At 42.8% G+C, this 142,111-nt stretch overlaps 11 protein-coding genes across 13 annotated transcripts; 3 read left to right on the top strand and 8 right to left on the bottom strand.

Moving 5' to 3' along the window:
- Positions 1-3,311: 3,311 nt before the first annotated feature.
- Positions 3,312-28,023, bottom strand: LOC306734740 (RAS guanyl-releasing protein 2-like; the record flags this gene model as incomplete). The annotated part of the gene is made up of 16 exons (XM_079216127.1): positions 3,312-4,715; positions 5,792-5,854; positions 7,244-7,402; positions 10,892-10,928; positions 15,984-16,125; positions 16,213-16,328; positions 17,807-17,929; positions 18,186-18,260; positions 20,970-21,251; positions 21,610-21,726; positions 25,212-25,385; positions 26,485-26,635; positions 27,091-27,222; positions 27,483-27,539; positions 27,652-27,754; positions 27,954-28,023. 15 exons carry the CDS (start codon positions 28,021-28,023, stop codon positions 5,796-5,798), a joined length of 1,797 nt encoding a protein of 598 aa, XP_079072253.1. The 3' UTR covers positions 3,312-4,715; positions 5,792-5,795.
- Positions 28,024-40,120: 12,097 nt separating this feature from the next.
- Positions 40,121-47,925, top strand: alpk1 (alpha-kinase 1). The gene is made up of 13 exons (XM_079214587.1): positions 40,121-40,270; positions 40,574-40,728; positions 40,813-41,011; positions 41,244-41,303; positions 41,397-41,483; positions 41,565-41,641; positions 41,738-41,833; positions 41,937-42,041; positions 42,613-44,416; positions 44,896-45,043; positions 45,128-45,290; positions 45,932-46,118; positions 46,239-47,925. The coding sequence occupies exons 1-13, from the start codon at positions 40,156-40,158 to the stop codon at positions 46,451-46,453; spliced, it is 3,411 nt and encodes a 1,136-aa protein (XP_079070713.1). The 5' UTR covers positions 40,121-40,155; the 3' UTR covers positions 46,454-47,925.
- Positions 47,926-48,123: 198 nt separating this feature from the next.
- LOC306734181 (ependymin-like) lies at positions 48,124-50,337 on the top strand. The gene is made up of 6 exons (XM_079215518.1): positions 48,124-48,228; positions 48,412-48,446; positions 48,568-48,702; positions 49,471-49,657; positions 49,743-49,830; positions 49,965-50,337. Exons 1-6 carry the CDS (start codon positions 48,162-48,164, stop codon positions 50,089-50,091), a joined length of 639 nt encoding a protein of 212 aa, XP_079071644.1. The 5' UTR covers positions 48,124-48,161; the 3' UTR covers positions 50,092-50,337.
- A 503-nt stretch (positions 50,338-50,840) lies between these two features.
- Positions 50,841-53,064, top strand: LOC306734648 (ependymin-like). Its single transcript, XM_079216009.1, has 6 exons — positions 50,841-50,940; positions 51,118-51,152; positions 51,303-51,437; positions 51,522-51,714; positions 51,884-51,971; positions 52,687-53,064. The coding sequence occupies exons 1-6, from the start codon at positions 50,874-50,876 to the stop codon at positions 52,808-52,810; spliced, it is 642 nt and encodes a 213-aa protein (XP_079072135.1). The 5' UTR covers positions 50,841-50,873; the 3' UTR covers positions 52,811-53,064.
- A 3,769-nt stretch (positions 53,065-56,833) lies between these two features.
- cskmt (citrate synthase lysine methyltransferase) lies at positions 56,834-58,979 on the bottom strand (the record flags this gene model as incomplete). The annotated part of the gene is made up of 2 exons (XM_079215512.1): positions 56,834-58,175; positions 58,895-58,979. The coding sequence occupies 2 exons, from the start codon at positions 58,977-58,979 to the stop codon at positions 57,499-57,501; spliced, it is 762 nt and encodes a 253-aa protein (XP_079071638.1). The 3' UTR covers positions 56,834-57,498.
- A 582-nt stretch (positions 58,980-59,561) lies between these two features.
- On the bottom strand, positions 59,562-64,009 carry LOC306733863 (ubiquitin thioesterase OTUB1-like). Of its 3 annotated transcripts, none has more exons than XM_079215172.1 (7): positions 63,941-64,009; positions 62,907-62,968; positions 62,207-62,410; positions 62,013-62,131; positions 61,588-61,672; positions 60,435-60,629; positions 59,562-60,137 (listed from the first exon to the last, which is right to left on the bottom strand). In XM_079215172.1, the coding sequence occupies exons 1-7, from the start codon at positions 63,984-63,986 to the stop codon at positions 59,940-59,942; spliced, it is 909 nt and encodes a 302-aa protein (XP_079071298.1). In that variant the 5' UTR covers positions 63,987-64,009; the 3' UTR covers positions 59,562-59,939. The 3 variants fall into 3 exon arrangements, with proteins under 3 accessions (XP_079071298.1, XP_079071299.1, XP_079071297.1); XM_079215173.1 differs by having other exon boundaries at positions 62,312-62,410; XM_079215171.1 differs by having other exon boundaries at positions 62,013-62,410.
- Positions 64,010-65,651: 1,642 nt separating this feature from the next.
- On the bottom strand, positions 65,652-80,023 carry nectin4a (nectin cell adhesion molecule 4a). Its single transcript, XM_079215373.1, has 11 exons — positions 79,635-80,023; positions 75,484-75,681; positions 74,843-75,010; positions 73,484-73,762; positions 72,883-73,000; positions 69,409-69,563; positions 69,145-69,304; positions 68,735-68,810; positions 68,360-68,422; positions 67,255-67,443; positions 65,652-67,134 (listed from the first exon to the last, which is right to left on the bottom strand). Exons 1-11 carry the CDS (start codon positions 79,687-79,689, stop codon positions 66,742-66,744), a joined length of 1,854 nt encoding a protein of 617 aa, XP_079071499.1. The 5' UTR covers positions 79,690-80,023; the 3' UTR covers positions 65,652-66,741.
- Positions 80,024-80,560: 537 nt separating this feature from the next.
- On the bottom strand, positions 80,561-87,446 carry fcer1g (Fc epsilon receptor IgFc epsilon receptor Ig). The gene is made up of 5 exons (XM_079215527.1): positions 87,312-87,446; positions 83,557-83,645; positions 82,804-82,851; positions 82,060-82,083; positions 80,561-81,459 (listed from the first exon to the last, which is right to left on the bottom strand). Exons 1-5 carry the CDS (start codon positions 87,379-87,381, stop codon positions 81,406-81,408), a joined length of 285 nt encoding a protein of 94 aa, XP_079071653.1. The 5' UTR covers positions 87,382-87,446; the 3' UTR covers positions 80,561-81,405.
- A 323-nt stretch (positions 87,447-87,769) lies between these two features.
- ndufs2 (NADH:ubiquinone oxidoreductase core subunit S2) lies at positions 87,770-95,658 on the bottom strand. Its single transcript, XM_079214928.1, has 14 exons — positions 95,546-95,658; positions 94,406-94,509; positions 93,608-93,798; positions 93,083-93,203; positions 92,306-92,418; positions 91,498-91,572; positions 91,274-91,351; positions 91,093-91,178; positions 90,828-90,947; positions 89,369-89,498; positions 88,835-88,930; positions 88,545-88,628; positions 88,074-88,131; positions 87,770-87,959 (listed from the first exon to the last, which is right to left on the bottom strand). Exons 1-14 carry the CDS (start codon positions 95,650-95,652, stop codon positions 87,922-87,924), a joined length of 1,401 nt encoding a protein of 466 aa, XP_079071054.1. The 5' UTR covers positions 95,653-95,658; the 3' UTR covers positions 87,770-87,921.
- Positions 95,659-98,254: 2,596 nt separating this feature from the next.
- On the bottom strand, positions 98,255-125,175 carry kirrel1a (kirre like nephrin family adhesion molecule 1a; the record flags this gene model as incomplete). Its single annotated transcript, XM_079216285.1, has 15 exons — positions 124,891-125,175; positions 109,606-109,755; positions 106,575-106,724; positions 106,318-106,475; positions 106,067-106,217; positions 105,643-105,748; positions 105,407-105,555; positions 105,101-105,228; positions 104,212-104,338; positions 103,833-103,933; positions 102,156-102,372; positions 101,816-101,923; positions 101,418-101,545; positions 101,021-101,134; positions 98,255-99,028 (listed from the first exon to the last, which is right to left on the bottom strand). The coding sequence occupies exons 1-15, from the start codon at positions 124,934-124,936 to the stop codon at positions 98,255-98,257; spliced, it is 2,607 nt and encodes an 868-aa protein (XP_079072411.1). The 5' UTR covers positions 124,937-125,175.
- A 3,344-nt stretch (positions 125,176-128,519) lies between these two features.
- il13ra1 (interleukin 13 receptor, alpha 1) lies at positions 128,520-134,890 on the bottom strand. Its single transcript, XM_079215551.1, has 8 exons — positions 134,818-134,890; positions 133,786-133,885; positions 132,310-132,497; positions 131,839-131,966; positions 131,245-131,368; positions 130,882-130,978; positions 130,723-130,798; positions 128,520-130,145 (listed from the first exon to the last, which is right to left on the bottom strand). Exons 1-8 carry the CDS (start codon positions 134,882-134,884, stop codon positions 130,050-130,052), a joined length of 876 nt encoding a protein of 291 aa, XP_079071677.1. The 5' UTR covers positions 134,885-134,890; the 3' UTR covers positions 128,520-130,049.
- Positions 134,891-142,111: the final 7,221 nt, after the last annotated feature.

Raw genomic sequence — 142,111 nt, 5'->3', positions numbered from 1 at the left:
CTCCTTTCCTCGCCCCTTTCCTCGCCCCTGGACTTGCAGCTTCAGGAATATTAAATATGTAAGCCGTCCTGCCTGCAGATGCTCGGCCATTGATTTTGTGTCAATCCCCCAGATCACAGTAACTTGATTTGGTATCAGGAATGTCTAAATGAGACTTCTCCAGATAGCAGACGAGAGAATGGAAGAAGTTTCTCACTCATATCTTCAGGTAGGCAAATATGTATTTGTTGCAATGATGGCAGCATGGTTTCTGTGTTTGACTAAGCTTCATAAGGGTTTCTAGTATGTTGTCTCCTTAAGCCACCAGAGCCTGAAGATACAAGGTATTTAGTACAAGTAAGTACAACACATAGCGTCAGTTACCGTCTCCTCTTCTCTTCATTTCAGGAAGTGATTAAAAAAAGCCTTATAGTACTGAAACCCCAGTATTAAGTCTTATTGAAATGCTTTTTTTGCACTTCACAGGAGAGCCAGCAAGTCCGGGCCACATCCCACTGGCTTTTTTTGGCATACATTTTCTTGAAGCAATATTCATCATGACTTGTTCAACTCTAATGATGATTCCAACCCCCTATAGTGCCGAGTGCTTCACCAGAGTCAGCGATGAGCTTAATGCAATTCAGGCTGCACCCCGCTCGTGGAGCTCCTTCGACTGTTGGTGAAGCTTCTTCTTAAATGTGGAAAAAGCACTTTCACTCGAGCCCAGTTTACTTGTATATACTTGCCGTCAACTTTGTTTACGTCATTTGAATTCTCCCTTGAATCAGAGGTGTCAAAAAAACAATCGTACCACAACTGAGAATCTGCAAGCGAACTGTTGCGGCTGCTGTGGTCTTCCTCAGTTTGCCTCTGTGTGTGGGCGAAGGAGACAGAACTGTCTGCTTATAAAAAAAAACATGAAGCAACGTTTCATTTGATTTACTCAGCGCCTCTGCTTGTGCATATGCAGGGGATTGATTTTATGGGAAGTAACATATAAACGACCGGGAAACGTAGTGCTGTTATCTGCATTGTGATGCTGCATTGTGATTCACCATAAACCTTGACAGGGGGCTCTGTGTTCTGCGACATCACTGGCATCATTCCCGCCTTAATCCCGCCTGGCACGGGCCCTCCACTCAACAGCTCGACATTGCCACCAAGTGGTAGACATCGCTCATGACCCCACTTTGGTGTGAGGTTAACAGCTCCAGATGCTCGCAGTCAGTGCACCACAAGGGGACAGCATTGCAGATGCAGGTGTCATGGCGGGTTCAAAAAAGATGAGCAGACGTCAGATCATAGCAGGGCTTGGCGGAAGTCCCAGTTTTTGATGAGCGGAGATCAAATCAATAAACCGTTCATTAGTATTACAAGAGGAAATCTAGGAGGGATCTGCTGCTCAAAGAAATCAATATTGCATTCAGTTACTCAATGTGCCAAATCCTTTTTTCCCCACCCATAACCTTTTAAGTGTATCTATAGCTGCTAAAATGCCTACCTGCCAATATATCCGGCACAAATAGCCCATCATGGTGATGTGCATTGCAGTCTAATTGCACAGGACTATAGACCATCTGTTGAGGGGGTAAATTACATCTTTGCGTTTCAACTGTCAGGCCCCCAAATCTTTCCTTTCCTTGCGATCAAGGTCGCAGTATGAGAGCGCTAATAACAAATGAGGCTATTCCTCTCCTGTCCTCATTACTATATAATTAGCTGCCGTGCTATTCAACTTCCCTCATTTCAGACTTTTTAGATCGATATCACATAGGCTGCCCGCTAAATGGCTGTGCTGCTAGCAGGGCTTTTATATAGTTGAATGGGAGGTATCAATCACTGGGCCTAAAAGAGACATTCAATGCTGTAGAAGCGATGACCACACACACACTTTAAGGCACAATCGCACAGGCTTTGGAGGAAAAGTGGCAGTGGAGAGATGTGGAGAGTGTGATATTTCAAAGAGGATATTATGTTATAGTGTCAGGTTTACGACACGAGTCCCGCTTCTTTTTGTCTCCCGTGTATCGACCGCTATTGAGGCAAAGCCACAAATCTGGGAATCTTGACTTCATTGCTTGCAGAGACATTGCCGACCATGTCTCCTGTCTGTCTGTGTGGCGTCTGCATACTCTTCCTTTGCTTCTCCTTCCTCTTGTGGATGGTGCTTCCCTGTCTATTTAGCAATAATGGACCCAGTATTTCGCTTGCATAACAGTTGCGTATTCGTGCTGTTACCACTATATGCATATGTGTGTGTGTGTGAGACCGAGGTCAATAAGCCAAGTTATGAACACATACACGTTTGTATTTGCACAAGTAGGCCAATGAGATTAGGCAATACCCCTAAACTAACATTGTTGTAATTTGTGAGCAATGGCAAATGAATAATACTTCATGCACGGACCTGCAGTTCTCCAGCTCATTGTTGGCCGACACATGAGAGCTTTAGCGATATCACAGCACTGGATGAGATATGAGCCGGCTCCAAGGCTGGATATAGCCGGATCGATGTCCTCCATTGAACGGAACATACAGAGCGGGAGCCAGGCAATCAGAGGCCCAGACTGACTTCATTTCTGATGGTAATTAGATGTGGCACCTACTGCAACGGCTCTTTCGGGGCTGGTTATTAATGTCTATAACAGACATTCAGAGGACACTGGATCATGGTCACATGAAGGATGGCGGCAGTGTGTGGTGGCAGTTGTAGAATCGATTTCAACATGTGGGATGAGCGTTTTGGGAGGGGATGTGGTTAGAGGTTTAGTTGTGTCACAATTGCTGCGAAACTCTTCCGTTGGAAAGGGTGGAGTTACGAATTGATTCAAACGTAGTTTCATCAATAAGTTACAGTGTGCCCTGGGCTACTGTTCTAGTAGTATTCTAATGGGCCATTTTCTATTAAATGTGGGAAAACGTTCTGCTGCTAAGCAATATTGCAGTTTAAGTGCCACCTAAATCATCTCGCACACCTGCCTCAGTGTTTTAATTGACTGAACCGTTTTGAATTGTGCCTCCAATGCAGTAATTTTCTGGTTGAGTTTTAATAAACGTTTTAATTACCTAAGATTGGCTAAGTTATTCCAACCTAGAGAATAGTTCTAAAACATAATTTCTTCAAGTTAAAACATTACATTTCCATCTGTTACCATGGGATTACCAGTATTAACAGAAATGCAAGTAAGTAACTGTATTCATAGATCAAAGCAGCTTCTGAAAGCTGAAATGATCATCTGCAAAAGTGGAAGTGAGGAGAAATCCATGTGAATACAACTTTTGATCCATTAGAACATAAGTGTCCAATTTAAAAAAAACAAGACATATAGGAGTGACGCCTGCTGCATTTAATACTGGAATCTCGGGACAAGGAGTAGCATGACATCAGTCTGAAAGATTCATTCACAGAATGACAACAAACATCTTTCGGCAGGCAGGCAGTGACACAGAAGGACTGTAAGCTATTTAGCTATATTTATACAGAAAAATAAATACCACCGTCGGAGGAGTCTCATTCAATGACAAAACCAGCACTTAACAATACGGCACTTGAAGGCTGAATTCATCTCTCCACAGGCACAAAGCAACTCTTCTGTCTGTAATTTCAACACTTCATATTTCCGAAATAAAAATAACTTGGCGTGCTACATTAACAAATATTAAAAAAACTCCAGTCTGGCCAGAGAATAGAGCCAGGAAAGGAGAAGCATGCAGGATAGAAACAGCAAAACACAACTGGTGTCAAAAAATATTCTCAGGGAAACAATATAAGATTTATACACTGCTGTCAAATGAAAACATTTCATTATTGTTCGTTTTATTCTTACTGACGCTCTCAGAACTCCGAGGCTCAAACTATTATTGGGGGAAACGAGGTCTTCATGTGACAGCAGCATTGCTTTCATTGTTAGTGCTAAATTCACTGTACTGCAAGAGGATGGATCATCTATCAGTGCACTGGTACAAGACAGTACTGTATACTGAAAACAACACCACAGCAATAACTATAGCTCAGTTACTGATATTAAGGTAAACATGACAAAAATATATATACCATTGTTCAAAGTCCATCATAATTATAACTGTCCACATATTCATTTCAGCAGTTTCTTTTGTTGGCAAATGGTTGCTTTTGTCATCATGCTTCAGATGGGCACCACAAATTAACAATATTTCATCTGACATCAAAATTGGTCCTATTATTGGTCCATTGAAATGCATTTCAAAACAAGATGATAAACAACAAAAAGCAGCGCTTCTCAAACAAAGAAGACGGCAGCTTTGTCTGGGTGGCAGGTTTACATTCTTGGCAATAACAGCACCTCTTTTATGTTCTAAAGAAGAAGGAAGAAGAAAGAAGAGAGCCATTCCAGTTCGCAGCAAATTATAAACTCCACTCACTTTAACGTTCCACCGAGAAAATACAGTTTTTTGGATTCTTTTTTTGTTTTTCTTTACATATAGTTTTTTTATACAGCAACACTCTTGGCCAAGACAGAATCAAAATGCAGACATAGAATTCATACAAAGACATTTCATTCCCCTTGGCCGCCACATTCTTGTGAGAGAGCTGTTGCAGTATGTGTCCACCGTGTGGCAGCACGTAGGTATCCTGGCATGAGTTCAGTGCAATGTCTCAGCAGTGTTGAGGGTTGTAAAACTGACATACTGTAGCACATTCTGTGTCTGGCTCCCGTCCAACAGTCGCTTCTCGCACGCCAACCGCGGAAGGGATTCTAAAATAGAGAGACTGTCACTTGCCTGCTCATCAAAATCTACTCAAGTTCAAGGCCCCTGCAAGAATTGTGACTTTTGCGATCCAGTAGGACAGGATTAAACACTGAAAGTGTCGACATGAAGATACATCAGCACTGTGATAAAAGTGTATAATGGCAGTGTCCCATACGAGGCTGGATCACCAGGGGCCCAACATTCACTGTGTGTCAGTTAGCGCGCGGCAATCTGAATATATTGGTTTGGAAATATGCACCAATTAATATCAACTGAAATAATAATGGGTTGAAATATAGTTTTAAGACCTTTTTTATTTCAGTTGACACACATTCTTAAAAACATTTGTGTTTAATCAAATTGCAACAAACTAACTGGTCTTTATTGCTTTGGGTCCTTAGTAGGTAGAAGCCGTTTTATTTTTCAGTCGAGCATTTGCCAAGTTATGCAGTGACACAAATAAGAAGACGAAATAAAGAAATAAAAACAATTCCAGGTTTCATTTTTATGGTTATGTCCAATCACTTTTTTTAATGGAAAATACTAATTAATTTTACATCTGCAGGCCTGTAAAATATATATTCAAATTGAGCAATCTGAGAAGACAAGTTGCTCTCTGATTGACTCATAATGATATGCAATCTGTGATGCAAGGTTATTAGTATACTTTGCTGTGTATTTAAGGGTCACAAACCAAGGAGGTTGGTAGATTATTTCCTGCATTTAATTGATCTTTTTATCTATTATTTTAAGAGCCAGATTTTAATGGAATAAGTCAACATTTCGGGAAATACCATTATTTGCTTTTTCATTGCAGCTACCATATCTGCATATTGGCTTCACTTCTTTACAGTGTCATCCATCTGTATACACAGTCTATGGCATCCAGCGGCCGATTAGCTTAGCATAAATATCTTAACATAATGCTGACTCCATAATGAGTATTAACTACAAACACGACACAAAAAACTGCTTACACTATAGGCACAACAGCAATGTCAGTAACAACCATAGTTGGAATGCAGTGAAAAGTGTGCGAATAGGACTTTTCTTTAGCAGCCAAAGGGAGCATCTCTCTCACCTGGTTATAGGTGGACATCAAACACTCCTTCCTCCAGTGTCTCGATATCCTCTTCAGCAATCACTGATGGAAACAGAGAAGGTTAGGGAATTAAGAAAAATGAGGAATAGGTCGGTGAATGACTTGAAAATGCCTAAACAATACCCAAAGATAATGAAAATGTGTGGCCTTCATCTGTTTACGATGCCAATTCATTAGTCTTGCAGCGTAGTCTGGTTCATCGATCTCACTGATAGAAAACAAAGTCAGGCAGGGCACCACTTCTGCTAACATCTGATGAGAACGCTGCATCTGTGAGTCACTGTGGTGGGTCAATCACATTTCCATTGCAAATGACCCTCGGTTGTTTGAGAATATCTTCGAAATGTCAGTGCTCCATTTGCCCGGAGGAAGACAAAAGCACCCTTCAGAAAGTGGAGGTGCTGAAAACGGGTTGTAGAAATCTCTCTATACTACACTGTTCTGAGACGATCAAAAGAACATTACATTTTTCTACCACTGTTTTTTCATTGAAGGAGAGTTAGGGTGTTGTAGATTATAATACGGGTAAATCAAATCAAGCATTCTGATTGGTTGAGAGTGAGTCACGGGGTGTACTTTATTCAGCCATAAAGTACTGTACAGCCTGTTTACATTTAGAGCGTTCCATGTCAGTGTGCACTTAAGATAACAGGTAGATTTAAATTGCGCTACTGTTAGTTGTCATTTCAAGCTTGACAGTTACCAAACATGTTTCGTGTAAACTTTGATATTTTGGGGGGAATGACTTTTGATGAGAATGTCAGCGGTGAATAATGTATTTGTGGTCCCTGTTCCTGCTGTACAGTCAAACTCTGAGAAACTCTAACTAGCCTGCTCTGAGAGCAGACCAGTTAGCGGGGAGCGAGTGCATAAAACCGGAAACTAAGATGAGGAATGAAAAGGGTTTGATCACAAAACCGTGATAATTTCCAGTGAGAGATAATTACGTCGGTAAATTTCAGACGTGAAGCAAGTTCTCTAAACATCATGGAGGAGAAAAATGACGGAGAAAAGACGGACAGAAGCAGCGAGAGCACTTCTTTACATCGGTGGCTGAGTGTCATCCTCCAAAATATGTATGTGCGTCCCGTATGTGTATGGCAACCGCCATACACATACATATTTTCTCTGTCGCTGAAATGCGATACACAACGTTTGGTGGCTACAACTATTTTGTGCTGAAAGGGAGCTTACTATTACTATTTATAAAGTTGCAGGTAACCATATTATAAAAGCAATAAGGTACTCGAGGCAGTACTGTGTCTACAATAATGTACAGTTCAAGGGTTTGCCTAACAACACCCTTGAACAATACATTATTGACAACACAGTACTGCCTCGAGTACCTTATTGCTTAATTAAACTATTTCATGTTGCATCAGTCTAAAAAATACAATTAATCAGTTTTGATGCCATTGATATGACAACCACCTGTGTTCTGCAGGCTGGGCGGGGTGTTGGCAGGTGGAGGGAAGCTGTAGGATCTGGCCTGGAGGGCCGGCGGCGTCTCGTGGCTTATGCTCTTTGTCCTCTTCCGGCACTCGACGGCCAGGCGGCTTCGGCAGGACTTGTGGCAGTTCACCCCGCAGGCTGCCGCCGGAGTGTTCATGTGGCGGGAGGAGGACGGCGGCAACGAGAGGTGACGGGAAAGGAGGAGAGGGCGGTGGGGTCGGAGGACAGGGAGGGAGAGGCGCCGAGAGAGGAGGCAAGATGGGAAGAAGAAAGGGGAGGGCCAGGGGCGGGGGGGAGAGAGAGGGAGAGGGTCAGACGGAGGGACGGGTGCAGACAGAAACATCGAGGCAAACGGAAGAGCCAGTGGTGACGGGGAAGAGCCTCGACACGGCATGCACGCACACGAACACTGGCACACACACACGCTGAGGCCAACCGTGCCTGACAACAGCTCTGTCAACCAGGGGGAGTCTAAGGGGAGCAGAGCAATGGGTCATTGAGCAAGGCATTGTGAAAGAATGTGAGTCAAAGAATCTGAACACACACACACACACACACACACACACACAGTAGTGTGGTTTTGTCATAATGACCAACATTTCCTCTTTCCTTGACACCACCGTGAAAGATTTTCCTCAACATTTCGAGTTACGAAAGGGAACCGTTTATGGAATAGTCTCAGGGAAATACTAGTAAGGGAGAAACCTGGCTATTTCTACATAGTTATGCTAAATGATTGTAATAGGTGCCAACGGGTCTCCAGCAGCTATACTGATGCCCCCCCTGTAGGGAAGAGAGGCACGGTAGAACCAGAACCAGGACTGTGCGATGCACACTGTCAGACTGCAGCAAAATTAGATTTTTCTAAAGCGACTCTGGTGCTCGGATACACTACCGCATTGTCCACAGGGACTGCCAAAGTCCACACAAATTAAAGTTTTGTCATGGAAGCTTTACATTTCTGAAAAGTTTGACACTCAACAAAGGTCATTGCCACCTCTTGACATTACAACAGGCTTGATAAAGACAACATTCTTCATATTGTATTTCCCTCTTCCTTCATGATGAACCGCCTGCCTTGACAAGTTAATCAAAACCCTTGCAACTGGTCACTGTACTTTTCACTCTTGGTTTGTTGCTGACTTTGCTGTGTTATTATAACCTTGGCAGCCACCTGCTCAGTGTCTATATAACACCCAACAAAGCTAGAATAAGCCTAAAAATGCCCTCAACAAGGGGGCTTAGGAATAGTTTGACATTTTGCAAATTACACTTACTTGTTTTCTTGCTGGGAGCTACACGAGAAGATCGATACCGCCATCAATTAAATATCAAGCTATACAACGAGCAGCTGGAAAGCCTACTCGCTTAGCATGAAGCCATGGCTCTGCACAGCAGTTTCATATTTAACAGACAAATATTAAATTGGTATTGATTATCTCTCAGTCAGATGGTGAATACTCCACAAATGTAAAGCTATTCCTTTCAACAGAGAGGGACAAAGACAGGAAGAGGATGCGACTGTGATATAATAGAACACCGGCATTGTGACAACACACCCGTTCTAACACAACGAGATGCCTTTCATATCTAAGTATAATATCTAAGGTTTACCGCCGCAAAACACACATTCAACTCCACCACACACACACACACACACACACACACACACACACACACACACACACACACACACACACACACACACACACACACACACAGAGAGGTGTCAACACACTCAGCTCCTGCACTGTGAAGGGTAATTCATTTTAATTATGTCCCTGCCGCTCTCTTTACCTCCCCGAGTACGGGCTAACAATGGTAATGGGGATGAATGGAGAGGGATCGCTCTCATTGACTTCCTCTGGTCATTAATGCACTGGAACAAGCCAGAATACTCCCAGTCAGACTCGGAGACATACACTCCTCTAGAGAGAAGAGGAGAGACAGTGGGGTTTGGGGGCCATTGCGCGTCTCTGCACAAAGTGCTTATGTCTGCTCTCTGTTCACCTCCCTGCTATTTGTCACTCCTTTTGTCTTCACAACAGCAATCGTGTAAGCCTGTCTTTTAACTGAGACTTTAGCAACAGAAAAATGTGGACAAGTGAGAGTTGGTGATTGAAATGCTTGTATTTCAAGAGAAGAATGAGGAGGACATGAATACATGTCATCCTCTGGCACACAATGATTGTTCACGTAGGTCCTGTTTCTCTGGTTATCATTCCATGGCTACAGCGATACTTTGTGTTGAAGAGTCCCTAGTTTTGTGTAACAGTGTTATCTAAGTAAATGTTGTAATTGTAATCTATAATGGTTACTGAAAAATACCATGTCATCATATTACAGTCACTAATCAAAGCGTTGGTGATTACAAAGTTTACATCCCAATGTATTCTCTTTGGTAAAAAGCTTTATAGGTAGAATATCACATCATCATGCTGATGCTTCAAAACACTATCAAGGGTCGGATGGCTTACAGGGAGCTGTCTCTGCGTGCGTCCAGACAGGCTCCATTTATTTGGCAGTATGCGCTCAAATCTTTGCCATTAAAGTCAATGCGCGATGCTCTGAGCAGCCGGAGTCTGCGACGCCAGCAACTAGTCTTTCAGTGCTGGAAATCCGAAAAGACTCCAATATTACTGTTCAGTGTAAAGCTTAACCAGCGGGAAAAAAAAAATATCTGTCAACATCCAATTGCTCCATGTTAATTTAAACTGACTGTATTTCCCAGTTTGGTAGAAAAGTGATTAAATGTTACAAGTTACATTACTTTAATGAAGTAAGTAAATAAAATCAGTAATCTGTAACCTATTACATTTCAATACTCCTAATTTATTCCACTAAATGAGAAACCAATGCTTGGGCCAGCAAAACACTTAACAAAGGAAGCTAGGACACACACACACACACACACACACACACACACACACACACACAGAGCAAAACAGCAACTCAAGAGACAGAATTACCATGCAAGACTTCCCTTTCAATATTTCACTTTACAGTGTATTTCTTCTGGAAAACTGGCATATTTTGCATCTTAAATTTGGCATCGTTTCCAAACTTTTTGCTTGACATCTGGGTGGAACATATGCAGTGCAAGTTATTTAGTGCACTGAACGTCTGCAGATTATCACTACTTAAATTGCTGGCGTCCCATCCATAGAGGGAAAAGAGGCAAGCTGTTTGAATGTGTCTTTGAGGCTGAGGAGGAGGAGAAGGAGAAGAGGACTGGAGATGCTGGTGGTTGCCAGTGTGTATGTGCATCTGTGAAATGAACCAGCTTCTCCAAACACTTGCCTACTGGGAGCCGTGAAAGGATGAATAATAGTGTATTGTGTGTAGTGTGGTCTCAGCTGATGGACCTAATCCAGCTGTTGGTGAACAGCGCTTTGTGTGTGGTGGACATGCATTTAAAGAGCGAGGGTTATTTGCCGTGGTTTCTGTGTTGATGACATTTACTCAGTACTCTGTGGATCTTTATCTACAGAGGGCGTGTGTCGGTGTGTGTGTAGTCGATGGCGTCAAAAGGAATGGCTAATTCTTTGAAGTCTTCACCCTTCTGGATGGAACACACACATCTGCGCAGCAGACACAGAGTCAGATGTGTGTGCATTGCTCTCTCACCTTTACACTTGTAGCCTTGCTTGTAGAAGCCCCATATCTGCAAAGAGACAGAAAGGAACAAAAGGACAGTGGTGTTAATTAACGTGTGTTTTAATTTCCATGAAGGCAAGAGGATTGTTCAAATCAGAAGGGTCATGGCGCAATTACACTGAAGGATTTGAGCTGACATAAGGTAGATGTTGAAAGTCCACGATTCTTTTGCAATTCAAATGCTTTAATTAAAAGAACAAAAAAGGTTGAAAACGCTATGGGTGTTTTATTAACTGCGTTTTGAAAAATGGTCAGCACTTTGGAAATGATTGTGAATCTGGTGGAAAGTATCTTACATTGAATGTGGTGATAGTGTATGGAAACGTAACTGTTAGTAAGAAAGCCAAGCTGCAGAGAATAATACATATAGCGAAACATAGATAAACATGAATAAAAATCATATAGTGATTGGTCGATTTCCGGTTTCTTGTTATAAATGTTACTCAAAAGGTTTGACCAGTTGTGGAATATAACTAAGTACATTTACTCAAGTACAAATTTGCACTGTACTTGCACTAAGTAATTCCATTTCCTTCTACTTTATACTTCTACTCCATTTACTCCACCACATCTATCTGACAGCTTGAGTTACTTTTCAATTTTCCAATTTTCCATCCACATGTCCAAATTTGGAGAATGTGTATATTTCTGATAAGGATAAAGTGTTCCTTTATGTGATGAGAACATCATCCAACTTGTTCAGCTAAATAAACTATTTAAAAAGGATCAGCTGCAAAATCCCTCAACAAATATCACATCGTGGTATTAGTACTTTTACTGAAGTACCCCCACTGCTTTTAACATACTTCATTTTGGGTTTTGTATAGTGTATCCTATTAGCTACAAATGTCACATACTTAAAGTCATTGCCATTATAGACTTGCCATAACATGTTAGATTAATTTCCTACATTTTAGACTGATATTAGCATCTGTTCATTTCACAAAAAAATGTTTAAATCAATTCACTTCAGTTTATTTTGTATAGCCCCAATTCACAAATACGCCATGGCAGTCAAATCAGTCTTTACTTTTCAAGTGCATGTGCCTTTTTTTATGTCAGCCCCCTTTGAGTCTCTCAGCAGTGGTGAGCAGTGAACAGAGTTAATGGAAACCAATAACTGCCCTGAGGGAAGGAAATGTATCTAAAAACGTGTGCTTTAGGAAGTGGCTGGCAGTAAAGAGAAAGTTAGCAATTAATGGGCTCAAACACGTTAAAACACCCGTATAGCTCCCATCTTGATATACCCCATTGATGCTGAGGGCTTGGCGGAGGCTGGAGAAAAGAGAAGAGGATGTACAATGGTACAGAGAGAGAGAGAGAGAGAGAGAGAGAGAGAGAGAGAGAGAGAGAGAGAGAGAGAGAGAGAGAGAGAGAGAGAGAGGAGGTTGGTGGGACAGAGGGGGCGGAGGGGGAACGAGATCAAGCGGGACACAGGGAGAGCACAGACAGTGGGGGAACAATGACATGAAAGAGCCGGCTGGAGATCACACACTGCCCTGGCACATCTGAGGAGGCACAAAATAACCTGACCTCTCCTCGCAACACACACACACACACAAACCCACATGCATGCAGGCAAACATCCGTCAAGGTACCACACACACGCATGCGTGAACAAAGACGCACAGGAGGGGAAGCCGTGAGCGCAGCCAGAGGCGCTGCAACAAAGAGAAGTCAGTTATGTGCAGAACATCTAAACACCTCCATCATCACAGCTCTGCCTTGACCTTCACTGCCTCTGTGGACTGAAATACACAATGCAGTACAAATATGAGCTGGGAACACACAGACCACAGCACATGAATAAGCTTTTAGAAAACTGCTATTATTCTAGATACGAGTTGGCACTGTGCAGTTTTTTTTTTTTATTCTGAGGTATAACCAAGTCAATCAAATGAAGGAAACTGTGTCAGTAAATAATGTTTGTGTTGCTGTTAAAGCTACAAAAAGTGCCCTCTATCTCTTCCTACCAGACTCTAGTGCCAACAATCACATGTCCTTTGGTTCCTGCTTTCCTGGGTTCTAGGTGCAGGCCGATAAACTGACGGACAGCTTCCACATGACCTGCGCTAAAATTCATGTTAGCATTTTTTTCTTCAGCTCCCACCATTTTGTAAAGTGATTTCAAACGTGTGAACAGGTGGGGTTTGGTAGCTTGCTCAGGACACAATCAACCATTATATGAAGAAACACAAAATGTACAAAGGTAAACTTTGAGATAACTTTATCTGCACTCATTGTAGCGTTGTGTCGAGCATCTTTGCGTTTTTTGTCATTTTTGGTTGATCAGCATTACCTGTTTCTTTCCACATCAGTAGTATTTTTATTTTGTACTAAACAATATAATAATGAAACACATTTTGTCAAGTTCATCTTCGGAATATGTTTTGTGTGAGGGCTGTTGAATAAATTACTTTATAAAGTAAATGCTTGGGTTTATTTATCTAGCTTAGTTTAGTTAAGCTTAGCGTAAAGACTGGAAAAAGGGGGTGAGACAGCCAGCCTGGTTCAGACCAAAAGTCAAACCAGTTTGCCTGCTAGTGCCTCTAAACCTCGCCTCTAAGAAGACGTACCAAGAGTTTTCTGACAAATAATCCTAGTTCTGATTCTTTGAAGCTAAACTGTCAAAAGCCTGAAGAGACTTCTTTGCAGTCCCTCATATAAGCACTCAGAGCCTCTGCTACACGGATTGATGGACGTATTTTTTCCCCAGTGGTCACATAAGGGCCTGTCTACTATTAAAGATCTCTACATTAATATCCGCTTTGCATCTTTCACTCAGCTTCAGGTGAAATTTGATCTCACTCCTGGTCACTTGATTTTGCGTCTGCAAATTAGAAATTTTGACAGGCAGTCTTAAACATTCAAACCCTTAATTTCACAGTCGGTTGGTCTTTTCCCCCAGGCAACCCTTTCATTCCACATTAAAGAGATACGGATTAAGGATACTGGTGAGGGAATTTCGGATGAGTTATGGGCAACAGGGTGAGGTATGATCAAAGCACATTCTGTCAACGCTAAACTTTGACTCTTTCAGTTTACCAAACTGAAAAGAGTGCACCAAAATGAACAGAATGTTTCCCTTGTTCTCTGCTACCTGTGATAAGTGTGATTTGAGTGAGGGGAACCCTCAGCCATCTTTAGTGCTGTTGCCCCAAGCTCAGAGTGGAGATTCTCCACTTGTACAGCGACATACAGAGCATAGAGCTAATCCCTGACAGTCTCTCTTTGATATTGGACTCTGTTTCTGTTCCTCAATCCACTTGTGGACATAAAATTGTACGGATTGATGCATATGGGAAAGATGATGCATGTGCGCTTCTCCTGTAGTTTGTTTTATTTGGCTTCACACTCCAGTGGTGGGCCGTCAGCGCCCGCTAAGCCTTCTCTGCTGGCCTAAACAAAATCACAAAGTTATAGCTATTTTATCATTTAAAAAATATACAGTATATATATTTTATTTGAATAATTAAAAGTTATATCTATTTTACAATGTAATTTTTTTCCACAAATACACGACATTATAATTATGTTTCCCTATCAGCATATTTTCTCATTGGACAGCTCCTGTCTTCCTCTGTTCCTCAGCTTCTGGCCTGCTGCACAGCGTGGCGCTGCAGCTGTTTAAGGACATCTCTTGTCCAATCAGCGCTCTTAGCTGATCGCGACTATGACTCTCAGACGGCACTGAAGGCACTAGTAGAAAATCCACGGCCTGCCACTGCAATTCATGTCAATTCATGTCTATTCATGTTTGTTCAGTTTAGTTTTTTGTGTTGTGAAAAAGGAAGATTTTCATGAATGAAACATTGGGGGGGAAATGGCGCTCCGAGCTAAAAACTTGCTGTACTCTCTTGAGATGCAAAAACAAACCCCTCACACACTGTGATGTGTCTTCTGGCTTTGTGCATTTAGCAAAATGCATCTGTGTGCAATTAATTAAGATGTAAGGCCAAAGGGGGCTGCAGGCAGAACAGCATAAGATTATGACGATCCATGTGAGACACTGGAGGTGAGTGAACTCTGCAGTGTTTACCAGCTTGGCTTGTACAGCGCTTTCTTTTTTTCTTCTTTTTTTTCTTTTGAGATGAGTGTTGAAAAATGAGCTGTGGGAAAATATAGTTTTTGCACAGGAGCCAAGAGAAAAGCATAACGCAGGCCGAAGAGGAAGTGGCTAATGTATCTACCTCTGCCACACCACACACACACACACACACACACACACAAACTAAAAGGAAGAAGCCCGCTGCCAGAGTCCTTATCTTTCCCTGCTCTCTATTCAGGGTTTCCCCTCATGATGGTTTGAAAATGCTGGAGCTTCCCCCGGAGAACGTGTTTGTCTAAATGTGTGCTAATGAAAGTCTATACATATAATCTATGGCGTGCTTCTCTCTCTAACATCACTTTATATGCATTCAACACAAATGAATGGGACATCATCTCCGTGTCTGCAGCTCAATAAGAGAAGCCTGTTCCTGTTCTCAACACAGCTGACTCACTGTCTGTGTCCAAATAACAGAGAGCTCCTTGGGGGTTTTGGGAGAATGTTAAGGACCAGAAGATGGACAGACGGACTAACACACACACACACACACACAGAGGAGTGTTATCATCTTGCCCAACTACCTTCCTCCCATATTTCCCAGAATGCAACTTCAGCAGCGTGTGGCTACAACTCAAAGTAATTGGCATCGCCCTGACCCGACAGGAGGACCCTCTGAGGGATGGGGCTGCCGCACGCCGGTGGTGATTGCCCACACAAATAATAAAGTGCAGATATGGCTACATGGCCGTGGAACGACAGGGTGAGCGCAACTGACCTTTGTCCTCTTTTCACAAACCATGACACATGCCATTAATGGGGTCAATGAAGAAATCGATGCATTTGGGGATAAGAAAAAGCTAAATATTTGACCTTGGCAGGACCCTGACCGGTTTATAAATCATACAGCTGATTCTGAACAAGCAAATAGCTCATGTTGCATAATTTTGGGAGTGACGGTGGTTATATACACACGCAGAGAACATGATGACAAGGGAGAAGTGGTTGTTTACTCACAAAGCCAGCGCAGTGCTCGCAGAACGTGGGCTTGACGTAGGTGGCCTCCGTGAAAGTGTGGATGAAACCCATCTTGCAGTTCAGCAGAGAGCTGGCTTTCATAAAGTAGTCGATCATCTCCTCTCTGCTGATCTTCCCGTCTCTGTGTGAGAAAACAAAGCCAGGTGAGGTTGTGCCGGTTTGTAAACTGCATAGATTTCACCGGTGAATAAAGCTGCAGAATGCTCACTGGTTCTTGTCCAGTTCACCAAACTTGCTGAGGTATGGAAAGTTGTTCCTGATCGCTTCAAATTCATCCCTGGAGATGTGGCCGTCGCCGTCCGAGTCAAAGTTCTTGAAGACCGACTGTGAACATGAGCGTTGTGAAGTTTAGTTTCAGTGTGAATTCTTTTTTTCTTTTTGAAGATTTATTTTGATTTTACAACTTTACAAGAAATAACTTTAAGGATACAATACAAACGAAGGATGGAAATAGAAAACAGCACAGAAAGAAAAAAAAAAAATTGTAAAATAAAATAAGAATACATAGACAGCCACAACAAATAATAAACACACTTGCACATCACCAGTCTGAGATAAGCACATCTTGGTCAGTTTAAGTCCGCATCGGTGCCAGTATTTTTAATCCGGGAGAGCAAAGTCCAGTCCGGAAGGATCCACCATGTCTAAGACCGGTTTCCATGTCTTGACAAATCCCTTGACATTGTCATGGAGGGTGTGAGTCAACTTTTACAGAGGAAGGACTTCCAAAATCCCCTTATACCAGTCGTCCGTAGAAGGGGAATCTTTAGAAATCCAGAATTTAAGAATAGTCTTCCGTGCTATATACATAAGTATTCCAATCAGTTTAGCGTTGCTGCTGCTCCTTGCACTGCTCACTTTAGCTGCCAGAACACATTGAGGAGGTGAAAGCTCCAGGTCATATCCGTATATAATGTCTTATTTGTAGATAACGGAAGAAATGGGACTGTTGGAGAGAGTATTTGCTCTTCAGGCCCTCAAACGACTGCATTGTTCCTCCTTCCTAGAGTTTGACCAGCTGGTCCAGACCCTTCTCCTGCCAGAGCCTAAACACAGGGTCTTGGCATGAGGGGGGGAAATCCGGGTTTCTCCATATGGGATCAGTGTGAATTCTGTGTCACAGAGACCCTGACGTGTGACTCGCCATGGTGAGATCATTATAGGGCAGCACAGGAAAGGTATTTATTTTATTGTCCGTGCTTGGTTTTCCCAATACAGTCAAATGTAATGGCTTTGAGGATCTTGACTTAGAAACGTTTGAGCAAATATCACAAAAGGTTATTTTGATTAAATTTATCAACTGTAGCTTTAAAGGTTTCTGCTAGAAGTACTCTTAATAACTTAAATTATGCACAAATGGAAGGCTTCTGTATTGTGTGCAAACATATACATTTGAAAGTATAAAGCCTTGATAGCTGAATGCTTGGGACTTACATTATATGCTGTCATCACAGCATCCACAGTTCCGTCACGCTCTGCTCATTTGATTTCTGCCTCTATATCAACTGGCTAAAGATTTTAAAAAAACATAGAGAGAAAAGGGATCCCAATGTGCAGCCATGCATTATATAATTCAACCCGTAGCTTTTTAAAGGATCCTCAACCCACAGATAACTATATAAACATCTCTACAGAAAGAGTTACAGGGTTCAGATGAGCCTCCCATTCGTGGTCATCATGGTAAGGGATTACGAATTTGGTCAAAAAGCCAAGAACACTTTGCAGGTATCGTGTCGAGATGGTGGTGGAGAGGACAATGACTGTGTTCTTCGAGGGGAATGTGTCGGAGCTGAGAAACTCACCTCCACCATCTTCTCTATGTGCTTCTTGATGATGGTCGGATCGGCGTTGGGCTTCACCGACACAGACCACTCGTCGATCATGCTGGGCTTAGGGTCGGGCGCCGGGGCGGGGCTTGAGTTCTGCTGCAACCGACGAGAAACCAAAGATGGCGGCGGCGGCATTAGTGTCTCAGAAAGGAAACACAGCTGCTGTGTCGTCAAGGGTTACAACAGTGGATCAAAATGTCACGAGAGAAGAAGGGGAAGTAAATTCTAATAAAAATTAAATTGGGCCCATCCATCAAATCGAGGCAGGAGCAGGGAGGAGTACATCACTGCCAAGGGATATTTGCGAACAGGACGGAACGGGACCTACAGTGCCAGTCGGTGTGATGCTCACCGCCTGCTTGCGAGGTTCTCTCTGTAGAGACATCTGGTAGATCTCCTCCTCCGTGTGGTACTGGTCCAGAGACACCTGCACAGGACAGGACAGAGCAAATATGTATTGTCTTTAAATGGCCCAGTCTCCATACTCAACTTTTTGCAGGGTTTGGCCTTCACTGTATGATTAACCGCTATTTATTTCACACATTGTTCATTATTACCAGTGATTTTACTTAAATACATGCATGTATATACCGTATAATGCACAGCGTAAGTCGGCTTACAAGCAGTAATTCACTGCACTCCCTGGTTTTAAGCCTGCAGCATTGCTGGGTGTGGTATGCACACTCTGTTGCATACTCAGTACCACCAGTGATGTCATGCTGTACTGACACAGCCTGAAGTACGCTCCTACACAGCTACAGTAAGAGAGGTTGAAGGAATACTTAACCCCTCAAAATGAACATTTGTTTATCAGTTATTCACCTCGTGTTAACTTGAATTCTTGGAGAAAAAGGGTTTCTCGCATGCCTCCAGGGGGTAACTGATATATAAAAGTAATTTAGTAAAAAAGTATTTCTTTAAACCAACTGAAGTAAGCAAAACCAATATTTTCAGGAGGTGTAAAGTCATTCCTCAATCCTTGAGCAAGACAGGGGTTTCAATGAATCAGAAAGTAAGTGAGCTCAGATAACTTTCTATAAGCCTCTCCTCACTCCCAGCATTCATCTCAACCACAAAATAAATACAGGCCAGCACGAATTCCAGGCAAAGCAGCATTGTGGAGGCGTAGTCCGACCGCAAACATCAGTTTCTACACCTCTTTATTGGTTAGGTATTTAACACAAATGCCTTCTCACAAGCTGACCTGTTCTTTATGTGAATTGTTACTTTCACATGAACAGAGCCGCTATGGCAACAGGTGAGAGAGCAGCATCTATGTTTTGCTCCAGCTAACATGTTGCAGCCGACTGCCACATCTAATCATCGGCTGTGTCCTTTGTTGGCCTCCGTTTCTTTTTTTTTCCTCAGAGCTATATGCACCTGCTGTAATTGTGTGTCCTGGGTTTTATTGACTCGGACTGCGGAAGGAAAAAAAAACGCTTTTCTTCTTGTGTGGCCTTCTGTTTCAGCTTACAGTAGTTCAAAAGAGAAGGTTAACTGTAACTTGTGCAAAACATCCAGGATGCTGTAATACAATCTTTTCCATTTAAAAGGTTGATGAGTATTACTCAAAAAGAGGGAAGTAGTATTTTAAACCTGAGTGGTTTGCAGGCATGCCCGTGCAGAAATTATTTTTAGAGGATTTATTGACTTTCTTTCCATCACTTCGCCCTTTGCTCTCCTCCTCGCAGACTCCAGATAGATCAACTCCAATAAGCACTGGCATAAGATAATTGGGTATTGACTCTGTCCGTCCAACTTCCCTGGTGCCTCTCAGCTCCAAAAGCTGTCAAGTTGTTTTCTTACATTTCCGCAGAAAGAAAAAGGGGAGCCAGCTGCAATCTCACACAAACACCCGAGTGATTAATCTCTTGGGATTGTTAGAAAAGACAGCGCCTCAAATTTAGGAAACTCTTATCTGCATCTTCCAAATGTTTTTCACCCATACTCAGGGGTGTAGTGTGGAGTGTAAAAACACCACCACAGCGTCCATGCTGAAGTACAGGCAGCAACAGACCTGAGATTAGTCTCACTCACTGTTCCCCGTTTAAAAGCTCTCACGTAACATAAATTGTACAGTTGAACGAACATAACTCAGTTACAATATTGAAAGGATCATTTTATCTATGCTAGTGGTATGAATTGTCCAATCATGCCTTTCTCGTATAATTTCATAGGGCAACAACCTTTTTTTTTTTCTTTCTCTGAGGTCCTCGTTTAGGTCATGTCAAAGCCAACGCGCCATGTCATCTTTAATCAGGATACAGCAACAGACGCAAGGTTTCAGTAAAGGTTAACAATTGAAATTACAGTGTCGTTCAATAAAGAGATGCTGAAACAGGGGTCGTGACTCTTTGTCCTGGATAAAAGTATATTTAAAAAAATAAAAAAAAGGGACTTGGCAACCAGATAACAGAGACAGCAGTCAACCAAAGGCGTACAAGTAAATACATAGTCCTCTCTGTATCCCTGAATGTTTTTTTACTTTCAGGGTGGGTCCATTATTGCTTAGTTTTTACGGTTTTTATATAATTATGTAGCTTCCCAGTAGGGTTCTTTAATACTCAAATACGAACATTAACATTTTGGTCAAAGTACATATGTTTTTACATCAAAACTGTCCGAGCCGCCCTAAAAACGTGGCTTATGAGCAAAGATAACAGCTCAGAAAGGGCTGTCTGAAGGTAAAGCGCTGAAACTCAAACTGGTTTGAAAGAGGTAGACATTTCAATGAAAGATGCTTTGGAGTACCTCTTCAAGCAAGTGTTTGAATTTAATTTAATTTTTGATTGAATTGACCACATCCGTTTAACTAAATGCTGTGAGGTTCCTGCTTTGAACGCTTCGGTGCCATATAATCTCTCATATTTGTCTCAGCTGGCTACTGTACAGTCTGTCTGACCACGAGCCAATCAAATCTCAACAGAACAAATTCTGTGCATCAAACATCAGACAGCCTGTTACGCTGGCTGGACACAACGTGTTTCATCCTTCTCAAAGTTTGTCCTCCTACTTCACTGCTGTCTGGATGGTTGATGAGTGCTTTCCCATTCGGCACATCATGACGAATAACTGCACCTGATGCAAGCTGTTCTTCGGGGGCACATCTTTAATTCTGTTCACTCTTTGCACTCACCGTAAGCAGGTTGAGCAGGTCTGTGTTGGCGTCGATGTGAGGCGGTGTGGTCTGGATCCGCGCCAGCTCTTGAAGGATGGCGTACAGCTGTTGGGTCTTCGCCAGGTTGACCCGCGTTTTCTCTTTGTCAGCCCAGTCCTGCAGCGCCACATGCACGGCAATCAGGTCCTTCAGGTGCACGCCAAGGATGGGGAATCGGAAGCCCGAGCACTCGGAGAAGCGCTTGCGGTATTGACTGTAGTTCCCACACGACGTCACCAGTTCAATGAGGTTGTTGAAAACCTGCAGGGGGGATTGAATTTTAGGGTGGACGGAAGGGGGATGAGATGATAGTTGGCGGCAAACAGAAAGCCTGTCTCATGAGAGATTTGTTGAGAGGAATCAAAAACATTCTGGAAAGCTTTTGCCCCAGATGGACTTACATAACAGACGAGAGTGTAACTTTCCAGTTATATGGCTCAAATTCATAACTCTGAAAAGCCACTGTGTAGGAGTAACGGGTACAGATAGGGAGCTTGGCAGCTCACAGAGGAGATGTGGATTATGGAATCATCGGCAAGCAGTGAACATTGAATTTTGCCTGGTAGTGTGTGGCTGTGGGTGCCAGAAAGAGATCAGTGATGGTTCGGGAGGACGGCACCTTGTTGGTCTCGGCGCTGATGTGGGCCTGCGTGTCTTTGAGACGAGAGATGGAGCTGTTGCTGAGGCCGCCCACCACAGCCATCAGCGTGTTGAAGTTCTGCAACTGCAGCAGCTTCTGTGGACGAGAGGGAGGATATATTAGGAGTGAGGGGGAAATAGGAGACCGTGAATGAACGTGTAAGCCGCTGCCAAAAAGGATCTTAAAGGAGAGAGAAGGCGACACAGGTCAAAACAGATTTACAGCTTAAGGAGTAGATAGATGCAGGAGTGAAAAATAAAAGCTTCAAGTCAGAGTCTAGTGTTCAGCAGCCCACATAACCTAATCTGTGTACAACAACATATTACTGAATGCTCCGACTTGTCTTTGTCAACCCTAAGCTAATACTTTGTGAATGGCACTCCGCAGGGCTCCCCGTTGCCCTTCAGCCTGCGTGGCATCTCACAGAAAATCAATGGGGTCACAGCTGTGTGGGCGGGCTGCCAGAGGGGATCATTTGATTCAGCTCAAACACCCTCTGGAATCAATCAGCAAAGCAGTGTGGAAGGCAGCCCGCCATTCGCAGAGTACGGCTAAAGTGTACGTGCGCGTGACCGTCGGCGAGGCCTGAGAAAGGTTTCACTGTCAATATGCCGGGTTGGCAGATGGCCGCATCCTCTTGTCAACCAATTGTTATCACACAACCGATGTGTTGATGTGACTATTTATCAAAGCCAGAAGGCACAGATGCGTACACCCAGAATATATTTGTGAAACAAAATGGAATGGAGTTTTTTAATGAGCACGAAAAGGGACGTTGTTGCATTTAAAATCATAACGCAAGTCTGTGCAGTCGAGAGAAAAACTAATGAACATGAGTCATTTCTAATGCGCTCCCAACAGGAAGCTGAAATAGGACAAAATCAGCACACCCCAAGGGAGGCTTTGGGAAATGTCAAGTGTGTCGAGGCCACCTTGACTACACTTCCAATAAGCTATACCATAATATGTGTCCCTGCATGTGCTCACACTAAGCCACATTTCTGAATACCGTTTGAAATTGGCAACAAATTAACGATGGGATAGCCAGCTGGGACGGTCTGACTCTGATATATACCCAAATGTCCAAATGTTCTGTATGAATGACACAGTTACAACTAAACTCTGGGCTTTACATTACACTGGTTATCATTATGTGAACTCACTACCCACTGTTTAAACTGCCCGTTTAGGATGTGAAAAGTTATAAATATGAACATATGATGTCTGTACAAATAAAACATAAAAAAAGACTTAGACTCTCCAGCCATGCTAGCATAGTGTGACCACATTTCAAACCCCTAAACCAGGACCCTTGAGTGCATACGTTCATGCAAACACAGATGTATGTACTCATACTAATGCTGATACTTATGCACGTTTGCATGCTAACATATGCTAATTATGATTGAACTACTGAAGAGAAATCTGAAAGATGCAAAAAATACACGTCGATGCTTCGGGGCACTGACAGAAGTGATGGAAAGGGATATCAAAATAATTTGATCAGGAGGTGGGAGACCATAGACGGAATTCTCGGGCCTCCAGCAGCTGATTTGCCATTCATCCCACACATCGAGGCTGGTCACAATCAGCATCTGTCTTCACCACTAAACTGTCAGAACATCACGAAACACTGGAAACAGTCCAAGTGTTCAAAATCAAGCAGGGTGAGACAAGAGCTCTGCTGACGTGTTGGAGTGCAGCTGTATTGAGACAGGAGGAGGTGTTAAACCCTACTGAGACCCTGCTGAATAAATGATGAGAGACAGGAGAAGGATAGATAGAAAATGGGTAACAATCCAGGAGGAGACTAGCAATAAGTAATGAGGATGCATTCACATAAGCACTGCCGGCCATTAGGATGAAAATGATTTTTCTGCACTTTCTATGGTCGGCTGGAGATCCCTCTCGCAGCGGAGGTGAGTGAATTGTCGCATAGAGGGAGAACCCAGTCCATCTGGCAGAACAAATGATAAAATCAAACTGAAACGGTATCAATTACAGTGAAGCCCCTGATGGCTTTTAAAGGGATGTTTCTGTAGTGAAAGGGTGACAAGACATATGGGCAGAGGACCATATAAGGCAGTGAGCTTGGAACACTTTTGGGGAATTGGTGGAGAGGGACCAGATTAGAATTTTAGGCATCTTGACCTGTAGATGACCGTATATGATTTCAGTCAATGAGCACAGAAATGAGGAGCTATGTGGATTGATGGACAGATGAAGGACAGCCTAACTTTTATATAGGATAATAATCTATTGAATTTGGAGGAAAAATGTATGCAACATGGCTACAGGGACAGCAATGGCAGTCGATCCAACACTATAGTAGAATATCTCAATGAATATTGGATAGAAATGACATTTTAATTCATTCCTAGTCCCTTGAAGATGAATCCTGGTTTTGGTAATCCCCGGATGTTTTCTCTCAGATGGAAATCTTTGGAGTTTACATGAGAGCCCAAGAGGATGAATCCTAATGACTTTAAACATTTTCTTCTCAGCCCAACGGCATGTTACAGACATCCATGGTTCCAATAGATTGAATCCAAATGACTTAAATGATCCACTAACTTTTCCAGCAGGCTGACGTTATTAATATGTTGTGTTACGTCTCGACAACTTCCACAATGGGGTAGACCCATTCATGCTGCTCTAAGGATGAATTTTAACAACTTTGGTCATCTGACTTTTAATGTAGCGCCATCATCAAGTCAAAGTTATAAGAAATTAAGTAAAAAATACTTTTTTTATGGATTATACTACATGCGAAACGCTTAGTGTTAATTAACAAATGGTAGCACACTAACAAACAATACTAAATAGGGAACCTGCAAATATTACTCCCACCTTTTATTCCTCTCTGCACCTTATATTGTATATGCTGAGTTATATCACATGCTTACAATGTCTACTGATTGTAGGATGCATCATTTAATTATTTCTAACCAATAGCAAGTACACATACTGTATAATGAATTGTATACATTTTTGTTCCTATTCTTTGCAGCAAATAAGTCATTTTCTTTTGGGGGTTATTATATTTTATTGTCCGATTGGGAAAATCTTGTTTTTCAAATTTAGTTGATTTTCATTCTTTCAAATGCATTTTAAAGTGATCCTCCAGAGACAATTTAACAACCGCTGAGGTACATAAAAGCCTTTGGATGATGCCAAAAATGCATCATTACCCAGCAGAAACAAGTCTTTCTTAATTCCTGGAGATGCTTTCCCCTGACAGCAGCATTATCTTAAAGAGCTCTCAGTAGGCATCTTAACATGCTGACCGCTAACGCCTTTTTAAATTAAATTCACTTTTTCTTAACACTGAATGGAGTCTGATGGCATCTTGTGTGTGTGTGCAAGTCATCAAGGCTTCCCCGTGACTTTTACCTTCTCTCCACAGTTCACTGTTCAATCTCTAATTCACCTTTCTACAACTTTCTCTCCTCTGACTCTGTGGCTACAGGAAATTATCTCCCGTCAGTCTGCTTCTCCATCGACCCTGAACCCCGCTACTCCCTCCAGCTCGGTCTTAAAACCCCTCCAGCAAACCGCCTTAACGGGCCCCGCGGACAGACCTGTGCCACTCTGATGAAGTGGGAGATGACGGCGGCTCTCTGGGGGGCGGTGGGTTTGCTGAGCACCATGAGCTGGATCCACTGGGAGACGCTGTTGAAAAGGGTGATGAAACGCTCCAGGATGGGGTTGTCCACTGTGCAGCCGTGCATCACAAAGCTGTGGTAGTCCTGAAACTAAAAGAGGGGAGTAGCATTACACATTTAATTTCCTTTATTTAAATCAAATGACATGCTTGCATCACAATAAATCTATACACGTTGACGACTGTAACAGAAAAGGTCAAACAAAAGGCACTATTGAGAATTTGGCATAGACCTAAACTTAAAGACAAGATATCTCAGTTTAGATGCATTGAATTTGACAATTCCTTTTTAATATGTCTTCTGTACGTCACCCAGCTTGGGAAGTGCAACACAACATTACTGGAGTGTTCCTTTATAGGCATAGGTTGACATTTTGTGAAATGTGCTTATTTGCTTTACTTGCAAGTGTAGATTAGAAGATTAATACCATTTCCATGTCTGTATGGTAAATATGCAGCTGGAGGCAGCAGCTGGTTAGCTTAGCTTAATTTAGCATCAAGGCTGCAAAGGGGGAGACAGCTAGCCTGACTAAATCCAAAGGTAACACAATCCACCATCCATCCCCTCTAATGTTCACTAATTAACACAGCATATTTTCTTTTTTATATTGATTTTGCAAGGAGCTATGTGCTTTTTGGAGAAACAAATGTACCTTTATAATTGTTACCAAATGTTGGACTGCAGCAATGTGGATAACAATGACTCTCACTGATTAAACCAATCGTTAATCTGGGAAGTATAGAAAAACAAATTTGTTTTTAACTAGTTAAATGCAGAAAAGTATAATTTCTTCACATTTAGACCAGTGGGCTTAATACCCTAAATTTGTATTTATGGCTCATTTTGTTTCCTATTAAGTCAAAATCTCTTTTAGAAGAGAAACAAATCCAAAAAAAAAAACTAAACACCAACATACCACCAACACCATCACATCTAAAAACACATCTACCATTTAAATTCGCATACACCCAGTCAACGTCTGTGCTTCCCAAAATAACAATCAAAGAGAAAAAAAATTCCACAACACAAAAATAATTACTGCCAGTAAAAGTTGATGTTAACCACTATTGCTTAGCAACTACACCGAGCCTGCCGCATGCAACATTACTTTAGAATTCAAAGAATTTAAGAGCTGTAAACATCCCAGTAGATACACAGCTTCAGCACAGACTGCGAGCTGCAAACTGACCAGGATCTTGCAGAAGGATTTGTACTCCAGGTAGGTCAGGTGTTCAGCCAGTTCACAGGAATCCAGGTGGTCAAACAGCAGGGACATTTTCCTCTTTTTGGACACGGACGGGACACGTTGAGTCACCTGCCGCTTCCATTTATATGACGGCCTGGGAGGGAGGATAAAGAATATCTCATGAAAAGTGTTCTCTTCTTTGGCCTTTTGGATGAAAACTATCAAGCCTTTCTACAAATGCAGAATTTATTTCTGGAAGGACATTCCCTCAGCTGCAATCAATCACAAATCTGCTCCACAAAGACAACACTAAAGGGAAGTAGAGGTCCCCAATAAAAATGCAGAACGGAGAGCTTTGCCTTCTGGGCTTTCAGCCAGACATTTACTTGAGTTTAGGCAACAAACCTACATGGTGAAGTTTAGGAAAAAAAATCAAGGTTTGGCTTTTTATGAGAAAAGGAGAAGTCACTGACCCAGCATAGCACAGCTCAGCAAATTCTGAGAACAGGCAATAAAATAAAAGGGCACGCTGACATAAACACCCACAGACCGAGACATTCATTCACACTGTCAACTGCACGTACAGCTTTCAGCAACCAATTCACTCACACGCTGTCGAGGTCAATGAGCTGGCTCTGACTCTCGTTGCCCTCGGTGGCCAGGAGGTCTTTAAAGTCTTTGATCTGGTCCGCCAGCTCCGGGCTCAGATTGAACTCTGCTGGAAACTCAGAGATCCAGTACCTGGGAGGCAGAACAAAAGGATGAAAAGACAGGACGATGATGAAAAGTTCAGGAGGGGGTGTGGGGGATAAACTTGTTTACATCTGCAAAATAATGTGACGTGTGCATTTAAAACCTGTCCACAATTCAGTTGCTTTAAATGATAAAGAGTGAGTCAACATTCAATTGTAAACTCACAATCACATAAATGACTCATCAGACCAAAGGTCAGAAAGTAATAGTACAAGCAGGTGTTAAAGAGCAAGATGACGCTTTATTACTTGACAAGGTGACAAATTCTTGTTCGGCGCTCAGCAGTGCAGCTTTCCTCTTGCGATCTTATCTCAAAGTCAAGGTGCAAACGTGTCTGCAAATTTCGAGCTCTCTCTAAAATCTCATGAAGATAAAACATACATCTCGGAGGTATCAGAAAACAAAGGTGAAGGATACTTGAGCACCAGCTTCTTAGCCATGTCGGTTGAAGGGATATACCATGGGTGCATCATGAGGAACATGCGGACCAAGGAAGCATCCTTCAAAGTGCCCCTCTCATCTAGAAGAAGAAGAAAGTAGGCCGTCACTCATCATCAGGAGGATATACTCACCTGCTATATGTTGGTAGTCAACACCATACATAGATTCCAAATAATATGTATGAAATATAATACAAAAATACAATTTTCCAGTGAACATGTTTTATTGACTCTCTTTGGAACAAAACTAATTTCAAAGAAAGTGTTCAAATGACCCACCGAAGGCTCGGATGCACGCTTCCACCAGCTCGTCCACTGCGGCCGACTGTTCCGACAATATGGACTCCATCGCTCCTTTCTCGTTGTTGTTTTGTTTTTTATCCCCTCCTTTCTCTTTCTCTTGCTGGTTTGACTCTCGTGCCTCTCACTGAACACAGAAGAAGATGAAAAGATCAAAAGGGGAGCAAAGAGAGAATAATTGCTGTATGAAGAAAGCAAAGAGAGAGGAAATCAAATGTATAGTGGCTGTAGTGTTGGAATAGTTGTGTGGTCATTTATTTTGCATATTGCCCCACACGGCAGAGAGTGGGAGAACCAGATCCTTTTTACAGTATCGAGCTGGTGGGTTTAATGGGGATATGTGCCGGTCAATGTCCTCATCCCCTGCTGATATGATGGTTTGATTTGACCCAAAAAAAGTCAATCTGCATTATCAAACATTATCTTTAGTAAGACACATTACATAAAACAGAACAAAGATCTCACAAGTCATTGTATGCATATTCATGACGTATAGCCTGCCCTGTCATATTTTCATATTGAGGTTTACTATGTAAGAGTGTGTGTTTGTTGACCACATTTGGGATGAAATAAACTTTGTAGATCTTTTTCTTTACCATCATTATAGCGTCACCTAACATAAAATATCACATTATCTTTGATCAAATACCTTGATATTGATATTAGGATGATATTGTAGGGTTGGCTAATGGTACTTTCACAAAATATTGCACAATGACATCTTTGCTAAGTAATCATCATAATGTGGATATCATGAGTAAAGGGAAATAAAAAATACCATCTTGGATATTGACTGGCGGTTTGAGTTTAAACGATATCATTATTCTTGTTGGTCTTCCTGTCTGAAGTCTACTTTACATTCACACACAGAGATAGGCATGGCTAACATGTTGCACCGATAAACTCAGCATACAAATAAGGTGATTGTGATAGCAGAATATGGCAGACGGCTCAGCCTGCTTTGACCGCAGTGTGGCTTATTAGAAAAACTGATAGAGAGCCACAAATGACAGAAAACCACATTTTATTATCTGTCCTTGACATGTCCCAGTGCAGTCTGCTATTTACAACAGAATGCAAGCACATGAAGTATCACAAGCATGTTAGCACATATTTGCACATGCATGGTGGCAATTTTGGATCGTGTGTTGCAGAAATAAGAGACATAGAAACATATATTTTTCTTGGTAAAAAAAGAAGCACATCTTTGCTCAGTCACTTTCACAGCACAAAGCTCTACACACATGCACCAAATACATGTTTTTACTGAGAGAAGTATGGCAACCTGTGGGAATCATTTTATTTAGTTTGTTGTTATTTTGGACGTGTTATTGTGTGTGAAGAAATAAAATACGCTAATCCTATCTGCTGTACGGGTTACGGCTCAATCTGGTGGTAAAATAGGAGATATAGAAAGCCGCTGGATATTTTTGGTCTGTGCTGATGATGAAGCGTGAAGGTAACGCCGGTTGCGACAAAGTGACAAAGTGACCCCCGGCTGCTTCTGCTAATGGCTCTTCAATGTTGTGGTTCTGTGGCAGAGGGTGATGAGTATGTGTGTGTGTCTATTGTGCCCGACACAATGAAGCCTTCCATTGCTGCAACGCGGTGGGCGGACACACTCAATTACAGGCTTCACGAGCTGTCTCAGCCACACACATGCAAACACATATTTCTGCAGGGAAGAGAGAAAGAGGGGGGAGTGTAACTCTAAAGCTTCAGCGATGTGAGAGTGAGTGAGTGAAAGTCCCTATAATAATGAGGAAAGAGTGAAATAGTGAACTTCGAATCTGTGTCTTTCTAAAAGGACGTGGTCAGATCACGGAGAGACAGCAGGTTATATGGCAGACTGCCGGACCACAATCAAAATGATGTGCTGTTGCTATAGATAGACATGAAAGTTCCTGTGAGGATGCTAAGGTCACCGCAGGAAATTCGTCTGAGCCATGGTCTGAAACCTCAAAGAAAAAAAAACACCCAAGACCTGTGACATTCAGACACCACTGTTCAAATCTCATGAATATAATCAGAAGGAAAGTGGCTTTGCCACACAACAAGTAATTATCAACAAGAGTCATCTAGATCTGGGTATGAATTTCTCCATAACAAAGTGGGCATCTTTTACCGTTCAGTTCAGGACAGTCTGTCCTCGAGAGCAGAGGATGTTACTTACTCTGCAAATGCAAGGACCTACTGTATCCATCCAAACAGGCCCTGACACTGAACAAAACAAAAGGTTGTGTGCAAAGGGTAAACCGGCTCTTAATGGAGTCTGGTGTGGCACTGCGGCCGTCTTGATGATGATACCATCTTGCTATCCATTCATCATCTCCCTGACTGGAGCTCTTTGTCGCGATCCAGAGAATAATTTTCTCTGTGCTTTCAGAAGAACATATAGCCCTCCCCCGTCTGGCTTTTTGGCCATTCTTTAAGTATTTTCCCCCACATGATTACTGATGTGTGTTTATACTTCCAGCAGGCGGTAGATTGATTAGGCAGCACCCACTGTGAGAGCTTTGGTGCCATCCTTGGTTGCCTGGTGACGACAATCCAGGGCCATCGATCAGGCAGATTAGCGACAGGACGGGGCACAGCGGGGATAAAGGGAAGTTGACGGGTGCCTGGTCAATCTTGGCCATGCGGAATTTAGTGGGCACTGAAAATGTCACATCTTCTGTGGAATTGTTTGGCCGTTATTGTCAATCTGGTTTTAACATTTTTATTTATTTTTCCTGACTCCTATTCAGCACTTTGTGACCTTTGACTGGAAAAAGTGCTATATGAATAAACCTCATTACTATTATTATTATTATTATTAACGCAGAAAGACACCTTCTCAATGAAAAGTGAGGCAAATGCAGAAGTGTCCTAAACTTGCCTTCTCTCTGGCCATCAGGGGGATACTCCCCTGGTGTCAAAAACAAGTCCAAGTATAGAAGTCTATGAGAAAAAGACTACTTCTCTCTTGATTTATTCCCTCAGCAAACATTGTAAATGCAAGTTTAATGTCTTAATCGCTGGTTTAAAGTCTTCTTCAATACAAAAAGATGTTCATTTCATAAATTAAGGTCACATTTAAAAATAAAAATAAAAAAGTAAAATAGACGATAAAGCAGGGTATACTTTAGGGCGTGTCTACCTTGTGATTGACAGGTCGCTACCAGCTTCACTCTTCTAGTCCAAATATGGTCACTTCCATTCACTGGTTGCAAAAAAAGTAGGTGACGGCCAAAATGTTTCAAAATCCACAGTCCACAACCCGAAAGGACGTCCACTTCTTGTATACAGTCTGTGTGGAGGGAATCCCTCAATCAAAAGACATGCATGGAGTAAATGATTTTGTGTATACATGCCTTTTTCCTGTTTAAATCCCATCGGACCAAGCCAATGCCTTCTAACAAAGTCCACACAATCAAAGTAAACTGCCAGCATAAATCTTTAATGCCTTTTCATGTCTTAAAAGTGACCCTAGCACTGATTGACGATCAGACACTGACAGACACACAGATAATGATATCCATTCTGCTATTGATATTGCCATAATGGGCTCATTTCTATGCCAGTTAATATCCCGAGGTAATGCACAGTCTCCATACAGCCATTGATTTAGTGTTATTCCCTCCCCACTGGCATTTGGGGAAAACAAGTTTGATTGATGTCTTCATGGATAGTAGTCATGAGCTACAAAATGGGGACACATTGATTCACTCTAATTAGCTATTAGGCAGACACTGAAAAACACACACACATAGTTTGTTCATTCTGGCCCACACAAACATGTTAAAAGGTTACATCTCCAGCATTTTAGTAGATGCGGTGGCAGTCTTGGTTGGCTGGTCAGTGATGGACCTGCTTTGGTCGTTAGGATGCATCTAACATAGACCAGTAAAGGGGGGCTGTGGCCCGGATAACTTTTGGAGTCTGATATGAAAGAAAATTCAAAGGTTTCATGAATGAAAATCTGAATTGTATCCGTGTCTTTTTCTCAAAACGTGTACTTAAAATGAGCCACACAATAATGTTTAAGCTGCTTAACCTTGTATTTATAGAAAATTGCAAAAAACATATTGTCTGATATACATGTGTCTATCGTTCAGCTGTTTTTCCACCATTTGTTGTGTGTAGTGCTGGAGCCGATGCCAGCTGACATTGGGCAAAGGCAGGGTATACACTGGACAGGTCGCCAGACTACCACAGGACTGACATATAGAGACCATTCACACTCACTACCCACAATGACACGAACATGCAGACTCCACACAAAAGGCATTATGTGTTATTACAAATATACTGTTGTTCTGATCAAACTGCTGCTCATGTTTCTAAAAACAATGACCACATTTCCTATAAACCTCTTTGTGTCTTGTGACAGAGGTGTTTTTTTTTCTTCTCTTATCTGTCTAATAGTGGCTGTTGTTACTCCATTTTCTATTGTTTCACGGATTTTACCGTTACTTTATCGGCGAGTATGGTGGCACTAAGAGTCAATTTTATATCCTGTCATCATATGCCTCAACTAGAAATGCTTTATAACTACAAATCCAACTTGGTAGTTTGATTTAGACTGGTAGAGGCAGAAAAACTTGTTTATATGCAAGTATATAAAATAACTGATTTTATGGACTAACTTTGACCCCAGTTTCCGAAAGGAGGGCCAGTCATCTGCACTTCAGAACTTTATCTCATCTTGATGTCTTCATGAGTCCATGTGAATGACAAGACTGCAAAAAGCACCACTTTTTCAGGTTATACACACACCACCCTTATCTCTTTCCCAACACCCACTAGTTTGTTTTAGGAAGTTGTAGAAAGGGTGTTGCATGATGGGACGGATATAGTTCTTCATCTGGGCCTACGGAGCAGCTGGTGACAGGCTCTATTTACAGACTGCAGGGTACTGAACGCAGGAAGGGAAACGTTTCCTTTTCCCTGGACCCACAGAATGCCACATCGGTGGGGACTCACCGGCTGCGAACTGAGATTAGCGGCTACAGTTGCTCCTTAGGGACGTAGGGGGGCAGGCGGGTGGAGGGAGGAATGGGAGGAACTGGGAAGCAGGAAGAGAGCATACTCAACCTGGCTTTCACCCAGTCAAAAGTGGGAAGAGATTGTTGATTAAAAAGGGATATATAGCGAGGGGTAGTAATTAAGAAAAAATGCAACGTGAATCTGCCTCAAAAGTAAAACTAATACTCTATCTGTGAAGGATGCAAGCAGAACTTGTTCATAAAATTGAAATAATAGAATAATGCTAGAAATATGCTTATTTCACAATGCGCTACTAGAACAAAGCAGCTGCTAGAGTGTAAGGTTTTATTACGTCCTCCAAAACAGAAAAAAGTCACGTATCCTGTGTCACATCTGGCACACTTTCATATCTTACATGTCAACTTTCTGACTTCAAATGAAAAGTGCAATGTGTGAGACAGAAAGGGCTCTGCCATGAGCTGCTAAAATATCTTCCTTCTGACCCCCACCCGGCCCAGAAACACAACAATGTATCATTGTGTCACATTGTTTTTACTGCTTTGTTATGAGGCTTCCTGCTCAAACGTCTGTCCTTTTACCAGACTTTGCTTCATAACAAATACCGGAAGGGTGTGCTGGTATGTGTGTGTGAAATGTGACGACTATATGTGCGGGTCCACACTGTAAACAATAAGTTGTAACAATCAATCCCATATGCAGTGCATTTTTCTAATGATGACTACTCATTACTCTTAGATAAAGTGTTCTTATACTCTTGATGTGTGATGAGTGAAAGCTGAGGCCACATGTTGTGTAATACAGCATGTGTGATACATCATCTTTTGCAGAAAAATATTACAGTTGGTTTCTTGGGGGAATACCCTGACCGCTGCATAGCTGATGTCAGGAAACACACTTCCTGTTGTTATAGAGTGTTTTATCTGGGGCGAACAAATTCCATGCGATAACAGACAGAAATAAGATATTGTGTTTGCAAGAAGAACGTTTTTACCATATATCAGCATTCAGAGTAAGAGGAGAAGATTAAAACCACTTTATGCTTGTATAGTAAATATGTGGCTAGAGCCAGCAGCCACATATTTAGCTTAGCATAAAGACAGGGGTTTGCAAATTGCCATTTGACACCTTGAGTCTGTTTTTTTTTAACCAGAAGTGGGTAGAGCCAAGTACAAAGTGTTTTGTCTGCCGTAAGCAAAATGTATCTGGTTTCCTGTTTTGAGATACAGTGCTTTTATTTTGAAGGCGAAAAACAGAAACGGAAGTTGCATAGTGCGCCGTTTAACGGCTAAAGCTACGGTCTTTAGACCAACTGTCAGAGGGGTACGCTACAAACTGTAACTCCGAGATAACTGGTTACAGCGATGCCCAGTAGTCTCAGTGAGAGCAACAGTTGGTGCACGTTGTAACGCCGCTGGTGGCTGCATCAATGCTGTGTCCCTATGCAAAAAACAACAACATGCAGTTAACGCAAAATAAAATAATTATAGGCGTTAATGGATTGCTGCGTTAACACATTTATAACGCGTTAACATGCCCAGCCCTAATTTCTATACAATCAGACTTATTTTTGTAACCCCCTGCTAGCCATGTGAAATAACACAGGTTTAAGGTACAGGTTAGATGTGCACCTCTAAAGATGAACATTTCCTCGTGTGTGTTAATTAAATATAAAAGCTAAGTGCTAAATACTATTTTTGACTTAGACCAGTAACTTCCTGGTGTCTCCACTGGTTGCCTGGCAAACCTGTTTCCTGTCTTTATGCTAAGCTAAGCTAACCAGCTACATGCTCTCTGCCTTCATAAAAGAAGGCAAGAAAAGCAAATAATAATATTTCCCAACAGGTTAAACTGTTTCTTTAAGATTAAGCTTCAACTCCATTGGCCGGAAGCACCAAAGGCCCACCCTCCATGCAGGAACACCGAGGTGAGGCTGAGCAGCAGCAGGAAAACATCCACCCATGAAAAGCTTGTTGGGCTCAGGCACCAAGGGATGCTGAATCATTCCATGTTTACAGTTCAGGGGTATTCTAAGAAATGTGTGTGTGGTTTGCAGAACAGGGCACATACTGAACATTTGGAGACAAATGTCTCCTTTGCAGTGTTTATCTGCTTCGCTGCCTCCTGCCTGTCAGAGACGTGCTCACTGAGCTATGTTGCTTTCATGCAACAGTCATTCTGAACTAGTTTCATGTCATGTGTGTACGCCCATGGGAGTTTCACATTCACCCAGCCAGCCTCTTCATTACCCCTGCAGGCTTTTATAACAGCGTTAGCTCTGACTAGTTCCTGTTTATGTATTCCTCCCTAAAACAGCTTGCATCCCCGAGCAGACCACAAACCCCACAATTTCCTGCTGTCATAATACATAATTCATTATGCATATTCAGATAAAGAGCGTGAGAGATTGCAGACTGCAAACAGACTGATGAAAACGAAAGTAAAGGGGGGAAAAAAGAGGAGCTTTTTTTGATTGCAGGTGCAGGATACCACAAGCGTAAAAAAAAATGTAAATTATCTTTCTGAAAGAGAGGCACGCCTAACACCTATAGCACAGAGTCATGCCAGTCAACTGAAACATTGACTAATCACAGCCATGCAATCACTATTGCTGCTAATTCACTGCCTGAAGTAATTACTACACTACGTTAGATACAGCAGCCAGTGAGTGTTCATTCTCCCTCCCACCAGGATCATCCACTATTGTGTTCCCCCCTGACTGATTTCATTCCAGCCACAGTTTGATTTATGGCTCTTCAACTCCAACACTCTCCCTTAACAGCTACCATCCCCTTCTCTGGCTCCCACTCTGCCGCTGCCGCCTCTCTCTCCGGCATTCTAGCCATGCCTTTAAAGGTGAGGAGGAGGAGAGCAGAGTGCATAGTGACATGCTGACATTTTACAGGGGCCCTTTCATGGGAGGTGACAGAGGAACCAAAAGATCCCCATGGAACAGAGAAAGAGTCAAGATGAATAGTTTCAAAGTGACCCTGTTTGCATCAAAAAAAGTTACATCAACCTAGAATTAAGATAATTTATTGACATCAGTTTAGGGATCAGTGTTGTCCTGCCAAGTAAGTGATTTTTCTGTAAAAAGAAACACTTCCAGCAACAGAAGAAAGGGTATTCATTCAGGTGACTCAGGTGCAGGTACCCGAGTACCATGATGGAAAGGAGTTTTGCTCTGCACATGCTCACTGTGAATATGGCCCGGCAGGTAAAGTGAGAAAGGTTGGCACAGGTAATTAGGAGTGTAGGGACTGCAGAGGAATAGATGGGGTTAGCTGATGGAAGTTTAGATAGAGAAGCCAGTGGACCGAGGCAGCAAGTGCATTGGACCATTACACTCTGATAATGGGTGAACATCCGGCACACATGTCTGGCTGAGCTGCTGCCCCTGTCTGCTCTCAGTAATTATCTTCGTTTTGCCTTTTCCTCTTGTGTTGATTAAGTTTTTGTTTTCTCTTCCTTACTGTGTGCCTCTGCTCTGCCTTAGTTTGATGCCTTCTTCTCCTCCTCCTCTCTCCTCCTCCTCCTCCTCCTCGTCCCAGATGTGTTGCTGTTGGTCCTCTGGCATAAAGCAGCAACCCTGCACAATGGATCCAATTATGGCTGGCTTTCATTATAAGAGCAACACTGCTGCAGGTGGAGGTGGAGGAGGTGGCTGGAAGTGATGCTAAATATCAAGGGTGGCTGCTCCAGAGGCCTGAGGTAATTGCACTGCGGCAGTGGAGGAGAGAGAGGAGGAATAGAGAGGCAGGGGCTTTAAAAAAAAGTGTTACTAGTGTGCTCAGGGCACTTTTAATCCTTGAATTCCTTTATTTTATAAGCTCGGTATATCTTTAAAATATGTACGTGACATCACAGAGACCATGGGGCTGCTTTGATGCAACTGCTGATCAAATAAGCTGCGGTCTGCTAAAATGGACTTCTGACTAATGGTCTTATCGATCTGTGCTTTGCGGATTGAATTGTCCGTCACATATGACGGCTGATGTCGATGGCTGCAACATTTGCATTCTCTGAATCAGACGCTGATCTGGACAAACAAGTGCACACAAAGCCAGCCTGTCCAATATTCAAAATAGGAACAGTTAATCAGCAACATGCATATCCGGCCAACATCGGCCACATCGAAAAAAACGAACACCGAAGTGACTTCTCTGCCTCCCACAGGGACACGACGGGCGGCAAAATCTGCTGCTGCTAAGACTTCATAAAGTCCAGAGAGGCAGCCAGTCACAGCTTACAAGTAAAATCCCACCGCTCTGACATGAAAACATGCGTGCATAAGGCAGGGCTGAAGTATAAGCGAGGACGTTGCAGAGCGAGTAATCAGCAACCTCCTGGCACTCAAAGACGCCTCCTAATCCCTGCTGGGGGAAATCACCTTGAATCACTGCAGTCAGATAGACAGCTGCAGGCTGAGCAGGTAATGAGGGGGCTGACTTGGAGGAGCCGAGCAAGGGAAGTCTGACCTTTCCGAGGCTGACTCCCAATGTGGCCTCCAGTGTTGAATCCTCATCAGCACACAGGTGTGTATTGGTTATCATCATTGTCTTGGAGGTTAGTGCCATTTGATGGACATCTCAACCAGGTATCTTCCCTCTCCACCCCTCCACTTCCCAGATGCCAAACCTTTGCGTGCCGACTGACTTTTGTTTACCATCATTCTCACCTCAGTCAAAGCAGGTTAGAGTCCCTGCAGGTCACTCAATCTAATTTTAGCAATAGGCGTTCCCCCATCCTCCTCTACTCTGCTCACTCAGTGATGCTCCTCTTCCTGAAAAGAATCAGCATTGACCCTAAATCCATTAGTTCAACTACTAAATATCCTTGACAGCTGTGAGATGAAACTCATGTCATCTACAAGTCCCAACTACTTATTTTTTCTCAACACAAAGTACAACGCGCATCCATGACTCCCTAATGCCTCCAACATATGTTCCATGAAGACCAGGTGATTAAGGAGGGAAATGGAACAAGCGCACATTAAAATACAAGCGTCTGAAACCCGCCATGCGTAAAAAGGTCTTGAGTGGCCTCAGTAAGTTCTGGCACATTGCTTACCTTCAGAGTTTGACGGGTCCCATGCTTCGGGAGCGGAGGCGGTGGTGATCACAGTTTGTGCAGTTGAACGCTGAGAGGAGAAGCGTTACATCACCAGCAGCACTGAACTCAAAACGTCTGTTTGGCTGTGGGAACACCTCAGTCCTGCGGAGAGAGAGAGAGAGAGAGAAAGAGAGAGAGAGAGAGAGAGAGAGAGAGAGAGAGAGAGGCGCCGATGATCGAAGAGCAAGAACTCATCAGAACAGACGCACTCGGTCGGATTCCTCTTCAGACTCTCTGAACGGGCTCTGCGAGTGTTGGTTCACGGCACATTAACCCTACAGTGCGCACAAGTCGTCTCCCGGCGCGCTCCGACAGCAAGTTGTGTGCATGTGATGTATCGAGAGGCAGCTGAGCTCCCAGGCATCAGGTCGCAGCTGGACCGCGCGCCAGCCCTCCGCTCATGTTCCAGCTGTGCGGCTCAGAAGAGCCACAGTCCCGCCTATTGGTAGCAGCACAGCAGCACCACGGCCTGCACATGTTTGTTGCGGATACGCGCCATTACGCGCCACAACACGCTATGCTGGCTGCTCTGCGATATCAACGCGTCTGGTCAATCAGATTAATTTCTTCATGGACTTGTCCACACTTCCAAGGCCGTGCTGCCTTCACTTACACCCCACACGTTTCCCAAATCCTTTCATTTTATCGAGTGTTCACGTGCTTCCGGAAAAGTGACACTTATTTTTATTTTTTATTTAATTTCAGTCAACAAGAGGCAGATAGCTGCTGTAGTTGCAGAATGGGGAATTCACGCACGTGTTCATTAATAAACAAATACATATTCATAACACTGCGTGACAAGTAGGCTGCACTGAAGAAAAGTCGTCTTATATTGTACATACAGCAGCAGCCTATACCTGTTGCTATAGGACAGAGTAGCTCCCTATACGTCACATGTTGCATTCATGTCATGCGTCATTAAATAGGCAATAGTAGTAGACATATATTCCAGTATGTATTACCAAGTTAATCTAAAAATAAAATTGTTTATTGACTTTTTTACAACACATGTAACATTGCTACTCGCGGAAAAGGCTCTCTCTAATTGGAGTTGGGATATGTCCGACAGCATGTGAAGGCAGCAGTGTGCAGTCCTGCCCCACCAGGAAAGAGACGAACTTGAAGATAGGGTAGGTGCTGTTTAGTGACTGTTTATGAAAATAGTGTTTCATCAAGCGGACATAATGATAAGAGAGAGAGAGAGAGAGAGAGAGAGAGAGAGAGAGAGAGAGAGAGAGAGAGAGAGAGAGAGAGAGAGAGAGAGAGAGAGTGTTAACGTTTGCTAAATGTTGCGACATAAACAACAATGACTTCCCCTATTGAGTTATGTCTGCATTTCTTTTTCACTGTCCATGTCCAGTAGGCTACTCTCTCACTGTGTGGTATTTGTGAAAATAGTGTCCTATAGAAACATCGTCGTAGGGTCACGTAATAATGGATTTGTGTTTTCTGTACAACTGTATGATGCATCTCAACATATGCTGATTGAAATAACTGAGACTATGGTTTACTGACTGTTAAATAGAGAGTGTAACTTTAATTATTTTGAGAATGAGTTTTGTATTATTATATGGTTTGTTTTTTGCAACAACAAAGACACATACATGACATGCAGTTATGCAGAATACTGAAAGATTAACTGCAGATGTGCAGGGAGAAGAAGATTGTTGGTGAATAATCGTTGTAGGGAAGCAGCTTAGGCATAAAAGTATTTGAGGCATTAATGATATTTGTGGCAGCAGTAATAATACAATCGGGAAAAATGAGTGAATTAATGAGTAAATACATAAATAGGTATGAATGAGGGGATGAATACATTTAAATAAATCATTCAACAATATAAATATCAAAATAATACGATGAGCAGTTTTCCTGTTTTATTTGTTGTGTGATATTCATTATTGATTGAAGCTTTCATGTTTTGAAAAGCAGACCTGATGGTGCAATCCTTTGTCAACAGCATTCTGGTCTTTAAGTGGGATTCCCCTTCTTGGATCACTTTAATACAGGAACAGGGGTGAAGAGGTCAAGACAGGGGACATCCTTTAGTCCCAGGCAACAGCTACAGCCTCTGTTGACCAGAATGGACAGCCAGGAGGTGGGGGATGTCCTGCAGGAGTGCCTCGGAGCAGTGGCAGCAGCTCAACGGTCCACCCAGCCCACTGAGGCCGAGAGGCTGAACTACTGCATATGCAGAGGTCAGTCAGAAGAGGGTGCTATTTGTTCAATCGTCATTTGGGCATGGGAGGAAGTCTGATTGGGATTTGGGTAAAGAGAGTAGGGTCTGTTTAAAGAGTGAGGGACAAAAGCATTCTTTACTCAGTGAATCCAACATGGAGTTGGCATGAATTTGAGGGCTGAAAAGGTTATAGTGTAGCTTTAAGTGAAGTTATCCTCTCTTACAAAGTTTGCAAAAGTTTATCAAGCATTGTCAGTTTTATGAACACTTCGCATTGCCACCTGCTTATTTTGGATTGATGAAATTCCACCATTTCCTGTAGACTCGCTCTGTGCAGAACTGGCCTCTCTCCTGCAGGAGGCAATGGATATGAAGTGGCCCTTTGTGCCGGAGAAGTGGCAGTACAAGCAGTCAGTCAGTGCCGACGACAAGACCAACCTCAGTGACCTCATCAGCAAGCACCTGTCCCAGCTCCTGGTAATAATGGCACGGCTAAGTGATGGTTTCTTTGTGGTGTTACTTTATTAAAATGACCTATATTTATGTTTGCTGTGTTGCCAGGAGGTTCTAAAGACTTCCATCGTGGCTCAGGAGCCACGCACGGCACTGGCGGCGGTCTTCTTAGTCGACCGCTTCCTCTACTGGACAGACGAGTCCAGCCGGCTGCTGAAGATCACCAAGCTGCTCCACAGACGCCACCCTGACGACCCTGTGGCCCCCCAGCTGGTCATACGGCAGGCCAGGGTCTACTTTAACTCTGGTGCAGTGTGGTTGAGGGGAGCGTGCTTCAATATCAAGATGAAATGTGTTTTATGGGGAGCCACTGGCACTGTATATAAGGGAATGTAGGAGTTCACACTTCATAAATCATCCTGATCATTGTTTTGGGAAATAACATGGAAATTCGTACTATAAAATGTGAAAATCATCATTGCATATTGCCATTAAAGAGATACAGAGCGGGATAAACATTACTATAATCTTCCCTCCAGGCAAACTACAGAAGGCAGAATACATTCTGAGCAGTCTGATTAACAACAGCGGAGCCACCGGTAGGTGCTATGACATTCATATTGCCTTTTAACGATGTATTATAATGTTTCTTACAAGCTAAATGAAAAGCAAATCTTTGCTTTCTTATACAGGTTGTTGGGTGTACCACTGTGAAAGTGACAGGGCTCTTGTGCAGGCCGTTAGTGTTCAAGTACGTGGGATGATTTTGCAAAAGCTCGGTAAGTCTTTTTTCCTGAATGAAATAAAGAGTTCACTCCACTGACACACTGATACCATGGCTGTTTTCTGCTCTGTGTCAGGCCTGTGGCTTGAGGCTGCAGAGCTAATCTGGGCCTCTCTGGTTGGATTCTACGCACTTCCACAACCTGATAAAAAGGTAGCCCAGATGCAACCTCAATATTGCCATCACAGTTGCCAGCCACACAGCCACACTGTTAATAACCTTTGCTCTGCATGTCTGTACATTTTATAGGGCATTGGAACCTCTCTTGGCATACTGGCCAACATATTGGTGTCTATGAATGATGAGGACTTCCACGCTTTTAGGACTAATCCAGATATTGATTTGGTAAATTTATCTGAGATATACTGTATATAATAATATATATATTTTGTAATATTGCAGGCTTTGTATACTTTCTTGTCTATGTCTGTTTGATTGTTTGGAGCAGTCTTTACTTGGTGACCGGAGTCACCGTCTCCTCTCTGCAGCCCAGGCAGCTAAGATGGCGGTGGTGTACAGCCAGTACACGTCCCTCTATGTGTTGACCAATGTGGTAAGTCTTTCCATTGACGGGTCGTTGCCACGGCTCACTGTTGCCTGACATAAATCAAAATAATATAATGATGAAAATCGGACATTTCTATTGTGATGTCCAGATACCAGAAATTCAGTAGTCGATATCAATACCAGTGTAATCCTATGAATCTCAATACCCAATGTAATTCCACTTTTTTTTCAAAAGTATTATTAATCACGAATGATCCAGCTCAAGTTTCTCTTCAAAAATTAAATGTTACAAAATGACATTTAAACACATCACCATAACGTTATAATTGACCTTTTATCCAATAGTAATAGTACTCGATGCAACCTCTGTTAACGTTGGCTGTTCGCTCTGTTATTTATCCAACCTGTCCTGCTGTGCTGCCTACTAACAGCTAGCGTTACTAACTGTCCTCCTATCAATTTCAAGACGGATTTGTCGTTCACACTGTATATCTGTTTCAGAATTTTTGCATAGACTTGGATATGAAGTATGGGTTCTCATGACATACCTGTTTAAATCTTACTTATTGCTGCTTTAATTATCCTTCTGCTTTTCTCTGGCCTTTTTTCCCCCTCAGGCAACTCAAGGGACCTGTTTGTTATCGTACAATTTCTCAGTGCAGTGCCCTGCCCCTCAACGGCAGTCTTTCCTCCTGCAGGCTAGAGAGGCCTTTTCAGTCGGGCTGCTCACCAAAGCAGAGGACGAGCTGGTCACCAGCCAGCAGGAGCTTCACACCTTCCTGAAGGCTGCCTATTCTCTCACTGTCACTCACAAATGGCTCGGCACTCCTCCTGAGGTTGTGGCACAGGCAACTCAAGCTTGCCAAAAAGCGTTAGCAAATTTCTATGATTACTGCAACGCAGATACCCAAGACAAAAACGGCCTCTGTGCGGAAATCATGCATCTGGTCGCCCAAGTCAAGTTTCTGTTGCGTGTGGAGCCTTTCCTTAATTCAGACAAGGGGTCTTTTATCCCTGACAGCTACAGAAACATCAAAGACACATTGGTCAATTTCACTCTGGAAGACTTCGGCAAGGTGAAGCAGAGATTCCAAAAGTACCATGCGTCAGTGTGTGAGACAACCAACACACACTGTAAGAGGACCAAGGACGAGATAGATGGAGCGAGGTTATGTATAACTGCAATGGGGACAACCATTGGTACACTCAACACAGAATGTAGCACTGAGGCCTGCAAAGTGCCACCCAAAGGAGAGGATCCACAACAAAGGGGTTTAAAGTCAACAACTGTGCCCCGACCTCAGATGCCGGACCTGTGTACCACTCTCGAAAGCACAGATAACCTTGGCTCTTCATGGCAGAACTTCTCCCTGAGCAGTTCAGGGTCTCCTAGGCCCAGCAGCAGCAACTTCAAGGGAAGTGGTGCTGTTAAACGTGAAGAAAATGCACGTAATCAGAGCTGTCTGACCACTGAGGTTGATGATGATAGGTCAGACAGCATGCTTCATTTCGCTGATGAAAACCAATCTGCAGTCAGTTCCCAAACTGTCCCGAGACCTTTAATACCGGGCACTTCCTCTTCCAGTGTGAATGGGGATTCAGAGAAGTTTGAAGTGTTACAAGCAGGAATAGAGACACTGGGCACTGAGGAGGTTTGGATGACTGACATTAGTGTGGCGCTGAAGCCGTCAGCAGCTGAGGGAGCAGCACAATCCTTATCCCAGCTTGCACTTGGAACGCCCTCCAGCTTGCTCAATAACAGTTTTGGTTCCCAGTCGTCATGGGAGAACATTTCAGCTGACCTGAACTCTCCCACCATCAGAAAACCTCAGCCAAGCAGCCGTTCAAAAGCAGGAACCAGCCACAGCACAGATTCCGATAGGAGCTTCTTCCTCTTGAAAACCCTTGATTCTGAAACCAATTATTCAGCTCATGATCCCACGCACAAAAACCATACATCAGCAGGGGAATCTGGAGACTTGTTCAAGCCACGACCTCTGGAGAGCCTTAATGTTAACCCAAATATGCAGACTGAAGTTGACTCAGTATCTGTAAAACCTGCGACCAAGAACTCCTCTGCAAACCCACATCTAAACCTTCCCCAGTTGGCCCCAGAACCGTGTGCTTCCACTGAAACCTCCACAGGGAGTTCATTTGAGATGCTGGAGGAGCATCAAAGTGGAGACCAACACGGGGAAGTTACTTTATCAGAAAATAGAGTTGCCCCTCAGATGAAGAACCCCATGTGCTACAGCTGCCTGAAGCACAGCACTGTAGCTAATGTTGTCCCAGAGAGGCCGTATTTGTTGTCCCAGCAGGATTACCAAGCCCTCCTGGCTGGAGTTTGCCATGAATGTCTGCTGAAGAGACTTCATAGTGACAAGACAGAATTCAAACTTAAGACACACAGAACTGCCCACAGTAAGTTTGAATCCCCATACTTGTTGAAATTTTGTCATCAGTACATCTTTCTAGCCACACTAGCCAGGTGGCAATGTATTGTAACCTATTGCATGGGTGCAATGGATGAATTGTCACGACTTTGGTGACACTCTGACCTCAATATTTTCTGAACTGAGCAAATAGTACTTCGCATCAAAACCAGCATAAATGAGGATGGTTTTCTCTCAGCGTTTTATACGTAGAAACTAGGTGTGAGTGACAAGTTAAAATTTTCCAATCAGCCATTTCCAAAGCATGTTGGAGAAATGCAACATGGCGGACTTTGTGAAGAGCGTTCCCTCATCCTAAGCTAACGAAAACACAAATATTCTTATTTTCATATCATACAGTCATGAAAACATAGTTAAGAATATAATAGATCCTTCGAAATCTTACACTCTTTTGCATAAAACATTGGTTGCAACTGTCTGCTAACCTCTGAATGTCTTCTCTATCAGGCGCTCTTCATTTAAAGTTCTCCAAAGCCACGGGTCTGTGGACCGCCAGGGAGACATGCGCTTACATCGGGGAGCCGATGGGGGTGCAGGGGCAGCAGAGAGCGGCAATATGGGTGCAGTTTTTACACCAGGAGGAAAGGTTAAGCAGGTATGCAGCTGCACATTGTAGGGGCAACCTGGACCTGAACATAATGACTTCAGTTTCACTTTGTCTGTGTAATTATGTTCTCAGTTATGTGGGGAAAGACTACTTGAAGCCAAAGGAGATCCAGTTCCATCTGAAAGATGTGGAGAGACAGATGACGGCCCAGCACTATGTGACTGCGTTCAACAAGAGTCTTTATGACAAGGAAGTGATGGCTCAGATCTTCTTCATTCCCTCAGAAGCGCTGTTGGTGAGGCCCAATCATAGACACCACGGCAAACATCAAATGAATGTGTTAAGTTTTACTTCATTTAAGGAAATTTGTACCAGATGTTGCAAAAGTATTAATATTACATTATTTATAATTGCCACTTTAATAGGACCTCATATACAAATACATAGCTTAGAGGCAGCAGAGTGCAGAACAGCCTCCAGCAGCCTTGGAGCAGTGTTTCTAACGTAATCCCAGTACACCCTCCAGTTGGCAGTTTATAGCCAGAAATAAAGTCTCTACTCACTGTAGTAGAGGCAATACTTTGTTGTTTATTAGTCTATAAGGTACAATGAGCCGTTAAAAGGGAGAAATGGGAAATAATTCTACAAATAATAGCTTAGTGGCAAGTAGTCTCTTAATTGTCTCTGCACTCCATTGAATGAACTGGCCCAAAATAAGAAATTGTATTATGGATTACATTTACAAATTTGGCCTGAATACCTTCATCTCAAATTAAACAAAATGTTGTAACACTGCAACAGTTGCCCTGGTGAGTATTTTGAGAAGTGAGTAAAGCCATTGGATTATAGGAGATGATTATATTATACAGCCATATAGGATGCCCACAAAGACAGGGCTTTTAATATTTCCCTCTTGTTTTCTGTAATTGCGGATAGATTCTGAATGGGAATCAGGTGGCGGGCTGTGTAACAGTGGAGCCCTACATGCTCGGAGACTTTGTCAAACTGACCAACAACACAGGAAAGAAGGACGAGAGGTTCCAGGCTACAGAATATGGCCTTGCCTTCGGACACTTCACCTACTTGCTCTCCGACTATCAGGAAGTTGTTGTAGACCTGCAAGGTGTGTGTGTGTGTGTGTGTGTGTCTGTGTCTGTGTGTGTGTGTGTGCGTGTGCGTGTGCATGTGCGTGCGTGTGTATATACATATACTGTATTTAAATTTGTTCTCTCTTTTTTTACAGGGTGGGTGACAGCCAATGGCAAAGGGCTGACTTACCTCACTGACCCCCAGATCCACTCCACCAAAACCCCCAAAGGCCCCTCCAACTTCGCTGCCAGAGGCCTCAGGTACTTCCTGGAAGAGCAACATGGGCCAGAGTGCAATAGCATTTGCCAGCTGCTCCAACTACCTCCAGTGCTACAACCGCCGCATGTTCTGTCTCAGAAACCTTGTTGAGTGTTTTTATTCATTTGTATTCATAATGAACTGATCAATCAAGGATTCTAGCAGCAACAACATAGCAGTGCAGACAAGTCCAAATCAACAAAAGTATATAAATAGTTTAAAGTTAAATTACATTCTATCTGAGTTGCTAAATGTATAAACGTTCTAGGCATGAATAGCAATCTCAAGCTAGATCCACTGCAATAAATAACAAAAAATACCTTCTTGTTTGTTTTCCTTTGGAAATTATGCTTTTATAAATAATCACGGTCTATTCACTGTGCTATTACATTGCTGTCTAACTGGATTGGCGGTGCAGGAACCACCTGTAACTGCACAGGAAAAATATTGTTCAGTGTAAAGGTCGTGTTTTATGAAAAGTTTCCTTCATCAGCACTAAAGAAATCTGATCTTGCACCGTCCTATTTTACACCCAACCGTTAGCTATTCAGATTTGTTGCAAATTCAACACATTCAAATTACATTTTTGCTTTCATAACAAATGGAAAATAACCATACCAAGATTCCAACATGACTAGTGACTTTTAAAAATATGCAAAATATATGAAGGCTAGAAATGAATAAGATGCAGCCATCTTCATTCAAACATGATGGGGGTGTGAATAAACACACGCTAGGGTCAGTCAATTACTTTAATTTTAAGGTTTCTTTGTCATTGGCATACATTTGTTCAAAATGTCCGATGATGGGACTATATTTTAAGATGCTGCTGCTGCTGCTGTTTTTCAACCTTCAAACCTATCACACTGGTGCCTGAGGATATGTACACAACCAGATTAATGTAGACATTGTTGATAATAACTGAGGAAATGTATTATGACCTTGTTATACATACAGCAAAACTGCATAATGGCCGTGTATGACCTCAACCGTTACTGTGTAACTCAAATAAACATAGTGAATCTATAAAGTAGTATTATTGTTAGATACGGTATGTGCTAGAAAGATTGTAAGACAAGCAGGTGCTCTTACTACAACAGTCATACACCTCCTCATCACATGACAGTGATGTCACTCTTGGAGCTGTTAGCAGTCTGAGCCTCCCTCTCCAGTCAGCTGAAAATCCAGTTCTGAGTTTGTTAGGGTTCGTCTTTTGTGAACACAACATGCTTTACCCCTGACCCACTGTAGGTTGAACTCGCAGTCACTGTCTGCATGATCTTTAATAAAAGAGCATATTATACGGAGAACTTGTGTATTGTTGCATTCTGTGCTGAGCTAAATGTGCAGAACTAATATTTCTTAACATGCACACAATCATTTGTAGGCCTACATCTCAATATGTATTTTATTTAAATCTGCTTTAAACCTGTGATGCTAGTTATGTATGTTTTTGTTTTTGTTCCTGGCTATGATGTAATCTCTCTTGTTATTGTTTTATCGATTCTGTTTTTACCATGTAAAGTGACATTGACTACCTTTTTAAAGCGCTATACAAATAAACTGCATTATTACTATTATTATTATTGTCATTCTAGTGAACATAAAGTAGACGTTGTTTGCAGGGAGAGATATATGGCCTTTTATCTAGATGTGAGCCTGATGACGGCGGCTTTTCACCCATGAGAGCTACGGGGTTAAAGATAAACCCTGTGAAGCCGGACTTCCTCCTGGAGCCTCTGCCCCTATTTATAAGGAAGTGACTCTCCTTTCAGGCACCAGAGTGTTTGTGGCTGGCTGAAGCGTGGAATCCTAAAGTATGATGCTCTTTATAGTTTTAACGTGCTTCCTGGCAGGCTGCCTGGCTCAGAAGCCTCACCCATGCTGTAAGTACAATAACAAATCTCTCAGCTCTTATTTCTTATGACATTTTATTCTTTCTTAATACTCAATGTTGTCCAATGATAAATTAGACGTTTATCAGACTTGTGTAATATTACAGTTTCAAATGTGTGTTTTTGTTACAAAACGCAATGGCATAATTTCTCGCATCTTCTCCCATAACACAGCCAGTCCTCCTCTTCTGAGCGGAGACCTTACTGTGGTGAGTGAGCCTTGTTTCTGAGTCATAAATCAGCACCTGACCAGAGTGTAGTGACTAAGCACTTTTACGGTATGTGAAAGAGGGAGCTGTAATCTCACTCACTCGCATGGTCTTTCTCCAGACCACACAGAATGAAAAGCTGTCGACTTACGCCAAATACCTGTACGATGCACTGGGACAACGGGTCCGGGTCATGGAGCTGGGCACGTTCGAGAATAAGTCCTTCACCTACGACGCTCTGCTGCTCTACAGAGAGGTGAACGCATTGGCATGAAAGTCCCAAATATGTGTGATGGAGTGAGGTCGCTCCTGATTAAAAGTGAAAAGAACAAGAGTAATCATTTTATTAATAGAAGCATCAAAGATCTACAACCAGAGTGTACTCAAAGTCGGTACTCGATAAGATTTGCCAAGTTGCCATGCAGAAGTGCAGTGGGACTTATATTATTATGGGAGTACAAATTTGATGTGGACCTTGCAAATTATTTACATAAGGAGTGGTCCTTCGGTTATCAGCACAACCATAATATTAAATGTCAATGTGTTGGAGTTCACATTAACTGCATTTATCTGTCTCGGTCGAAATATATAACGTAAATGAAAGTAGTCATGTGAATATACATATTTAAGTGCTTAAATAGTAATGTAACATGGCAATAGCAGAATTTGGAGATACTATAATATTTAATATCAACTTGCTCTACAGTAATGGTACGGTGCTTCAAAAAAGCATTACAAATCTTCACTTTTTGTTCATAAATCCACATGCATAATCATAAATTAGATGTGGCAGCACAACCAGACAGGCAGATTTATTTACATAAAATACGATTCAATCACAGAAAGTCATGTGCTGCAGTTTACCACATTTTGGTCCCTCCCTTTCACTCATCCTGGATTTAATTGGTGTTCAATCTATGCACAGGACATAATTGTATTATATATAAGTGTGGACGAAGAAAGAATATGAAATTAAACAAAAATAAGCAATTGTCATCCTCATCCCACAACTTGTATCCACTAGGGTGCTATGTATGAGATTAACGAACATGACCGCACATGCAAGAAAAAGCCTCTGAAGGAAGACTTCCACCCGATGGCAATCCCGAAAGATGCGTCTCTGATGGGCCAGGTGGTTCTAGGCAGCTCGTCTGAACCTGGACAAGGACTCCTGGTCAACACGTGGACGGGAGATCTGCCCGACAAAGCAGGTTAGAGAGCATGTAACGGTAGGAAATGCCTCTGTACATCCATTCCGGTCTATTAATACATTCATTTTCTCCTCTGGCCTTACAGGAAAGTTCATTAGCACAGTCACTGAATTCGGTTGTGTTCCTGTCACTACTGTGTATCACACTGAAAAGTTTGGATGGATGGTGACAAGGTGAGTTGACATCAACATTGACATCGACACTGTAAAAATCGCTCCAAAGGGCAGAAAGGACAGTGGGACTTTTGAAAAATAAGTATTTGCATCGTTCCAAGATGTCCTTATGTCTCCGTCTTTCTGTTTGCTAGCTTATTCAACAACGTGCTTGGGATACCGGAGCCCGATCGGCTCAACCCTCCAGGCTTCTGTCTGGATGCAGAGATGAAGGTTGAGGAGCAGACCGACTTCCTCAGCTTGTTCATTAACAAGCCTTGAAGGCCTCCTTTAACTAATGATTTGAAAAAAGAAAAAGATTTACACATTTACAACTGCAAAGTCACGTGTAATTCCAAGCACCTGGAGCATCTCAGACAAAATTTGCCTGATAACAAATATTGTTGTTTTATTTGTTTGACATATTTCTGTCTATTTTCATATTGACAATGGATTACAAAGCTAACAAACATGATTATGTGTGACCATATGTAATGTTTATTAATGAGGACTGAAGAATAAAAAACTAATTAATATATTTCACCTTGTGTCTGTGGTTAATGGCGTCATGATATATACAGCATTGTAATATTACGGCAAAAGTTAGGCATGACGGGAAGAGTTCACTTCATGCAATAAACTGCCAATTAAATAAGATGACTATTAAAAATTCATGAATCAACATCCCTGCATCTTTAGAAAATATGTTGACGTTAATTTGACATTTCCCCGAAAGTTAAAGGTCAAAGTTTCATATATTATTATTTTTTTAACGCAAGGACTGAGAGAAACAAGACGAGATGACACAAACATTTCATGCCAGATTCAGACCTGGAGCATCTGGGAAAAGTTGTGCCACCTGAGTCACATGGACACATACTATCACTGATGCTGTCTGTTTATTCTGACAGGACAGCTGTTGGAGCTGCTGGAACCAAAAGAAAACCTGGCAGTGTAGTCCGAGTGGGAGCCTCCCCAGCTGGTTTATAAGGAAGTGAGCGCTCTCACACAGCAGCATAGTTGCGTCTGCGTGCAAAGGAAAGGTGCATCCACCATCAGACAGCATGAGAACATTCGTCCTGTTTGTGTGCCTGTCAGTGGGCTGCCTTGCTCAGAGGCCAAAGCCATGCAGTGAGTACATCTAGAGATGCTGATTTCATTTGTAAATCCTGTTTGTTCTCTAAATACTGATCATGTTCTGTTTTTGCTTCTGCCTTCATGAGGAAATAGCATGACTGCATAGCAAGCTACCCACAGCTGTGACGTGAATGCCTCTTTTATAATAACACACTTATTTCTAACTAACAGCATCCCCGCCGCTGCTGACTGGAAGCCTCAGCGTGGTAAGTTTGCATCTCCTCACACAACTCAGATTGTATTCACCATACTGGATTACTATTGTTCAAAATATGTTAAGTTGGAGTGAAGTGGTCATATCCAAAGCATTGCTCGCTGCAAGACTTTCAATTAAATGTTTTATGTGATTTTCCAAGTCCGCCCAAAATGAGAAGTTGATGGCTTATGCCAAGTACGAATATGACGCACTGGGAAAGCGCATCCGCCTCTCAGAGTTTGGATCTTACGACAATAAGACCTTCCACCTCGATGTACTTTTACTCTTCAGACAGGTAATGGCAACATGGTATTGCTATCTACACTCGGAGATGCCATGTGCAACACAAATTGCTGTATAATGCCATTCTGTCCTGCAGGGTGTCATGTATAAGATTAACAACAGGAACCGAACATGCTCCAAGAAGCCACTGAGTGCCGACTTCCACCCCATGGAGATCCCACGGAATGCGTCCCTTCTGGGACAGGTTGTTATCGGCAGCTCCTCTGGTCCAGGACAGGGAGTCCTCGTCAACACCTGGGAGGGGGAGCTGCAAATGAAGAAGGGACCAGGTACGGAAAGAGGAAACTAAATAAGAGGAAATGAATCATGTGGTATACTGGAGCACATGACCGTCTGTGATTCTTCTGTCTAATCACCGCCCAAGTATTTTATGCAAACAAACCTGCTCTTCTGGTTGCGCCGCCTGAGCTCACATGTGATCCATTTCTGTCTCTGCAGCAAAGTACATGAGCACGGTCACAGCGTTTGGATGCATCCCTGTCAGCACTCTGTTTCATACCAGAAAAAATGGATGGATGGTGACGAGGTCAGTGCCTGCACACCACAACTCACAAATGTGAAGTATACGATTTCTCATCAGAAGAATTAAACATATAAAATGGAACAGAATACAATTTTGTCAACTCTCTCAAAGACATTTAGACTTGTCAAACACAGGTGAACTAATAACACGATGTGTCAGTGCCTTCACTGGTATCATGCCGAATAAAATAGAGCCATGATTAGTGTTATTAGTTGTATTTTCTGTTATGCAGAAGGAAAATATTAGCTGTGAAAAAGTGTCTTCAGCTCACAAGAGACAGTACAAAAACAGAACATACAAGAGCAAAACATACATTATAACACTGTAAAGAAAATTAAAGAGCATTTACTTATCCTAAAGGAATAGTTTACTTATCCTAAAGGAATAGTTCAACCTTTCATAATCCTTTCTTACTGAGAGTTAGAGCTGAAGTTTGATACCACACTCGACTATCTGTCTGCTAAATATGAAGCTCCAGCCAGGAGATGATTTGGTTAGCTTAGCATGAAGACTAGTAAAAACAACAAGTTCAGGTTTTATGAGGGCTAAGCTGAGCGAACCATCTCCTGGCTCAAGCCTTTCACACTCTCCTCCCAAAAACTCACGAATCGCCCGGAATTCTGGATGCTCTTCGTTCCTGGTTGTAGTAAATGACAGTAGCATCCATAATTTTTTCTGGAGGATTTCATCACGTGTTCTTCCCATTTGTCGCCTTCAGCTTCTTCAACAACGTCATCGGACTAGTGGACCCTCAACGGCTCATCCCTCCACATTTCTGTCAGGGTGCACAGCTGGAAAAAAGGCTTGATGATGATCCAGTGACCTTCTTCAATATGTTTTAAGATATTTTCAGAAATGTAGTGCACTGCATTGATCACTGTATGTAACTCTTTGCACTGTCTATAGAATTTGGGAGCCGATTGTCTGTGGGTAAAAATGACTCAATCAATTTGAATGAATACATTTGTTGCTGGTTTGAAACTATGTTGGGAGTTGGCAGTCTTGACCTTTTTTTCATTTACATATAAGTTGAAAACTCAAACACAAATCAAAGTTTATAGACTTAGTTCCAATTAAATCTGAATGTTTTACATTGTTGGGGCTGTAACTCATGATTATTGTCATTTTTGATTAATCTGGCATTTACTTAAATTATTTGATTGAAGGTTTAGCTGCAAACTAGATAATAGTGAAGAACCCTGTATGGATTGACCTGAAAAATATACATACAATAAGACAAGACATACAAATATTTCATATATTCTGATCTAGAACATTGCATGCTCTTGATAGTATGTCAGTGTAAGGTAAAATAAATATTTCAATGAGCGTTAATCCAACAAGATTGTTTCATGGTAATAAAAATATCTGATGTTCCGGAAATTTGAATGAGACAGTTATGAATAATTTGATTGTAGCAAATTGTTTGTTCAAATTGTTGTATAACTGAACAATAAAAAAAACACTTCTAATGTGCACCTATGGGATTGAAACTATCAAATGAGCGAGATGTTGTGCAGGCTCTTTTGCCAAAGTATTATTCTTATTTAAATTAATTTAAAGAGAGAACTAATGGTGAAAATCCATAGACTAAACAAGAATTTAAGTATACAGTAAGTGCAACCCCAGTCTCAATTTAAATATACTTTACTCCTTACTTTGTTACACTCCTGTGCCTCTTGATTCCCACAATTCCTAGACGAGGTTTCTAAAAGCAATATGCCCATGCCAACACAAGACGGCAGTGTTGACCTTAAATTCTCTTACATGTACTTAATGTACCTGCAGTTTAAAATAGTATGTGTTAGGAGCAGGAACATATATTTTCACCACCATATTTGGCTCTTACAGTATGTGTTCAAACAGTTATTCATCATTCCAATGTTACAATAACCCAGTGATGACCATTTTAAAACATCAATCTACATTGTTTGCAAGAAGAGAGAACACCGTTTAGCACATGCAAAATCCATGTTTGTAATTCATTATTGCTCCCAAAAATTATTGTTTTCCTTTTGCTTTTTTGATATAAGCCACATCTGTAGACAGTAAAACGTTTTTTATCAGTTTTTCAATAAACTTGGGTTGGTGTTCTGATGGAATGACCCAAATACTGGTTTGTATAGAACAGTGTCTTTCAACCTTTTTTGAGCCGCAGCTTTTTTGTAGGAAATGATTACGGTGGACTCATGAAAAGAATAGAGAGAATCACACACAATTTCTTATCACTGCTTCAATTGATTGAATTTCTGATTATGAATAATACATACTCCACTCCGGAGAGTGGGGCTCCGGAGGCTGCTGGGGCTCCGTAGAGCTCCGTAGAGCGAGACCGGGGCTCCATAGAGCGAAATGGGACCGCCGACTGGAGACGTGGGACCGGGATCGGCTGGACTGTAAAGTACCTGGACCCAGCCTGCAACCTTTTTTTTAAAGGTTTTTTAAAATGGGGAAAAACATCATCAGTTAGCAAATTGAGGACATACTCAATCAACTCCTGCTTTCTCAATCGCCTGTGATAAGTCAAGAGATGTAAACGACATTGAGCAGACAGCACTGTTATGCAGATATACTATATGAACCTGGATGGGCCACATGAAGAAATAATTTAATTAATACAGCTAAAAGGGCAAACACAGGGGGGAGGACATGTGTGAGGCTGTTGTGAATTGTTTAAAAATAAAATAAATGAACACGACCCCCGCATGGTGTCAGTGGCTACTGACGGGGCACCAAGTATGAGAGGAGCACAGAAGTGATTTGTGAAAGGGGGGCACGGCTCTGCAGATGCTGGAGGATGTTTTGGCCTTTGAGCGCAAGATGACAGTGTTTGCCAGAGATGTACAGGGAGGCACGCTCTCTCATTACCTGTACCGCCACCACTGAACAGCAACAATGAACAGCAGCTAAATGCAATAAGACCTGGCACTGTGTACATTCACTTGCTTCCTTAATCAGGCTATTCAAAGTGCACTTCCTCTTTGACTCTGATGAAGACACTGTGGTGTTAAAATTTTATGTAATGTCTGTTTGCACAATTAAAGGCTGTCAATCAATCAGTTTGCTGCCGTCCATTTATTTCCCTTCAAAGTACACTGTATTGCAAAAAGACAAATTTGCAAGCATCTGGATATTTTAGGCCTTCCAGAATATTAATGTTATTATCCACTAGCTATGCAAGAACGCTGGTCCAGTGGCAGATTGACATGGTCAATCTGCGAGACCCTGCGAGGCTGGCTGTAGAGCAAGATGTCACAACTCAGAGCAACATTTGCTTTGAGTTGTGAGCTTAAGTTCACTACAATATAATACATTTTGTAATTGGCGGCTCACGTTACGTCATTCGTATCTGTGATGTGATCAAGTTGATCTCACCTTGCAAAAAGAAGCAATGTGGATCCCTGACAGAAAGCCCCACTATTTATTCTCTTTTTCTCTCATAAATTTGTGAGTTTAATCTCAGAGAATCTGATTTTTATTCTCCTTTATTTATGACCTTATGGTCTCAAAGAATAGTTTTGTCATGTATATTTTGCTAATTTAATCAGAGAAAACCCACGTTTTTTTCCTTTGTTTGTTTAGGATTTATTAAGCTGGGACATTTTTTCGGCGTAATATTACCCCTCTTCCACCCCGCTCCAAAATTATTATTTTTATTTGACCTACAATGTAACAATGCCCAAATGAGTCGTTGTACATTCTAACCCAGGGGTGTCAAACATACGGCCCGCCAGGGGGTCCAGTCCAGTTGATACCTATGACAGACACCACTACAGTCGTTAAAAATGTATCACTTCATGAAAGTGGCGTCACAAACGTGTCACAAAGCGAGGGAATCTGCAGAGGAGAGCCCAGGCAGATAAACAGTGAGCTGATTTATGAATTTTTGGTCTTTATGTTTTAGTTTATTGTAGAAAGACCTTAAAATAGGGTTTATAATCCAAAAACCGTCACCAATGATTTAAACAGAGTAATATTGTCGTTATGTGCTATTATGCTGTGATTTTACTGGTCCGGCCCACTTGAGATCAAAATGGGCAGTTTAAGACCCTTAACTAAAATGAGTTTGACACCCCTGTTCTAACCAACCATAGTGTGACATTTTTTATCTGATAAATTATAATTGATTGAATTTCCATTTATTTTGTTGTTAATTTTGTATTATTTTTGTAAATTAAGCTTGTATGAAAACATGTCTTAGGGAACCCTAAATTGCCGTAATAACAATGGCCTGACATTGGGATATGGTATCAATACTTTGTGGAAAGTTTTTTAATATGCCGACAATTGTTGTTGTAGCCTTTGAATTGCCTCAAGAAGAAAGGCACAGACACACTCCAATATGTATGTGTATCACACAGTGGCTACTTAACACCCATTTAGTTTAATCACTGAGTTAAATGATATGGCATTAACACTAACTAGCATTTTTCCACAATCTGTCACTTTCATCAAGCGCTCATCCATCTACAAGTGGCATTGATTTTCACTGACAATAACAATAGGAAAAGTATTACAAAAGGCGACATAAAAGGCAAACTGGATGGTATTTTAAATAGACATTAGAATTGTGTTCTCCCTGTAACTAATCACACAGCACTGTCAGCATTATGGTGTCCTTTAATGTGGGTTTTGTTTTCTTCTCAAATGCCTGTAGTGCAGAGTTGTGCGAACCACAACATACCACTCTTAGTGGATTTGTTGGTCAACTCCATCACCACCGACATTATGGGTTGTTTGTGTGGTAATGTTTCTCAAAACACTGATGGGGGCACGACTCGGGGAAAAGCCAAACTGGACCGAAATGCAGAGAAAGCAGGGAGAAAATCAGTTCAGGTGTTTAATAACAGTACATCTATAGGCTTTCGAGTATGTACAAGAGTTTTGAGATAGGAACGCATCAAAACTTGGAAGCCAGTCCATACAGGCAAACAAATCCAACAAGGCCGATTCTAGATAGCACAGATGTGAGGCTCACAGTCACCGGGGCGAACTGACAACGAGTGTGTGGAAAAGGGCCGGTCACAAACTGCAGGCCTGATGAAGAGATTGGGAACAGGTGTGCAGATGAGAGGGGACGTCATGTGACCAGGACTGGCAAGAGAGTCTGAGGACATCTAGTGGACGGTCCGAGGATGGCAGGTCTGGGGAGTGAGCAGGAGCCGGAGACCGGGACAGAGAGCCAGGACGGGCAAAACCACCAACCCACTAGAAAGTCTCTGACCTCCCTCTAACGTCTCAGATAGTTGAAGTGGTTCGTCATCTTCCACCAGAAACTGGGAGGATCTTAGGGTTAGGACAACGACTATATTAAGCTCTCTGTGTTGCCAGCTCTGCGAAAGTAATTCAAACACACCCGATTTTAGACTTTTATCATTTCCCTTCCGGTTTTTAATACTAGTGAATCTCTTGTTGTTGTTATCGGTTTGTCTGTCTTGTATCTCTCTCTGTGCCTTATGAAGGAGTTGTTTTACAATCATATGCAGTCATTTACTCATTAAATATCATGACCACCCAGATGAATAAAGTTCTACACAATAGAGCGAGGAGTCACTTGGTAGCAGTAGTAAGTCATTCCCCGTAGCTTCCCAACCTCCTGCACCCCAACATCTGCTGCCATCACCCCGGGCTCCTGTGCCTCAGTCTCTAGCCACAGCAGCCTGGCGTCAGGGTCTTCATCAGAGAACTGGAGCAGAGATCCTGAGCTCCGCAACACCTTCAAACACTGCTGCAGCACCAGACCGGCCTTCCGTTGCCCTTCCTTAGACCTCAACAAGGCATCTGTGGTGCCCTTATCAACGATAAGGTCCACGCTGCGACAGCCATAGCGCTTGTGGAGCTGTGTGCAGTCCAGCTCTACGAACTCCAGCTGAGACGAAGGACTGTGAGGTTGAAGGGCTTTGGCTTGGACTTGTTCCTGCATTAGTCGCACGGCTATGGGGGAAATGTCTGCACAAGTGACCCGGACCGGGAGAGGAGAGTGTCTGTAAATACAGGGCCCTAAAGCAGAAATGCCACAGCCCATATCCAGGACTTGGAGCAGACCATCGGGGTGGGGCTTGGTCTGCAAGAGGGGCATAATGAAGTCCCGGACTGCATCGAAGCCAAAGAACCACTCAAAGTTTTTAAAGGTGGCTGTCCTGCTGCTGTTCTCAGTGTAGAAGCGGTCCCAGGTTGCTTTCTTATCCATGTTTTCAATCAGTTCAGCTGAAACACAGATGGGATTGTGTCACAAAAGTTAGGAAGTGAACATCAGTAAAAAACACATACAACTTATCTTATAGCCTCCATGCTTCTGTCATTATTTGAGGGACTTTATGCTAAAAATGTATTTAATAAGTCAAATGAATATGTTATTTAAAAAAAAAAATATATATATATATATATATATATATATATTCTTATAACACACATGATTTAAGATCTTGTTTTGGGTCCTTAGAAGACTTAACTGTTCAAGTTTGTCAAATGATTCACATTGCCAGTTCATGAGGTAACGTTAACCAGAGCTACAAACCAATACAGCCCGCATTAAATGCTCCCTTTGTGAAGACTATAATGATGCTTGTAATGTGTTGTATTAGACTGCACTAGTTTAGCCACTTCATTGCACACCTTTAAAGAGCTACTTTAAAGGGACTCTCTTGAATTAATTTGTAGCCAACACATCAGTGACAATTAACCAAGACAACACACACACACCTGAGACTCAATTTAAGTCAAATGAGGACTTTAGGATGAGGATATTAGCTATTCAACTGACCATAACGTTACTCATATATAACCTCTATAACATTATAGCTAGCGGTTAGCTCGTTGACTCAGAGCTTTGCCATGTGTTACTTACTGTCACAATACCGATACAGAAACATTCAGTCAATGCAGCCTTCTAAAATGATGGATAAAACCTTTTTGTTTGAACCGACCTGTCAGAGAGGAGTGACGCCGCACTGCACACGCTGCAGCTATTCTCCCAGCGGACGAAGTCAGCGACTTAGTAAGCGGAGACATTTTCCCTCAGCGACTTTGCCTGTCCTCAGTCTTGTCCAACGAGAGACCTCTCACTCTGCCCACATTTCTCGGTCGCAAAAGCAGCAGCGAGAATCGGCGCCCGCGAAACCGGGAACGAGAAAGCGTCTGCTGTTGGAGTAGAAGACCATCTTTGAACAGGGTTACGCAAGCAGCTGTGACGCGTCCTGCGCATGTGTACATCCAGGTGTAAACAAAGTGAACGCACATAACTGTTAACTCCTGTAGTAATGTCAGTAAACAATGTACTCCATTGCTGTATAATGCATACACTGAAACTATGCCTTCCATTGAATATATGCGCAATGTGAATAAGTAACCAAAACAGTTGTTTAGGTGGAATTCGTGCCAGCACACTATCACTGTTGAGATATAAAACGTCAAAGATCGATGGGGTTTATTGCATTTTGCTTAACAATGTCATTGCTTTATTCATTTAATTCAGCAAAAGGAAATCTCCTTTTACACTGCTTCTTAAAAAAAGGGATTAATAGATCCCTTTTTTACATACAACCCTAAATTAAATCTGACCGCTCAGGGGAAGAAAAAAAAAAAGACAAGAAATAAGATGTAAATCCCTTTAATAAAACTCAATGAAACGAAGTGTAACAAAGGAAAAGAATCCAACATAAAGCAAGTAGATAACATTTACAACCACACAAAAAAAAAAACCTGTACAACTCTAAATGCCTGGAGTCACTTCTATTTTTTCCAAAGATTTTTTTTATTAACCATTTTGTGATGACTGAGGGTAGACTTGGAAGTTTGAGGCGAGAGGGGTAAGGGAGGCTTGTAATGTGTTTTTATCTTTTTCAAATACACGTGTAGTCTCATACACAGATGTACGCTTCATCAACGTGCCTGCTGAAGTTTTTTGTTTTTTTTAACCCACTGCTGTATCGTACAGCAGGAGGAGAATGAGGTGGGCTGTGGTTATGAGTGTTATTTGTACAAGATGTCGTAATGGCCAGGTCTATAGAGGAGGAAAATGCGTGGGTCACCGCCTTCAGGGAAAACGTGGTGATTGACTGTTCCTCCCTCTCCTCTATCCATGTACTCCACCAGGATGGATACGTCTAGGGCCTGGGCTAAGGCGATGATGTGAATGTGATCACTTTCTTTAGACATGGGCTCCACCTCCTTGAAAAAGAAAGAAAGAAAAAACATTAAGTGTCATTAAGTATTCACAGAACTTCAATATTGATCGATATTGAACATTGCAATCATATACTTTACATTGTAATTCACAACACAAAGCGTCATATGCTGTGGAACACATTGATAGTGACAACTTTCCAAGGGGGTGACCATCTTTTCTATTAATAACGCTTTCACACCAACTGGCAAAAGAGGAAAATGGTTATGAGACCCAATTATGTTTCTCGGGAACTAGAAGTTCATTTTAAGTTCAAATTTGAAAACTTAAAAAAAACACACCTGCTGACAGAACTCCTTGACAGAGCGTCCTCCCTCAATGAAGTGCTGAAAGAAGCCATACTCTCGCTGCAGGTAGCCTGAGGTGAGCAGCCGCAGGTACACGACCACGTAGTCCGACATGTTTTGTTCGTTGAAGGAGTTCAGCAGCTCCTGCAGGCTCGGCTGTTTCTCACACAATTCGATCAGGTCCATGAACTTGGAGGAAAGACATTCACATAATTTAGATTGATATGTACGTGTCCCATCTAGCCAAATCCCTGTCCAACTGGTCAAATCTAGTCTGCCTGTGTGCTCCAGCAGACCAAATGCATCATGTACTTTCGCAAGTGACCATTCAGATTTGGCAAGGCGACGAGCAGATTACAGTGAACAGCATCACACACCTAATTCAACAAGATGCAAAATACACTGTGCGTACTTTGATAAGGGCTATGCGATTTACCCGGACGCCTCAAAGGTCTGCCCACTGCTCCCTAACCAGGGATGGGTCAAATGCAGAGAAGAATTTCCCCAAGGGGATTAATAAAGTGCATGTTTCTTTTTTCTTTTCTTTCTTCTTATTTAACATGATCATTTATGGCCTTTCAGTGGAATTGTATCGTGATGAAGTCATACCGTGACACACTTTTGTCATCTAAACTGATAATAACAAGCACATATAAACTAAGATTGAGCAGGATATCAAAAATGACACTTGCTATGCTTATGGAAACACCGTAGCATAGTTAAATCAACCTATTATCTTAATCCGATTACTCTATATTTTCATGTAAACAGTCAGTGTAAAGCTGGAAATACGTATTTCTCATTTTTCTATTGCTGAAATAGAGTTGAAACTGCAGAGTTTACGTTCTCATAATCATACATTCTCAAATTAAAATGAGAACATCCTCATAACTTTGTATCTGTCACACAGGAGCATACCAAAAAAAACATGCTGTACCATGATATATATTGCTATCGAGATATGAAATTACATATACCATGATAGAGGATTTTGTAAAACTTTTCCACTTGTGATCAGAAAGTCATTTTTGAAAGCTACTTAAAAAAATAAAATTACAAAAATTCTCATGCTACTTCAGTTTTTAAATAAAAAGTCTGCAGTTTTTAATAAACAATGAATGTAATTTTTCTTGCACAAGAAACTTACAGTGTTGTGAAAGTCTTCAATGGTAAACTCAGTGAAGCCTTCGTTAACCAGGTCCATTTTACTTTTAGTTGCAACTGCTTTGAACCTGTAGAGATAAATTCAATAATCCTGAGATTATGGCCACCATAGCGTTTGCTAGATTTTAAGTATCACGGAGAACAGTGAAGACAGGACAAACCGACAAAGATCACTGTGCGCACACATATTTTTTCACCCATAACAGACAACAAAACACCTAGTTGTTTGGTGACTGGCACATAACTGGCACTGTGATAGATTTGTATACAACTATTTAAAAAAACATTTGTATATATATGTAAATTACTGCAGTCAAGGGAAGACAAAACAGACTTTAAATGGGCCAAAATGAAGTGTGAGACGCCGATAGCTACAATAGCACAAACTGCAACCACTGCGACACCCACTTCTGAAGTTCTTTGCTGTCATCTAGCAGCGACTCGAGATGTGCGAAGCCAAACGCTCTGTAGAAACAGTTCCCATCTGGTCGTGTCTTGCGAATGTACGAGTATTTTTTGTGTAGGTCCTGCAGCAAAAGGAGAAAAGAATGATAAAAAAAAATTGAATACATAGACTGTATTTGAGTATGCAAGCAACGTACCGTTTTATTTTGTTGCTCTGGATAAACAGACCCCCTGCACTGTGGATGAAATGCACCCTGAGGTGGGTGCAGTAACCGAAGACCAGGTGGTGCGGATTGACTGACCTTGATCTTGAGCTGATAAACCGTGTCATCCGCAGCGTACTCCCTCTGCAGCACCGTCAGGGCCTGTCTGTCCGACACTAAGGGGCTACTGTTGGCGATCTAGATACCCACACAAAAAAATCATTATCGGGGCATGCACGATAAGAAACTTCACCCGTGGGCGCATCCTTCTTGACCCAAGCTATTCTTGTAGTCTAAATAAAGGTGACAAAAAGGACCCCAAAAAAGCTACGCATTTATACATACAATACAGAACTTCCATTTAGGATGTATTATGTTTGTTTTATAAAATAGCATTGTTTATTCATAGGCCACAGCTGTGCAGAATAGTATCATAGTTGTCTGAACAGGTCAAGGTCATTAGTTACTGGGCAGTTTTTAAAGGCTGAAACCAAAATGAGATATGGATATGGATATATATGGATATGGATATATATGGATATGGATATATATATATATTGCATTTTCCATGGTGTTGACAGCGGCACAGCAAGAGTGCAGCTGTATCCACTCATAAGCAGAATTTTCTGAATGTTTAACGGAGAAAAACTGAAAAATAACTTTTCTGCTACTCAATAAAAAAGGGATATCTCACCTCCTGCTGAATTCTGTCCTGTTGAGCAATTATGGCCTCATCATATGCGAGGCAATTCACTCCTGAAGCATAGCACAATGGAAAAGTAGTCAGGTTTAGATTGCAATAGTGTTGAAATGAAATAAGACCGGTGAGGCTGATTTACAATACAGCAAATGCAGTAGCAAATAGCAGAGCAGTACACTATTAAATAAGGACATTCACCCATGTGTAAACAATACAGCTGGATTACCCATGACATCATCAATGCACCTGCAACACATTTTTAAAATAAATAATCTAGAACAAGCCTTAATTTAACAGCATTAGCTTCAACGGTGGCAGAGAGAGAGAGTTCGTGCTTTCAGTGACACTTTATCACAGTGTGTAAAATCCTGTACATTAATGTATTTATGTTTATTCCTCTGATCATTTCTTGACATTAAAGAGAGACCGTACAACACTCGCGTAAACAACACAAATAATCAGACGGGTGGCGTTGAGCATTAAACACGTCATTTAATGAAGACAATAACAAAGCATGCGCGAAGAAAACTACAATTTTTTTCATCGCGTGCTGTCATTACACGCCACCACGGGCGCGTTCAGCCACAGTCAGCAGTTAACATGAAAATAACTTAATCCACAACACCAGCTAGCGTCAATCAGCTCAACTCGGCTAGCTCGACCTGTGCGTAAACAAAACACATTCCCCTCACGACGAATGTGGTGGTTTTACCTCCCAACAAGAGGGGGCTCCTACATTTAATATTAAACGTATAGTTTGAACATGTCCTTGTGTAAAAAACTCCGGGACTGTCACGTACAGTGGCCTCGTCTGTAACTAAACAACCGTTTTCTCTTTGTGTAGCAGTGGCAGCGGGCTAACGTTAGCAAACGGTTTTAGCTAACGTTAGCCCGCTAGCCCTGGCCTGTCTCCCCCTCGCCGCTGCCTGGTTCCAGAGGGCAGCGGCCGGGCGGGCCCTCGTGGGTTCTCGGGCTCCGAACCCAATAGCTGTTAGCCGGACAGTTAATGTCGGAAGTGTTTCTCTCACCCTCCACCTCTCCCTGTGATGATTCCTGCTGCTGCTCCTCCGCCATCTTAGCTAACGAGATCTGTTTCCTCCTTCTGCATGACCTCATTCGTTACAGACTTCCGGGCGAGTCTTATTTATGTATCTTGTGTTTGTGTGATTTTTTTAATTGTTTATAACACTGGTACACCCTTTCATGCCATGGGCCCTTTGAACGGAATGGGGTTTAAACAAAACTATAAGCACAGTCTTGTTTAGTCTGTATGCTGTTCTTCCATTGTGATCAAACTGAAGCAGCCCATAATATAAAAAAAAGTTTTATCATTGATCTAATGCTGTGAGAAACATCCAAACACTACCTCATAGGACAGAAGGCCAGGGCTGGATCACCAGCACCTCAAAGTGGACAACTGCCCCCAAGGCTCCCAGACCCCTAGGGGCCACACTGTGTTTACTTTGTTGTGAATTGGTTCATGTTAATGTGAGTTCAGTGTACAAACATTTGTTTGGTTCGGGTTTGCCTAGCAAAACTAAAATTATAACAGACATTTGGTGTCTTCATACATTATTACTAACTATGCTCTTGCCTTGTATTGCTCTGTGTCAAAATCCAGGTTAAATCCCTTTTTAGTTTTTAGTAGATGTTATGCGTACATGGTGTCTTGCCTTGATTTAATTTGTACCACAGGCTAACTCAAACTTAATGCATAAAAGCATAATGTAACAGGACACATGGACCACGCATCCAGAGTTTGAAGAACGGTTAATCCCTTCATGTGGCCCCCCAGGGCACCTTAACCCCTGCAAAAAAATCAACAGGAGTCTCAACAGACAATTCGCTGGCAAGCCAGAATACATTTCAGTGTAGTCTTTCCTATATAGATGATCCAGAAAATAGTTTTAGTTAACATCAAAGTTTTACAAAAACCATGCACATTTATTTCCAACCCATCAATACAAACTGATACCCATACAAAGACCTTAAAAGAAATGAAAAAGTAACCAGGAAGATAATTTTCCCAAATCACAGTGGAATGCAGAGTCTTTCATAGTTCTGTCGTTTGGCATGAGGCTCGTTCAGGTACCTGCACTTTCCAGCAGTAAACATCAGGGGGCGCTGTCTACAGCGACAACGACCCACATTAACACAAAACACCACTTATCTGTTGCTCTTACCTGTTGGGTGCCAGTAAGTCTTATGGTGCATTGCCTTTGCCAAAAACTCATATTTGTGTTGTATTTACAGAAGGCAACATGAATCAAAACATGTAATACATGTGTGGAGAACAAAATAATACTTCATATTTGCCAAAAAAAAGCAAAAGTGATCATTTTTCCATATTTTCCCTATGGCACTATGGTTCCCATAGCGGGGCTGTAACAGAACCCAACACTGATGTATATAAAACGTATCCACTATTATTAATCTCCAGATGAATAATACATGTCTGGTTTTGACACAATACTAAAAATCTGTACCGGTTTATGTCAAATTCTCCTTGGAAAGGCATCGTCTTGTCTTGAATGTTGAAAAACATCCTGCCGGCAGAAGAAACGTACAGATACAGGAGGCTGTGTCCACATTTGTGGCAGCCTTTGTTTGTCTCTGGTCTCTAGTGTTAATATCCAGATGTATTCACAAAAGTAGAACACGCAATCAGTAAAAAAAGAATTAAAGCTAAATTTAAATATACATTACAAACATGTGGTAGCTTTTTCCAGCTTTCATCCACTGTGTGTGTGTGTGTGTGTGTGTGTGTGTGTGTGTGTGTGTGTGTGTGTGTGTGTGTGTGTGTGTGTGTGTGTGTGTGTGTGTGTGTGTGTGTGTGTGTGTGTGCATAAACGGAGGAACACAACATATATACCCACCTGTATTTATTTAGTGTGTGTGCATGTTAAAAATGCCATTCTCACATAGGAGACGGAACAGGGTATATTAATTATGTATCTGCTCTATGTGTATGCTTTACTATTTACTGTATTGATGATTTGGGTTTAGAAAAAATATAAAACACTTTAAGAAATCCTTTGTATATTTGTACAGATTTACAGATTGCCAAATCACTACATGTATAGGATACATTAGTCGTGTTTTGTCTGTATGAAGCCTTTATCTGATCCAAAATGTCTCAGTGCTTCAAATCAAAGTCACAAGACAATGCGGAGGTATGCGTGTTGCAGGTGTGGCTTGACAGGAACTACCCCACGGTTTGGATCAGATCCCAAACCGTGTTGTGTAAGGGAACTCGACACAGGCACAGTTACTGATACACTGAACTCCACGACAGCAGAAATCCTCCCTCCTTACAGAAGTGTTGCAATGTCCGTTGCTGATGTACCAATTTTCCCACAGAGTCCACCCCTTCTCCTGAATTTCTTGATTTCCTACTGTACATTTCGACAGCCCCCATAAAAAGGTGCATTCACCTGTTCGTTACAGAGCAACAGATTGCGAAAGACAAGCAAGGAATAGTGTCTGCGGTTAAACGCTGTAGTAGCTGCACTGGAAATATTGCGACATTGTTTTTGTTTGCGCCAGTCATCCTGAGGAATACAGAGTACACTGTTGATCACAGGACATCCGGCAGACATTTGACATTCAGAAATGTCCAGGAGATGCTTCAGAGTAGAGTTTTTCCATTTAAGATTTTATTCTATTGCACCATATTCCCACACAATAAAGAAGGTGCAGCATTGCAGTCAAGGTGCAGATTGTTCATACGTGACCACCAAACATTTCCTGTGTATCCGCATTCAAAGCACCTCCAAGACCGGAGCTGGCCAGTCTTGTCGCTTCACGGGTTATATTTTCCAGCTGCCCTCTAAACTATCTGGGCCTTGTGGATCAGGGAGGCATGTGGACCAACCCCAGTGGGGCTTGTCCTGCGTTTGGGTCTGAGTGTGCCATTAGTCTGCAGGTAGCGGGTACTGTGAGCCTCGGACACCTGGGAGCTGTTGGTCTCGCTGTCCTGGTCATCAGGATGCTCCTGACTGGCGGGACCCCCCAAACCTTCATCTACTTCATCCTCGTCATCTGTCACCTGTGGATAGTTGCAGCTCAGGGGAGGCTGCTGGTGATTCTTGGTGACGCTTCCTGGCCGTGAACCGCCATCTATTGGGATAATGGCGCTGCCGTTCAGCTGTCTTACAATCTCAGTGGACTGCACCATTGGGAAGGCTGATGGCGTGAGTGGAGGGTGGAAACGAGTTTCCTGCTGTGAAGACATGGAGTACACACACTATATAAATGCATCATCATTAGGGAAGCATGCAGAGGTAATAATGCATTCCACAATTTTTGCACCTGAATTACGCATGCAGAAAGACACACTTACCAAAGAAATAGCGCTGTTTCTCACATATGTCTCCACTCTGAGTCGGCTCTCCTCGTCTTTGTCCAGAGGCCTGTCTCTTCCTCTCCGCGTGTTGTTGTGCAGGACTGGCCTGCCCAGGTAGTCAAACGCTCCTCCTCCTCCCCGTCCACCAGAGAGAGTGGATCGGCTGTCCAAGCAGTTAGCCTGCTCCTGCCCGCGCGGGAAACATGGATCAGTATTCACTCATTCACTGCTTAGATGCACAGATTGTATTATTGTTAGCACCTGTATTTCACGTCAGGAGTCACGTCATACTGATATAATTTACTTCTCATGCTAATTAATCAATTATTGCAACAGTTCAACATTTTGGGATATGAACGTTCTTGGCGAGAGTTAGATGAGAAAAAGTATACCATTCTTGCATCTGTGTGCTGAACATAAAGCAACAGTTAGTCTGGAAACTGAATGCTAGCCTTGCTCTAATGGGGTAAGTAATAATAAGTAATAATCAGGGCAAGTGTACGGGACTTTTCAGAAATATTCTCTCTCTGAAAATTTGCTCGACTACAAAATAATTCAGAGCAAGATTATGTAACACTTATATTTCTGAATAATGTCCTAATAACTTCCAAGATGCCTCCTATAAAAAATCAGAATCATCTTAGGGAAAATAGATGTGTGTATTTATGATTCATTGGTAGCTTACATAAGGAGGCTCTTGGTATGAATGTTAGACACAAGACTGACTGTCATTGTTTTAGCAATGCAGCTACAGGTCTAAAATGTGTGTGTGAGAGGCTGCAGTAAAACATTGAACTGGAATAACCTTCTACAGAAGGCCATGGTCCCGCAGTGTAACATAACACCACAGACGGATATTATGGGAAATATCCTTCTTGCTTTTCTTTTTTTTTTTAAATTGAAAAGCCATACTCCAGAAACAAACGGCACATAAAAGTAGCTCAAAGGTGTTCAACAATATAATGTGTTGTCGTTTTTATCATCAATATCCAAAATGCACTGCATTCAGATTAGAAATGGTGACGCTCAGAATTTAGCCGTCTGGCCCCGGGCCCCAGTCCCCAGGCCCTGCATGCAGAGTGAGATTGATATGTAGACTAACCCCGAGGGAAGACATGCTGTTCCTTATGGTTCCCTCCACCCTCAAAGGGATGTTTTCCTCCGTCTGCAATGAAAAGAAATAGAGGGATAGATTAGATGTGTCACTGGGGGAAGAAAAAATGTCAAAACTTCCTCAGCAACTCACTTGTAGGCAAAGCAGTGACGGATGACAGACACGATATTATCATTTGACTGCCACAGTATTACGTATTCATCACAGCACAAATTCTAAATACGGATCCTCGAATGAACCGATGAGTGAAACATATGGGACCGGCAGCCTGAATCAGAACGTGCAAACACACAGGAGGAAACACGAGACGGTGCTGCAGTAGGACAGCATGCTCAGTGTGAAAAGAATAATTCAGTGTCGTACCGTTCCTCTGGCATCTGTGCTGACAGAGTTCACTCTCCTGAAAGAAGCTTGCCTGGAGAGAGTGCTTATTTCCTCCCTGTGAGAAACGAGAGACAGAGATCAAAGATATTTATAGGATTCACTGAATTGTTCTCTGTGTACGTTTCTATGTAGTTCATCCTGCATATTTTTTATTTAGTGTTTGTGCCTATTTCTTGCCGTTATTTCATGTCATCTAGCAACGGAATTTGACGCATTGTGCTCCTCTAATTGAACTTAATACTGTTGTAACTGTCAGATGTAATATGCTTAATAGCCCTGATTTGCTCCATTCTTAGTTGTTATCATTGGTTCAATTTTGCCTGCAGAGATCATTAAGGTTTAATCTTGTTTTATCTTAATTAAAATCATTTAAAAAAAAATCGACATACTTCCTCACAGTGAGCTCCCTCTCCAGCTTATTGTTCTTGCGTTTGTGATGACATGTGAGGGTGATGACGATGATGAGCATCACGATCAGCAGCCCCCCGGCCACGCCCCCCACGATGATCATCAGCATGTTTTCGATCAGGCCCTGCTTCTGAGAAGATTCTGTCAAAAGGTGAGTCGGTGGGGAAGTTGGCAGAATTAGATGGATGCACACATTTATTCCCAGAGTTAAGTCCGTATGTGGTGTTGACTTTGCTGTTGTCTACCTGCCACATCAATCTCCACCTCTGCCTTCCCTACGCCCACGTCATTCTTCGCCACACACTGGTAGGTGCCTCCATCTGACACGCTAAGGGGTCTCCCAAAAGCCAGTGTTCCGTTAGGGTGGGGGATGACACCTTCCGGCAACTCTCCACCCAATCTGCATTCAGAAACGAAACAAAGATTAACACTTGTGTCTCACTTGGGACAATTTTGTCTTTTGAATGTGTGTCTGTGTCAATACATATGGCATGCATTTTGAGTTGTGAGTTGTTGTTTTTTTCTCAAAATTTTGGAAGTTCACGCTTTAGCTCCTATATTAAAACACAGACACTTAGAACATATCCCCAATTTTGTTTATCCCACGGCCGTCACAGAATAAAAGCATGCCTTTTATTATATCAGACTTCTAATCTAGAGCCCTGGCTCTAGAAAAAACAACTAATTGATATGTAGAATTTAATTTAATTTAAGCAGTTTTAGGAAGGGTAGATTTGTATCCTCTCAGGTAACAAGTAGGACTCATCAACATATCCCAGACAGACGAGTCTGAAAACCCTCCCCCACTCCAAAATAAATGGGAAACGCTTAAATGCACAAAAACAAAATACATAACCCCGTCTTTTCTGAACCACTCTCTGCACAGAGTCGCTTATGGAGCTGACATTGCTGTCGGTGATGCAGTTTCCTTTGTTCAGCCTATGACTGCTCATGCTGACCACGCCACCGTTTCTGCTTTTTTATTCTTTTCTGATTCGTTTCTGTTACTCATGATTGATTAGTGAGCGAGGGTGGCATTTATTTATGTATTTATTTACATTATTATTTCGTTGTTTTATTATTTTTACCATGCTGCTTCAACAATGCCCGTTAATTGTTTGAAACCAGAGTGACTCATTCAAGAGGGTGTTGCCTCAGTGTTGTTGTTTTGAGGACATGACTCGACGTTAATCTCCGCCTATTAGCATTATCAGCCTGAATTGCCCCAGAAATACCGGCTGTATTTCCACTTCTATAGGATGCACTGAAGCATACCTACGTTTCCATTCACAGAGGCTTCACTAACTTCTACCACCAGCAGAGAAGAGGAACTATCTGTATCACATGACTCAGCTCCATGATAACACCTCACGCAAACCTACACATTACGCTTCCTCTTCTTCCTCCTCCTCTCTCTCTCCGCCCCCTGGCTCACCCCAACCATTCTGTAATCCTGCTCCCACTAGTTCGCCTCTGTCGTTGGGGCTGCTCATCCCTTTCGCTTTTTCTCCTCATCCCCCTCGAGCTCCCTCCTTCGTGCGAAACTCTCTCATCTGTCTGCTCTCGGCACAAGCTGCAACAGGACACTGTGACACCAGCTATTACTTCACCCCCCGCCTTTTATTGACAAAGCCAACAGGTTTGCCTACTGCAACAGCAGCACATTTGTATCTGTGCGTGTGTTCATGTGAAGGAGAGGTTGCCCATAACTTGGGATTTTGCGTGTGTGTGTGTGTACATGTATGTGTGTGCTCCTGTGACTAACAACAAGTAATGTGCACATCATCACCTGGAAAAATCAAATCCGAAGAAACCCCCGCTCAGCATTTTTTACTTTATTTAAATTTAACAGCGCCCCATCTGTGTGTGAGGAATTCTTCCCTTGGGGCCTAACTGTCACTTCTCATGATTCCATGGGAGACTTCCAGTCACTTTTTGTGGCTCATAATTTTCTCGCCAAACTCTACGCCACACCCTGAGAATCTCTCAACGCACCAAAAGGAAAGGCTCACAAATGACACAAGGTGACTCAAGCAGAAGAAGTCAGGCATCTGAGCCAAGCCCCCGTCTGGGTTTAAAGCCGGGCAGCGATGTGCCGCATTTTTACATGACACACGCAACATCTGAGCCTGTCAGTTTCCATCGAGGCAGCAGAATCAGGAGGTGACAATGCCAGGACTTGTTTGGTTAAGTCATGTGGAAAGAGTGGAGAACCATCTCCACTACACTGTCAAGTTATTTGAACCCAAAGTATAATCTGGGGAGGATCCATTAACAAGTAATGGATTCTGAATATGTGTTGTTGAAAGCACGGTTTCTCACACGTTTTGGGATGGGGGATCCCTTAAAAAGGAGAACATTTTCCATGGACTCCCTCTTAACCATTACACAGATTAAGCATACGCTTATAACTTTTGTACTATTGAAAGTATGTGTATTCTAAATGTTTTCAAGTTAAATGCTTCAGTCCTATTTCATGGTGAAAGCACATTTCAAGTTGAATCATGTCAAGATCAGATGAGATCATTCTTTATTAGTCCCACTAATGGGAGAACCCACAATGTTACATGCCTTTAAACGATCTTATTCAAATTGCATTTATAGCTTACATTATGAGTAATTGATCTGAAAAGCTTTGAGAAAATGAACAGTAGCGGTACTGGCACAGTCCTAATATATTCAGATATCTAAACCGAGGCTAAAGCTGACTTTCAGGAAGTGCAACCATTCAAAAATATTAAACTTATTGCAGTGTGTCACAATAAAATCCGAGTTTCTATTGGCCCACAGCTAACTTCGGTGGAGTAATGGACACAATATGCTTGTTTTATTGGTCTCCATCTCTAGTATGCTATTTGTAATTATACAGCAAATTTTTATAGTGTTTTGCAAAGTATTGAGTGCATTTTTTTATCTTCTTAAACATGTTGCATTACGGCTTTTTGATTATTTCAAATTGTGTGTTGTTTACATCCATGTCTACTTCTTGCCCGTCGTCGTCTCTGACTTTTCTGGGCGGGCTACATTCCCCGCACATTTCTGCTTCTGACTGTCAATCAATGGACTACTGTTAACAGATGGCAGGAAACCATCAGCAGGTATGTGTAGCATGGCACCAGCGAACAGAGACCCACTCATAAAAGCATTGCTCCATAGCGCTACCAGCGGTCTAGATATTCCACAGTATTCAAGTTGTTACTATGCAGATTTACTTTAGTCACATCCAGTTTCAGGGTTAGTTCTTTATTTTCCGTACAGTGTAATCAGCAAATTGCACACAAATATGTATCAGACAAATGCAACTCATGACTTGATATGAAACTGGCAAACTTCTCTGAGTTACTAATAAAAGATGAGTTAATTTCCCTAAACCGGTTATCACAGTTTACATTGCATGTCAATATTGCTTTAAATGACGTGCCTTTTGAGATAGACACGTTGTCTAGTCTGAAGCACGCAGTTACATTTAAGAAGAAATAATGAAAACACCCCAGTCACCTGGAGGCGTTTTTACTGCGTCTGGGATTGACTTTGGCTCACGAGGATGACCTGAGTGCACTGAACATCCCATATGTACCCTTGAATGGTGGAATTGCAGGAAAAATAATTGGTCTAATTACTGTCTTAAGTTACGAGAAAAGTAACAGTGACCAGACACATCAGAGTTAGTCACACACAAGTACCAGACAGCCAGAAAAGAGGGGCGGGTCCTACTGTACCTGATCCAGGTGAAACTCTGTGGTTTGGGGTTTCCTCCACTCACACACCTCAGGGCAGCATTCTCCAAACCCACGGCCCAGTCTTCATTGAAGCCAGACACCTCTGCATGGGGAGGGACTGGAAGAAAAAAAAAATGTTTTATCAGCTTGTTTCGCTGAGGAGAACCAAAGACCAGGAGCGAGTGTAGGGTCAAGCTTTTCAACTGCTGCCGTTGTATGAAGGACAACTTCCAATGAATGTATTATTTTACAAGTAAGCAAGGATATAGCAACAAAGCCAAAGTTCATGGTCATAGGGCCCTGACAAAATCCTGTAACCACACAATGGCCATATATTAGGGTTTTAAATTTTTCTCCTTCAACTATTTGCAATAAGGAATTTAATACGGTAAAGAAGTGCAAATTAAACTGAGGAGCAAAAAGTGATTATAAAGTCTCATCCTGCTTTGAAGTGAAAAACAGGAAGTAAAGCTGGAAGTGTTGAAACAGATGCTTGTTCTGTGCATGTTTGGAATGAATCATTGTTCTTCTTGACCAAGGGACCAATTCAATCCTTTTTATAAAGCAACCCTTCCTGTGTATATTTCTGATGAATACTCACAGTGCACCACCAGCTTGTTTGTGAGCCTGCGGGGCACCTTCATAGTCGGATGCCACACCAGACAGTCCAGCGTCTTGCCGTTCATGCTCCTCAGGGGGTGCAGGGAGTAGTGCGAGGAGACCGCCCCGTTGTCGGAGGAACGGTCGACGGCCTGGCCGTTCAGGTCGGTTTCCCAGGAGAGGCGGGGAGGCGGGCGGGCAACAGAGCGACAGGAAGCGGCCTGTCGGTAGGACTGTCCCTCCACCAGAATCACAGGGTCCAGGGAGGAGATAGGAACGGCTGGAAGGGGAAAGGTCACAATGTTTGATTAGAATGAAGATAATGATGATAAGTCGTGTTGAATGCACACATAGACTTAGAATGAACTGTAAACATATTTTCTCAATCGGTGTCTTACTAAGAGTGTGTATCCTACATGAACAGACACATCTTCCTCAAAATATAAAACTATTTGAGTAATTTCCCATGAGGGACCTCTATATTTGTGTTTTTTTCATTTGTTTAAGTGGGGGGGGGCTCAGTGTCAAGTATTTAACAGTGTTATATGAACAGTTAAATAATAACTTTATAACAATACAAATGTGAGTTTCTCTTTTTTCCTTTAAGTGTGTTAGTTGCTTCTTTAGTCATAAAAATGCTACAGAGAATAACATGACTTCTAATGTATTACATTATCAAGGCCAGGTTGAAAAACTGAAATGGCATGTACAAAATTAGCCCGAGACTGACGGTTAAAACGTGCACTGAACAATTATTACTGAGCATTGATTTACTTTATTATGACTTGCTTAATCAAGCCTTCCAGGATGCTTTGACACCCTGGAAATACATTTGGCAAGTGGACTACATATTTTAGTTCCCCTGGTCAAGTCCAAGAAAGAGATACAAACGTAGCATAATGAACCAATTAAACATAATGTGTGGTGTGGGATAATAATGTAGAAATGTTGGAACATGAGAACAATGTTTCTCTAAAATGCTAATCAGATTTAACATCCAATGAAATATTATCAGGGTTTTTAAAAATGAGTTCCTTATGAAATCCCATTATGTTTCCTAGGCTGGTGATTATTAGCTTATAAGGAGCGTGATGATCAACTTGTGTTTGAAAACCTACTGACAAACAAGGTGATAAGTAAGTATGCAATTATGTTATTTTATTATCAGGTCTGTAGTAAAACTCATTATCTCTTAAAATATATGAATCATGTTGTGCAAACATCACATTGGTTCCCCCTTTGACTGACAAGTCTTTTGCAACTATCAGTTTTCCTCCCTGGGCGACATATTGGCAGCCCTGCATCTTGACAAACTTGACTGAGTCTTTTCCTACTGTATGGCCATGAGGAAGAGACTCACTCCACACGATGAGTGACATCTTTCTGTCAAAGTTGCCGGAGGGGAAGGTGCTGATGCGGCAGAGGTATTTCCCCTCGTCAGAGACCTCTGTGCTCATGATGACCAGAGACGAGTCCATGGTGGGCTCGCTGCTTTTAAAGTGCACACGTTGAGACCACGTCCCAAACGCTGCAGAGAGGCAGAGGAGATGGAGAGAGGGACACAGTGTGAGAAAGGGAGAGAGTTATGAGTGGGAGGATCGGATGTGTCAAAGAAAATTAGGCCCAGCAAGTTCAAAGCGGACCTTCAGGGTTTCTTTTGTCACTTTCTGTTGCATACACATGACTGCACGCCTGCTTAAAAATACATTTACATTCTGGGTGTTTAGTTCAGGGTTTTATTTGGCAAGTATCACACTCACAATGGGTGTAAGTTTAAATTCCTAAATCGTTTAGATGGTTGTAAACTGCTAACCTTTAAGCTCTATTAGTTTTATGAGCAGTTGTGAACTGAAACTAACAAATCCACTCGCTGTAATGAGCATAGAAGAGCGAGTGCTATATAACAAAGATAGGGTAAGGTGACCAGTGTGAAGACTTTGAAGTTGAAGAAACTTTTTTGAGCATGCTGCAGAGAGAAGCGAGGCCAATGCACCAACTGACCTGTCTGTCCATTAGAATGGTGTGCAGTGATGATCTGCTCCTTGGTGGCATCGGGTTTCTCCTTATACCAGGTGACCTGCACCACCACAGTGTCACCAGTTGGCTGGTAGTGACATGGCAGGACGGTCTTCTCCTCTGCCAGGGAGAATATGGGATCTTTTAACGGGAGATCCACAAAGTCTCCCCATGTCGCTGTCACTAAAAGAAGAGCTGTAGGTAGGTAAGAAAATACATATGAGGAAGAGATCAATCTGAAATCAGTCGTTTGAGAGATCCTGAAATTGACCTGTTTCAATATGCAGGGAAGCTGAAGTCAACACCAAGTGCCCTTCAGCTCCACCGTGGTCCGGCGCAGCATCAAACCGGACGCGTATTTGTCCTCCTTTTTGCATACCTGCAAACTTGTCACTTTTCGTCGAAATTGCCATTTTGAAATTAAAATATGTGTGAACTTTCTGAGATTGGAGTGAGACACGGAAAAAAGCTGAGGTCGTGATCTTCGCAAATAGAACATCTTTGATGTGACGTGTCGAGTCTTGGCCAATCAGCGTTAAAATGTCTACAGCGGCCGTCTCTCATAATGCTTTCTTCTCTGCACTTGATGAGAAAACACACAACTGAAAGTTGAGGTCCTGCTCGCGGGACCGGTGAGTCCCGCAAGCACCGGGCGGTCAGCGCTCTGCTGCCCACCGAGAGCAGCCTGATCTCGGCAGCACTTTTTTAAATGATCCGCTGGCTCCGATTTCTCCGTAGCGGTTAAACATGAGATATAATTCTGTTTTGAGGATATAACGAGCAATCTTTATTAGTTTATTATTTATTCACAGTAACGTTACATCAGTTTGACAGAGGGAAAGGTTGAGATTCATAACTTAAGATTTTAATTTAACCTTTACTTTGAACTTCAGCAGTGTCTTTTTACTTTTGACCGAATTGATTGCAATTATATGTGTATCTATATGAATATATAAGTATATATATATAATACATTTAAAAAATACATATTAAATTATTGTTAATTACAATTAATAATTACATATTAATAATATATTACATATATAATATATATTACATATAATATATATAGATATACATATATATATTAAAAATAAAAAAATACAAAATAATTAATTGATAAAGCAGGGTATGCTCCAAGGAGATCAATTACATTAAAAAGGGCTCACATCGCCTCTTTTTACACTTAATAAAATCAAACTGCACCCCTTATATGCAATTATTCACAGCCTCACAAAATACCGCATAGTGTCCTCCTTTTTGGTGTTATGGATATGGTCACCCTATTTCCCACTGAAGAATGTGGTCTAGCCTTTATCTTTCCAGTTCAACCTACCTCAGCTGTGGAGAGTGAATAAAAAAAAAATGCACATACATTTTGGTTCAAGCTTCTTCTTTGTCAGTGAAGTTAATTAAAGGTTCTCTGCCACATCCAGAGCATAATTATAGCAGTAAACAACTATTAGCTCTGTCAAGATATAGTGTAGTAATGTCTAGCTAAGCAGAGAATGAAGTCGCCCTTCCTCTGTGTGTGTTGTTATTTGAGTTTCTCTGTGCTTTCATGACTTAGCCGGGCCGGCCGCTTGTGCCTTTTAGCGCATGTTAGTGCATGTTAGCATGATCCACTGGCTAGCTCATGGACGCTGCTCTGCACTGCACTCATACGGCGTTCACAGCTGATAACATCGTCATAGAAGCATAGCGCTGACCCTCCAATTTCCAAAACATGGTTGGCTCTGTGAGCACTGTTGCTTTTGTTTGTGCTGTTTGTACTGTTGGCCCCGTTAGCTTCTAGCCGCCGTCTCAGCTGTGTGAAGGCAATTGATGTGCTCAATATTTGAAATGCTGCTTGCTTTCTTGTTGCGTTTCAGATTAGAAGATGGATACCACTCTCATATCTGTCTGTTTAATAGGAAGCTGCATCAGCCAATTAGCTTATCTTAGCATTAAGGGCCTCCTCTCACTCTCACACATATTCAGACTGCAAGAATTTAAATTGAAGCCAAGAGAAGCACAGACGGGGTTCAGAGAGTCCACACAGAGTGAAGACAGACAAGAGGGAGGAGAGAGAAAACAAGTTGTCTGTCAGAAAAAGCACAAGGAAAGATATGTCGCTTAACTCGTTGTTCGTGATAAGCGTTCACAGCAAACTAACAGAGGTATACCTCAGTGTCTGGACAGAGTGAGCCTTTCAAGGCTCAGGAAACACACAACACACACTTCACACACACGTTTCACACTGCAACACTATAAACCACAAACACTAGCGTGCATCTCTATTTTTCTTTTTGCAATTTATCTCCCCCCCTCCTTCAGTTTGGCGTAGACTAACGACACTGAGTCAAATTATATCTTTTGCTGTCCTCCAGCAATCTCATAAAGTCACGAGATGCTGATTCCTGTAAAACCTGCATGGAATATGGTTTACAAGACATGACAAGAGTTTGTTTGCAACTCTTAGGGAGATATTCCTCTCGCTGCAGACATATAATTCTGTGTTGTGAAAGATCTGCTAATGCAAATGCATTACAAGCAATATAGTTATTGTGCAGACAGCAGTTCTAATTTGTTCGACTAATCACTTCCAGGGTCTGTTTTCACAGGTCTATATTTTCAGTTTCACGATCTACTTTTGAATGTATGCAAGTCACTATGCAGTTGCCAAAATGAGTGGCAGCATTGTTTGCATCATAATTGTTTGTTGGCCACAGAGCTTATTTCCTGCAGTAACTCGCAACCAACCAACTGTTGGTCGAGGGAACCAAGTCAGAAATCCTAAGTATTTGACGTATTGAAATTCTGACCTAAAGGTGGCGCTAGATAAGAAATTACAAGGATCGCTAAAGCACTTCATCAAGAGGGGGAAATTAATGTCTAAATGTTGCTGAGACACTGAAGGCCGCACATGTGAACTTCATGGTGACGTAAGAGAACAACTCAGGGAATCATCCAAATAATTAGGATTTATCCACTGGGTACCATGGCAAAAAAAGGGCAATTCATACAATGGTTGTCCGTCACACATTTGACTTTGTTGATCCCCGTGGAAACATGGTCAGACATTCCAAAACAGCCAACGCAACTTGTACCACGTTCACAGGTTTGGGTGTTTGCGTGTTTGGGTGTCTCACCCTCGGGAATTCTTACAGGAGTTGATTCCATATCTGATTTAGGAGAATCTGTTCGGATATGTCAGTGGGGATGTGATTCATGCATTTACCAGCAGACCAGATGAGTAGTGCAGACAGGTGTGTTTTTCCATGAATTTGCGTGGTGTGTTTGTCACCCTGAGGTTTAAGCCGTACTGCGTTACTAAAACAACACTCCGCGTATATCTGCTTTGATGTATGGGATTGAAAACTATCATTCTCTGACATTGTGTACGATTTTGCATTTTGGGCAGATTTGTATCAACCTCAACTATTAATAAGTTCATATGAGCTGATCCATGCATTCTAATACATTGAGTAATAATATTAAACAGTAGATAAACCTACTGCATTTACAACACACACACACACACACACACACACACACACACACACACACACACACACACACACACACACACACACACACACACACACACACACACACACACACACAATCTTACTAGAAGGGCCCACACACACACAGTTCCCTTGAATCAGGCAGGAGGGGAATTGATCAACAGCAACCTGTTTTTCCAGTAATATCAGTTTTCTTTAACAGCACTGCTCCTGCTAAGTCTATCATCAACACAAGCGGGTCCACTAACCAGAGTGTACAGAACTTAGCTTGTGAATATACATGAGACAATGGAGGACACCTTTCTATAGCAAGAAAACTAAAGGTCCCATCTTAAATACCTATCTTATTTCTTAATTTGTAATGGTCTTCTAAACATTACCATTCAGCCTGGTGCAAAAGTGTCATGAACAGGCCTATTATAGGGTATATAAGTATTATAGGGATATATATTAAACAGCCTACAATAAGGTCACTACACAATTGTTGTTGAGGACAGCTTGCATGCCATTGCCCTGAGGGAATCTCACATGTGACACCAGACAGGATAAAGACACAGACATGCTGTAAACTCTAAAATAATAACACTGTATTTCTGCATGATATCACTGCACGGAAAGCCTTCTTACCAAAGATCCAGAAGACACAGAGACACACAGACAGTCTGATCGGCAGAGGTGTCATTCTCCTCGGCAGTTACTGTTAACTGTGCACACGCTGGGACAATTTCAGCACTGAAACAACGCTCATCAGTCCAGGTAATGGTATCCGAAATGGCAGGCATGCATGAAGCACTGAGGCGGACTCATGCTTCCATCCTTGATCCCTTCCTGGGAAAATACTATGTTATGTTGTAGTTGTAAAAACTCAGTCCTTGTGGAAAGTGTACGTCCTCTGGGTTTGGTTGCGTGTTGTTTTGTCAAGCACATGCCATCATGTTTGCCCTTTAGAAAAAAGAAGGAGCAGCTTTACCTGTTTGTGATACACCTGTTTGAGCTTCCCTCCCTCTCTTTCTCTTTCTCTCTCTCTCTCTCTCTCTCTCTCTCTCTCTTTCTCTCTCTCTCTCTCTCTCTCTCTCTATCTCTCTCTCTCTCTCAGACACACACAGACCTACCCACAACCACACGCACGTACATGCACTTCAGAGCCAAAAGCCACCATTCCGGTTTGGTTGAGGCAACATGACAGTTATTTTCTCGTCTTTACATGCTCTGCTCAGAGGAGAGGCAGGTGAAAAGCAGACATTAGTAGCCAGTTAAAACTGTGTCCAAGTGACGCATGCTGGATAATAGACTAATAGACTATAGGCTGCTGCCAAAACAAGAGAGGCCCCCTCCCATAAGAGGAAAACAAATTAATCTTTTAATTGTAAATGGGACCATTACAAATATTAGGTTGAGCACCACTGAGACAATATGAAGGATTTCATAATCTTAATGACGGGAATGAATGATGACCAGAGGCTAACCACTCCCAATATAAACATAATATATACAGGTCTTCCCTAATTTAACACTGCAATTCAAAGAGAGACAAAGTTATTTAATAAGCAAGTTGAACTTTTAATAGGTTTTCTGTATGTATAACAGCTCTATGCATCCTACAGGAAGCAGTTTACAGCGCAAACTTTACAGCAGTCCATGTTACATCCTTGATTTCTTTCAGGCTCCTGTGTGTGTGTGTGTGTGTGTGTGTGTGTGTGTGTGTGTGTGTGTGTGTGTGTGTGTGTGTGTGTGTGTGTGTGTGTGTGTGTGTGTGTGTTTGAGTATGGACAGGTAAGGACTTCACTGCCATCCTGTGGTGTGCAGGAAACACTGCTCAGTATCTCTGAAAGGCTGGAGCTTTAACTACTGTATACCTTCTACCATCTTGCACAAAAGTAGAAAACTTTTGGAGCCAAAAAAAAAACACATCTTTCAAATGGCCTAAAAGAGGAAGTTAGTTGGACTCTATACACATGAAATATAACATCCATCCACAACATTTCAATTTTGGTTCATATGCATTATGATATAAGATGTGTCTGAAGCATTACAGTTTTCAAAACATGTTTGCGTCAAAATTAAATATGTGCAACTAAGCTGTAAAAAAGTTAAATAAAGAAACGTATAACAGCAAAGGTAAGCATTTTCTGAGGGCTCCACTTCCCTGTGTCTGTGTCGTCCTTCCTAACTCACCATTAAAAAATAATACAAAATGCAAAAGGGAAACAAACACTGGTGCAGGCACTTCTTATTTAGACTTTTTGCACTGTTGCTGTCGTTGATTGTTGTTTGTCTCGTCTAATGTCTAATGTCTAGTGTATGCACCTTCCGCCCAACTAAATTCCTCGTCTGTGCAAACATTCCTGGCAATAAACGGTTTCTGATTCTGATTCTGCTTGGACTTTTGTTCATTGGGTCACTTTTTCATGCCAATAGTCTCATAAGTGTCCTGGGCATGAGGAGTCAAACCCTGGAAGGAAAACAGACAGGGATAATGAGACATTCAGTGTCCACTATAATTTAAAGGGGGCGTATCATACACATTTTCAGGTTCACACTTGTATTTTGGGTTTCTATTAGAACATGTTTACATGCTTTAATGATCAAAACACACATTATCTTCCCCCAAACTGTCCGTCTGAATATATCTGGATTCACCCTCTGTCTGAAATGCTCCATTTGACCACCTGTCTCTTTAAGAGCCCCACCCGAAAAAGCCCTACCTGCTGTAATTGGTAAGCCCCATCTGCACTGTGGTCGTCTTCACACTCAATTGCAGCTATGCGTGGGTCAACTACTATCCCAGTGGCGGTATAGTTGTGACATCATAACATTTACAGAAGTCCTGATAGCTCGTTTAAAGACACAGGTTCTGTATACCGACTGTGTGCAATTCTCTGTGGATTGGACATTTGATACAATCGCAGTATTTATATAGCACCTAGACCTGCGTTATAATGAAAAAATGTCAATCTCACTTTCTTCAATTTAATTTAACAATCTATTTTAACAATCTAATCCATCCGCTGTCCCCTAGCTCCTTTACGTCATTCATAGCATCAAAACTCACCGTATAGATGCCCTCTTCAACACTCTGTCAGGGACAGAAAACAACAATATTAGATACAGTATAACTAGGGCAACACACAATGGGACATTTTGTATTTCTTGGCTGTAACAGGGTGCAACATCCAGTATGTTTGGACTACATACTGCATGTAGACTAAAAAGGAAGAACAATCTATCGGAGAAGTGCAAGCCAGAAATCAGCATGTGCTTCACACTTTAGAGTGTGTACTTGTGTGTGTCAAAGTGGGTTAAACTGTGTGCAGTTTGTGGTAGAATAAAAGGGAAATGATAGACTAAAATATGCAGGTTGAGTGCTCTCATTATAACGTGAAAAACTCCATCTCTGCATGAAGTTAGTTTTAAATTCATTAGCAACTAAACAGGCTCTTGTGCAATTTAGTGTTCCAATGAAAGCATGATAATAAAAAATATATATTTATAGAAAGAGGCTTTTCACAGGTCTGTGGTGAGACGGCTGGGGCAGAGCTGTCATAATGGTTTAACTGGCCAGTGCAGGGCCACAGAAAGAAACAGTAGATGTGTGTTTCCTATCGCCATTTGCCCACTGAAGTTTGAACTGACTCTTGAGATTATCTGCTCTGTCTCGGGTCTGTTCACCGAAACTCCAGTTTGTGCTGTGGTGGATTGTATTCTCTGCTAACGAGTTTGTTCTAACCCCCCTACATTCATTTTAAACAACAAGTCACATCTTTATGTCTATTCTAGTCCGTGTTTTTATTCTTACCTGCTTGCCCTTTGCGTTCTCAGCTGCAAACTCCCTAGCATTGTAGATCTGTAGAAGTCAGTGTGAAATTAGTGATGATTAAAAGTAGCTATATGTGTCAAACTGTAGTGCTACCATGCATTTATAGTTATTTTTCATCAAAGCTATCAAAAGGAACTGTCCTTTTGTGTTGATTTTGGCGGCCCCTGTGGACAGAATGGGTAGTGGGACCCTGAAGAAAAGCTCCTTTTACTACATCAGAGTCTGACTTCTGGCTCTCCCGTGTAACCCTTCACTCTAGCGGGCATAGCAATATGGTCTGGGCCTTTCATAACATCTTAAAAACTTGTTTGCTGGTCATAAAAAAATATGTGCATCAGTGCAGATTGCACTACATGCTCTAGAGATACATGACGTGCCAAGAGTCAATAACAGACAAGCCCAGGCTCATCAAAGTCTTATTTTGGGATCATATATTAATTATTTTACAATCAAAACATCTAAATCTAACATAGCACTGAGAAATGTATGTCAGTAAATCTGCATATGACATTCATGTATTCTAGCAAAAGGATTTATGTCATTGTTCAGTTTTTTCCTGAATGTCTAGCAGGCCTTATTTAGCTGACGACACCCTATTCCACATTACCATTAATAATGTACAAGATTACTTTCTATGACACTTCTAAATGATGCTGTTTTTGCATACACTTCATTTCAGTTATCCGTTTGATGCATGATGTTTCCGTAAAGGAAAATGTGGAGCATGCAAACCTTGATTCTGCAGTAGAGCGCCGTCAGGATGATGCCGTACAAAAACAGGATTCCATCCAGCACGTAACAGATCTGTGGCTCTGTAAGAGCTGCGGGAACACAGTTGGACAAAGCCATTATAAGAGCATGTTGATATAGTCAATTAAATAAATGATGACATCATTAAGACTCATGGCGTGGGATTGACATCATCATCAATCTGGTGATTGACCTGTTGGTCATTATGGGGCTGTTTCGTTGTCCTTTACGAAACAGGATTATTGAGTAACACCGGTGTCACCATTTTAGATTGTGAAACAAACAGCAACAGCAGCCATTACGTAAGAAACCATATGTGTTACCCTAAATGGTACTTCAATACAGTCGATGGAAGAGTGTTTAAGGGGGTGTGCCACTTAACGCGCTGTTAAACATTCATATAAATATATAAGGACCTTTTAAAACATTCATAAAATAAGAATGAATGGAATCACGAAAGGCAAATGATTTATGAAGAATACTTCTCACTTCTAGTGACTGTAATGTGTAATTGTACACATGCACAGAGAGGAGCAGGACACACACGGGGCTGCACACTATGGTGCCGGAGAGGATTCAGTATTATTTTGTTGAAAATACTTACGATCGTATCGGAGCATGTGGAGGTTTACAAACTTTTACAGATTCTTGTTTTTCGATTGCTGTTGTTTAAATGGTCAGCGTCATTGCAACCACAACCGTTATGAAAGTTTAGCTTTACACCCATGCTTATAACAGATTATTAACGACCAGAAAAGATAGACGTTGTGAAGGCAAACACAATGTTGTGGATACCACACAATTATTGTTGACCCTCCAAAGCAAGTATCCACTTTTTGATTCCCTTTTAAGCAGAATCCTTTGAAAAGATATTCAACATAACGTAACACTTGTTCATCACGATAAGCACAACCATAAAAACAATGACAATTTGATTTTAAAGTGCAACACTCAACGACCACTTCTCACTGCACAGCATGTACAAAGTGAAATATTGAACCACTAAATCGTCCTATCTTTGTCAAGACATATATGTTTATTTAAGGCTATTGGAATTCATAAATCAGCTTTATAAAGTGTCTTGGACCCTCAGGTAACACTGTTAGCACGATTGTAGCAGTTTTTACTGTTAGCTCTGTCAGCACTATTAGGTACGAGCGGCCGGCTATTTATTCTGTTATTTAATTTGCTAATGTGTTCCTGCCACATTATCTCACAATCCATTGCTTTAATACATTTTCATCAGATGATCACTCAGATTCAAAGTAGATTCATCTAAAGACACAAGCTCTTATTGGAAGCCTTCACAAAAAGCTGCTGAAAATAATAAATAAATAACAAAAATTAAATTAAAACAATTTAAATTAAAACAGATGAGATCATGACAACCTTCTTTTTAAGTTTGAGAAGACGACAAACACATGAGATGAAATGTGTATGACAGGAAGACGCAATGTCAAACTTAAAAGCCTCTCAAATACATCACTTTGTGATTAATACATTTAGGACAGAATAATAGAACTTACTTACATTGAATGATTATTTGTATAATGTACATTGACATCTAACTAATTACATTTGTTTGTTTGTTTTCTTGATTTTAAGTTTCAAGTCAAGCCAAGTTAACCATTGTTCAATAGAACTGTGAGGTGTAACATTAACTTTTGACAATATGGAAGGTATGTAATGTAATTTGGAACCTACTCAACACACTTTTTTTTCACCTTAAAGCTTAAAATGTATTTTCTTACATGTGAAAAAAGGGAACCTTGACGACTTCTCGACAGCACACGTCCTTCCCTTCCTTCCTTCGCTTTCTCCCCCATCACTAATTCAGTAAAATGAACCACTTCTCCGAAATCTGTGATCTCGTGATTAAATCCACACTTCCAAATAACGTTCCCTTTTGCCACACAATATAAACATCTGCTTGCTTTCTGTTACACATCACGACTGATATTGTTGAACATATTTTGTATGTTAGTTTTTGGATGGACAATCATGTTGAAAGTAAAAAGGTGCATTTAGTTTTGAATGCCTCTGTTCAGCCTTTATCTGTGGCCTTCAACTTGAACCAGAGAGATGGGGTGTTATTATCTACATGTTTTGGTTTCCGCAACTCTCGCGTAGCATGTGTTTAAAGGAAACAGCGACCAGAGTAAGCCCCCGAAGATAGCCGATGGTGTGATAACAAGTGTGACAGATATTTCACTGTGTGACCCAACACATGACCCAATTAGCACGAAGTGCGTACATGCAGTTACAATCTTTATCTTTTGAACTGCTCCGTTCACGAAGGGGAAAGAGGATACATATTTTAAAAAGCGAGATCTTCTCTTTAAAAAAAACACACCAGTTGGCTGCTTAGACCACGGATACGAGAAGTAGGCCAGTCAGTTGTGGTTTGGAATTAAAACTGAAATATCTCAGCTTTAACATCTCTTACCCAATGAAAGACCTCTTTACATTTCTGAATTACACCAAAAAAAAGGAATTTATTTCAATTTACATAAACGTCAATATCAATTGATCTCCCAATTATTTCCATAATAATCCATTAATAACGTATACCTTAACTGTAAAACCTATTTTTCTTTCAGTTTTTGTTTCATTTATTGTTAGTTAATTTGTTCTGTGTCAGTCAGGGAATGTCCTGTTCTGTTGAAAATGAAACATTAAATGGAAAGTTCCAAAATAATACAAGTAATTTGATTTAAAACTTCATACTATATTGAAAAATGACAATCACTACTTCCTAGTCGTTGCATGTTTCTGTATGAGCAACAGCCCATCAGTATAATGGAGCAAAGGAACCAAATCTCCACATTTGAGAAGCTGGAACCTTTAAATCTTTGGCATTTTGGCCTAAAAAATTACTTAAATTAATACTGGATTATGAAAACAGTTGGCAATTTTCTCTCAATCGGTTTTACATTTTTTAGGCAACTTTTACCCTAATAATATCGTCTTGGCCTATTACACCTCCAATGTTAACTGACCTCTTAAGGCTCGATATGTTAATCTATACTTTAATAAAATATACTTTAATATACTTTGTAAAATTGTTTTATTTCTTGTTACTCATCATAACATAAGTTTTACTGCAGTTTAACGGACCGCTGTTAAAGCTGCGTATTACGTTTACATTTGTCTTCTTTAATGTAGCAGTCTAAATACAGAATATATACGGAAAATATATTTTAATAAATTCAGTATAAGTTATTAAGAGGCAGTCGAAACGATTAGAAACGTGTCACTTCAAACAAACTGAAACATATTTGTACGAGGAAGGGTGTGTCTGAGAACTGGTTGAACAAGTGCGGCAGTTTAAAAAGTGGCCGTGCTCACCGGCCTCAGTCCCACAAACGAGAAGAACCAACCGGGTCAGCTGGGTCAATGTGGTGACTACAGGTCGACCAGAAAACCTCTCTGCTCAAAATAAACATCTGTCAGCATTAAATCCTAGGATTTTCAAAACTCATGTTTGTCAACAGCACGGGTTTCATCGATTCCTCATGAAAAAAGTAGATATTTCCTCTGGTTAGTCCCTCACCATGGTAGCGTCTGTTCAGTCACGCTGGGTCTGAATAAGGTTTGGTTCTCTTCCACCGTTCTTCTCATCAGGTTGTTCTCGTCATAAATAAAGCCACCCCTGTTGCGACTTCGGACATCAAACCGCCCTGAGCAATGTACGTACTTTAGTTTACAGAATATCCCAGTTTGAGGTCTCAACTCACCAGATGCTCTCCCAAAACTCATCCACAGAGGAATGAGCACCAGTAACGGGCTCCTGCCCAACGCAATCATGGTAACGCAGGCTCAACACGGACAACTGGGCTCCTATAAAGTGGCCAGCACGCAGCAAGCACGACGATTCTGGGTGTTTTTTTTTTTCTCGTCTGCGTTCTAGTGAACACTCGAGCGTTGCATACTGCGCTGCCAACAGGGGAAGTTGTGGTTGGAGCTCTAAGTCCACTTGTCTCAGATCTCATCAGGCCACGCCCCCTTTTAACACCAACCAGAGGAAGGACAAACGTTGAGGCTTTGGTCTCTGCTGTCATGTTTATTACTTACATTTTCAGGCAGAAGTCAAGGAAATGGAGCATTTGAAAAAGAACGGCATGTAAGATCCCTCCAAAAACCTCCCTATTGCAATGCGATGGGGAAAAGAGACAGCGCACTACTTTTCTGTTGGGTCATAAAATATTTATTAGGATTATTTGGGCATTGTACATCACTGATTTTAAGTAGAGACATCTGTCAAAAACCTCACTACAGTGAAACAGTGAACAGGAAGAGAACCTGACAGATGTGTGACGGAGAGGATGAGCTCTTCTCCTCAGAGCGTTAACGGTCAACTTCACCAAACACGATGTCCTGTGTACCTGTCAGAGAAGAAGGAAAGGCTCAGTACCACTTGACAGCAAAGCTAATATTTTTGTATTCAAGTAGTATTGTCCTTCTGAGGATGGACTCTTAAACAATAACCACTTTCTTACCAATAATGGCCACCACATCAGCCAGCATGTGTCCTTTGGCCATTTTATCCAGACCAGCCTAAAAGAAGAAAACATTTATTAGCATTCAGAATAACTAAAGACCAGCTATTCAGGCCAGCTGAGCTCTTAGAAAATGGAATATTCATAATTCATGAGGTTTAGCCTGAAGTTAATGCACTAACTACTCTAATAGTTTGTTTATGCCACTTTAAAGACAATTTTAGCCTTGAAGACCAAAATTCAAATGGCGACGTTAAACAGCGGTTCATGACCATGAGCTACAAGACGAGCAGGAAGGAGAGGAGGAATAGGAGGGGGATCTTTACGCTTTTTTAATGGCGCTATAGTACTTTCTAAAATCTACTTAATGATCTAAAAGTAGCCTTAAGGACAAGCCGTTAAACGTGCTGAATAATTGATACCCGGTGTGTTTAATATTTCACAGTGTCTTGTGAAGTTGTAAGTACCCACCAAGTGAGCGAATCCAGGAGCTTTGATCTTGCAGCGATAGGGTCTGCTGGAGCCGTCCGACACCAAATAAACACCAAACTCTCCCTGCAAGCGACACATGGGGACACACACAAATACACTCCAGTAAGCATATTACATCACAATGAGTCCTTGAAGGCGTCCCAATTAATTAAGGCTATAAAAAAAAAAACTTGTGTATACAGAGGATCCATGTACACTTTTTATTTGCTGGGTTAAAATCTATTAGGTCTTATAGTCAGAAATATTATACACCTTATGAGTGGTCTCACCTTAGGTGCCTCCACGGCTGTGTATGTGGCCCCTGGGGGGACCTGGTAGCCCTCCGTGTAAAGTTTAAAGTGGTGGATCAGAGACTCCATGGACGTCTAGGACAAGAAGCACATAAAACATGTGATGTCTCCGCAGCTGTGTTGAAAATGATGATGTGACACAGGCACACACACACGCACACACAGGCGCACACACACAGACAGGCACACACACATACACAGGTTGAATCTCACGCAGGTTGACTCGAATGTAAAATTGAAACAGGGAACGTTCCGACGCGGAGGTGAACTAGAGGTGATCTCCAGCCTTAAGGGCAGCCAAACTAAAAGGGCACTTTACAGCAGAGCTGGCCTCATTCCGCAAAGAGACAAATTAGGGACGTCACTGAAATATAATTAACACTCGGAAGTGATAAAGCACAGGGGAAAATACAGAAAAAGAAAAAGAAATGACGATGTTTTCTAGATTGATTAGCCTGCAGGCGTAATGAAACCGCCGCACAGAATGCGCTGCTTTTCCCCCACTCAGCTCACCTTCATCTCAGACCTCTTGGGTGGGGCAACCTTGGCATCGTCCACCTTAATCTCTCCTTCTGGCATCTTGTTGAGCGCCTGGAGCATGATCCTTAGGGACTGCCTCATCTCCTCCACTCTGCACAGATACCTGGACCACAAGCACAAAGAGAAAAAACGGTGGTGAGATACAGATGCCGATAATACCATACAGCGCTAAATCAGCCACAAAGCTGGATGTGCATGTCATTGTTCTGTATAGATCGACGGTGAGGATTGATCACACAAACAGATAACAGACTGTGCTGTTGACTCCCGTAACACTGACGGCTCACTTTGATTAATTTCTCGGACCGTTTGATAAACTTCACGGCTTCTGTGACTAGAGACCGTGAACCACACTGGTTAGAAGCCACTGCCGCGTCAATTAAAATGTTTAACCAGCAACATTAAGCTCATCATGACAGCGTATCAGGGCCATGGTAGGTCAAATCAATAAATAATTACTTGGCCAGGGATGGGGCTAATATTCTGAGAAAGAAACTCAGAATGTCTAAGATTTAAGTCATACATCGACAAGAAACAAATTGAATATTCTCTGAAATGAAAAAAGGTATATGATGTACCAATTTCCGGAAAAACAATATATGGACTGGACTGATACAATAATAAGCCCCATCAATCATCACTTATGACCCACAAGAAGTGCGAGGGGGTGTCTGTATCTGCCCTCTGCCTCTTTGAACGCTGTGTTTACAAACACCAACAACAATGTGACTACATGTTACAACTTAAAAGTCACACCTTTCTTTGTCTGAGAACCACGTGGCAAGATCGGATCAACCTCATCACACCACAGACGCCTCTTTGTAATCTAATATTACAAAGGAAATACTCGTGATTTTAGCCCAGAGTCACCAGATTATCATAAGCATCCAGACTTTGAAGAGACATTGCTGAGAATTGGGCCTATTCAGACAAAACAGACTGATTTAACGGTTGTTGTTTTTTTTGTGAGTTTTTTCTCGTACATTTACTAGTTTCATCTCAGAGAATATTCAAGTTTTTTCTCTGAATATTACATCCTTCTCCCGACTCAGTTTTGTTTTTCCCCACCGACAATGCCCCTCATTCGCCGGTGTAAGCTCACACATCCAGCTGTGTCTACGTATAAACTATGATTTATTTACATGGGGTTGTCCAGTGAAGCATGCTTGCTGCAGAATTGTACATGCAGCTTTTATAAAATAGCAAAGACATCCTACTGCAATTCAAATGTCGGACAAATGCCTTCCTTTTTAGTGGTACGTAATCATTTTGGTGTTGACGAGGAAGTTCTCATGTTAGAAGACGCAGCTTGCATGTTGAATATTTGGTGAATCGTGCCCCTGACTCGGGATTAAAAAAAAGGGGGGGGGAGGGGGAGGCAAGGAAATGGAACTGAAAAAAACACAACTACAGCCATCTGCTAATCTTTTACCTGTCGTAGCAGTCTCCTTTGCTTCCAATGGGGACGTCAAACTCCACTTCGTCATACTTGTCATAAGGCTGAGACTTCCTCAGGTCCCACTTGATGCCTGATCCTCGCAGCATCACGCCGCTGGTGGAGGGGCGAGGAGAGAAGTGATGAATATCACAGATTATACACATTCACGCTTGTCAAACTGATTCAAATATGCAAGTTTTTCAATGAAAGGCCATTAAAGGGAGGGAAAGGAGTCTTTTGACTTTCATGAGTGGGTTACCTGAAGCCATAGTTGAGGGCCTCCTCAGCGGTAACCACCCCGATGTCCACAGTACGATTCTTCCAGATACGATTGTTGGTCAACATCTGCATCGAGGAAAACAACAGATTTGAATTATCACCGACAGATCTTCACCACATCCTCATCGCGTTACGGGCTTGTGGAGGTTTTAGTCATTCACCTCTTCTACTTCATCAATTCTAATGGAGAAATTCTTGCACCACTCATAGATGTCGTCCATCAGGCCAAGGGGCAGATCCTGGAACACATTTAACATCATTAGCAAGTCAGTGATCATGATTGACTAATCAGATTTGTCGCTGCTCGAACGACACAAGGGTGCTGACTACATTTTTATTTTATCACAATAATAAGCCACAGGCACTATCCAATGAGTTCTCCTACCTGGTGCACACCACCGGGTCTGATGTATGCAGCGTGCATCCTGGCTCCGGACACTCGCTCATAAAACTCAAACATCTGAGAGAAAACAAGGAACACGCATCATTAGAAGGCCTCAAGTAGTATATTTAAAAAGATGATCTACTCAATAAATGCTCTATATTGGATACTCTGGGTATCCGAGTGGGCCTCGGGTCTGAGGGAAAACTGATTCTGGAAGATGTTTTTACCCGACTGGGTATTGAAGTAGCCATGTCAAAAACATGTTTGGGGCAGAGAGCTTAATGACAACATACAAATTTCAAAAGAAGATTTCCTGAGGCCTAAGTATATGTGCATAGCTAGCTATAACTTATGTAGTCTAATACAACAGCCATGAAATAAATCAAACTTTAATGAAGGTTATAATGTTTAATTTGAGTTGAAACTGTTTTAGAGTTAAGAGGTGGGGTTAATCGTCTTAAGACAGTATGGTATGCTCTGGACTACAGGTGCAAAGAAGCGTATAGCTAACTCTGATACAGCTAAGCAACGGTCTGTCAAACAAACAAATAAATGAAGAGGATTGTGTGTGTGTGTATATATATGATTGTATATAATTAAGGGTGATTTTTCCTGAAGTTGAAGCTAAATTAGTGAATCTCATACAACCAATAAGGCCAAATTATTCCCGTAGAGTTACATGATTTTCAGTAACTCAATTACTTTTTCCGAGGTACTTTAAGGCTAATTATCACAAATGGGCATGAAAACAGCACCTTCCAGAGGTAAACACATGATTAATAACAAGACGGGACAGAATGATTTGGACCTTCTCTCTCTCCTCAAACAACCAAAAGAAGGGGGTCATGGCACCAATGTCCAGGGCGTGCGTGGTGATGGCCATGATGTGGTTCAGGATGCGAGTCAGCTCTCCGAACAGAACTGTAAACACAGCACAGAACACAACCTTTTAAAGCAATGGCAACAATATTTTTATATCAGTTAAAAGTTAAGTTAACAGTCACTTTTCAAGCAAATGCAACATTTTCATTGTGATGCTTCACATTGGTTACTGAAAAAGTAGGAGGAGAGCGGTAGAAGACGTTAACATTCTTTTACGACACGGTCGATTCTATCTCAGACTTGGTATTGCAAGATTAGGGCTGATTAATAACAGTAGATGGCATTTCAAACCATTTCCCCCCCCCCACAAAATGCAATTTAGAAATTTAAGAAATGTCAATATTAACACCAGCATGGATGAGTTTCATCACAGTACAGACATATACATTAGTTTTAAGCCTAAAATACACACTTAGGTGTGGTGTGCACTACCTCATTAATTAACAATACATGGGAAGGGGGGCGGAGGGGGAGGGGGGGGGGGAATTCTAATACATGTTACGCATATCAGTGTCACACCCTCCAAAATCAGTCATCAATTCAAAATATATATATTCCCATAAATATTCAGAATTATATGAATAGCAGCTCTGTAGAATTCTACATCTAAAGAAAATTTAAAGAAAAAAGGCCTTAAATCAGTTGACTGAAAACATTAAGACTTTGCAGAATCTGCAGACACCCAACCATTTCTAGTCTGTACCTCTGATCCACTCTGCACGGGGCGGAGCTTGGATGTTGAGCAGCTTCTCCACAGCCAGAGAGTAGGCCTCTTCATTACACATCATGGAAACATAGTCCAGACGGTCAAAGTAGGGCAGAGCCTATAGCAATAAAAGAAGAGGAACTGAATTCAGGGACTTCCAAGAATGATGTAACGCATGGCACATGATAGAAGTTCCTCTTAACTTTTGATTAATTCTGTTGACAGCAAGAGTTTGTCCTTTTAAAGAAAAAAAAAAGAAGAAAAAAAAGAGATGTTCCCTTACTCTCACACCGTCTATTTTTTTCACAGTAAATCCAACTCATTCTACACCGTATGTTGTTGTGTTGAACGTAATGAAATTGGATTTCGCAATAAGTTGTGTTGCCATTTACTGTTATATCTTTTGAAACCGTCAAAACGGCCCTAGTGATTTTACCCTTTCTGACTTTGCAGCCTTCTATACATGCAGAAATATGAGTTACAGAATACAGACACACTCTTTACAGAGACGTGGTTCAGTACCTGCAGGTAGGTCTTGTACTCTATGAGCTTCTCTGTGCCACGGTGAAGCAGGCCGATGTGGGGGTCACATTTCTTGACGGACTCTCCGCTGAGCTCCAAGACTAGACGCAGCACACCGTGAGCAGCAGGGTGCTGGGGACCGAAGTTGATGGTCAGGTTGGACACATCCTTTTCTGCAGGAGGATCTTTGTCTGCGAGAAGAAAACAGAACAATACAGGGCAGGGTAAGGCAACTTAAATCATTGAGTAAAAAAAACTAAATGGGAAAAAAAGAAAGAGCAGCTTTTTATAGCTAACAATTGAAACTATACTGTATATCTACATCACCGTGGGGGACTTTTTTACACTTTCAACTGCAAAAATAAATATTTTATAATTCTCTTTTGGGTTCTATTCTGGCACTGCAGGTCAAAACCGTACAAATCATTCAAAACAATATGTTGGTTTGATTTTCTTATTGTCAAACCTAGCCTTAGAATAAGATGGACTGTGTATAAGCAAACACCCAAGTAGTCAATCCAGTGCACTCTGTAAATCTGACCTGTTTTGTGACATTAAGTTAGATACTGAAGACCTGTCTCCGTCTTAATAAAGATTGGTGGACTCAACACTGGGCTTCCTATCCCTGACAAAGTCTGGTATGATGGGTTTTTTTATATTAGATTTTTATGTTCACACTCTCTTGGCAACCCAACATTTTACACTTGCCTTTTGAATTAAAATTTAAAAAAATTAGTTAGGAAGATAAACCCTTTCACTAGTAGCCCTGACTGAGTGTGACTGTGTTGGGGGTGGTACCGTTCCAAGGTGGCGGGGTCCACTTCTCATTCAGGGCAGTGGGGTACATCACTGCTCCTGCAAACTGCTCCGTCCACTCCACATCTGGCTGCCATTGTTTCTGCCTGCCAAAAGCAATACAAAAAATAGTCTTAACATGAGGTAAAGATGTGTGAGTAAGCCTTTAGTTGTGAGCCCATACCGACAATTGAAGAGCTGCAAAAATAGAACCCTAGTGCTCGATAGGCGCCACCTTGCAGGCTTCTTGCATGTTGCCAGAGAGGCTTTAGTCCCATTGTGATGGTCTGACGACACTACGCTTGCCAACCTGACAACTGATAATAGTCACTAGTGGCTGATGAGGAAGACGCACAAAGCAGATATACTAGCATGGGTCATGCTGGCACATCAAAATGTGTTTAGTCATGCTAATTATTAGACCATAAATACATCGCTGCATAAGAACATAAGTCTGCTGACCTCCTGTGGTATCAGAATACACCAATAACAAACCTGTATGTTCAAGTTAGTACAAGTAAGAACAAAACCATTTCGGCGATCTCTACACTGGTTTTAGAGACCGGTAGTAGTTGATAAAAAGACATATTATCTTTATTTTTGTGCCTTTTTGCGGTTAGGGTCATCAATTTAGCTAGAACGGTGGCTCACAGTCACTGTTTACTCTTCAACACCGGTCTACTGACGTTCATCTGTGGTCATATTTACAGCCATTTTACCAGAAACTGTTGCGTATTTGTTTTTAATTCTCATTTGACCCGACGCACAGCACAAAACAAAAACAGGTCGGTAAACACTGACACACGTTAGCTAACCAGACGACTCCCAGGGACTTAAAGCTCAGGTAACCACTAGACTAGACAGCCGGGAGCTAATGTTCATGCAACGTACACGGGCTCAAAGGGTGACAATGCGACAATACGTCTATGCGTGCTTTGTTCAGGGGATTTCCATTCAGAAAGACAGTGGACAAGTGTAGCAGGCGATTTGAATTAGTCCGAAGAGAGCGACAAAGTCGGCTTATTTAGCATTAATGCTAACGTTTTCCTTCAGTGTGGATACTTGTGTGGACCTCAAGCTTCGACAGCTGGCAACTCAGCGGCCACGCGCAGCGTCGCGTTTTGAGTTGTTTCGTTATCTTACCTGTTTTGTACGACAGTGCAGCCAGGGCTCAGCAAATTACTATTTAATATGAATTTTGTTGAAGGACGTCCTAGTTTGGTAAGCGACCTCAGCATCGTGGCCGCCATCTTGGCTGCTGGACAACCCCTTATGACGTAGAGGAGTGTCTTCTTCCTTCGTTGTTTTTTGAGGCGCGTGCCTGCCACCTATCGGTAGGATGTATAGCTATGAGTAGCTACTTGTTGATAACGTGGAGTGCTGTATACAGTAAATACGGAAATACTGTTAAGATGTAGGAAGATTGGTAAAATATGTATGCAGTAAATTACATACGGTTCAATTTGGTGCACTCATCTGTATCATGTGTGCCCATAGATACATTGTGAGGTAACAAAAGTAACTGATAAATCATACACAATTTTAAAGAATTTCGATGCTTGCCCTTCGGTTTATCTCACCCTATTTTTAGGGTAGGTAGGTTCCAGTTTGGTGAGGCCGAGGAGGTCACATGCATAACACACACACACACACACACACACACACACACACACACACACACACACACACATATTGTGATTAGTATGTATATTCTTTATTATCATCAGTATTAAAGTATCCTCACTGTTATCTTAAAAGGCCACACACTGTCAACAGTTTTAATTGCTTACTAATTGGAGCTCATTCTGTGAATTTGTCGTAAAGACAAACATATGTAATCAGAACATAATATATTCATATTAATAATCTTTTAATAAACCCCATACTGCAGTGCCTTAGGATATAACAATGTTTAAAATGTAATGTCCATTTCCCCTGATATTGGACTCCAATGACAACAGGCGTTGCCAACCCAAAACAGGGAACTTGCCCACCCCCATCTTCCCAAAAAGGACAAACTCAGATTTTTTATATAAAAAACAGTGCTTTTATTTATGTAATACTGTGGAAAAATAATTACATACCATTTTTAAAAAATATTGAAGATAATGAACTTAAAAAATGAAAGTTTGATAACGTTCGTTGTACATCTTTTGAACAGTTGTCTCTGCTACGAAGAACAGTACAATAAGATAAACATTGGATTTTTCTAAATTCAAAGACACAATAATACAGGATACAGTCCTACCAGAGGTATAAAAGTACTGTAACAGGATTGTGAGAGAAAATGATATGGACATATACTGAAACACACACCCGCACACTTAAGACACGGACATGCACACACATACTGTATACACACGGGCATGCATACAATAGCCGCGCGCACACTCGAGTGGGGCGCTGCGTGTTTACAGTATGCTTCCCATTCACACATCTACACAAACACACTGTACAAATCGATGTGCGCGCCAATGCCCGCACACTCCTTCTTGATCTCTCTCTCTCTCGCATTCGCACACCCACACACTCACAGTCATACATTACTACATGTCAATATTGTGGACAAGCCTTCATTGAACCTCACCATACACATTCTCCTCCGGCCTTTTTTTTTTTTTGGCAGACAGACGATGAGGAATGATTCAAAATGGAAATGTACGACATGTTCCCCTATAAGGCCACTCAGTTCTAAAACCAACATCTGTGTTTTTCTCTCTGTCTCGGCACCACGCTTTGCAGCGAGGAGCTCGGAGAAAAAAAGGGCTCCAGCCCACGAAAATGTCTGGGAATGACTCAAGGCCCCAAAGCCTGCTTCGTAAAGCAACAGTCACCAAATAGAAGGAAGGTCTACTGCATATACATGGTCTAAGGTGAAGAACAACATGAACACTTGGCACTAGGTTTCTTTTATGCACTGATATACCCTTCCTGAAGTCAGGCTCGGCTGTTGACACGACTCGTCACTCCGTCTCAGCGGATTCCCCCGGGGGGCGGGCGCCCGAGTTAAGCGAGCTCACGTTCAAACGTTTGGTCCGTACATACACATTACATGTTTTACATTGACAAAAATAATTCTGTAATGTTAAAAAATAGAATACAAAGCTCTAGTCTGGTGTGCAAATGAAAAGAAGACATTACACAGATATAGATAAGGGACGTCTAAGCATGAATACTGTAGATGCAGTGCAAAATGAAGACAACCCTCCCGAACACACTGCCACACGCCGCCGAACAGGTGGGATGGCACGTACCACTGTACAGAAGGGCATTCTGGGATACTATATATATGTGCTCTATGATGATTGAATAGGACAACCAGTGAAAAAAAAGAAGAAAAAAAAAGATGGTCGGCCAGAAATGACTTCCACTGGTTCAGCATTTACCATATTTCAGTCAGTCAGTTTTGACTTCACACGTTCTCGCTCATCATTTTACAAAGTCAGTTCATAGCAAAAGATCTGTGGACTCTCGTCCTCTCTCTGGTTCTTGCTCTCTGTCCCAGTCTTGATTGTGACTTTCGCCGTCCGCTCTTTCAGAGCTCAGATATACAAACACATTGGGAGTGAGGGAATTTCAAAATTGTGTGGAATTTCCCTTCCCTGTCTCACTAAAGCTCCTTCATTAACGCTCGTCTCTTGTTTTTCTCGCGCTCTCTGTCTCACGGGCACGGTCTTCTGACTCTGTGCATGGGTGTGTCTGTGTGTGGTATGTTTGTCCGTATGCGTTTGTGTTAGTGTGTGAACGTGTGTGCGTGTAAATCTATGACAGTGTGTGTTTTTGGATGTGGCGCTATTTATAAGATGCTTCCTCATGCTCTGCTAAGACTGTGAGGTGGTCACGCACCCCCTCTCACACATGAGTCTGCATCCTTTGTGTGTGTCGGCTGTGGGAGTAGTCAGAGTGTTGCGAGGTGTAGGAGAAGCGAGTGGAGCTGCCGTACTTCCCTAGTCCAGTCTCTGATCCTGAGGGAGCAGGACCCCCGGGACCCACGCCGACCCCAGGGCCCCCTAGCCCAGGGCCCCCTAGCCCAGAGCCCCCTAGCCCAGGGCCCCCCAGCCCAGGGCCCCCCAGCCCAGGGCCCCCCAGCCCGGGTCCCACCCCGGGTCCCACCCCTGGGCCCACCCCGGATCCTACCCCGTACATCTCATAGGATGGGCAGGCCTCCAACGTGGCCAGGCTGGATGGGGCGAAACCCATGCGGTAGGTCTGGTAATGCGAGGGGTATCCGTAGTTGTCGTAGGCCAGCTGTGAAGTAGAGTCCAGGAGGCTGCAGTCTCCTGGGAAGTCGCTGGCGACGGGGGCGGGGTTAGGCGGGGGCTGCTGGTTCTGGCCCGCGCGGGTGAAGGTGTTGAACTGGGCGTAGCTGATGTGGGACAGTCTGGAGGGGGGCCGGGGGTCATAGCAGGCCTGGGGGCGGCCCGGGGAGGTGAGGGGGCCAGGGGGGCATGGGGCTCCTCCGCTGGCCGTGGCCCCCGAGCCTCCGGCACTGCTGCTGATAGATGCAGCGCCCCCCGGTGTTCCTGCAGGAGAGCGGTAGTCGGAATAGTGCAAGGTGGAGCGGGAGGCAGGGCGGCCTTCATCGTGGGTGGAGGCGCGCACGTTGTAGTAGCCATTGGTGGGGTCCTGGAGACAAAAGCAGAGTGGGCTTCAAGAAAAGATATGATGAGGTGAAATACATTTTCTATATGCCAGTGTTTAGATTCATAGAACCAAAAAGATTTTAAGAGAATTCCTTTTTTTTTCTCCAGGTTAACAACATTCTGAAGTGATAATTTCTGTCCAAAGCTTTCATGAGTTTAAGCATCCATGTTTCCCTCCAGACCTCTCCAGCAGGGTGGATCCCAGCCAGCTCTCCCTGCTCACTACACCCACATCATATTGCTCTGCTATTATTTCTGACATGATTCTGCCACCTCGTTGTCTCTCATGTGTCCGACTTTCACCCCCACCCAACTTCGTCTCACTGCGTTGGTGCTTCAGGCCGCGGGCGGGGAGAGAAAAAGAAGAAGAAGAAGAAAGTCTGGCTGAGACTGTTGTCGGAGGGTGATCTAACCATCACCTGGGGTGTCTGTGTTTCTTCAAAGTGATCCAAGGCAGCACTCCAGCTAGAGGGCTGGTGTTTGCCCTCACAAAATATTCATGTGGGGGGGTTTCAACAGAACATTTTGGCAGCTTTACGTGTGAAAATACATTCATCACCTAAGCCCAGCCCCACAGCATCAAAATGCATAAATGATTCATGCCAGCTGAATGGGCAGGCTATGCCTAAACAGCCTTCATCTTCTTCAAATGTATTTCCAATTGTTTTTTGTTGTTTTGTTGTTGTTGCATTTAAACATCTTCAAATGAGTGGGACAACCTTTTAAGCAGTGCCCTCACAGCCCTGGAATGAGGGGCCGAGAAGAACGGGAGCTCCAGCAATAAAAGAAAAGCCAACTTGCACTGCAGAAAGATGTTTGTCTAAAAACTCTAATATTCTCACAGATATTGAGTTCAATACTAAGACTAAGTTTAAAGGTCACCAGTTTAGAGGACATGAGGTCTAAATACTCTTGAGGCTTGAGATGGCTGAGGGGATTTTCTAACGGAGGTGGAATTGTTTTAACTGGACTGAAGTCATAAGTAATAAGTCATATTTCCTGGCCAACAGCAGTTAGATAAACAGCAGACCCTTTGGTTATGTTCTTGTTCACTGCATTGAATATCACAGTTACTCTATACAAGACCATGACAGGCAAATGAAGGGCCAACAACTATGGAAATCATTTAATGCGAATGACTGTGGACATTTCATGTGTTTATTTGGGTGCAACACATTTAATACCTTTGTAGCTAATACTTACACATTTTATTCTAAGCAGCAGTTTAGATGAACTGGCATTTAGTTGCTAATCTGATTCTGCCTTTTCGAATTAAACCTGCATTGAATTCTGACAAAACCCAGACTGGAGCTGTCTGGTCTTTGTCTTCTCCTGTCTGCAGCAGATACACAAGTACGCCCTCTAGAGGGTCAAACGTGAAACTTTAAAATATGTATATATTTTTTGTTTTTAATGGAATGAAACCGATAAGTATTACACTTGTAAAAATGTCACTTACACATCTTTTTTTAATAGAAGAATCAAACTTGTTAAAGTACCTGGATTTGATCATTTTCAATAGTCAGTTGGGATTATATATATGAATAAGGCTTCATTCATAGTATTAAAATCTTTAAAATACCGTTATGTTCATGTGATTATCATCTCTGCCAGGTAGAGACTTCCACCAGAAAAAACAAATGCTGATCCTCATTGGATGAAAGTCATCACTCAGAGTCACCCTGTCATTAACGAGTAGGATACTTGCAGCCCTTTGAGGTACAAATAGAATGACACCTTACACCAAAATGAACTCCACAAGACCTCACTTTGACACTGGCATTATTTTAGGACACACGTTTTGTTGATTTCGACTTTTTATTGATTTTTATGTTCTGTTTCTGCACCTGTTACTATACCACAACACAGCATTTTGTCATTTCTGAGTCTTCTACGACAAAAAGTGTCAGTTTGTTTAGGCTTTGTCGACAATCTGCATCTGGATTTGATGCAAACGAGTGTTTAATGAGCTCACCTTAAGGTCATACTCCTGGCGGGTGTCCAGAGTGTCGCTCCGTAGGTCAGACTTGAGCTCTATGTCATCTTTAAAGGGCTGATTGGAAGGAGAGAAGGACACAGAGGGGAGAAACTAAACCGTCAAACAACAAAACAAAAAACAAAAAGGAGGAGAGAAGGTGCCATAACAAAACGGAAGAGGGAAGGAGGCAACAGAGTATGACAGGAAAAGAGAAAATGGAATTCAAAGAGTTAAAAGGAGCGATTACAGGGGAAAACACAGTTGTTTTTTTAGTCAAAAGGTGCAGTGTGGCGTAGGGAGAGGTTACTGAGTTAATGTGAGGTTTTTCTTTTCTACAACTACAGGCTGTGTAAACAGTGTATGGCCCAAGCACACAAACCCCGCTGCTGCTCACCGAGTACATGGCCTTGACCATGCGCGACGCCGTGGACACGCTGCCGGAGTCCTCCTCTAAGCTGTGGGTCTCCTTGTTTATCGTCTCCACCTTGATGTCGGGCTTACCCAGCGTGACCCCGCGCCGACCTGGAAGCAAAACACGGCAAGGTTGAACACAGCTGGACACACGCACCGTGTGCCGGGGTGTTTTCACGAGCTGGAGGAGCGAGTTCAGAGGGGACCTATATCCATATGGTGGACAGGAAGCTGTCGGGGTTTGTTTTTTTATTTGGTTTGCTGCAGGTTATTTGGTCCAGTGATGACGAGCAATTCAAACCACAAACATGAACACGTCTACTGTACATTTAGATCTGGGCTTATACTGTATGTGTGAGGCACATGGAGAGTATGACTCACTGCCTTTGCGCTGCCGGTAGAAGATCAAAACGAGGACCAGCAGAAAGATGAACAGGAGGATGGTAGAGCCCACCGTCCCACCAGCTATTATCCCCACCGGGACATCCTCTGAAATGAGGGGGTGCGAGAGAAAAAGGGAGAGACGGAGAGAGAGAGAGAGAGAGAGAGAGAGAGAGAGAGAGATGGAAAGACGGATTTAGTCAAGATGCAAATATCTGTCTGTCAATAGCTGAACAATCCAGATTTTAATGCAAAAAAATACATCTTTCGAACCTAAACCTAAAACATTTGCATTTAGCAGATATTTTATTTTATTTTTTAAAGAATTCATAAAACACACCGGTCTCCTCCAATGTGATGATCATGGTGCCCGGGCCGAACGAGTTCCAGGCCGTGCAGTTGTAGGTGGACAGGAAGTCCGACTCCATCACGTTGTTGATGGTGAGCGTAGAGAGGACGCCGCCGCCCTCGGCTGACGGTTTGCTCTGCTCCACCGTGTACCTCTCCAGCAGCGTCCCCTTCTCCTTCTCCCACACGTTCTCCTTCCATGCCCACACCTGCAGCACACACACGGCCATCACAATGAGTCAAAGTGCTATTTGGGAGGGTTAACTGAATTATATTCATTCTGCCTGAATAGAAATTTGTCTTTTAACTGAATTGAACCAATAAATGAGTCGTTGCTACAACAGGCCATCTACCAATAAAACCAACGGCCTTCATACAGCGCTATAATAGCAACTGCTGCACAATTACACAGTAAATGTCACATGCATGCAGTAATGCACTCATGCGTACACACAGATGAACACATTAGTCTGCCATTATAAATGTGTCTACATACAGTTATGCTTGTCAGGGTGTAAAAGCACCAAAGCATTAACACATAATGGAGAAATAATTCTAATTTTACAACTGAGTTGGACAGATATATAGATATATATCTGTATATAATAAAAACTCTGCCCTAAATATCAACCATTAGCACTGTAATGAAATACATGAAACCTGGAAATTAAATTGTCTATTTTTATTTTTGTTGATCCTTTGTTTGAAAATGTTCTTGAAAAATCTACGTCATTTACATAAATGCATATGAAGAATAACATATGTCAGAATAACAGCAGAAAACACAAATAATGCATTAATTCATGAGTAAGGAGGACGGAATGACAGAAATGAGACCACGTGAGTTTCCAGCGCTCCCATGTAAACGCCCGCTGTGCGTGACCTGCTCAGACCGGCAGCCGTCTGCATGTTTCCTCAGTCTGAAGTGGAGGTGGGTGGGGTCGACGGAGCTGGTGCGAGTCTTGAACAGTCTCCAACTTTAAAGCCACTAAAAGCAGCTGTATTATTTAGCATTGAAGTACTGTACTAAGGCAAAGTTAATTATGCATAAACCCACATGTTCCCATAATCTGCCCACTTATTCCAGAGGAGGATAATCTCCTGGCTGTGGCGTTTACTGGGACAACTGTTCTTCTCCACTCCTTTATATTTTATAAATCTTTTTCTGTCCCAACCTCCGCCGCCTGCATTAGGAGCGCGCACTGTGAGTCAGGATGGATCAGTCACAGAGGAAGTACTACGACTGCGTCTCTGTGATACGGCCGAGTGGAGAAAGCATCTGGGCTGATTTCTGACGCAGTAGCTAAAAGCAGACCGGCTTAGTGTTAGTGTTGGTTTGTTTATGTGATGGGATGGAGGGAAATTCTGTGAGAGTTTAAGGGTGAGTCACCACTCAAAAAGAAAAGGGGACAGTGCCTAAAAGCATTCAGCGAGCAGAAGTAGAGCCCTTTAGGAGGCGGATTGTACAGTAACAGTGAGAGACAAATCGCTGTCGGACTAAAAGGTACAGCCCTGTGCTCCATGCGATCGAAGCTTTTCCTAGTTTGTCCGTTTCCTTTGTCTGAATAATTGATTCAGGGTGGAAATGTGGACATTTTCTTTGCGGGTTTGATGCCAGAAATGTTTTTCTTTTATTTTTTTCTCCACATGTTCTTATGTTTTCACTTACAATCTTATCCGGAGGAGGCGTACTGGCTATGTAGCACTTCACCTCTCCTCTCTCCCCTTTCACTGCATACTGGACTGGATCACTGGAGATGATAGGGGGACCTGCATCGGTCAAACATGAGAGAACATGTTTAAAAGAGAGAAACAAAATAAATGACAAGACGAGAAACCGCAAGCAACATATTCAAGCTGGGTGTTCTTTCCCGTCCCTCTTGTTTAAACACATTGACCTTCCCAAAGCCTGTGGTGGCCATTTCCAAATAAATGGCCACCACTTTAGACATACAACTTTTTTTTTTTTTTCAATTACTGACAAGCTGCCCTTTTAGAAAGTACATGAGGCAGTGAAGCATAAATAAGGTGTGTGGATGTTCTCTGACCGTTGACGGTGAGCGTGACCTCCGTCTCTCCGACTCCGATCCGGGGGACGATGGCCTTACACACATACTGGCCGGCGTCCGCTTGGCTCACCGACTTCAGATACAGCTGGTTGCTGTTACTCAGAACCTGTGGGGGAGTGAAAAAAAAGGACACAAATATAAACAAGACAAATTTGCTAAACACAGGGATAAACAAAATAAAAGGCCACATGGCCATAAGTAGAAGAGAGGCTAATGTATTGCACCTTATTATTGGAACAGATCATGTGACATATTTGCACGTCTGGCCTTATTTGAGTGTGTTTGTTCTACTACTCTGACCCGAACTGGTTAACAATACAAACTATGCACATCGGCTTTTAACCCACCACAAAGGTTTTGCAGTTGCCTAGCAACCACATATATCGGAAAATTAGCTGTGGGAAAATTACGGCTAAATGTGAAACCACCGCGAGAGAAAAATAAATACCTGAACAAGACTGATTAGATAGATGGAGGTGTACGTCGAGCTCTGTCTTTAGTTCTGATCTCCAGTCCATAAATGAACTGTAGTTTAATAGACGGTGGTCAAGGCAACTATATGTAATGTTGGCATACATCTATTAGCCATGTCTTTAGTTTCTGGCTGCTGTATATCGTAGATGTTATATACAAATATATAATTACATAGTGATATATATTCGTCATTGAATTTATTAAATGTAATCTGACCTTAAATTGAAAAGAAAAATAATTAAAAAGAGGCTGTGAGAAGGCAGAAGAGAAGAAAGACGTCTTGGTGTACAGACAGACCACGGACTGCATTTGTAAATACGGGAGACGAAGGAGTGAACTGTAAAAATAGTGCGAATACAAGAACAGAGGAAAGCGTGGGCTCTCAGCTTCTTACCATGTTCGAACCCTTTTTGAACCAGGTGAGTGTGAGCGGAGGGTTTCCGGCCCATTTGCAGTTGAGGGTGACATCAGAGTCAACGTCGACTGTTTTCGGCAGCGGCTCCACCAACAGAATTGGACCGACTGGAGAGAGAGAGAGAGAGAGGGGTGTTCTTTGTTGAGCGACGGGTAATAATGCAGTGGGACTAAAGGGGAGAAGCTGCTCAGAGGATGGTGTGTTTCATGCCTCCAACTCCAGACCGGGGCGAGTAAAGTGGGCCATGGCGAGAGAACAAGGAGAGGTGAGTATTGTGTGACTCACAGTGAACGTCTACCAGGATGCTGACGTTAGTCTTTCCCACAGCGTTGAAAACCAGACAGGAGACGGGCTCGGTGAAGAAGGAGTGGTCGGCCTTGGTGGTGAGCACGCTCTCCCTGGCGCCCTGCAGCACCACGCCGCCTTTAGCCCAGCTGGGGTGAAAATGTTCAAATGAAAACACGCACACACCTCGGAACAACATATGGAGACCACAAATGTACTTGTACGTGGATGCAGACCTGAAACCCATAATAGGAGGGTTGGCGTGAGCCTGGCAGGTGAAGGTGACTCTGTCCCCCTCCAGGACAGAACGAGGCTCAATGGACAAGGTCACTGTCGGTGGATCTGGAAGGGAAAGAGGAAGAGAGAGAAGCTCACATACCAGCAGTCTTAGTGCATCTAATATATGCTGCAATCTGGAGACAGTTTGATGCAAAATGGCCGCCGTGCATTACTTAGTAATAGGTCTGAAACATTCAGCGACTGGCAGATGTTTTATGTTTCAAAATATGACGGCGTGTTGCTTTTGATTCGTCTGAAATGTAAAAAAAATATGTGTGTACATGGTAATTAGCAGGGTAGTGTTGTTATATATCATGATTGTAAACATTTACTTGTGTTTTGGCAAATGCAATGATACTCAGAATCAGCTTCATTGCTTACGGTGAACGTTGAGGGTGACGGTTGCGCTTTTTCCGGTGGGAACCGCCAGGTTGGTGGCCACGCAGCTGTAGTTCTTCCCGGTGTCGGAGTCGACAGGATGGATGGGCAGGTAGCTACGCGTGGTCACCCGCTTCCTGTCTGGAAGCACCTCCTGATGATGGAGGGCAGAGAGGCATTGATCAAACATTTACCAAACAGATACGAAACAGTATGAATGTGCAGTGTGAATGTGGTCTCTATCTCCGACTAACAGTGGTACTGGCGGCCCCATCCACAGGCAGGCCGTCTTTCAACCACTCGATCATAGAAGGCGGTTTGGCCCCTCGAGACACGCAGCTCAGGTTGTAGGACTCCCCCGCGTTCAGCAACACCTCCGGACCCCCATCGATAACGGGGTTGTCTGGGGGGACTGGAGCCGGAGAAAAGTTTTAGAAACACGCGCAGCGTCTCACATACTTTCAATGGCGTCCATTGCGCATCAGTGCACGTGTCGTGCTCTCATACGTACTGAGGACGGTGAGTTTGGCCCTCCTAGACCTCAGGGCGGCGTCAGGGGCCTGGCACTCGTACAGGGAGTCATCAGACAGATCAGCTGACAGGATCTCCAGGTTGTACTGGCCCAACTCCTGCACGCGCAGCACGCGGTACCTGGGCCAGGCTGGGACAGAGACAGACATGGCAGGCTCAGTAACACAAACACAAGATGCACTTTGGGTCGATGACTTTTATGTTTGACTTGGGTGGCTTTCTAAGTCTATTTAAAGTTATTTTATTAAAACACAGATGTCCCAAAAAAAAATATATTTTTTTGTTGATCCCCACATAGCGGTACATGTGGTCTGTATCAGAATATTTTTAATTTGCGACGCGTCGCGTAGCGGTTTATGCTGATAAGAAGACATCAGGTTTGTGTCATGAATGGAGCAAAAATAACACTAGAGAGATGCATGGCCACATTCACACACATGCATGTCCAAACACACTCACGTTCACATTCACGCGATTGCACAACACACACACACACACACACAATCAAACACACAATCAAAGACACGCAGCCCAGCCTCCCCGGTCCTTCCTCTCCCTTCCCCCATCCGCCACACCGCCCAGCTGTGTCACTGCTGTACATTCTCACCGTTAGGTGGCATCCATGCTCTCTCTCACCAGCAGGGGGAAAAGATGAATGCATTATGACAGCAACGTTTTAGAGGACTCAAATCAACTCCAGTCCATGGTGCAGAATTCATGTTCGCTGCCCAGACGTAGATCGCATGTAAAATTTGCTCTGTCGTCTCCATGTGCACTGCAGCCCCCGAACTGAGCTGGCTGCTCGCCTAACCTTGTGTGTCCTTGTTTCTGCATGTGTGTGTGGCGGGCGCGCGTGCGTGCGTGTGTTTTGTATATACGTCCATTTGCATGTTAAATGTTGAGAGCGAGAAAGCGTGTGAAAAGCACAGAGAACGAGGGGGAGAGAGGGACAGAGCCTCATACACATGAGCCTCATACACACACACACACACACACGGGCGTGTGTGTGTGTGTGTGTGTGTGTGTGTGTGTGTGTGTGTATGTGTACGTGTGCACGAAGTGGCCAGTGTTCATTCACATTTTTATTTAAAAGCTTTGGCTTGAAGCACTGGACCATTATAGTAACAATATGATTCAAAGAAAGGGAGGTAGGGACAGGAAGAATGGAGAAAGGACAGAGAGGACGGGCAGGAGGAGAGAAGGAAAGGACAGAAGGGTTGACAGAAAGAAAAGCGGAGAGCATGAACTGAGATTGTGTCAAGCAAGATGAGGGTGAGGAGGGAGACATGGCAGAGAAGTTAAATGGAGAATGAGAGAGAGGGCTCGGCGCAAGAGAGGCGGCTGAAAGAAAGAAAACAAGAGGGAGAGAAAGGAACAAGGGAGCTTGGAGGAGGAGGAGGAGGAGGAGGAGGAGGTCACAGAGGAGAGGAGAAGAGACCAGAGGAGAGGAGAGATGAAAATCATAACGCAGATGAGAAGGATAACAAAAGAAGAAGAAAAATAAAAATAAAGGAAAGGAATGTAAACGGTGGTTAGCAAAGCAAAGGAAAGGGGAGGAAAATATATACAAACCAAAAAAATAAATAATATTAAAGCAGAGAGTCCTAGGAAAACAACAGCAACATCAACCAAACACAAGGCAACAGCATGTCAAGAATGATGCAGTCTCCCTCTGGACCAATCAGTTGAAGATGTGCCCACTTGCTCTGACCAGTAATTGCACAGCCCCCTTTGGGCTAATCAGTGCAACTCAGAAATCACTGCAACGCAGCGATGAGATGCATCATTCCCCCAAGTTTTGTCAAAGTCAGACAAGCTGTGTCTTAAATTGTTGTTGACACTCAGACAAGCGGGAGACTTAATAAATCAAACTGGAAATTTCCCTCCCGCGGGACATAAATGCAAAGACAAACTGGAGTGAACAGGACGGGCGTGATAGAATTAGGCCTCCACACATATCAGTTGATGCATCGGCCTCTCAATAAAAATAGGCGTACTTTTTTATAACGGTTATTAGCTCGTCGATGTCGCCCACTGCTGAGATGACAGAGGTGATGATGTGATGCTCCTCAACCGAGTTGAAGGGTGTCAATCTGCAAAAGGGGCCCGGGGAGCTGAGAGCTTCCCATCTAACACTGGCTGATAAGTGCAGAGGAAGGTGGCCGAAGTTATCATCGGCCTGAAAGAGTGCACACGTTTGTCCCCATGCTGTTTCGGTCTCGCTGTAACTACAACAATAATTCGTGAGCATACATTTCCTATCGCAGTTGCACACACGCAACGTCGGCGTGGGCCAGCGTGAGCCATTCAAAAGCCAAATTCCACATCTGCAAGACATGAAACAGCACAGTTGGCTCAGTCCAAGCATATTTTACGAAATTATTTGCTTATATATATACTGTATATATACATTTATTTTAGGTAAGGGCTTATAAATGCCCTGTGCCCTGTGCAAACTATCCTAGCTGGTAGTTTAGTGGTTATGGTGATAATATACATACAGCTGAAGAGCCCGAAGCTCTACAGAGCTGCTAGCACTCTCAGTCTGGTTCCTGGTTGCTGCAGAGGTACGCCTTGGGGTACAAGGGCCCCTGGTTGAAAATCACTGGGTATCAGCACTATAGTTGGCCTGCATGCTATAACAGCAACGCTTGTGCATTTGTAGTTTTAGTTGGGTCTAAAATTGGGTCCAGTTTTAATGTGAGGTTAATAAATGTTACGCGTGGGACCTCGGTGGCCTGAGTTTCAGTTTAAGCAAATGGTGGAGCAGATGCCCCTGTAAGCACGGGCTTTATACATTAAACATATGTGAGCCGTCCTCGCAGTTGAACCAGAGAGAACTCAAGAAGAAGAAAAAAAACATTATAATATTTCTACATCTTCAAACACGCAGTATAAGACGTTTTCCCATCAGCAGCTCCAATCCGAAAGTATCAGCATCAGCTTTGAAAAAAAAGGCATCTTAGTCACATGCTGAACAGAGCGAAGGGAGCCCGTGTATGATGTCTCACCCCGGAGGTCCTCTCCGATGCCCAGAGCCAGGCCATCTTTGGTCCACTGAACAATGCCTGAGTAGTTGAAGACAACGCAGGACAGGATCACCCTCTGGCCCCGCACCACCGACTGGTCTGCCGGCTCCTGAGAGAACCTCGCCGTCCACACTGGAGAGACAGAGAGAGGATAGGGGATGGCAGAAAGGGCGGGACAATGTTAGGGACTTTCTTTCTCAACTTGCTCCTGAAACAATCACCACCGCATTGTTATTGTATCTGCTCCGTGGCTTTATGATTAATTGATTGAAAAACCGCATTCCCCCGGAAAGAAACGGGAATGCCATCTTTGATCACATGCTGGCTCGCGGCCAGGAAGAGCGGGAAAGACGGCGGTGTCAAACGAGAGGAGATCAGAATAGAAGTGAGAGAAGAACAAGAACGAGAGAAGACGAAGAGGTGGTGAACGCTGACTCAGGAGAGAAGAGCTGGGAGATCAAACAGGCAACTTCAGCCATCGGGTTTCTCACACCCCTCTTCTTCTAGCTCCTGACTTTTATTTCTTCCAAACTCTCTGGCCCTCCCTCCCCCGTCTCTCTCCCTTTCTCCCCTTTCTTCATTCCTCCCTATGAGTCATCTGCCAAGCTTCCAGTCCACAACCACAACTACAGTGGCCGTCATTGTCTACTAGGCTCTCTCCCCCTCTGGTCTGTAGTCCACCACCACAGACTGGCCCACCGACTGACAAGTCTGATATGAGGAGAAACAAGAGAAAGCCCCCCTCCCTATTGTTCCCCTATTGTTCCTCACTGCATGATGACAAGTTGTAATTAGCCGTCCCTTGAAGACATGACACCCGCACAAAAGCAAGGGAGGCAGTCGTCACCGCGGAGGCTTTGCATCGCTCCGTCCCCGATTTTTGTTTCTCTCCCCTCTCCCACTTGTTATTTCAAAGAATCTTGTACAGTAGATCATGAACCCAATGCTGCATAGTACCCCCCCCCCACACACACACACACACACAACTCCTCCTCCTCCTCAGCCATTATCTCTCTCCTTCCATTCTATAATGTTGTATGTCCTTTACCCAAATTGTTTCGCTTCCCTCTCTGCGTTTCCCTCTATATGTATGCACCCCCACTCGCCTCCTCCACTCCTCACATCCATAATGCTGTCTATGAATGTCCTTTTGCCTGCACTGATTTTCCCCTCTTGCTCTCCTTCACTACCGTGTGTACTGTACGCGCCCTCCTTCTTTCTATATACATATATAATGCTGTATATGTCCTTTTACCCATAATGCTTTCTATTTCTGTGTTCCTCCTCACTGGTTGGAAGGGGGTTAGAGGCGGACTGTCACAACTCATTTATCACATTAAATATCAGCCCTCCAGCACTTTCTCTCTCCCTTTCTTTCTCAACCCCCCTCTCTCTCTCTTCTCTCACTTTTTTTCCTTCACTCCCTTTTCTTCACCTCCTACCATTTACATCTCTCCTTCTCACTTGTCCTTTCCTCTCTACTTGCCCCCCCCTTTCCCGTACACTCCCTCTCTCATTCCCTCACACTTCTCCCTCTGAGCCCTTCGGCGCTTTACTGAAGGTTCCCATCTCTCTCTCTCGCTATTTTTTTAACAACTGCCATATGCCTCCTCCGAGCCCCACCTCCCGCCTCCCCATCATGACCCTCGGTCCCTATCTCCCACGTTTCCCCTTCTCTTTTCTCGTACACAGACGTGCACTCTTCCGCTATCATGTCAAATTTGGTGCGATTTGCAGAGGTACAACATGCCTGATAATACAAAAGAACGTAGTCATGTGAAAAGATTTCCTTACCAATCATAACAATGGCTTCTGACAGTGCAGCGCATTAATATTCTGAGGATAAAGGAGATGTGCGAGGATACACGGTGAAAAGGGAATCAGATGCAGATGGAGTTTTGCAGCGTGCATACCTAGAATAATTTAGCACTGAACCAAAAATAATAATAATAGCGGCCCGTAATTTGCTCCCTGAGGATCACCCAAATGAACTGGATTAATAAGATAAACAAAGCAAACATAACAACAACACTTGGCTCTGAAGAGTTGGGAAAACCATGTCATATATTTCACAGACTTTAACCGTAAACACTGACAAGGCTCCACAAGAATGCGTGTTTTCCCCGGCCAGCAACCGCCATGGCTCAAAGTCCGGTGGCTTCCTTCCGAACTTGAGATTGTGCAGTTGCTAATTTAATCATGAATACTTGATGTTATAGAGAAACACACCAAGTTTTCAGATGCTATCAAGATGGCCGTGTGGCCCAAAACTGCATTTTTCTGGCTTCAACCCGAAGACAGCAGTCAATTTCTCAGAGCCCACGTTGACGTCTCAAAACATTTTCATGTACAATGGCTTGCTAGAAAAATACTCGGGTTGGGCCATATGACGCATTGGCTGAGTACATCGCCAGTTGTTTTTTGGGGGGGATTTCTTCTTCTTCTTTTTGAACCCAATAGCACAAAGAGGCCAGCAAAGGCTTTTCAAAGTTGTTTTTTTTCAAACAAACCAGAGCTGGTAATTATTGGTGGAAAGACCAACTGAGATAGGTTTGGTGAGTTTTATTTTGTTTCTGCCGCGTTTTTTAATTAGGTGTGTTCAATGATGAGTTAACTAAGCTAGTCTTCGTTGGGTAGGGGGACCAAAACCTGATAGCAGCTATCTTTGTGTTTCTGGCATTGGGTGATGGGGAGGTAGTGCACGGTGGGTATGTCTGAGCTTTTTCACTGAGAACAGCTGCCGGCTGCAGCTGAAAACAAGGTGCAGGCTGTAAAAAAAACTAATTAATGAGCTGAAGGATGCTAAAACGCTCCATAGATCTGAGAGGGAACACAGTTCTCTGTGTGTTTGTTTGTTAATGTGTGTGACCCTTCTCACATAAAAGTAGTCATGGGGTCCACTGTAAATGTATAGAACAGATTTATTGCATCACTATATCTTCAGGATGTGTGTGATGCTCCACTTCCTCCAGACCAATCAAAAGGGATGCTGCATCTCACGTGCTTATTTTGTCAAGATTTTCTGAGAAATCTGCATGGTATGTAAATGTCAGATATGTACAGGTTATTTAATTAATGTGGAGAATGTATAATCAGGAAGATAATTCATAAGACGAACATAAACAAAAGGTAATTCGAGACTGTAGGATTTTTTTTTTTTGCTTTAATTTCCAGTGCGCACCTTAATCTAACAAAACTCATCCGTCGAACACTAATTACTGGAATGCACAGTGAGGATTTATACTATCTCAAAAAGCAAGAAGAGGTTTTCTCATACATACATGGGTGTAAAGAGACTTTAGCTGGGTTTAAACCACCACGCAACCTTGACAATAGCCTGAGGGCAAGCAAATCCTTTCCTCCACCACCTCAGATATGCTAGCTGGAGGTATTCCCTCAACTGCCTCAGTAAACCACAAACATAATCCAAACGGAACACTCCTGAGTGGAGGCTACACAATCTGCAGAGAAAAACACCCATACAAAGGCTGAGGACTGAAAACACTGACTCATTTAAACATGTGCTCATCGCCTTCTGATTTCCATATTACCCAGTTAACACTTGTCAACATGAGTACATGAGTGTATGTGTGTGTGTGTGTGTGTGTGTGTGTGTGTGTGTGTGTGTGTGTGTGTGTGTGTTTAAAGAAGGAAATCTTCGCGCGGAGAGCAGTCAGAGCAAAGGCAAGACGAGAGAGTGTGTGTAAGGGAGCTTGTATTTTTTCATTATGTGGGTTATGCTGCAGTGACAAATTTAGAGTGTGTCCTGATTTCCTTGAGTCACTGAGCCCCAAGACACCACCGGGAGACTCCGAGCACCCTGTCTACACAAAGACCACGGTCACCGAGAGCTGCGACCATGACCACATGACCACATGCACACACACACACACACACACACACACACACACACACACAAACAAAAACAGGCAGCGCAGATGACCTAACCTTCACCGCATTGGCTAACCAACACACACACACACACACACACACACACACACACACACAAACACAACCACAACCCAAACATATAATCGACACGTAGAGGTGGTTTCTTGAACAGGACTACACCACGACTCGGACCGAACCGCCGCAGCGGAGCTTCCCCGTCTCCGTTGAGAACGGGTCTCAGTTTAGTCTCGGATTAAACGCAGCCCAAATCAAAGTTTGGAAAGGGATTAGGATTAAGCTCGGGGCCTAGGACAACAACCCCTGCAGACTCCGTGACACCAACCTTGGCTTGTCAACGCCGACACAAAGCCAAAGGCGAGCGTGCACAGCTTGGCCGGGTGACTCACCCAAAGCACGGCCACATGCCGCCATAGTGTGAACCACCACAGCAGTTTAGCCCAAGAGCACCTCTCGCGTGTTTTAATCGCGAGGTAATGAACCGTCAATTTGTTGCTGAGGATGACTGAAAGGGTATAAACACATGCAAAGACGTTTGGAGCTATTTTTAGCAAGTGCTGCTCGCGTACCCTGCGTTTCTTGATTTGGCACACACCCCGCTGTTAGGTGGTGAATGTCAAAGCTGGCTCAACAGCATTTAAACGCAGGCTGGCCTCGCCTCGGTCTACGGGACGGGAGACGAGGTTGGAAGGGACGCCGTGCGGGAGAGGGTTCTGGGAAAGGTTCACTGATGGCATTCGGTCTCATTAAATCAGATGCTGTTAAAGCGAATGGCATTCGTCTGGATTGTTATGCATCGATGTAATTATCTTTGTGTCTGGCGCCCTCCCCGGACCCCTCTGTACCCCTCCAACCAAGTCCCCCTGCCTTCCCTTCCTCTCCCTCGCTCCTCTCCAGCCAATCGCGCGCTTCGGCTGGATCACAGACTTGCGTCGCCATAGCAACAGCTGACGTGGAAGGTAACTACCCCCAAAAAAATAAAAGTTTTCTGTATGAGCACACGCGTATGTGCATCTGTGTGTCTGATGAAATCCTCCCCGGCACTCGGTACACCCATTTTTCTGAAGAAAAAACATTTTTTTCAATGACCTCATCCTCCCTCCACCTATCCAATTAATAGTCAGGCGGCCGCGCTGGTCTCTCATTATTTCTCCCCCCTCCCCCATCCCGCTCTCTCCACTGTTAGTCAATCCGCTCCAAATTGATTTTGTTATCTGTCTAATTCCATATCGCCGCTGCGTGAGGCCGATGTGCTGGTGTTACGCAGGGGCTGCTGGGAAATGAGATGCAGGAACAGGGGAACAAAGAGACGGCGAGGTCCACAGACACAGAGCGCTGAAGTGTAACGGGGAGGATGACATCATTGTTTCAGGACAAAGTTGCAGCCACAGGAGTCATGCGGCACTGACTTCACCCTCCCTGTTGTCTGCATATGACTGTACATATACGTCTAGGAATCCAGCCATCAGTCCGTCCGTGTACTGACAGATCTGTGCACATGTATGCAAGAGAGCTTTTGGACTACTACTACAACTGGAGTTATCCCTTTTTAAGTTCCTTTGTTATTCAGATCACCGGTGTTTGTTTTCCTAAAAAGCTGACCCGGAGATGTGAGGCTGTGAAGCAGCAAAGTGGATCGTAATTGTATACATGCATTATTTATGCACGCAGACTACATTTTTGTGACTGTGTGCATGATGTAGGCACTATTATAATTAATATGTAACTTATCTAGACGTGCAGGTAATGCACTGCAAAAAACGTAATAAAGTAAGTACATCAGTGTATTTGTCAAATTACTTGTCAAAATAGCTCATAACACTTAATATAGCAAGTAACATTGAGCTATAGGGACATTTGAGACAATGCATCTTGAATATCTTGTTAAGTTAAAAATACTTCTTACTACTACTGAGAATCACTTATTATGGCATACAACACTTCCTAATAATGGAGAATAGCTCAACATTAGCTTTCCCGGCTAATTTCAATACATCTTTTTATCTTTGAGGCTAGATATTACATCTCATTTCAAGAAATCTTAGCTAATTTTCACTTTCACAGACTTTTTAAATTCAAAATTTGTTTCTTTCTTTAAACTTATTATTTATTTATTTTTTCAGTTAACAAAAACCACGACAAAACATTGTAAATGACAAAACAGTGGACAAAATAAATAAATAAGTAAATAAAGTAAATAAAATTAATTTCATTAATAGGGGGTCACCAATTGTTTATAATTTTTTGGTCCATTCTTTACAGGTCAGCTGAGAACATTACTCATCTTTTCCCTGAATGATGTCAATTTTACCCAGCGTTGTTTATGGGTCATTGCTTTGATCCTTAAAAAATAAGTCAGTTTTTCCATGTAGTATATCTCCTCTACAATGTCCAGCCACTGTCCTGGGCTGGGAGGATCACTTTTCAGCCAGCTCCTTGTGATGGCCTTTTTACATGAGTATCAGAATTTTCTTCTGAATTATATCGACAGGTATCAGTCCCAGATAAACAGTCCGTGGGTCCCTGGGGATCTTGTAGCATAAGATCTCCTCCAGAGTCTGAATAACTCCCAGAATGTTTGAATTGTTATACATGTCCAAAAAATGTGTGAGTGGTTGGCATTCATCTGCCCACACTCTCTCCACTCTTTACCTAATTGTTTATATTTTGTGTGGGGTGTAATTAAAAAGCGGATTCAGTTCTTCCAACCAAATTCCCTCCATCTTCTAGAACTAGTGGAAGTTTGTTGCGTTCTACACATGGAATGTGAAATTTTCTTTTTTTATATATGTTAAAACACCTTGCATCCATTTAATTGTTTGCTTAATTTTGCCGTGGCCTTTTTCCCCCAGTGTGATTATTTTCATGACTGAATTAATCAAGTGGATGCAGTCACAGTGGCGTTTGTGGACTACAGTTTTGAAGCTTAGAGTTCGGCATTTTCGTAGTGACACAAGAGGGCTGAGCTACGTACAACTGATTGCTGAATAGTACAAATAGTTTTCTTTTCAAGGGAAAAGGTAGAATTTGCTGAACAAAACCAACTCCCACACCTGGACAAGGCTGGCAGTGACCTGTCAATCACAAGGTAGCTCCGCCCTAAAGCATTCCCTGCTTTATGGTCTATTTGACTCTAAATGGGACCATAGTTTACTAAATGAACATCATGCTGTATTGAAGAGGACGTGACACGTCATGTTTCTCAATGTTTCCTGAGGTAATAAATCAAGTGAGAAGTCATTCTCTCAGAGACTTTGACGGCCATGAGTAAGAATGCAAGTTTAAAGCACTTCCACATCGGCTTCCCTTTTCAGAACCGAAGCTGGTTTTGTCCAACTAACAACCCAAAGTCCAAATATATTTAGTTTGCTATGATAGAAAACAGAGAAAAGTAATACCCCCTCAATTATTGTTGTTAATTAATGTGCTGTCAGCCGACTCATCAATAAATCGACCCGTCGCTTCAGCTCTCAGGTCTGTACGTGTAGTACACGAGTGCATGCAGTTCCTGCCGCTATTCATCCGGCTGTGGGAACTCTACCACCTGGACCTTCTCTCAACAACATGGCGACCCGGCAGGACGGCCATAATAACCCGTCGCCATGGCGCCGGCGCTATAGGGAGGAGCGGGAGACGTCGGGAGTGAAAGGAGGCGTCCCACCGGCTCCGCTGACACCGTGTCACTCAAACACAAAGGTGACTCCTGGAGGTGGGGACGGGGCAGAGGGAAGATCAGGGCCGAGAGATCCAGAAGGAGAAAGACACAGACTCCTTCCTTTGTTTGCCGCATTGTCTGCCTGCTCGCTCCCTTCCTCTGTCACCTCACCTTGCCGTCCTCCCCCTTACTAGCAGTCAGCGACCTCTCTCTTTCTTCATCCCTTTTGTGGACTGGCCCCGTTCTCCTTCCCCATTCCCTTCCCTTTGTCTGGCAGGCGCCTCCTTAGAAGTGATCAATCCTCCTTCCTCCTCCTCCTCCTCCTCCAGCCTTACTCCCTTCCTCGGCTACCTTTTCCACCTGCAAGCTGCCTCTCTTCCCCTCCATCACTCCTCCCTCTCGTTCCGTCTCTCTCCGTTACTATCAAAATGGTTGCCGTGGAAACAGTTTATTTGGAAATGGCGGGAGGGAAATTATTCTGGACGGAGCTTTGTCTGTCCATTTTGATGAGAGCGCACATGCTCCTGTCAAGGTGTGCACACTCATTTCCTATGAGTGTGTGTGTGTGTGTGTGTGTGTGTGTGTGTGTGTGTGTGTGTGTGTGTGTGTGTGTATGTGTGTGTGTGTCTCCTCTCTTACACGCTTTTCACATCTGAAGAGCTTTATTTGTTCCAAACCCCTGTTACAGACATTGTTACCATAGCTACAGGCAATGAGGACCACTGACACAATGACACAGTGGCCATGGCAACCCCAGGATCAGTGGTGGGTAATATGATAATTCGTGGACGAGGCATCCGACACATTTCGGGCACATGAAAATGCCGAGCGCTGCATGGAAAGCCGGCCCTTCGACGGTAATCCAGGAGCCTTTGTGCGGACCAGCATGCCGTGCGGCTGACAAAGAAAACTCTGCTGTAACCAAGGGTGACCAAGACTAACAATAGCCGTCCTGGATAAGCTGGAACAAGAGGATACCAAGAGGATACATACATATCAAGCTGCTGGGCCGCTCGTAGCGCATGGGGTCGTCGCAGAATTTCGACTGGCACAATCGATATCATAATGAATCAATGATTCAAGTCCCCCCGCCATTGATTATGGGCAGCGACCCATTCCAAAGGCCGCTCTGCCTCCAAATGCCACATGATCTAGCACGTAGATGTAAACCGTGCCCGTCAGCTGTGACAGCTTTCAGATGGTCTGCCGATCCACGGCGCGGTAATGGGATCCAGCAGCGGGGCTATTTTACAAGCAGCGTCCCATCGATAAATCACCTCCTCCAAGGTCTGCTTTAATTCAATCCAGTGTAATCTAATTTTATTGGTATGTGCTGTGGCGTTCTCGCAATGTCATCTGTCACAGACCGTCCAATAAAAGCCCAGGGCCTTGACCTCCAAGAGCAAAGTAATATTTATCCAGAGCCCCTCACCAACATGGCCACCGCTGCATTGAGGAGGGGGCTGCTTTGTTGATAGCAGACACACTTAGAGCCTGGAAAGCACAGTGATGGGGTGATAGTAAATCTGGGTTGAGCAAATGTTACATTTTAAAGCCTTGGGATAACGTAAGCAAGTCACGACCCCACCTCCCAGAAGAATCGGGTTGGTGTTGGCGACCCTCCTCCCCCGCAGTTTTCTTTGTTTTGAATTGATAACACCTCGGCCTTGGCTAATGTGCACCAATAAGATGTTTTTAAAAATCGTTCTCATGTCTATATTATAACATATATTAAATGTTTTCCTCCACAAACATCTGGCGACCCCCTGAACTTAACATGCAACCCCCTTGAGGGTCCCGACCCCAAGGTTGAGAAGCACTGTATAACACACAAGGAGCACGGGACGAATGCGAACCAGAATCTTTTCAGAAAAGCAAAGGTTTCTACCTCTTCACTTTAAATACTATTGTCATGATATATCTTGATCATGAGTTACTATACATGTACATCTTCCTTCGTCCCTCCCTTTCCTGTTTCAACAAGACAAGGTTGCACAAAGCCAGGTCCATAAAGAAATTGGTTTACCCCAGTTGGGTGTGGCAGAACTCTACTGGCCTGAACCCCATCACACAGCTTCGGGATGAAGTGGACCGCCAGCCACGAGCCCGGCCTGTCTACTCACTAATGCTCCTGTGGCTGAATGGGAGCAAATCCATGCAGCCAGGTTCATAAAAGAGAGAAGAAGAGCGGAGCGCGTGACAGCTGCACATTAATGCCCATGGTCCACATGCTTCCAGCCATGTGGAACATCTTCCATCAACTTGCACTGACTCGCCATGCAAACTGGGTGAATCCTGACGTGGAGTTGAGGTGAGCCTGCGGGGCATCGTATTAGGTTAGCGATGGCGGTCTTTGACAAAATAATGCATCTGAGCAAAACGGTTTTAATGACTTGATTTCAAGGCCATCGACGATAATTACGGCAAAGAGATGGCTGGCTCATTATCTGCAGTCTGCAACAATTTAGCCCGCGGGGCTGTTGCATTGCACGGCGGTGGGGACGGCGAGCGTTTTTCGCCGCACTGTGGTCACCGATTTGGTCTGACGGCTGACCCTGATGTTGTTATCGTAAAGGGAAGACGGATGGAGCAAGTCGAATCTCTCTGCCTCTCGCGGCCCTGTCCCTGTGGAGGAGCAGAGACCGGGAGAGCGGAGAAATGAAGTGACATCATCAGCCACATTCCTGCGGAGGGAGGGGGAGAGGAAAGGGGGGTCGGGAGGAGGAGGAAGAGGAGGAGAATGTCCCAAAACTTTTGAGGTTACAGAACCGACATCCCCCCTCCCCCATCCCCTAAACACACACACACACACACACACACACACACACACACACACACACACACACACACTCTCTCAACAAAAATGCACCCATTCCCCCCCTCAGCTTGTGTGTGCGCGTGTTTTTACAGCACACGCTCGTGTGTGTGTGTGTGTGTGTGTGTGTGTGTGTGTGTGTGTGTGTTACAGTACATGGGCTCCTCTTCCTCATCATGCGCTCCCCGTTTTAATTCATGTGGCTCTCTCCTCCTGTCCCCTCCCCCACCACCTCCCCACCACTCATACCACCCCCTCCCCTTCTTCTCTTTCTCTCTCCACCGACCAGAGGAATGCAAGAACCACATCTGGAACTTATTAGAGAGCAAGAGAGAGAGAGAGGGGGGGGGGGGGAGATGGAAAGAGAAGGATAAGTAATGGTGAGAGGGGGGAGGAGGAAGAGAAGAAGAAAAAGAGTCAGATTAAAAAAGAAAAGTCCAGGAGGGGACAGAAAGGGAGAAAGAATACACTTTGGTGAGCAGAAAATGGGCTCATGTTTGGGAGGGAGAGGCGAGGAAGCGAGGAAGAAAGTGAACAGCGACGCCGATTAAAGCCAATTAACCTCGGCGGGGACGGGGCAGGAGGAGAGCGCGGCTGGCACCTCCGATGCGGGTTCAATCACTCCAGATTCCGGCGCAAATGTAGCCTTTGAACCGGCCTCGACCATATTCTGTCTGAATGAGCCGCCTCACTGTCCCCGCTGAGGGAGGCAGTCAGGCCTGAGTAATGGTCCCTTTCTCTCAGCCGCTGGCCTCCCGACCACTCCTCCTCCTCCTCCTCCTTCTCCACCTTCGTCGTCCTCGTCCCTCTCTCCTCTCAGGCCGGCTCGCTTTTCTTTTCAACCCAGCGCACCCTCCTCCCATACTACAATACCGTCTTCACCCCCCCTCCACCTCACCACCTTTTAAACAAACGCCCCCCCAAAAAAAGTCTAATCACTCTCCATCAGGCTTCACCCACCTGCCCGCAAGACTATCCCTCTTTGTCCCCCCTCCTTCTCCCACACTTCTCCCTCCCTCAGAGAACTTTTTCCCCCTTTTTTTTTGTAACGCGCCCCACCCCCGTGGGCCATCACCCCCAAATCGGTCCTCGCTGCAGAATGTGGCTGTGCCGTTGTAAAAAACAAGGCCAATAGGTTCAGTCAGATGTGATGAAGTGTTCCGCTCTTGCTCGGGGGACTCTGCATAAAGAAACATTTTAAGGGGATGTGTTTTTTTTTTTCTTCCCTTCGTCGTTTTATAACTTGGATGCCCCCGGCCTGTCAAACACAATCAGGTTATGGGGCCTTTAAATCCTGGGGCTTCACTTGAGAGAAACCTTCACAGAGCTGTCGAGTTTTTTACTGAATCTCTCTCCGACCACAAATTTGATGAAGAGATATCGGGCGACATTTCTTCTGTGGCCTGTCCGGTTTTTATTTGTTTTTCTCCAAGTGCCTCTTCAAAGCGCATGATGGGACAGAGGAATGCCCCTTAAACAAACGTATCAGCCGGGGCGCAGCTACCGGCCACGCCACACGTTGACAAAACACCCCGCCGCGACAGAAATGCCAAGAACGTAGTTGATTGAACGGAACCCAACGAGGATCATGTACATTCTGACAGCACTGGCCCCATTGCCAGACGGAGCTCTCCGACTGGTTCAGTGATTGCTCTCAGTGGCTGATGTCAATTAGAGACGCTTTTTGGAGGAAATTCAGATCCCGTAGGCGAATTTGCGTATTAAGAGTAGGACGCTTCGCTCACACCGGGGTCACCATTTAAAACAGACTTCTGCTTCGCTACAGATGTTGCTCCAGATCTGCGCCCCGGAGCCGGAGATGGGTTCCGCTGTGGAGCACCACAAAAAATGGTCGATTGGCCTTCTCAGCGCCTCTCAGAAAGGTTCACGGAGATACGAGCGGTTCTATAAGCGAGAACCCACAAGAGCCTCATTGGAAGACGCGGAGACGTTGGGAGTTTCTGTTGTTTTTTTTGCATCAGCCAAAATCTCTCATCGCCATTAAATGAGCAGGAACCAGTCCTCCCAAGTGCAGTTTTAGTGTTTATTACAGCCCACTACCGTTCCTTTTGTGTTTGTATTTCTCCAGACCTGCGTTGAGTTTAATGAAACGAGGATCTGGTTATATAGTGAGATTAGCTCCACTAACTGCTAGGTTCTTTCATTCATCATGAATACATTAAACAGCACTTGCTGCGTAGTAGAGGATTTGTTTGCCCGGGCAAATGGGGTAAACAACAAAAAAAGATTTCATGTACTAGCAGTCACCGTGTATGAATCAGATATCGAGAGTGGAAAATTTGGAATTTATTGAGACGACAACGTCACAGAGAATTACTGGCAGGAATGCGTCAAATGTAGTAAATCAGCAGTTTTAACAGAGTGTTTTAGTATCGCGCTGGGTCCTTTATGAGGCTCTCCTAGTTCTTCATTGTTATTTGAACTATTACCGCCCACTTTGAGACATTAACATGGAGTAGTGACCACAGAACCCCCTCCCCCGTCCCAAAATGCATCTGACTCCCCTGAACGTTTTTTTTCAACACATGAATCCGTCTGAGGTCTCTGATTCACAGCGCAGGCCTCCGTCCACACAAAAGGGCCGGGTGGGGGGGTGACAAATGGCACACCTGCCCTCTGGCCTTCTTCCGAGCCCGCACCGCTGTGGGTGCAGTGCCGCAAGTCCAAACCCTCCAAGGCCCCCCTGCTCATTAGGGAAGTTGAGGGCGCGTGTTTGCGGTGATTGATTATGCAGTAACATATAACCGCTGCGTTAAAGGCGGACGTACCGCCAGGTTGGTGTGTGGACACGAGGCTATGGGACGCTAAATCAATCACACCGGCGGTGCAGCTAGATGCACTGAATCTAAATAACTTGAGTAGAAAAAACATTCTGATTCACCAAAGCTTTAATTAGCCGCTCGACTAATAACCATCCAATCATTAGCAGGAGGAGGCAATTACATATGTGCAAATTGCAGGCCATGGAATACTGTTTTACTTGTCTAATGAAAAGATAAGAGTCTGGGTGCTCTGAAGAAGAAAAACACTCCCAAAACCTGAGACGAGTATTAACTCTTTGGAGGCGACATTAACTCCGGCTCTCTCCGGGTTTTGTTTACTCCCCTTTTGTTTTAGTTTTTTCTTTGCAAGCCCAGTGCAACATGGACACCGTACACTTTACTACACCAGTTTACGTCTTTCTGAACGAAATATAGCTCCACTTCGCAGCCCGCTGATCTTGTCTTCTGGAAAGCCTTTCGAGAGCAAACGCCTTTGTGCTCGAGAGCGCGACGCGGAGTCATGATGGACTTTACAGTTGTAACGGTTCTACCAGACAATGGGGCACATGGCCTCTCACACACGTAAATAGGCTGTGTGTGTGTGTGTGTGTGTGTGTGTGTGTGTGTGTGTGTGTGTGTGCACGTCCGCCAGTAAGCTAGTCATGTGGACTGAACGGTTTATGAGTGGACAAACAGGGCAACAGCCTGCATCAGTAGTAAGTGTTGTCCGTGGAGAGAGCAGGGGGGTCTGTGTGTTTTGGGTGCTTTGGCGACATATTACCAGATTGTGTCATACGTGGCTTCGAGGAGGAGCGCCTGGTTGGAGAAGGAGCCTGGCCCTCGCCGTGTGAGGATTGCAAAAACAACACACTCTGGCTGGATGCTGAGCGATACAAAGCCTGGCAGACACGGTGACATCATCCCTCTCCATACCTTCCCTTCCCACGAACACGCCCCCTACCTATGATGAAGTGGTCGTGCACGCTCCCGGTCAGCCAAGGTAGACAATAGGTGGGGGGGTTGCCGTGGCGACACACAGATATGCTTCAATCAAACGGGTAGCTTATAGAAATTACAACCCTCCTCTCCTCCTCCTGCGCCTCCTCCTCCTCCGTCTCCCGTCTCCCAGCAACTCGGCTACAGCTGTGATTATCATGAGCCAATAGCCTACCTGGGCACCGTACAGGTATGGAGGGGGAGCAGACGCATGGGTGCTGCTGACTGCACATGCCTCATCGTGCCCATTGTGAAATGCACAGAGGAAGGCAAGCGAGAGGGTGAAAATGGGCCTTGAGTCAAGCACACAGGTAGGACACGAGGACAGGAGCATTAGAGTGGGTGGTGTGTGTGTGTGTGTGTGTGTGTGTGTGTGTGTGTGTGTGTGTGTGTGTGTGTGTGTGTGTGTGTGTGTGTGAGGTGGGGTAGCTATATGAGCTGTCTGGTGGCAGTGGTCTCCCTCCCTGACATTCAGAGGCCACAGCAGCGTGGAGGAGCTGCTGTCATTCCCGTCACGTCCTCAGGCTGAATAACGCCACTGAGGGGTCTGTCATGTGCAAGAAAAAAGAAAAAAAGGTCACTCGGGCCGGTGGGCGCGCACGCGCCAGCCATGTTTCAAGTTGGACGCGCGCACGCGCCGCGGTCGCACACGCGTACAGACAGCGGCGCGCGCGACAATGATCGTATTAACACACAAAAAAAGAAGTAGAAGAGAAAAAAAGAAGTGTGGCGATCCATTGCTGTGGTGCGGACACGCTGTCACACGCGACGAGCGCGCTCACACGAAGCTGCACGTGCACGAACACGCGCGCGCCGACACACACACGCCTAAGGTGATCCATTGCTGCGGCTCATATGGTAATGCTATGAAATCACGTTATATGCCTGTCTCTCTTTATATATATATATATATATATATATACATATACACTTCTGGAGAAACACCGCGAAGGCTCTATTCTGCGTTAAAGCCTAGTTTCACACATTACATCCAAACGTTATCCGCCGTGTGTTATGCGCTAAAGAGAGAGAGAGAGAGAGAGAGAGAGAGAGAGAGAGAGAGAGAGAGAGAGAGAGAGAGAGAGAGAGAGAGAGACATGCAGCCTTACCAGTTTGAAAACTCAACACCAAACTCAGGAGCAGCAGCCTCTGCATGGTTCAGCCGACCAATAAGTCCGTTATTGGCTCAAACCTCCGTGAGGACAGCATCAAAAAGCGGGAGTTTACTGACTTTAATAGTAATTATGCTTTGAAAAATAATCCCCCTGCGTCGTCCCTGCTCGCTTGTCCTCTGGCTCGGCTCGGAGCTGCTCAGCTTTTACACCGTTTCACTGCTTCTTCTTCTTCTTCTTTCTTTCCGCCTCTCTGTCTCTCTCTCTCCTCTTCTTCGCTCTGGTCCGTTTTCTGCTCTACGCTGAGGCGGTAAAGCTCGCAGCGGTGACACCGGAAACCTTTGGTCAGTTCCTTCACAATAAAGTTAAGGTTACGGTTATACATTGGGAGAGAATTTTGAGGAATTGTAATCAGTCAATAATACATAGAACATACTGTCAATAAAAGTAGTATTCATATAATAAATACATTTGTTGCAGGTCACAGTGTGTGTGTGATGTTTAATTTACTGTATATTCATGTACAGCCCTCTACAAGTGACACTTTCAGAATGATTATTGTTTTCTTCTTCTTAAAAATAAAAATAAATAAAAACATTTCCTTTAAAAATTAACGCTGCATAGGTTTAGTCCTGACACAATTTTCTTCATATATATATATATATATATATATATATATATATATATATATATATATATATATATATATATATATATATATATATGAAGAAAATGAAGATATATGATTATTATATATGAAGAAAATATATCATCAGATTATTATGATTGAGGTATACATCCCAATCATAATAATCTGATTTACGACCTATGATATAAGGATTGGGTGCATCGACAAGGTCATCTTTTTGAACAATAAGAAAGTTAAATATATGTGTGTGTGTGTGTGTGTGTGTGTGTGTGTGTGTGTGTGTGTGTGTGTGTGTGTGTGTGTGTGCGTGTGTGTGTGTGTGTGTGTGTGTGTATCCCCTGACAAATAAAATAAAAGTTCACCCAATGTTACAATGATCTACTTCCGGTGTTGTCCTCGTTGTAATCTCTCTGACTTGACGTCATATTCTCATTAACGGGGCATTCCTCTCTCTCTCTCTCTCTCTCTCTCTCTCTATCTATCTATCTCTCTCACGTCAGCAGCACCACAGCACTGCCCCCTTTTCTCCTCTCCCTCTGGATCTTGCACAGGCCAACACCGGCAAAAAATACATTATGAAAAAAAGAGAGAGAAATAAACCAGTTTAGAGGGGCCTAATCATTTTGACACATTTGCTGTAGTCGGTAACTGCTTGATTTCTGTTGTTCACAGTGTTTCATTAGGTGATGACATAACTGAACATGGCATAGTATAGTTATGTCACATGGAGCTTTCTGGTCAAATTAATATTAAAAGGAGATACGTTCTGCTCTAATAGGAAGTTATAGGAGGCCAAAAGTGCTGTGCGGTTATTCACAGACACTATTCGTCCATATTGACTATTTAGTAGGGGGAAAGGCAGTGACGCCACTGTGAAGCAAAAACACAAACCGAAACACATGATGAATAAAAGGACCATGTCCTCATTCCTGTCACATAATGTAGGCTACAGATTGTGGTGATGTTCTCCATGAGACCGTCGCTGGTCTGCACAGTGAGCCGGTTTTCCTCCCGTCTCCGTCCAGGGGAAAGCGGTTCATACGCTGGTGCTGCAGCGCCCCCTTGCGTCGTCGACCAAGCACGACACCTCTGCGCGTGCCCCAAAGCACAACTGGAACAATGGGTCCAAAAATATCTGCGCGTGCGCACACACCAGAGACGTTCATCTTTTGTTTGTTCACACAATATTTGGGTTATGTCCACCAGTAAAGCCCGCCAAAAGTGTAAACACAAAAGATAATCAAAAAGTAATAACTTGTGTGAACGTGTGGTAAATGGTTCATGGATAACTCTGGAACAATGTATTGTATAGTCAATAAAATGTTTTATAATTGTATATTTATTTAGGTTTAATTGCAATACTATAATTGTAATTGTGATTATGGCCACAGGCTACAGAAAAATTATACACAAGTTTTTTTTACAAAAAACCCTCTGCAAGATTATTTTTAATCCGCCATGTTACTCCTTTTAAGATGTTAGAACTCCTTCTCTGGTAAAGATTGAGCCCAAAAAGCAGCATAAAGATAAGTCAATTATTTTTCAGTTCTAAGGCCAGGTAAAATTAAATGTAGCCTAATACAAATAAAGAAAAAAAAATTATATGTGCCCCAGTAAGACAATTGTATCAGTAAAGAACAAGCAGGCTCATATGAGTACACCTGATTAAATATGGACTTAATCTATACTCGAGATTATTTTCACTGCAAGGGTACATGCAAGGGTACATTTATTATATTAATTTAATTTACAAGAAGGGGACAATCGGTTTGTATTCATGGAAGATGGAGGATGATGGGGTGGTGTGGTTATATGTTCACTATCAACCACACTATTTCTCGGAGAGTGAGGAACGACTATTACAGTATAGAAATCTGCAACCAAAACATCATCATCGGACAAAAGTGACCGCAGGTCTGCCGTGTGGCACACAGAGTGACTCATCTCTGCCGGGACTCGAACCCGGAGCCTCTGGATTAGAAGTCCAGCGCGCTATTCCATTGCGCCACAGAGACTGCGCCAGGATAAACCGGGCCTGGTACGGTTTACATTCATAAATCCTCTCATATCGCTGCTCTCTGCATCCTCGCAGCATCAGGACCAGTCTGAGCCGACATGTTGGCTCTGCCGGGCGCGGCCACTAGAGGGCGACGTTGCTCACTCAGAGGTGGGAAGTCCCTCTGAGATGAGTCAGGTTGGCCGGCGTGCAACCGGAAGCCTAGAGCTGGCGTTTCAAAGTAAAAGTCACCTCATCGTAAACGCTCATTCCGTTCAATTTCATTCAATTTAAAGGGGATTCATTGACATGTGGATAGATGAAATAAAACGTTTACTTACTGTACTTAAAGTTAACATCTACTAGAACGCAGAAATGTGTGAACACAGCAACATTTGTTTGCGTAAAAAAATGTTACGGCCTTAGGGTTTTTATTTTGAAACCCCGCAACCGGGAATATTGTTTAATTCAAGCTCGTTTAACACACACACAAAAAGAGCCAAAATGGTGACTATCGGAGCTTTGTTTCCCCTGTTTTCACATTGCAATATTACATGTATTAGTGTGTCGGCGATTTGACGGATATAGAAAACTAAAACGAAACAAGACAGTCAGCTGTTTCAACCAAGTCACAGAGGAAAAAGACGAGTTTCTAATAAGCAATATAATGACAGCAGAAGAAATAGCTTCCGAGGCTGCCGTACAGGCAGCGGTGCTGTGCAACAACACGAGCGGGGTTACACCACGATTGCATCAGACAACCAATGCAGCTCCTCCCCATCATGCCCTTCACCGCAGCGCGACACCGGGATTCATGTCCTGTCATCTCCGCTGTCTTTGTACAACTTTCATGTTAAGGACACCCAAAGTAGAACACAGAGCCGGGCGGGAGTCCACCCATCCAGGTTCATCACACAGAACGACGTGCACCCTGAATATCTTTTTATTTTTTATTTTAATTAATTTGTTTATTTTGCAGGGACAATGCACACTAATCAACAGTAACACTGTAAGTGAGCCAGAGTTAGCTAGAGAGGCTAATTTTCATCTGCTGTCCCTGGCCATATTTCTTTTTATGGCAGCCTGAAATTACACATTTCAATAACATAATGCAAATAAGATTCGTCGATAGACAGACAGTAACGTATAGACACAACTAATTCACAAAACTAATTCACATCAAAGCAAAAAAAGCGTACTACAGTATAAGCACATATAAAACACTGGAGGCACATAATGTCACGATGTTGGTTTGTCTGGTGTCCTGTCTTATTGTGAAGTCCTTGTCTTGTGTGTCCTCTGTGTTCCTGCACTTCCTCCCTTGTGATCATCGTGAGTAGTCTTGTCCTTGTCTTTTGGAGTCCTGGTTTTGTTTTTGTATTTTCCACGTCCCGTTTTTGAAGCCTATCCTAAGTTTTGTTTATTGAAATAAATTTACTTTGAAACTGTTGCTCTGGCATTTGGGTCCTCTCCTTCCCCCCTCCATGACACATAACGTACATCAACACTAAACAAGACAAATGCACATATACACCAAATAAGCAGGCAGGACAGACAGTACATTCATGCTTGCACACCTGATTGGGAACAATTGCCATTCCTTAAGGCATGTTTTGTACGTTTCTTTTGTGCGTATGTTTGATGGAAGAGCATTCCACAAGTTTGTTGAATTTCCAGAAAATGCAGATTTGCTAACTGTACGATACCACCAACACAAAACGCACAAGCTCTTTATGGCATCAAGTCATTCTCGGAAATGTGATTGCCACAAGTTCTGCAAAATTGAGCAATTTCAAGCCACATTTCGACACGTCCTTTGCAGGCTATAGCTACTGAAGCAGAACTGAAACTGGTCTGTGTCGGTGATGAGTCACCATCAGTCTTACTTTTATTAAAAGTCAGTTTTACTTTTAATTCTGTTGCTCACACTAATTAGGATTTTTTTAATATCACACAGGCACCAACAATGTTGCTCGTAAACTCTCATTCCACTCTGCCCTCGATTAGATTATGTGACTTTGTATTCAGAAAGTGTTCCAAGGTGAAAATGTAAAGGACACATATGACAATTACATAAAATATTTCTTCTTCTAATTTTGCCTATTTACACACTTGCAGTGGATTTTAAATGACGCAGTCAATATTGGGTTGATGTGTAGACTTTCAGCTTTATTTCAATGGATATAACAAAACTATTAAATTATTATAATTAATTATTAAATTAAAAGCATCCTCACTTGGGTTGAGGTCAGGTGACTGACTTGGCCATTGAAGAATATTCCATGTATTTGCCTTCAGAAGCTGTGCTGTTTTCACAGGATGTTTTGGGTCAGCTCTACAAACTTCTCAAGAGCTGCTTTGAAAGCGGAAATACATCTAAATGAAATGTATTGGAGAATTGAAAGCATAACTTGGTGGATGCAACCATCTCAGACCAGTTAGGTCCCCACACTTTTTCGTTGAGCCAGTATGGGGAAATAAGACTTTGGGAGCCTTTGCAGATTCATGGCATCAGAAGTCCAGTTTGTTGATAAGGGGATCGACCACCAGAGTGATTTTACAGTTGTCGTCTTCCTCTGCCGGGACATACAGGTTGTGATCCATGCCCTGAGAAAAATGAAGAAGAAAAGAGGAGGAAACCCCCCACAAAACACGCTTAATTCTATCAATGCCTTATTTGCATAATTAAACATAACATTTCAGAAAAGTTGTAATACAAAACATAATTCTCTTAATACCGGGGACGCTTCTATTAGTTCACTTTTTACCCTATTCCCTAGTAGTGTAATTTTAAGATATATATTTTTAAAGTCGGACTGAGACAGAAAAACTCCATTTCAGTCGCACTTCCATTCACCAAACTAATGTATTTCTATATTTTGAAGGTTTTTACAGAGGGGTCTAATTTATTGAACATTTTATTCCTCAAAAACATATTCTCAAAAAACAAAATGAAACAAGAATTCAGTTCGAGAAAGTTCAGATTCAGATTTAAATATATGCAAATGAGCACATATTTGATAAGATACTGGCCTTTTGCATATTTATATACATTTTCAGAAAACTTGCAAAACGAAAATTGTTTGTCTCCATGAAAGTAATCAGCTGGGCGAGTTTCATGGTGACATCTATTAGCTACTTTTTTTACCCTAATCAAAAAGAGAGCAACCCCAGACATAGTCACCTTGTTGTTGTTGTCAGAAATATCGCTGAGGAGGTCCCGGGGTTCTGGTACTTTGGGGAAAATATATTCCATATTCCTGAACAGAAAGAAAGTTAAATATCAGAGGCCAACAACTAACCTTCATAGCAGCAAAAGCAAAAAGGCGACGACTCAACATACTTCCTGCAACACACCAAGACCAGGGCTGCCAGGCCAGCGAGCATCACTGGGATGATAATGGCAGCATACAGCCACGCATTGGGATCTGTGTCGGCATCTGCACGCAAAAAAACATCACGATTACGACATTACGATCTCACTGCTGCTGCGCTGCACACTTAAAAATGTCAAAAGTTTAAGTTACAATTTAAAATGCAGTGTAGTGAAGTTAAAAGTTAAATGATTCAAGTGTGTCATTATTTTAAAAAAACACTAGATGGCAGAAAAGGGAGTAAATCTTGCTCAGAGTGGTTTTAAGCTGCTGGACAGTTCAATTTTTTATTTTTTTTTTAAAGAAAATAGACAGAGAGGTGATGACCGTACCAAAATACTTTGCGGCACTGTATGGTGTCTCTCCTTTGTCCATGGATGCTTTAATAGCAATACGGTATGCACAGTGAGAGATCGGTTCCAACTCCATTGAGGTTTCTCCAGCAACCGTTCTGATCTGTAAGGAAACAAGGGCACAACAGTGACACCGACTACTCACTCACTTTTTTGTTTAGGCTACAAATAAGGATAGAAAACTACAGCCGGCGCTGACGCCGTCTTTAGTCTCGCAGTTCTTTGGTAGAAAGCAGAGGAACATTTTGACCTGATGAAAAGTCGGGGACAGCAAATTGATTCCAATTCAATACTCATGACTGATTATGACTGTCCTTCCAATAGCTGTCAAGGCATTTCACTCAAAACACAAACGTTAACCTCATGGTGGTCAAAGTCGGTGGGATTCATCCTCACGACGTGAACCAGATGTCATGACATTTATAGTTGTTGAGACATTTTAGTGAAAGCCATAAGTGGCAGCTGGCTGGTGGTGCTTGTAGAAAGTGAGGAAGCTTCATCCTCTGGGGACCATGAGTCTCAAAGCTTCAATTTAAAAAGGCAAACATCTAAATGTACTGTTGTGTCTCTTACCTTTGTTTCACTACACTCAGTGTAATTAATTATATAGGTCCAAGGTCCTTCAATTTCAGGACGGGTCCAGCTAATAAGCAACTTATTCCTAGCTTTAGTGACTGTCCAGTCAAGGGGAGGAGGTCGCACTGCACGGAGACAGACATTATTACAGAGATACAACACGTCAACACGTCATAAAAGCAAAAATACTGCAAAGCAACGGGGAAAATGTCCATCTCCCTTAAAAAATGTCTGGGTATTGTCCAAAGTTGTAAGTTTGGGACTCATTACACAAGCAAATGCTGCAGATACGCTAACACACACACACACACACACACACACACACACACACGCTAATGCGAACACACACACACAGACACGCTAACACACAGACACGCTAATGTGCACACACACACACACACACAATGTATTTCATCAGAACGGTTCCTCCAGGACTCTTGATGCTAAATGAGTGCTGGTGTTTCATACCATCGTCGGCGTTGTTTTTCTTGAAGGTGTTCTTGGCAAGCGTGTTGTTGACCGTTCCATTAAACAAGATGTGGATGGTGTGGCCTATGTTCGCGTCCAGGTCACAACCGGTCTTGGAGCTGCCACTGGGATGGTACGCCGGGCACTCCTGTAGGGGGATAGTAGATTCTCTGCCATTGTTCGGTAACCTTGGAAAATAGAAGGTCATTTACTCTCATGCTGCATTCAATTCCTGGAATCCTAAGAGAGGTAAATTCATAAATACAATTCACAAGTATTCAAATAAGCCTGGTTCTTCCCAGATGATGCTACTCAGACCTGTGCCAGGAGGACAAAAACAGATATAAAACATTTGAAAGGAATAGTGTGACATTTTGGCACAAGAGAGGATCAATACCTCTCTTGTGTCTGTCTGTTAACAATGAAGCCACAGTCAGCGGACGGCGAGCTTAGCTTAGCATAAAGCCTGAAAACGAGGGGAAACAGCTAGCCGTGCTTGGGACACACAACCCTTCTACCAGCAGCTCTAAAACTCACTCATGCTCTTATCCATCCAAGTGTCCGTATATTTTAGCACTATATATATATATATATATATATATATATATATATATATATATATATATATATATATATATATATATATATATTTGTCCCCTGGGCCCTCGGAAGAATTCCCTTCATGGTTCTGATTCCTCAGACATAAATGTCTTTATTTGGACAAACAAATCTCACAAGTACTTTGTAAAAGTACATAAAAAGGCAACAAAATCCCCCTCAATCAGACAATCTCAAAACGTCCGAAAGAGTCTCAGGCTGTTATAATATGCTGAAATGAGGTCAAGGAAGGTTCACAATGTTCCCAACAGCGCCAGTGAAAAGAGTCCGACACACATCTGATGCTCCGCTGAGTTTAGTGGCCGGGTTCTCGTAACGAAGGAGCGTCGGGACAAAGCTCGATGGCCCATCCGGCTTTGGAAACGGACCCCGGGCACAGGTACACATTTCCTCAGACAGGATGCATTCATTTGACCGTGTGAATTTGAACATAATGAACGCTACAGATGAGTATATTGCTGATGATATTTTCAGACCTGCAGTTCTATAAACATTAGCATTTGCTGATGGATGGTTATGCCAACGGCCGTTGGCCGGAAGGTAACAGACCGGCCTCTTAAGTTACCGTTACAACCAAACATGGCATGGGTCCTGATAAATAAGCCCCACAGAGTCAACAAACAATTCCTAAACGGAGGCCTGGACTGATAAAAACAAAGATGAGCCATAAAACATAGACACAAACACAAACACAAGAATTCAGCCTCAGTTGAACCCCAGCTTAGTACTCCCGAAAAGGTCTCGGAGGAAAATACATGGCAATACAGCTTCGGTACACACATTGCAAAAGTACGACGTACAGCACTGCTCCCCAATGATAGAGCGAGTGCAAAATGTGAAGAAAATATACACACGTACCAATAAAAGAAGCGGAGATCTTGAGCTTGGCTGGCCGGTTGCCAGGAGCAGTGAGTTTGTGTGGCGGAGTGGATGTAGCACTCCAAATTCCTCACCAGCTCTGGGAGGAAATGAGACACACATCTTCAGAAAACAACAGATGAGGGGGGCAGACACAGTCAGCTCATTTAAGAGTAGACTTAAGACTTGGAGTGGTTATAACAAATGGGACTCCATGTTAGACTTGATATATACATCATCTACATCCGCTAAACACAACTTAATACAGCTAAAAGTGGTACACAGGGCTCATTACACTAATGCTAGATTGGCAAAAATGTACCCTAACTCTGATCCGTTATGTCCTCGATGTAAAGGCCAGCCAGCAGACCTGTTACACATGTTTTGGCTATGCCCGAAACTCTCCACCTTTTGGATAAGTATTTTTAAAGCTTTTAGTGAGATGTTTGCAACTCAATTTGAACTGGACCCAATTTGCGCACTCTTTGGCTTAACACCAGAGGGACTCCGTACCCGTTTAACAAATGAAGCCAATATGGTCGTAGCCTTCACAACGACGTTTGATCCTTTTGAGATGGAAGCAACGTACCCCCCTCCCCCACATAGCAACAAGTGAGCAGCCCCCCCCTTTTTTTTAATTATTATTATGTTTTTATTATTTTAATTTTATTTGGTTTTCTATTAGCTATTAACCATTTTATTTCTTACGAGTAACTTCTCACTTTTTTATTTGATGATCGATTAATACAATTATTTTGATATTATGTCTACATCTCCATCACCTGAATGTACCTAATTTACCTAAATATATAAGTTCCATAGCCTGTAGCCCGACATTGTGTGGGTGGATGGGGTGGGTTGGTCGGGAATGAGGTTTTATAATTCAATCTGTCATTGCCCTCAGACATATGTGAATCCTCTTCCCTTGCGGGAAAAAACTGTGAAAATCAATAAAACATATTTACAAAAAAAAGCACATCTCTTCGTCGATTCAAAAGCATCGGACCTTGAGCCGTGAGAAAAGTCAGCTACCTGGGTAGTTGACGCTGAGCCAAGCCGACTCACTGTCGTTACCGTCGCAGATGGTTGTAACGGTCATATTCAGAAATCCTCCTTCCATCACGACGTAAAACCGCTCTTTGGCCGTCGCATCCCACTAAGAACAGAGAGAGAGAAAGAAAGAGAAGGGTAAAAACGGAGTGAACAAGCGAACCCACCGCCTCACTTCTGTGCCATTAAGACGCAAACATGCTATCTCAGTGCAGAGAGCAGAGGAGACGGAAATAATACCCAAAAAAATACATATATCAACACATTATATATATATCAACACATATATATATATATATATATATATATATATATATATATATATATATGTATATGCTGAGGATGTATATGCTGAGTAAATGTATATGTATATGTATATATATATATACAGACAATATAGACAATGTTATTAAAGCCTGTGACATATATACAATAATAAAGCCAATGTCACTATATATATATATATATATATATATATATATGACAATGTTATTAAAGCCTGTGACATATATAAAATAATAAAGCCAATGTCATAATGTCATCCTTTAAACATGGCTTATATTTGACTTGCTAAAATATTGAAATATCTGTCACTGTTGAGGTACTTTGGTGCAGGGAGCCACAGGGATTCCTCAAAGAGGATTTAAAGGTTGAAACATTCGTCCAAACCTTTATTAATAACAAGCATAGCTGCTCAACAGAAATGCATTTTTGCTACATGGAGAAATATATGCACTCACACGTTTGTTCTTGTTGCTCTTCTTGTTTAACCAAATCACTTCATATGTGCAGTTGGCCCCTGAATGCTGTGGAGGGGCCCAGGACAACTCGGGCTCGAAACCAGTAACCCACAGCAGGGACAAATTCTGTGGTGGCAAGACGGGGCCTAACGGTGTAACAGAGAGGAAAGACAGAAATACAAAATAAAACAACAACAACATCATCATCATATGATTTCAGTGGGCCTTTAACCTCTTGATCCGTGACCCCACCTAATAGACCTAAAGCTCCTCCAGGTAAATGCAAAACAACATTTTCCCAAATTGATGCTCGATTTGTGAGTCAGTATGTCGTCAGAGTTGTCCGGAACTTCAGTGGATTAGTCAGAAGAAGAAAATAAACTGAATAAACACACAATTTAGTCGACCTGTTACGTCATACGTGCATGTTCTATAATCTATACGACATTCATCAAGTTTAAAAACGCTCTCTCCTATTAGTTGACATACAGTTCATTATAATAGCAGTGTGTTTAAAAAGGTGAGTAAACCTCAAAATTCTTCAAATAAATTGTATTTTAATGAACACAAATGCATTGAGCCTATCATTTTCTGCACTTCTTTATAGATTTTCCCCTCTTTTATTAATTTCTTAATCAAAGAACGCTCTTCTTCTGAACAGTGTCTTGAACGACCCATTTTACTCTGTTTTTCAAGGACAAATGCACAGCCAGCATATGCAGCGTCAGTTGCCTTGATCCTTAAATAAGGGCCACCTGTTTAACACCTATTTTGTTCACATAATCAATGACCTCACTAATTGAACTATTTAACTATTTTTTTTAACACGCCACTTTCAGTAAATTATTCAGTTTCACAGAATCAGCAGCATGCACGTCATGCCTGTTGGTTTTCTATACCTTTACTAAACCTTCTAGAAACTTACTTGCAGTGTAGAAGTTGACATTCTAACAAAAACAATGATGTATCTTGCTAGTGATGTGGGACTGCTTTTATTTTTGAACACAAGTGTATGTTTCCTTTCATTCCTCAACGGTGACTACAGGCAGGCGTGACGTTATTACTGGGAACCACCGTTGCGCAGCCTTTGGCAAAATTGGAAATGTTGGTCAAAGGAAGCAGCCGAGAACACACAACATAACGGCCGACACGCAAAGCTCCGCATCTTTGTTTTTCCTCTTTCTTTCCTGACCTTGTTGGGATTCGACCGCGAGAAAGAGGCAGCTCCAGACCAGCAAGTCCAAACTTTGAGATATCCTGGTCATCTTCTTTTTTTCTTTTGGGAGTCTTATTCCTTAAGTTTAGTTGTTTCCCACCCGCCGGCTGTGCGGCTATACGCGACGTGTTCCTTTAAGCGCTCCCGTTCCTACCGTACCGACCTGTCCCGGGTCTTAACGGGGGAAGAGTGTCCGTGTTTCGGCTTCCTCGACGGCCCGAGTAGCGGAGGCGGGATCTGGGCGTAGTGCTGCGCTTTTTTTTCTTCTTCTTTTTTTTCTGGGCCGTACGTGAATTTACGCACTCACGGCCACATAAGCAACGTTTTTTTCTTCTTCTTATACTAACTTGTCATTTTAACATGACCATTTTTTGGGGGGGAAATCAACAGGACCCTGCAAACACAGAACCATCATCAGACACCGCTACTCGGGCCGTCAGGGAAGCCGAAACGGGACACTTATTGTTGTGTCTGTAAGCTGCTACTTCGACAACAAATTTCCCCTTGGGGTTGAATAAAGTATATATCCATCCATCCATCCATGGAATAATGGAGAAAATACTAAACAAAATTGGGTTGGAAAAAAGTTATACAAAATAACTGATGAAAGATATTTATATTCATTTAGGAAATTAAATTAAGTTTAAACGAGAAGTGCAAAAATGCAGAGTATGTATGTGTAGTGTATATGAAGTGAAGTGTAATAAACATAAACGTGTACAGTGATGAATTAATCCACAGAGCATCTGGCAAAAGGTGACTTATTGTAAAGCCATATAGCTGTGGGCAGGAATGTTTTCCTGTCACGGCCCTTGTGACAGCGGAGCTGGATGAATCTTTTGGAGAAAGTGCTCCGCTGGCCCTGCAGCAGGTGGTAGAGAGGGTGGTCCAGGTTGTCCAATATGGACAATAGTTTCTTCAGCGTCCTCCTCTCCACCACCTGTTCCAGATACTCCTGCTTGCAGCCGATGATGGAGCCGGCCTTCTTAACTAGCTTGTTAAGTCTGTTGGTGTCACCGGCTCCAATGCTGCTCCCCCAGCAGACAATGCCGAAGAACAGAGCGCTGGCCACAACCGACTGGTAGAACATCTCCAACATCTTGCTGCACACATTGAAGGATTGAAGCTTCCTCAAGAAAAGAGTCGACTCATCCCCTTCTTGTACACAGTGTTGATGTTGGCCTTCCAGTTCAGTCGGCTGTCGATGGAAACACCCAGGTACCTGTACTCCTCCACCATGTCCACGCCCTCTCCCAGAACACTCAGAGGACTAGGAGGTGTTGTATTCCTCCTGAAGTCGACCACCATCTCTCTGGTCTTGGCCACGTTCAGAAGCAGGTGACTCTCACCGGCCCACTCCACAAAGTCACCCACCACTGCCCTGTACTCCTCCTCCTGTCCATCCCTAATACACCCGACTACCGCAGAGTCATCAGAGAACTTCTGCAGATGGCATGACTCCGTGTTGTACTGGAAGTCAGTGGTGTACAGGGTGAACAGGAAGGGAGACGGAACAGTTCCCTGTGGGGCTCCAACATCACTGACCACCGTCCCAGACAGCACACGGCCCAGTCTGACAAACGGTGGTCTACCTGTGAGGTAGTCAGTGATCCAGGAGACGTTGGATGGGTCTACCCCCACCACCCGCAGCTTCTCACTCAGTAGCAGTGGTTGGATGGTGTTAAATGCACTGGAGAAGTCAAAGAAAGTGACTCTCACAGAGACACTGGTTCCATCCAGGTGCGACTGAGCTCGTTGCAGCAGGTAGATGATGGCGTCGGTCGTCCACACCCACATGAGGCTGGTATGCAAATTGCAGAGGGTCCAGTGATGATTTCACCTGCGGTCGGAGTGGGCCAAGACCAGCCTCTCCAGCACCTTCATCGCATGGGAGGTGAGGGCAACCTGTCGGTAGTCATTGAGGCCAGATGAAATCGACTTCTTTGGGATAGGGACCAGGCACGACGTCTTCCACAGCACCGGGACTTCCTCCTGCCTCAGGCTCAGGTTGTAGAGGTGCTGCAGGACACCAGCCAGCTGGATGGCGCAGGTCTTTAGGATCCTGGGGCTGATGCCATCAGATTCTTCTGCTTTGCCTGGGTGGAGTTTCTCCAGCTGTCTTCTCACCTGGTCAGTCGTCACAGAGGGTCCTTTGATGTTGAGAGCTCAGTGTTTGTGCAGCTCACCAGGGGGGGCAGAGGGGGAGGTGTTTGGGAGACGGATGAAGGCTGTGAACTAACCCTATTGAAGAAACAGTTCAGCTTATTGGCCCTCTCCAGGGAGCCCCCCGGCTGTCTTCCTCCAACCTTGAAGACAGTTATTTGCTTCATCCCGGTCCACACCTCCCTCATGTTGTTCTTCTGGAGTTTGGCCTCCAGCTTCCTCTTGTAGGAGTCCTTGCCCTCCCTGAGCTTCACCTTCACGTCGCACTGTACTCTCCTTAGCTTATCCCTGTCTGTCCCCTGAAAGCTGCTTTCTTCTCATTAAGAAGAGCCTTCAGGTGCATAAATGCTAAATCAGTGGTTCTCAACCTTTTTCAGTGATGTAACCCCTGGGAAATATATTTTTTCTGCCAAGGATCCCCTGACCAGTGCAAAGAATTTTTGGTTGAAACAAATATGTAAAAATACACAGTGCTGTGCCATCAGTGTCGGATTTAATTTAGAATATATATAATTCAGTTTATGAACTTACACTAATATCTTATTGAATATTTATTAAATAAGATTTTTTTAAGGATGCTAATTAGGGCCCGAGTACTGACGTAGTCAGATCGAGGACCTATTGAAATGCTAAGTATTATTATTCCCGACCTATGCGCAGGGAAAAGAGGTGCTTGGGATAAACCTACATTCTTCAAACTTTGCACACCCATCAGACTCGGCGAAAATTTTAATATAATTTGGGTGTCGACCAAAAGTCTGAGAAAATGTCTCTATAGCGCCCCCTTTAGGCAGAAAGGCTACGCTTTTTGCCAACTATGGCCGATTGACTTGAAATTTTACACACATGTCCGGGTGGGACTGCTCTACAAAAAACTCATCCGTGAAATTAAAATGCGCCTAATTAGATTTTCCGCCATCTCATTGCGTTCAGAAGTTATTAACCAATTAACCTCTTAGGGGCGTGGCTCAATATGTCAATACACATAACTTCCTAATTACTTGGCCTATCTTCACAAACTTTGTAGCATATGTCAACATCGTGTCCCTTAACGTACCCAAATTGTTTCATAATATTCAAACACTAGAGGAAGTTGCTTTAACTCGGCCGTACATGATGGAATCTACTCCATATTTCTCATATGCCATGACCTCCTGACCCTGAAGACATCCATATGATCAATTTTCATCCTAGTCATAGCGCCACCTAGAGGCAACAGGAAGTTACATGTTTTCTACTTGTACACCGTGCTCCTCACAGATTATTCAGATCCCTCTCAAAATGCGTCGGAACAGACTTAAGACATTGATAATGCATCACCTTGAAGATTGTAAGGATCCGTTGAACGGCGTAGCGTCGGTCCATCGCAGAAGTTTGATCCTTCGCCATGACCGAATAAACCGATGTAACTCGACTCCACATGATAAGATCCTTTCCAGGTTTCACATGTTTGATCAGCCTCCAGGCCTGAAGACATGTGCAGTCTAATTTTTAATTAGAGTCATAGCGCCACCTAATGGCAACATGAAGTAAATATTTCTATACTTTGGCTTGCTTCTCTTAGTCGGTCAATCAGATCAACTTCCAATTACTTCTAGACAAACATAAGACTTTCATGATGTCAGCCCCTAAAGCTTTTGATTTTTTGTGTAACGCTGTTGCCGTGGCGCCCCATCCTTCGCGGTCAACAACGAAGGTACTTTTGAGGGACTAAGCATGCTCGAAACATAACTAAACTTGGCACACACATTTAAAGGCAAAGATGTAGTTGCCTGATATGACTTGATTGACTCAAAACTGGAACTTCGGCTCGATAGCGCCCCCTACAAATATTCAATTAATCAGCCCCAGCGCTACGGTTGACCTACATGTATGAAACTTGCTAGGAATATGTAACACATGTAAACCTAGAAATAACTCTCTTGGGACCATGCTCTAAACCGTACAGGAAGTCAGATAGCGCCCCCTAAAAAAACGTGTTTTTTTTGACAACCTGTGAGTTGTGAAAGCCCACAGTTTTTGCCCCCTATCACCAGTTGACCTGAAATTTGGCACACATGTCCGGTTGTGTCTGCTCTACAAAAAAGTACGTGGTCGCACTATAGTCCACCTACTTAGAATTTCCACCATTTTGAATTTTGATAAAAACAATTTTTTCCTCAAATCTTCCTAAACGCTGGCTTCGATTTTTACAAAATTCTCTGTGGATAATTAAAGGTTCAATTTCATAAAAATATATCAAAAGCTTGTTTGTATCTCATTGTGTTCAAAAGAAAAGGACCCATTAACTTCTTAGGGGTAAATTCAACTAAATTCAACAAAGCAGCCCTTGCAGTACGTTCAACATAGATATACAATATTTGATAGGCGTATGTACCACATATAAACTTAAAAATAACTCTCTTGGGACCATGCTCTAAACCGTACCAGAAGTCGGCCATTTTCATTTTCGTCCTTCATTTCTAGTTCAAATTGCCATAGTTTCCCAGTAGGTGGCGCTCTGACTATGAGTTCATATTGGCATGTAGAAGTCTTCCAGCCATGCCTCTCATAAAGCATGTTAACTTTGGAACAGTTTTGACAAAGTACAGTGGAGTTACAACAGCTTGCTGCATGATCACGAACCATATGCAATAGTAGTCACACCACTTCCACGCCGTTCCATGAAACCTCAAGCTTTTGATCACTTTTAATACATATTTTTATCTTTTATATATATACTTACATGTACAAAATATATATACATATATTCCATTTTCCAGAGGTCAACCTTTCTGCGAAAAAGAGGAAATATGTGTCTGTCATCACATCAAATGACAGAACTCAGTCTGCGCTTCCCAGATCTTTCTGCCATTGAGAACGAATTCAAGCTGTTCTCGACTCCCTTCTTGATGATGCAGAAGAAGTGAAGAGAGTCTGAACTAGAACTGATGGAGATGCAGTGATGAATCTCTGAAGAACCAGCTTCAGTTTCTCTCCCTACCAACTTCTACTGGAGCTTGGAAAATTTCTTGGCAAATTTCCTCTGATGTGATTTATATATATATATATATATATATATATATATACATATATATATATATATATATATATATATATATATATAATATATGTGTGTGTATATATATATATGTATATATATGTGTATATATATATA

This window comes from Taurulus bubalis (assembly GCF_910589615.1).
Source record: "Taurulus bubalis genome assembly, chromosome: 3".
NCBI classification, from domain to species: Eukaryota; Metazoa; Chordata; class Actinopteri; order Perciformes; family Cottidae; genus Taurulus; species Taurulus bubalis.
Note: the sequence above shows the minus strand (reverse complement) of the source record. Positions and strands in the feature narration are given on the sequence as shown.

Excerpts from the sequence above, each read along its gene's own strand:
- alpk1 (XM_079214587.1), top strand. The coding sequence starts at position 40,156 with ATGGACAGCCAGGAGGTGGGGGATGTCCTGCAGGAGTGCCTCGGAGCA. Across the intron at positions 42,042-42,612 it reads TCTATGTGTTGACCAATGTG|GCAACTCAAGGGACCTGTTT; the intron begins GTAAGTCTTTCC and ends TTTCCCCCTCAG. Across the intron at positions 45,291-45,931 it reads TTCCCTCAGAAGCGCTGTTG|ATTCTGAATGGGAATCAGGT; the intron begins GTGAGGCCCAAT and ends AATTGCGGATAG.
- LOC306734181 (XM_079215518.1), top strand. The coding sequence starts at position 48,162 with ATGATGCTCTTTATAGTTTTAACGTGCTTCCTGGCAGGCTGCCTGGCT. Across the intron at positions 48,447-48,567 it reads TGAGCGGAGACCTTACTGTG|ACCACACAGAATGAAAAGCT; the intron begins GTGAGTGAGCCT and ends GTCTTTCTCCAG. Across the intron at positions 49,658-49,742 it reads AGATCTGCCCGACAAAGCAG|GAAAGTTCATTAGCACAGTC; the intron begins GTTAGAGAGCAT and ends CTGGCCTTACAG.
- LOC306734648 (XM_079216009.1), top strand. The coding sequence starts at position 50,874 with ATGAGAACATTCGTCCTGTTTGTGTGCCTGTCAGTGGGCTGCCTTGCT. Across the intron at positions 51,153-51,302 it reads TGACTGGAAGCCTCAGCGTG|TCCGCCCAAAATGAGAAGTT; the intron begins GTAAGTTTGCAT and ends TGATTTTCCAAG. Across the intron at positions 51,972-52,686 it reads AATGGATGGATGGTGACGAG|CTTCTTCAACAACGTCATCG; the intron begins GTCAGTGCCTGC and ends TGTCGCCTTCAG.
- LOC306733863 (XM_079215171.1), bottom strand. The coding sequence starts at position 63,986 with ATGGCGGAGGAGCAGCAGCAGGAATCATCACAGGGAGAGGTGGAGG. Across the intron at positions 62,969-63,940 it reads ATCACAGGGAGAGGTGGAGG|GAGTGAATTGCCTCGCATAT; the intron begins GTGAGAGAAACA and ends GCTATGCTTCAG. Across the intron at positions 62,411-62,906 it reads AGGACAGAATTCAGCAGGAG|ATCGCCAACAGTAGCCCCTT; the intron begins GTGAGATATCCC and ends GTGGGTATCTAG.
- nectin4a (XM_079215373.1), bottom strand. The coding sequence starts at position 79,689 with ATGACACCTCTGCCGATCAGACTGTCTGTGTGTCTCTGTGTCTTCTGG. Across the intron at positions 73,763-74,842 it reads GATGTCACTCATCGTGTGGA|CCGTTCCTATCTCCTCCCTG; the intron begins GTGAGTCTCTTC and ends TTCCCCTTCCAG. Across the intron at positions 73,001-73,483 it reads AAACAAGCTGGTGGTGCACT|TCCCTCCCCATGCAGAGGTG; the intron begins GTGAGTATTCAT and ends TTTTTCTTCCAG.
- fcer1g (XM_079215527.1), bottom strand. The coding sequence starts at position 87,381 with ATGATTGCGTTGGGCAGGAGCCCGTTACTGGTGCTCATTCCTCTGTGG. Across the intron at positions 82,852-83,556 it reads CGCTCTACTGCAGAATCAAG|ATCTACAATGCTAGGGAGTT; the intron begins GTTTGCATGCTC and ends TGACTTCTACAG. Across the intron at positions 82,084-82,803 it reads AGAACGCAAAGGGCAAGCAG|AGTGTTGAAGAGGGCATCTA; the intron begins GTAAGAATAAAA and ends TGTCCCTGACAG.
- ndufs2 (XM_079214928.1), bottom strand. The coding sequence starts at position 95,652 with ATGGCGGCCACGATGCTGAGGTCGCTTACCAAACTAGGACGTCCTTCA. Across the intron at positions 93,799-94,405 it reads GACCCCGCCACCTTGGAACG|ACAAAGATCCTCCTGCAGAA; the intron begins GTACCACCCCCA and ends TTCTTCTCGCAG. Across the intron at positions 88,931-89,368 it reads CCAAGAGGTCTGAGATGAAG|ACGTCCATGGAGTCTCTGAT; the intron begins GTGAGCTGAGTG and ends TTCTTGTCCTAG.
- il13ra1 (XM_079215551.1), bottom strand. The coding sequence starts at position 134,884 with ATGACCGTTACAACCATCTGCGACGGTAACGACAGTGAGTCGGCTTGG. Across the intron at positions 132,498-133,785 it reads GATCTCCGCTTCTTTTATTG|GTTACCGAACAATGGCAGAG; the intron begins GTACGTGTGTAT and ends CTATTTTCCAAG. Across the intron at positions 131,369-131,838 it reads CTGAGTGTAGTGAAACAAAG|ATCAGAACGGTTGCTGGAGA; the intron begins GTAAGAGACACA and ends GTTTCCTTACAG.